The sequence below is a fragment of the Somniosus microcephalus genome, chromosome 30 (assembly GCF_052327205.1).
Source record: "Somniosus microcephalus isolate GS21.2 chromosome 30, FLI_Smic_1.0, whole genome shotgun sequence".
Lineage (NCBI taxonomy): Eukaryota > Metazoa > Chordata > Chondrichthyes > Squaliformes > Somniosidae > Somniosus > Somniosus microcephalus.
This window is the reverse complement of record NC_141016.1, coordinates 35667222-35811400: the sequence shown is the minus strand read 5'-3', so window position 1 is coordinate 35811400 and position 144179 is coordinate 35667222. Positions and strand designations below refer to the sequence as shown.

General features: G+C 47.2%; 1 long non-coding RNA gene and 2 pseudogenes across 2 annotated transcripts; 1 reads left to right on the top strand and 2 right to left on the bottom strand.

Moving 5' to 3' along the window:
* Positions 1-31050: 31050 nt before the first annotated feature.
* On the top strand, positions 31051-87823 carry LOC147098133 (scavenger receptor cysteine-rich domain-containing protein DMBT1-like; annotated as a pseudogene).
* Positions 87824-88994: 1171 nt separating this feature from the next.
* LOC147098132 (uncharacterized) lies at positions 88995-103730 on the bottom strand. Of its 2 annotated transcripts, none has more exons than XR_015074284.1 (3): positions 103516-103730; positions 102777-102866; positions 88995-89056 (listed from the first exon to the last, which is right to left on the bottom strand). It is a non-coding gene; the product is annotated as an uncharacterized LOC147098132 (long non-coding RNA). The 2 variants fall into 2 exon arrangements; XR_015074285.1 differs by lacking the exon at positions 103516-103730 and adding an exon at positions 103167-103232.
* A 37598-nt stretch (positions 103731-141328) lies between these two features.
* LOC147098131 (uncharacterized) overlaps positions 141329-144179 on the bottom strand; it is an 8733-nt pseudogene continuing 5882 nt past the window's right edge.

The window sequence follows — 144179 nt, the reverse complement described above, 5'->3', positions numbered from 1 at the left end:
TCCAGATAGTGAGGCGAAAATATCTTCTATCATCGAAAGAGGATACTGTACCGTATGAAGAACCGGGTTTACAGTCACCTTGAAGTCCCCACAGATGCGAATTTTTCTCTGTTCTTAAGATTTATCATTATTCAACGTTTTCTTCATGACCGGGACGATGGGTGTTGCCCACTCGCTCCAATCTACCTTGGATAACACGCCTGCTTTTTCCAAACTCTCCAGCTCTGCCTCGACTGCTGGACGAATTGCGTATGGCAGCGGCCTTGCCTTAAAAAGCTTGGGAATTGCTGCATCTTCCACTTTTATTGAGGTGGTGGCGCCTTTCAGGGTTCCTAGTTCCTGTTGAAACACTTCTTTGGCGTTAGCCAAGATTTCTTTCAATCGTCCAGGTATGACGTCATCATCATTTTTTTTCTTACTGGTTACCGCCAGTGCCTGAATGGAGTGCCAGTCTAAACGTATCTTTCTGATCCATTCACGTCCCAACAACGGTGGACCACCATCTTGCATAATGTATAAATACAACTTCTGTATTTCCTTGCCGTTGTATACAACAGGCACCCTTATTTTCCCTCTGGGGTACACTTTCTGCCCCGTATATGTCTTCAAGATAATGGATGTGTCTTTCAAAGGTATATGCGGAAATAGCCGCTCGTAATCCCATCGACGTATGATGGTCAGAGCTGATCCTGTATCTAGCTCCATTTTAACTGGGGACCCCGCTATCGTGAGGGTAACCCAAATGGTCTGGTAATCTTCTTTGGCAATTACATTATGTAATTTGAGACAGCTTAGTCTTTTGTTACCGGAGTTGCTATCACTCTTCTGGTCTTTGGAGCTGCTGTCCGTCATCATTTATACCTTTCTGTACTTTTCCTTGTTGACCTTTTTAATGTCAGCGGATTTTTTTCCAGATCGGCATACACGTGCAATGTGTCCCATCTTCCCGCATTGCCTGCATGCTTTGTCCTTGAACCAGCAGTCCCTCTGGTCATGGGTGGGTCTGCCGCAGCGATAACATCTCTCGAAACCCCGTGTCATTTCATGGGTGCCGAGGTCTTGTGGCTTTTGCTGTATCTCTGCAGCTCCTCTTGCTGCTGCTTCGTATGATACAGCAACACTTAAAGCCTTGTCCAGTGTCAAATCTTTCTCAGAAAGTAGTCTTTTCTGTGTTCCTTCGCTTAGGAGACCGCAGACCAATTTGTCTGGTAGAGAATCTGCCAGTCCTGCCCCGAATTGGCAGTACTTTGACAGCTTTCATAATTCGGTGAGGTAATCAGCATTACTTTCATTCTTGTGCTGATTCCTCCTGAAGAATTTGAATCATTCCGCTATCAGCAGCAGTGTTGGGTTTAAGTGCTCCTGTAGGGTATCAACAATCTCCTTAAAATTCTTGTCCATCGGTTTGGCTGGAGTGAACAAATTTCGTAACAGCCCGTATGTCCTTGCGCCCATCAGAATTAGAAGTACCGATGCCTTTTTATCATCCGCTACTTCATTCGCCTTGCAATATACCTCCAGTCTTTCCACATATGTGGTCCAATCCTCTATATCACTATCGAAAGCAGTAATATTGCCAGTCTTAGGCATCCTGAAAATCAAAAATGGCGCCTCCCACGCTGTACCTTCTTCCCTGCCGAGTCAAGATGGTGCCTCCCGCGCTTTCCCGCTGCTGCCGCTGCTGCCAAAGCTGTTCTCCGCGGTTTTTATGTACACATATATTTTAAACAGTTTCCCCGTCACTTGGAGAATCGTTCCCGTTGGACTCTCTGGGACTTTCCCCTCCCTCTGCTTGGTCCGAACGCCGACCTGCTTTGCAGCGCCGGCCGTCTCCTGAGTGCTCCACCCTCTGTCTCTGTTTGCTTCTGCCTTCCGACTCGCTGACCGGCCCCGCTGCAGAGCCACCTGATCGTGCCCCAGCCCGCTGCCCAGGAAGGATCAGTGCACTACCTGCCACCAGCCCGTTTAGCTGGTGAAACCACAGTTGTTTTTTTGCTTCGACCTTTGTCTGAGGAATCGATCTCCTTGAGGTGCTGCCGAATTGCAGGTAAGTTCATTTTTAACTCGTCACCACTGTTGTATCCATGTGTTAATGGAGACACGGAATGCAGGAGTTAATTTAACAAGTGTTTACTGAACAAAGTCTGGAGGTGAACTGAACTATACAAGACGCTATACAGGCTTATATACCCGAGTGGTCACTACCGGTACTACAGTACACAGGGGCTTCAAAAAAACATAGTTCCTCTTAAAGGTGCATACACTACAGATAGTTCTGCCATTGGAAATGGTTTCTCTTCAGTTACACTCTCTAAACTCCTCTTAGCCTTCTCTGCTCGAAGTAGAACAAACCAAGCTTCTCCAGTCTATCCATGTAACTGTAATCACCCAGCCCTGGATCCATTCTAGTAACTCTCTCCTGTAGCCTCTCTAAAGCCTTCACTTCCTTCCTAAATTGTGGTTCCTAGAATTTCATTATACTTTTTTCAATTTAATATACAGTACATTTTGCTCACGATCCTAACTCCTCTACATTAGGGAGACCAAATGTTGATTGGGTGATCGCTTTGTGGAACACCTCCATTCAGTCCACAAGCTTGATCCTCAGCTTCCAGTCACCCGTCGTCTTAATTCTCCGCACTAATTCCATTCTGACCTCACTGTCCTCGGACTCCTACACTGTTCCAGTGAAGCTCAATGGAAGTACGAGGAACAGCATCTAATCTTTCGATTCAGCACTTTAGAGCCTTCAGGACTCAACACTGAGTTCAACTTTTTCAGATCATAACCACTGCTCCCATTTTTTTGCACAGCAGTTGCTGGTAATTATTCTGCTTTTCTCATTCTCAGCTCATCTAGACCCATCTTTTCTTTCTTTACTTGCCCCATTATGACCCCCTTTTGCCTCGCACCATCATCAAATTTGTCATTTAATCACTCCTGCTTTCCACCCTTCCTTTTTTTCTTTCTTTCCTCCCCTCTCCCTTTCCGTGTCTCTGTACTTGCTTAAAAACTGTTACATGTATACGATTTTCTATCTCTGATGAAGGGTCATTGATCTGAAACGTTAACTCTGTTTTTCTCTCCGCAGATGATGCCTGAGGATCGATGAGTGTAGTGCGTTTGATGTAGCCTATATGGATTTTAGCAAGGATTTCGACTATGCTTTGAACAGGTTGGGTGATTGGGCAGACGCATGGCAGATGCAGTACAAAGTAGATTAATGCGAGGTTATCCACTTTGATGGCAAAAACAAGAAGACAGATTATTATGCGAACAGCAATAGATTGGGAAAAGGGGAAGTGCAACGAGAACTGGGTGTCCTTGTGCACCAGCCGCTGAAGGTAATCATGCAGGTGCAGCAGGCGGTTAAGAAGGCAAATGGTATGATGTAATTCATAGCGAGAAGATTCGAGTACAGGAGCAAGGATGTCTTGCTACAGTTGTACAGGGCCTTGGTGAGACCACACCTTGAGTATTGTGTGCAGTTTTGATCGCCTTATCTGAGGAAGGATGTTCTTGCCATGGAGGAAGTGCAGGGAAGATTCACCAGATTGATACCTGGGATGGCAGGAATGACGTATGAAGAGAGATTGAGTCGATTGGGCTTATACTCGCTATAGAGTTTAGAAGAATGAGAGGGGATCTCATTGAAACTCATAAAATTCTAACAGGACTAGAGAGACTAGATGCAGGAAGGATGCTCCCGATGGCAGGGGGGTCCAGAACCAGGGGTCACAGTCTAAGGATAAGGGGTAAGCCATTTCGGACAGAGATGAGGAGGAAGTTCTTCACCCAGAAAGTGGTGAACCTGTGCAATTCTCTACTGCAGAAGGCATTTGAGGCCAACTTATTAAATATACTCAAGAAGGAGTTACATATATTTCTTAAGGGTAACGGGATCAAGGGATATGTGGAGAAAGCCAAAACAGGGTAGTGAAATTTGAAGATCAGCCATGATCTCATTAAATGGCGGAGCAGGCTCGAGGGGCCGAATGGCCTACTCCTGCTCCTATCTTCTATGTTTCTATGTCACGCATGGCAGACTGGTCACGAAAGTAAAAGCCCATGGCATCCAAGGTAATGTGGAAGTTGGATCTGAACTTGGCTCAGAGGCAGGAGACAAAGGGTAATGGTCGAAGGGTGTTTTTGTGACTCAATGGTTGTTTCCAGTGGGGTTCGCCAGGGCTCAGTACTGGGTCCATTGCTTTTTGTTGTATGTATCAATCATTTGGACTTGAACGTAGGAAGTATGATTAAGAAGTTTGCAGATGATACAAAAATTGGCCGTTTGGTTGATAATGAAGAAGAAAGCTGCAGAATGCGGGAAGATATCTATGGACTGGTCTGTTATGCAGAACAGTGGCAAATGGAATTCAATCTGGAGATGTGTGAGGTAATGCATTTGGGGATGGCTCACAAGGCAAGGGAATACACCATAAATGGTAGGACAGTGAGAAGTGCAGAGGATCTCAGGAACTTTGGAGTGCCTGTCCACAGATCCCTGAAGGAAGTGGAACTGGTAGATAATTGGTTAAGGAGGCATATGGGATGTTTGCCTTTATTCGCCGAGGCAAAGAATATAAGAGCAGGGAGGCTATGCTTGAACTGCATAAAACACTAGTTAGACCACAGCTAGAATACTGTTGCAATTCTGATGACCACATTAGAGGAAGGGTGTGATTGCACCAGCGAGGGCACAGAGGAGATTTACGAGGATGTTGCATGGGCTGCGCAATTTTAGATATGAAAAAAAATTGGATTGGCTGGGGTGGTTTCTTTAGAACAATCGTGGCTAAGGGAAGACCTAATTGAGTTGTATATAATTATGAGGGGCCATGATAGAATGGCCAGGAAGGACCGATATCCCTTTGCAGAGGGATCGATAACCAGGGGGCATAGATTTAAAGTAATTGGTAGGAAGTCTAGAGGGGATTTGAGGAGAAATATTTTCACCCCGAGTGTGGTGGTGGACTAGAACTCACTGCCTCAGTGGGTTATTTTTTATTCGCTTATGTGATCTGGGTGTCGTGGGCAAGGCCAGCATTTATTGCCCATCCCTAGTTGCCCTTGAGGAGGAGGTGGTGGTGAGCCACCTTCTTGAACCGCTGCAGTCCATTTGGTGAAGGCACTCCCACGTTGTTGTTAGGTAGTGAGTTCCAGGATTTTGAACCAACAATGATGAAGGATCGGCGATATACTTCTAAGTTAGGGTGGTTTGTGAATTGGAGGGGAATTGGAGGTGTTGGTGTTCCCATGCGTCTGCTGCCCTTGTTCTTCTAGGTGGAAGAGGGTGTGTGTTTGGGAGGTGCTGCCGAAGAAGCCTTAGCGAGTTGCTGCAGTGCATCTTGTAGATGGTACACACTGCAGCCACTGTACGCTGGTGGTGGAGGGAGTGTATTTTTAAGCTGGTGGATGGGGTGTCAATCAAATGGGCTGCTTTGTTCTGAATATTGTCGAGCTTCTTGAGTTGGAGCTGCAATCATCCAGGCAAGTGGAGAGTATTCCATCAAACTCCTTACTTGTGACTTGTAGGTGGTGGAAAGGCTTTGGGGATTCAGGAGGTGATATATTCACAGCAGAATACCTAGCCTCTGACATGCTTTTGTTGCCACAGTATTTATGTGGCTGGCCCAGTTAGGTTTCTGGTCAATGGTGACCCCCAGGACGTTGATGGTGGGGTATTCCATGGTGGTATTGCCATTGAATGTGCAGTCATCAGCGAATATCCACATTTCTAACCTTACTTTGGAGCGAAGTTCATTCATGAAGCAGTTGGAGATGGTTGGGCCTAGGGCACAGCCGTGAGGAACAGCTGCTGCGATGTCCTGGGGCTGTGATGACTGACTTTCAATCACCATAACCATCTTCCATTGTGCTCGGTATGACTACAGCCAGTGGAGCGTTTTCCCCCGATTCCCATTGACATCAGTTTTACTAGGGCTCCTTGATGCCACACTCGGTCAAGTGCTGCCTTTATGTCAAGGGCAGTCCTCTCACCTCACCTCTGAAATTCAGCTCCTTTGTCCATGTTTGGACCAAGGCTTTAATGAGGTCTGGAGCCGAGTGGTCTTGGCGGAACCAAAACTGGGCATCAGTGAGCAGATTATTTGTGATTAAGTCCCGCTTGATAGCACTTTTGATGAAACTGACCATCACTTTGCTGATGAGTGGTGTAGACTGATGGGGCGGTAATTGGCTGGGTTTGATTTGTCCTGCTTTTTGTTGACAGGACATACTTTGGCAGTTTTCAACAATGCAGATAGATGCCAGTTTTGTAGCTGTACTGGAACAGCTTGGCTAGAGGTGCGGCTAGTTCAGGAGCACAGGTCTTCAGCATGATTGCCGGGATGTTGTCGGGGATGATGGGTTGTAGAGGCCGAAACCATCATCACATTTAAAAAGTACTTGGATATGCACTTGAAGTGCCGTAACCATCATGGCTACAGACCCAGTGTTGGAAAGTGGGATTAGGCTGGATAGCTCTTTGTCGGCTGGTACTGACAAAATGGGCCGCATGGCCTCCTTCTGTGCTGTAAATTTCTATGAATCTATGACCTGTTGAGTGTTTCCAGCATTTTCTGTTTTTACTTCAGATTTCCAGAATCTGCAGTATTTTGCTTTTGTATTAAAAGAATGATGTTATGCGAATATATTATAAGATTGAACAGTGTTCCTTTTGCGCTATTGCCAGCGAAAAAGTCCCCTCTCCTTTCTAAACACCCCCTGTAGCTGGAGTAGAATAATCCCCTTTGCCTTACATTGCCCATTAAATTTCAGGTGAGATTTCTGCCTGATCCCTGTGCCCCTCTAACTATATACTGTCTGTCCAGTACATTTCTGGTGAAATTTCATCCTCACCCTCTGGGTATTAATCTGATGGGCGGATGGCACACCCTGTCCAGAACCTGGCTGATTTTAATTCTACTGAAATAATCTAAATAATGAAATGACACACCAGCTTGCTATGGAATTAAACCACTCTACAAAAACGCACCCATTTCCCATCAATACTGACTCTACAGTTGAAATTAATCAGTAGTTTCTGTTCAACGTCCGCAAAAAGGTCGGACTTGCAGTGCAATTCACTTCCATTGATGCAGCTCTTGGAGTTAGAGGCTATTCAGCTGCCAAGGGCCTAAGCTCTGGAATTCCCTTCTTAAGCCACTTTTTTATCATTCGTTTATTGGATGCAGACGTTGCTGTCAAGGCCAGAGTTTATTGCCCATCCCTACTTGCCCATCAGAAGGTGGTGGGGAGCCACATTCTTGAACCGCTACAGTCCATGTGATGAAGGTACTCCCACAGTGCTGTTAGGTAGGGAGTTCCAGGATTTTTACACAGTAACAATGAAGGATCAGCGACATACTTCTAATTCAGAATGGTGTGTGACTTGGAGGGGAACTTGGAGGTGGTGGTGTTCCCATGTGCCTGCTGCCCTTATCCTTCTAGTTGGAAGAGGTCGCGAGTTTGGGAGTTGCTGCCGAAGAAGCCTTGGTGGTTTGCTGCAGTGCATCTTGTAGATGGTGCATACTGCAGCCATGGTCTGCTGGTGGTGGAGGGAGTGAATGTTTAAGGTGGTGGACAGGGTGCCAATCAAGCGGGCTACTTTGTCCTGGATGGTGACGAGTTACTTGAGTGAGTCTGGTACTGCACTCATCCAGGCATGTGGAGAGTATTCCATCACACGCTTTAATTGTGCCTTGTAGATGGTGGAAAGACGTTCGGGTATCAGGAGGTGAGGCACTCGCCGCAGAATACCTAGCCTCTGACCAGCTCTTGTCGCCACAATATTGATCTGGCTTCTGCAGTTAAGTTTCTGGTCAATGGTGACCCCTAGGATGTTGATGATGGAGGATTCAGCAATGATAATGTCATTGAAACATAGGGGCTGTGGTTAGACTCTCGCTTGGTGGAGATAGTCATTGCCTGGCACTTGTGTAGCGTCAAAGTTACCAGCCACTTATCCGTCCAAGCCTGAACGTCGTCCAGGTCTTGTTGCTTGCAGGCATGGACTTCTTCGTTATCTGAGGAGTTGTGAATGGCACTGAACACTGCAGTCATAAGCGAACTTCCCCATTTCTGACCTTATGTTGGAGGGAAGTTCATTGCTGAAACAGTTGAAAATGGTTGTGCCCAGGACACTCTCCTGAGCAAATCCTGCAGCGAAGTCATGGGGCTGTGATGATTTACATTCAACCACCACAAGCAGCTTCCTTTGTGCTAGGTATGACTCCAACCAATCGGGAGTTTTCCCGCCGATTCCCATTGACTTCAGTTTTACTAGGACTCCTTGATGCCAGACTCGGTCAAATGCTGCCTTGATGTCAAGGGCAGTCACTCTCACCTTACCTTTGGAATTCAGCTCCTTTGTCCATGTTTGGACCAAGGCTGTAATGAGGTCTGGCGCTGAGTCGTCTTTGTGGAACACAAACCGGGCATCAGTGAGCAGGTTATTGGTGAGTAAGTGTCACTTGTTATCACTGTCGATGACACCTTCCATCCCTTTGCTGATGATTACGAGCAGACTGATGGGGTAGTAATTGGCCAGATTGAATTTGCCCTGCTTTTAGTGGACAGTATATACCTGGGCAGTTGTCCACATTGTTGGATAGATGCCAGTGTTTTAGCTGTACTGGAACAGCTTGGCTACAGCCACAGAAAGTTATGGAGCACAAGTCTTCAGCACCACAGCTTAGATGTTGTCGGGGCCCATATCCTTTGCTGTATCCAGTGCACTCAGCCATTTCTTGATATCACACGGAGTGAATCGAATTGGCTGAAGACTGGCTTCTGTGATGGTGGAGACGTCAGGGGGAGGCCGATATGAATCATCCACTCAGCACTTTTGGCTGAAGATGTTGCAAACATTTCAGCCTTGTCTTTTGCACTCACGTGCTGTGCTCCACCATCATTGAGGATGGGGATATTCATGGAACATCCACCTCCCTTTAGTTGTTTAATGGTATACCACTGGATGTGGTAGGACTGCCGAGCTTTGATCCGATCTGATGATTGTGGGGTCGCTTGGCCCTTTCTGTAGCTTGCTGTTCCACTTTTTAGCATGCATGTAGTCCTGTGTTACAGCTTCCCCATATTGGCACCCTGTTTTCGGTGCGGCTGGTGCTTCTCTTGGCATGCTTTTCTACACTCCTTATTGAACCAAGGTTGGTATCCTGGCTTGGTGGCAATGTTAACTTTATGAATATGCCAGGCCATGATGTTACAGATTTTGGTGGAATACAATCCTGCTGCTGCTGAAGGCCCACATCTCCTCACTGATGCCCAGTTTTTAGCTGCTAGATCTGTTCTGAATCTATCCCTTTTAGCATGGTGGTAGTGCCACACAACACGATGGAGGGTGTCCTCAGTGTGAAGACGGGACTTCGTATGCACAATAACTGCGGTTGTCACTGCAACAAATACTGTCATGGACAGATGCATCTGCGACATGTAGATTGGTGATGACAGGGTCAGGTGGGTTTTGCCCTCCTATTTATTCTCTCACTACATGTCGCAGGCCCTGACTGGCGAAGATGTCTTTCAGTGGTCGGGCAGCTCGGTCAGTAGTGGTGCTACCGAGGCACTCGTGGTGATGGACATTGAAGTCCCCACCCAGTGTATGTTCTGTGTGCTTGTTTCTCTCGGTGGTTCTTCCAAGTGGTGTTCAATTCGGAGAGGTACTGATGGGCGATAGCTCAGAACTTGCGATCTGTCAAGTTTCTTGTTGACAGATCGTACCCAGCTGCTACAATTTCACTTTTGGTGGCGCAGATTTGGGCTATTTGCCCAACTACTGCCCAGTGAATACCCACCAAACCCTTTAGCCTGGCAAAAGTAGGCGTAAGACCTTCTTTTACCAGCATGAGCATTTAAATAAATGTTAAAACAATGTTTTAATTACTTAAACATTCACTTACTTTTAAAATGAGTTCAGGTTATTTTTCTCCCGTTTAAAAATGTTTAAATTTATTATTCAAAGAATTAAATCTATTTTTAAATGTTTAATTAAAGGGTAATTTAATTAACTTTGAACCTGTGATTATTTTATTTTATTTCTGTGTTGTGAAAATGTATTTATCAGGTGATTCCTATTCTGCTTATGGAGATTCCGTCCGTAAATGGATCAGTTTGCCAACTTTGTCACTGATTGGCCTGGTTAATTCAGCCCAGGGCCGTTTGCGAACAGCCTGCTCCCCTGGGATCCGTGGGCCTTTATGCAGGTGCAGGCCCAGGACTGCGAGAGTCCGAAGCTCCGGAGCCATCAGGTAAGTACGGAGGTTTCTTGCGGTTTGCAGGTGTACGCGGGTGGCAGCAAGCCTGCGACCACAATTTCCAGGCCACTATTTCCTTATATGGCTTGGTGTTAATTTTTGTTTGTTAGCGGACCTGTGAAGCGTCATGGGACGTTTTACTATGTTATAGGCCCGGTATAGATGTTGTTTTATTCCAGTTATTGTTAAAGTTCAATAGTATTATTCCATTTGCCTAAACTGAAGATCAAACATGATCGCAATACATTCGCGACCTGTGGTGTTGGATTCAGACTGTATTAAATGACAAGACACACAGTTAGATTGCGGATAGATAGGCCCAGATATTCAGCGGGCCACATTAGACAAAGACGAATAACTAAATCTAATGATGCGATTCTACCGGACCTGTTCCCAGAATAGATAATTATACAAGTATTTTTCATAAAGCCTTTAATAAATGAGCGGACACAACAGAGCTCACTGTTGGGAACTACATTCACAGTCACGCACCTCTCAATCTTTTCAACCCAACAGCAAATATAGTCATTTCAGTACTCGCTTATTGTATGGAGAAATATATGTAATGAACCAGCACTTTATGCTCTTGGTTATGTATCATCTACGAAAAACATTCATGAAATTATTTAGCCTAAATGAAACAATGCGAATCGACCATATGTTTTACCAAAACAATATCTGAGTAGAACTGCCCATCGGCGAAACACACAGAAGAGTGTTTAGATAAACATGAACCTATTTAAACATATTGGTTTAACTACTGGAGCCTGAACTTCCCGGAGCAGCAGTTCCACCGCTCGAGGGTAGAACAGAAAATATGTGAGAAACAGTGAGCGGTGGGAGTGAGTGGGACTGGAGATTGACACAGAGATGAGAGTGAAAGCTTTGATCTACAGCATGTAGTGACACTACTTTTATCAGAGGGATGGAGAGACAGAGAGAGAGACAGACAGACAGAGACGAATAGATATAGAGAGACACAGGCAGAGAGAGCAATGCAGACAGACACAGACAGAGATGAGGAGAGTGAACACATTTAACTACAGCACGAGGCGGCCCTGTACAAGAATCAACGGGATGGAGAGAACGTTAAAGAGAAACTAACGAAGAGGGAGAAAAATGTTAAAATGCAGAGAGAGAGTCAGAGAGAGCGAGATGACAGAGAGAGTGAGTGAGAGATATAGAAACAGAGAGAGGAGATGGAAACCACTGAACTAGAGCAGGCGAAAAACCTGTACCCTAATCAGAGGAATGGATTGATAGAGAGATAGATAGTTAGATAGATAGATAGAGAGACAGAGAGGCAGAGAGACAGAGCGACAGATAGATAGATAGATAGATAGAGAGCGAGAGACAGACAGATAGACCGAGAGAATGACAGATCACCAATCAGAGGAATGGAGAGAGAGAGACCACAAGACAATAGAAAGATGGAAACAGAGAATCTGGAGCAGGCAGGGTGATAAGCGGGGAAAAGGTCAGGAGGATTTAATAAGATCAGGACAGAGTGGCACAACCGGTAGAGGCCGATTTCAGGGAAAGGTAAAAGAAGGAGAAAGACTGGGAAAGACATTTCCTGGGCTTTCTCTTCACGCTCATTTAATGACATACGGCAGACATACACCGACGTTAAAGATTTTATGAGAAAAATAGACTGTGCTGGGCAGAATGATTGGGATGATAGAGTGCGGCAGGGAATGGCCGAATCATACAGGTGTGCTGCATGTTCGACTTCATTGTTCTGACCTCCTAGACATGCAGTAGAAGCAGTCCCTCTGCTCCATGTAGAAGATCCACGACCAAGTTACGATGCGGCTTCCGGGCAAAAATGGAACCCGTTTCATGCAGGCAGGACACAGGGTAAGATAATTGGCAGTCTGTGACATAGCAACCGTGGGGGCCATCAATCCCAGAATGAGAACACTTCTATTAAACCCTCTAACACGGGGCCGTGTATTTTCAATTCCGTAGTTGGTGCTGCGTGAGTCTGGTAAATGGTGCTGAATGTAAACTTCTAGAACATCAAGAAGACTGACACCCTGCCAGCGGCCCTGTGTCCCAGCGTCCACCGTGCTGAAGGCAGTTGTCCCGTCTTATGTGTAAAGGGGAATCTCTGAGACTCTGGGGACAACGCTGGAGGCATTACCTGTAGTCTGAAGAACCCTCCCAGTGCTCTGTACTGGAAGACGGCCCCGGTCCGCTGGATAAACTCCAGTGGAACATTTGGACACAAGAGGTCCCGAACCCTTGGTTCTGTCAAAATGCATCTACACTCTCTGCAGTCTGGTCAATAGAGTCTGTCTGTGCCAGGGGGAGCGTTTGGAATCCCTATCTCGACCTGTGTTTACTTCTTGACACCAGTTTACTGGAACCATTGGTCTCTCAGTTGCCCCTCCGCCATACTGCTCTGTGTCTCTGACACACCAGCACTGCAGTGTCCGGCTCCAAATGAGTCTGTTGGTGTCCCTACCTATCACAGTTTCTCCAAATTTCTGAGGAGCCAGAAATCTTGTTGCATTCTCCCTGACTACGTTCCCTTTCTTTGTATGGAGCTGTCCTAATTATCGCATCACATTTAGTATTGACTCGAAAGGACCACTGGGGTTGGAGGCTCTTGTTCTGCTTTGCTTTATATTCGTGAGATTGAAAAGTTGTGTGAAAGCGACTTTCATTCACCCTGTGATTGTAAATCCCGTTTTGTTCTTTAGCGGATATTTTACATTAGAGGCAGATGTGACATCGGGCAAAACAAATGGACCTGAGCGACAGTTTAGTCTGTGTCTCTTTTTTCACCAGACCCAGTCATATATGCCGCCAACTAAAGGGGGATTGTCCGTGGATCGGCTCTCTACCCCTGTATAGTCCAGGGCGAGGAACACTCGGGGACGCTGTTAAAGTGAATAAACCAAAGACTGAATCTCTGTTCAGAGTGAGATCATTATAGCTGCAGTACCGCGGGGAGCCATTGGACCCATTCTGGGACCGATCACTGATATTAAGCTCCAGCTTTAGTGCATGTAAGGGACGAAGGGAATTCTACCGGGTGAATAACTATCACGTTATTTATGCGGAATGGAGAATGATTTCATATTAACTGGTTATATATAATGACCTCAATATTTTATAATTTAAAGCAACTGCTGCTCCCGGCTGGTGCCGACCGCCAGCGGGAATGGTGGTCGGCCCGACTCGGGGATCTCCCGGCACGGAGTGTTCATGGACCTCACATTCTCCTCTCTGTATCCATGAAGTCAATTTAAAAAAAGTGAGCGCCGCTCCATTATGAACCGCTCTTGGGAAAGAATTAACTGTGATTGAATTCATCTGATTATCGGTGTTTAATCACTCAATCCTATTACATTTACTTCCATGTTGGGAAAGTGCTGCAGCACATCAGAAATTGAGCGGATTCACTCGTCTTTATATGTAATAAAATGATATCAGTAATAACGATCAGTAAAGTTGGTCTGAGACCAATGTTATCTCTCATGTGGTTTTACGTCCGTGTTTCCCTGATTGACCCATATTTTCACTCACAAACCGGTATTCAATGTTGAATAACAGTCCGTGTGAAGTTAGCTCGGGGGCTTGCAGTCAGAAGCAAATGCAGGCATTGTGGGAGTCTGGGCTGCACAGTGGGGCACAAAAGAGTGTAGCTCTGGCGGGCCATTGGAGATTTGATAGTCAACGGAATATACAGGCGTTTCTGTTCCCAATGGTGTATTGCCTCCCTGGTGCCGAGGTAAAATATATAATTGAAGGGGTGCGACTGGAACGGGAACAGGAGAAGTTATGGTCCATATTGGAAAGAATGGCATTGGCAGGAAAAGGGCTGAGGTCAAACAGGCAGATTTTCAGAAGTTAGGAAAAATATTAAAGAACAGCTCCTCAAAGGTGGTCTGCTCTGAATGACTCCCAGTGACAAGTGCCAGTGAGCACAGAAACGGGAAGATAGTGCAGGTGAATGCGTGGCTGGAGAAGTGGGGCAGGAGGGAGGGTTTCAGATTCCTGGGGCATTGTGACCAGTTATGGGGTAGGGGGACTTGTACAGGCAGGACGGGTTGCACCTTAACAGGGCTGGAACCAATGTCCTCATGGGGAGTTTAGTTCGTGCTCTGGGCGAGGATTTGAACTAATTTGGCCGGAGAAAGATCACCAGGACCCAGCAGCAGAGAGGAGAGACCAGGTGCATAGAAACCTGGGAGGGACAAACAGCAACAGAACAAACAATAGCTTAGTAAGAGCAGTAAATAAATGGAGAAAGAATACAAAGCCGACTAGCATGGTGTTGGAATGCATGTGTGTTCGTCCGAGGACTGCTACTAATTTTGCTGACAACACAAAGCTGGGTGGGCGTGTATGCTCTGAGGAGGATGCAGAGAAAACCCAGTATAACTTGGGCAGGTTAGTTTATTGGGCAGCTGCATGGCAAATGTAGTTAATGTGGAAAAATGCGAGGTTATCCAATTCGGTGGCAAAAACAGGAAGGCAGATTATTATCTGAATGGCAATAGATTGGGATAAGGGGAAGTGCAACGAGACCTGGGTGTCCATGTTCACCAGTCGCTGAAGGTAAGCATGCAGGTGCAGCAGTCGGTTAAGAATGCAAATGGTATGTTGGCCATCATAGCGAGAGGGTTTGCGTACACAAGTAAAGATGTCTTGCTGCAGTTGTACAGGGCCTTGGTGAGACCACACCTTGAGTTTGGTGTGCAGTTTTGGTCGCCTTATCTGAGGAAGGATGTTCTTGCCATGGAGATAGTGCAGCGAAGATTCACCAGACTGATACCTGGGATGGCAGGAATGACGTATGAGGAGAGATTGGGTCGATTAGGCTTATATTCGCTAAAGTTTAGAAGAATGAGAGGGGATCTCATTGAAACATATAAAATTCTAACAGGACTAGATAGAGTAGATGCAGGCAGTATGTTCCCGATGGCAGGGGAGTCCTGAACCAGGGGTAACAGTCTAAGGATAAGGGTTAATCCATTTAGGACTGCGATGAGGAGGAATTCCTTTCCCCAGAGAGTGCTGAACCTGTGGAATTCTCTTCCACAAAAGGCAGTTGAGGCCAATTCATTGAATATATTCAAGAAGGATTTGGATATATTTCTTGAGGCTAAAAGCATCGAGGGATATGGGGAGAAAGCAGGGACAGCGTACTGATTTTGGATGATCAGCCATGATCTCATTAAATGGTGGAGCGCGCTCGAGGGGCCGAATGGACTACTCCTGCTCCTATCTTCTATGTTTCTATGTAAATAAGGATGACGAGCTACAGGTGCATGTTACCACATAATAAATTCACTATGATGGAAACTTGCTTAAACATGGGCAGGAATGTGAACTGATCATTCATGGCGATAATGTAGTAAGGAGGGAGAGGGAAGGGGAAAAGAAAGGATGGCTGGCAGATTTGATCAAGGATAATATTACAGTAATAAAGAGGGACGATATACTAGATAGTACAATCACTGAATCTTTCAGCTTAGGATTAAGGAACAGAAAATAACCTGTTACATTTCTGAGGAATGAAACAGTACTGGACCTAGTTCTGGGAAACAAAGCTGGGGAAGTCCAGTGTGATTCAGAGTGAGGCCATCTGGGTAATAGTGATCATAATATAATTATGAACATGCTCCAAGAGAAATCAAAGTTGAAATTAGCAAATGGAAGAGAGCTAATATTTCATTGATTTGTGAAGGGTCCTAGCACATTTGGACCAAAAAAAATCCGGGAAGTTAATAAAGGGACAATGAGCGGCATTCAAGGCGGAAACAGGTCGTGTAGAATACAAGCATATCCCCATAAAGAGGGAAAATGGGGCATCTAAATCTAGAGCTCACTGGATGACAAAGGAAATAGAGATTAAAATAAAACAGAAAAATGTGGTTATTTAAGGTACAGAATACAATTGAAAACGAGGCAGAATACAGAGAGTGCAGAGGGCAATTAAAAAATGATATAAGAGCAAAGAGAGTATGCGAAAATATTAGCTTTTATTGGTAAAGGGAGCCACTAATCTTTTATAAACCTATAAAAAGTGAAATGATAGTTAAAGGAATTGTGAGGCCGGATAGGGGCAAAAAAGGGAATATTCTTGTAGAGGCAGAGGGCATGACTGAGCTATTGGATGGATACTTTGCAACTATCTGCACAAAAGAAGAGTGGGGAGTAGAGATCTTGGATAGGATGAAAAGGTTATGTTGCTAAATATGTTGGCATCACTCAAATTTAACAATTCACCCGTTCCAGATGGGAGGAATCTGTAGGGTTCTGAAAATTCCCACATTCCCCAAAAGTTATGGATAAAGGGACCTTGTATGGACAAGTTATTAAAAAAAGGTACCCAAAATGGCTTCTGAAACCTCGTGGCCAAAATGGACAGGAATTTAAAAGCAAGGCCCTGCAAAATGGCAGGCCCTGAAACGAAACCTAACATGCATAAAGCTGTGGGAAGACTTTGTAAAGCCAGACAGCTAGGTAACCACAGAATATGCATCCTTCATCTTGGAACAGATCAAGTAAGAATGGACCTATTCAACCTGTTTGCATACATAATCGATAACAGCTCACAGGTAGCTGCCGAGCCAGGAAATCCAATTATTTTCCATAAATAACAAACAGCCAGGATATCGAAGCCATTAAAACAGGGAGACCACCACCCCAGAAGTCGTTAAAATAAATGACATTAATCATTTACACGAGCCCGCCAAAAGTTAGACAAAGAACTGACCTGATTTGGCGCGCAGATAAGGGGTGAAGAACCAGGTATAATTGTAGGCCCATCGGTAGTGATCACTGTCTTAGCTCTTCTCTTGGTCTCTCGCTTCCTCTTCTCCATCCCCGTGCTGCTCAACACTGAGGACGCCGATTACAACACCGGGGGCCAGACGCGGGAGAAGGACAGAACCGAACCAAACGAGCACAGGACAAACAGGCTGCAACTGGCCAGACGAAATCAGACAAGACAAATGGTAAACTGGGAAAGTCAGAGAAGGGCAGCAGAAAGATGCGTTGGGGGACAAACGGCCGAGTAATAAGCTGGCGTTTGTGAGAATAAGTTGGTGTTCAAAGCCTTTGAGAATAAACTAGCGTTGAAAGCCTGGACAGAAAAATCGGACAGTCAAGCCCATTTAAGGATATGATGGTGTTCGAAGCATGGGTCGTGAAATCAAGTTGACAATATAAACCACCACCCGAGCCCCAACTGTCATAAAACCTGTCAACAACCAAACAGCCAGAGGAAGAAGTAGAAGACCCATCGTGAATCAACGAAGATGTTAACGGAGGAGAAGAGAACGGGTACTTTACTCAGATGACTCCATCGCCGTTCCCTGTGAACACATGACGATCGTGAACCCCAGCGGACAACACGAGTGAACCTCAAAACACATTACCAGTTAAATCAACAGGTTTCGATTTGGTGAGCATGAATTCCTGGCCCCTCATAGCTTAATCTAGTTAGGTATTGGGGGTGGGATAAGGATCAGGGGATTTTAATGCATTTGTTTCCCTCGAAGAGCCGTGTGATCCCCATTCCCATCTAAGTGTAATTGTTTTATGTCTGTAACTAAAGCAGTAATTCTCAGTAAGATTGTTTTATATTATTTTTTTTTTAATTCACGGTTTTCTTGTACCAAACCACTTGTCTACTCGATTTTCTGTATCACCACCTGTACCTAAGTCCGGTGTCTAGAACACAGGGGTGTGGGAGCGATTCGAACTGCTCAGGGACAGTCAGGGGCAGAATTGACTGGGCACACGCCACCCCCTACAGAAATGGCGCCCAGGGCAGGACACCAGCAGCAGGAGTGCGAAAGAGCGCCTATATTTCCTAAGGAGGCTGAAGGGACGTAACCTGTCACCCCTGATCTTCTCTAACTTTTACCGCTGCACAATAGAGAGCATCCTGACAAACTGTATCACAGTATGGTATGGCAGCTGTAGCTACTATGACCGGAAAGCCCTGCGGCGGGAAGTCAAAACAGCCCAATGCATTACCGGCACCCGGCTACCGACCATAGAGCACATATACCAGAAACGCTGTTTACGGAGGTCACGGTCCATCATCAAAGACCCTACCCACCCCAGCCACAGTCTGTTCCCCCTCCTGCCATCTGGGAGATGCTACAGATGCATTCGCACCCGTACGACCAGATTTAGGAACAGCTTCTTTCCCAGGGCTGTCATCCTACTGAACTCCACAAATAAACTCTAAAGCCTGCACATCTGCCAATGCACTTTATTATGGTTATGTTTATGTTAATGTATTACAAGCCAAATGTATGTTGAATGTTTAAATGTCTTAATCTAAATGTACACTCTTGGGAGCCGCAAGCCTACATTTCTTTGTACTGCACTTGTGCACTAACAATGACAATAAAAGTTGATTTGATTTAGATTTGATTTTGAATGGTTCGGATGAGCAAACCGTGATGGAGGAAAGTATTTCTGATTATGTGTTTAGCAAGGTGAATATCACGAAGAAGTGGATCACCAATCTGTTAAAGGCTGGGCATCTGGTTGATGCCGCAGCTAATTGGACAGAAGGGAAGGAGCACAGGAAATCCCTAGAGAAGGCAGTCTGGCTGATGGGTTCCAAGAAGGAGGCCCAGCTTTTGGACAGGCTCGTTGCAGCACAGGCAGCCGAGGTAAATGAGTCAGCCCTGCAGATCCAGGACAGGGCTCTAGCAGGGGAGAAGTTACTGATAGCATTGCAGGCCCTGAATCAGGAAAGGGTACAGTTACTGGGAGAACATAAGGCCAGGTTGGAATTCCTGCAGTGCCAAGCCACTGAAGCCAAGGGTAATGAGTTGATGTTGTGGGAAAAGAATGCTTGCTTAGCGAGACAATTAAGAGAGCAGGAGGAGAAAGTGAAGAATATAAAGGCAGCTTACAAGCTACCGAGTAAACAGGGGTTTGCAGACGCAGATCATGGCCCCTGCAAAGAACAGATAGAATAGCTGAGCCTGTCCCTAAGGAAGGCAAAGTGCATGGTGTGCCTCATAAGCCCGAAGGCAGGCCAGGCGGATTTTATAGGATCGCTAACTGCCGACGTGACATCGGCCGTCTCCATTTCTCTGCTCCCCTCACTCACTCCAACCTACCTCCCTCTGAACTTGCAGCACTCCATTCTCTTAGATCCAACCCTGACATTGTCATTAAACCCGCTGACAAGGGTGGTGCTGTTGTTGTTTGGCGTACTGACCTCTACCTAGCGGAAGCTGAACGCCAACTTTCCGACACCTCCTCCTACCTCCACCTGGACCATGACCCCACTACCGAACATCAAACCACCGTTTCCAAGACTGTCACTGACCTCATCTCCTCTGGAGATCGTCCCCCCGCTGCCACCGACCTCATAGTTCCCCAACCCCGCACAGCCCGCTTCTACCTCCTTCCCAAGATCCACAAACAGGACTGCCCTGGTAGACCCATCTTTTCAGCCTGTTCTTGCCCCACGGAACTTATCTCTTCCTATCTTGACTCTATCTTTTCTCCCCTTGTCCAATCTCTTCCCACCTACATCCGCGACTCTTCGGACGCCCTCCGCCACTTTAACAGTTTCCAGTTTCCTGGCCCCAACCGCTTCCTTTTCACCATGGACGTACAATCCCTCTACACCTCCATCCCCCACCCGGATGGCCTGAGGGCACTCCGCTTCTTCCTTGAACAGAGGCCCGACCAGTCCCCATCCACCACGACCCTCCTCTGCCTGGCTGAACTTGTTCTCACATTGAACAACTTCTCCTTCAACTCCACTCATTTCCTCCAAATCAAAGGTGTTGCCATGGGTACCCGCATGGGTCCTAGCTATGCCTGCCTTTTCGTGGGCTATGTGGAACAATCTTTGTTCCAGTCCTACTCGGGTCCCCTCCCTCACCTCTTTTTCCGATACATTGATGACTGTATCGGTGCCGTTTCCTGCTCTCGCCCCGACCTTGACAATTTCATTCACTTTGCCTCCAATTTCCACCCTTCCCTCACCTTCACATGGTCCATCTCTGACTCTTCCCTTCCCTTCCTCGACTTCTCCGTCTCCATCTCTGGGGATAGGTTATCGACCAATATTTACTACAAGCCCACTGACTCCCACAGCTACCTGGACTACACTTCCTCCCAACCCGCTTCCTGTAAGGACTCTATTCCATTCTCCCAGTTTCTCCGCCTCCGCCGTATCTGCTCCGACGATGCCACCTTCCACACCAGTGCTTCAGACATGTCTTCCTTTTTCCGCAACCGAGGATTCCCCTCTACCGTGGTTGACACTGCCCTCGACCGTGTCAGTTCTATCTCCCGCACCTCTGCCCTCACCCCTGCCCCTCCCTCCCGGAACCACGATAGGGTTCCCCTTGTCCTCACCTTTCACCCCACCAGCCTCCACATTCAACGGATCATCCTCCGGCATTTCCGCTACCTCCAAAGTGATCCCACCACCAAACGTATCTTCCCCTCCCCTCCCCTTTCAGCATTCCGCAGGGACCGCTCTCTCCGAGACACCCTAGTCCACTCCTCTATCACCCCAGACAGCCCTTCCCCTTCGCCTGGCACCTTCCCGTGCAAGCGGAGGAGATGTAACACCTGCCCCTATACCTCCCCCCTCCCCACTGTCCAGGGCCCCAAACACCCCTTCCAGGTGAAACAGCGATTTACTTGTACTTCTCGCAATCTAGTATACTGTATTCGCTGCTCACGATGCGGTCTCCTCTACATTGGGGAGACCAAACGCAGATTGGTGACCGCTTTGCGGAACACCTCCGTTCAGTCCGTAAGGGTGACCCCGAGCTTCCGGTCGCCTGTCATTTCAATTCACCGCTCCATTCCCACTCGGACCTCACCGTCCTTGGCCTCTTGTACTGTTCCACGGAAGCTCAACGTAAACTCGAGGAACAGCACCTCATCTTCCGATTAGGCACTCTGCAGCCTTCCGGTCTCAATATCGAGTTCAACAATTTCAGATAATAACCTCGGCCCCTATTTCATTTTTACTTATATTTTTCCACTCCTTTCCTCCCCCCCCTTTCCTTTTGTTTCTCTCACACCTGGCAGCTATCTTTCGCCCTGCCAGTACACTTTACACCTAATCCCAGCCTATTACCATCTCGTCTGGCTTCTAATCTCTTTTACTTCTTTTGGGTCTTTTATTCTTTTGTCCGATCGCAGCCCTGCCTTCAATCTAGTTCCTTTTCTCTCCAGTTTTGAAGAAGGGTCAAACCCGAAACGTCAACTCAAATTTCTCTCCACGGATGTTGCCTGACCTGCTGAGTTTTTCCAGCATTTTCTGTTGTTATTTCGGACTTCCAACATCTGCAGTATTTTGCTATCGGATTTTATAGGGAACGAGGGGAGAACTGTCCATACATCATTGGTAGTGCCAAGGGGCGACATGGTTGAGGAACAGGAGGTCCCACGACCACCACCCGTAGTGCCAGATTTTAGCGAGGTCTGGAGGCAATGTGGGTGGAGTCAGGGGTAGGAGTGGAAGTGGAGCCACCCACGCAAGAGAGGCCGGGGCCAGGCCTGATGTGCCCAGCCTGGCATCGGAGGTTCGGCCCCCCCATTAATGGCGAGGATGAGGGACCCCTCCAAAACCATTTCGTATTAACCTATAGCACTCAACAGCTTAGGGCTATGGTGAGCCATATCCCAAAGCTCTCCAAAAAGGGCGACCCCTCGATCCACTTCAGGGAAGTAGAGCAGGCAGCCAGCATCAACGACTGCGATGGTGCTGAGCAGGCCAAAATGCTGCTATTCTCCGTGGAGAGTAGACTCCTCCAATCCCTCTCTGACATGCGTAAGGAGGGGCAGAGCGGGTATGAGGAGCACAGGGATGAAGTTCTGGAGGCCATGGGGATGAATGAGGGAAGTCCTTTCTCCCGTGTGGAGAAGACTGTGCAGCTCACGGGGGAATCCCCGCAGGCTTTCACGGACAGGTTATGGTGGGTTTATAGGAGTGCATGTCCTGGGGCACCTAACCGGGCATTCCTGAACAGGGATCAGCTGGCCCATTGGCTCTGTTGCCTGGTGGCAAACAGCTTGCCACAGTTCCGCAGCAAGTCGGAAGTCTGGTTCGACCACAAAAATCCCCAGACCACCGAACTTATGGTGATCAGACAGATGGCGCTAGCTTATAAGAACGGTAGGGGAGCCGATGCACACCCACCAAACGGGAAGGTGCATGAGGTAAAATCTGGACAGGTTAGGAATGAGTGGCATCAGGAAGGGAATAACCCTTCTAGCACAAAGCACAATTGTTACGGGTGTGGGAAGGATGGACACTGGAGGAAGGAGTGCAAAAACCCTTGGAAAGATAACAAGGGAAATAATTCCACAGGCCCAGCCCAAAAGGCAGAGGGAGGAATCCCTCCCGCTGTGGTCGAGTTATTTTTAGGCACCATGAGGTCCTTATTGACTGGCCACGGGAGAGTAGCAGCCGCTACTGATGCTCTGTCCCTGTCAGCCCCATCCAACCCACAGCCATGATAAGAGCCAATGCAGCCTGTTTACCTGTGTTCCCTTCATTATGATGAATGGAAGAGACCTCTCGTGGAGATGGAGGTAGAAAAGATGAAGGGGACCTATCTGTTGGATGCAGGCGCATCATGCACTGTGGTCCATTCAGCTAACCCCACCATCTCACCTCTATTTAACGGAGTCCCATACAGTCTGTTGCGATTCACAGGCAAGGAACAGGCCGGCTCGTTTTCCATCCCGCTCGTCATTCGTTTAGGCCCACTACACTCTAAGTGAACCTTTGTCCTAATGAAGTGGGAATTGGAGGGTGGAAGAGGCGTCCTGGGAGTCGACTTTATTGTAGGCCACGGGATCCTGGTCGATTTAAGAAATTATTGCCTATGTGGGGCAAGTGCATGAAAGGACGGCGAGGTGGTAATCATCCCAGGGAAAGAACGGAAGGGGACCGTGTGCACCATGAAGTCCAAAGAGGGTTATAACCTCGAGCTCATGGTCAGTAATACCCCGAAGGAGTTCCAGGCATTTGTGCAAGCCCACCTAGCCACATTTGCAACACACAAACACAACTACGGGAGGGTCAATGGGTTTGAGGTCAGCGTCGACAGGGACCCCATGACCCGACCACAGAAACAGTACCACTTCCCCAGGGAAGCAGAGCCGGACATGGAAGCAGCCATGTCCTCTTTATACCAGCAGGGAGTCCTGAGACCGATAGCCACCCACGTAAAATCTCCACTGTGGCCGGTTAGAAAGCCAGATAATTCCTGGAGGGCCACAGTGGACTATCGGGTGCTCAACTTTAACATCCCAGCCTGTGCACCCACGGTAGCAGCAGTTGCCAACCTGATAGGAAGTATTCCAGCATCCGCGAGCACTTTCACGGTGCTGGATATTTCCAAGGGTTTTGGTCCATCCCTTAAAGGGGGGAGGATCGGTACAATTTTGCCTTTACGTTTAAAGGGCAACAGTACACGTGGAACTGTTTGCCTCAGGGCTTCTACAACAGCCCCAGCATTTTTCTTCAGTGCATGGCAAACAGTTTAAAGGGTTTCAGCCAGCCCAGTCAGCTGGTACAGTATATGGATGACCTGCTCCTGTTCACTGATTCGCGAGAGGAGCATGGCCCACTGCTGGCCGAACTGCTGGAGCTGCTCAGGTAAGAGGGTTTTAAAGTCAACCCCAAGAAAGCACAGATCATCCAGCAGGAGGTGAAATTCCTGGGCCTGACCATATGCGCTGGGGAAAGGGCCATTGATAAGGCTAGGAGGGAAGCAGTACAAGAGTTACCAGTCCCCAACACAGTCACGGGTGTGAGTTCGTTTCTAGGGCTAACCGGGTACTGCAGTGACTTTATTGAGGACTATGCTACCAAAGCAGCCCCTCTGCTCCGACTCCTACATAAGGGAGTGGAGTGAGCTTGGTAGGAGGGTTGCCAGGCAGCATTTGTCAGGCTCAAGAAGGACTTGCAGACCGCACCAACTCCAGGGGCCATAGTTGGGGGCAAAGAGATTTTCCTGGAGGTAGCAGCCAGCGGGGACAGCCTGTGTGCTATGATGCTCCTAAGAGCGGCATGGCAGGCTGAGGCCGGTGGACTACTCTGGGCCAGCCAGTCGAAAAGCACGGGGTACTCCCCGCACGAGCTGATGACTGGCAGAGTTATGTGGACCCCCACCCATGTACTAGCCCCGGTGCTCACAGAAGGTCAGCTCAGGGAGGTAAACCGAGACAGGTTCACCTGAAACCTCTTCGAGCACCTTAAGCCGGTCCACGGGAAGTCTGCTGGGAACATGGGAAAGCAGCATTGGAGCAAGCGATTGCTGTTTGAACACCGAAAACACCACGAGTGGGAACAAGGGGATCAGGTCATGGTGAGGAATTTTGCTCGGAGAGGGAGTCTGGAACCATTACACATGGGGCCCTACAGCATTGTAGACAAGGCAAGCCCCATGTTATATGCCATTAAAATGCCTCGGCGCACCAAATGATTCCATATTAATCAGTGTAAACTGTTTAAATCCGAGAAGAGAGAACAGTCAGTTGGGGTAAGGTCTGAGGATAGAGATCCTCATCCAGCAGTGGGAACAAGTTCACAGACTGCACAGGCAGGCGCTGTGGCTTGTTTAAGGGGAGTTGCCATCTCACCCACCGCTTTGGATATTCCCCCACTCTTCTGGGATTCAGATGAAGAGGGACCCGAGTGTGAGGACGACGCCCCTGACCCAGGTTTATAGGAGTAGTGACCTGAGAGTGAAAGCCCTGCCCCGGACCCAGATTTGGGACCTGGGGGCGGAGACCCTCAGGCCGCAGCAACAGGCTGCAAAGAGTTACCTGCCCGTAGCCCAGGTTCAAGAGAAGTAAAGCCTGAGGAAGAAAATCCCCAGCCAGTGGTAGCGGTGAGCCCACAAACTGCACCGGAGGGGGCAGCGGTTCGGGTTAAAGGCCCACCAGCCAAGAAAACCCCACCAGCCAAAGTCCCTAGAAGGTCCCAACGGACGCCCCAGCCAAGGAAACCATGGTCACCGGCTCCCCATTTTAAGGGGGCAGCCCCCCGAGTTAGGGTTAAGTCCAAGGACAGAGGTCCCCAGCCAGCAGCCACAGGCTGCGAGGGACCGGAAGTACAGGACAGTGCACCCACACCGAAGGGAGTCGTGTGCCGCAGCCCGAACAGGGATTAGGCTGGCCGCCCGGAGACGGGCAGTGGATATATATAGTTAAGTAATATTAAGGTTGGTATTGTTAAGTTTGTGTGTTTAGTTTAAGTTTAAATAAGGATTGGTAGTTTAGTAGTATTGTTCAGAGTGTTTGTATTTGAGTCGAGGTCGCAAGACACGACTATGCTTCACCCAAGCCAGAAAATCTCCTCGGGACCTGGCTGTATGTTCTTGTATCTCTTCACAGGCAAGGATTTCAGGATGAAGGGGGGTGTACTCCTACTCGCCATGATAGGAATGAGAATTGGAAAGCGAGGTGATGTGGAGCACGTATGGGGAGGCCACCCTCCTGTGCCCCAGGGTACAGGTCATTGCCACAAGGGTCAGCGCCACCGTCGGGAAAAGTGTATGTTTTACATGCAAGGGACAGTTTCCGTTGGATAGGTGGTGATGGCTCGGGAAACTGAGCAAAAAATTGGGAAACCCACAGTAAGGTGGGAACGATTGGGGAACAATACCCATCGGACGATTACAGGGACTCACGGGGGATTGAGTGTATCCTGGGACAATTGGTGGGAACGGGATCAGGGGATTTATGTCTGTATGTGGGGGTCAGAGAAGGTCTGCCCCACAGGCATATTCATCATTTTCCACTGGCAATGCCAAGATGCCGGAATGGGGTTGGAGTGGGATTCCAGCCTGAATGCGTGCGCAGTCCCATACTCCCCGATCCCAGTGATAGCCACTGAAATTGTAACCCGCTCCGGAAAGCCCCGGCCCACGACTCAGGCAGCAAGGACACACAGGGAGGGGTGCCCCGCCATCACCAAGTGACCAGGGAATGGGCTGGTACTAGTGTCGGCAGATCAGGATCTGTACCAGGGGGTACACTACGCGGTAGCCTCCGTGATTTTAAATCTCACCGAGGTACATTTACCGGAGTGGTGCTCCAGAGAAATGGAACAACTATACCAGGTCAAGTTAAAGGAGATGTTTAGAAAATTTTATGAGTTCGATTTTGCTAATGTAGACAAAACCGAGCTGTACACCACACACCGTGAGTTTTTGGGTAATAAAGGGAGACAAAGAAGGGGAGCTTGGAATTATGTTTTTACTGCGTTTAACACAGGGTCTTCTGTCATCAACAGTTTAGATGACATAGAATTGCAAACCCAAATAAACGGTTTAAAAACACAGTTAAAGATAATCTTGATGGATGAGAACAGGGTAGTAGGCTCAGGGTTGCATGAGGACCAGGCCATGACGGTCCATTTAAAAGAGAATATAGCCGAGCTGGAAAGGCACACAAAGACCGTAAATGCCCTCATGAGAGAGGACAGAAATGCTTCGGATCAGGCTGCGCAGAACGAGGTGTGCATGCTGTACAGGGCATGGATGCTGGGCGAGGGCCGCAGTAATCTGGAGGATTTAATACATGGTTTAGTCCCCTCCTGGATCAGCAACAAACACCTCGCATCTCTCCATCCATTTGGGAATGCATTAAGCCCGTGTCAACTCTGGCTAGCTTCTGAGGCCTACCCAGTCCCAGTAGATTGTGGGTGGTCCAACCACACGATCATAGATATAGTAGAGAGAATGCCGGTCATGGGTAGGACAGCCTGACCCGCGCTGCTATACAGGGTAGAGAACATTGGACTCATTCTAGGGGGTGCACACATCCGTTTCACAGTGGTCCCACCTTATATCATAAAGTGGGAGCACGCTATGACAGGTACTGACCTCTCGGGTTGCCAGAGCCAGGGAGCACACAATACTGTGTCCCCAGCACATGAACGCCTATTCAAAACCACAGTGCAGGTTTAAAGCTGTTGGCGCAAAACCTATAAATTGTACCATGTAGTTAATGGCACAGGACCATGTTCCCCCACAGGTAGCATATATAGGAGATGGGACATATTGTGTCACCATAGGTGCGCCCCACTACCAACATGGACAGCATAGCTGGTGTCTGGTAAGTGAGAGCAGTTTCAGCTTTAAACACGAGGCAGAAGTTCCAGTGGCCCAGGAACGAATTGTCCCCATTCCTGAACCCTCCACTGTTCACCTGACTGTAAAAGAGAATCTCACAACCTGCAAAAGTACATAGCGCATTTCAGCAGCGAAATCCCCCCTCTCCCAGAACACCTTACCAAAATACTCAAAGCAGTAATAGTCTCCCAGAAACATTTCAACACTCTGGAGCAGGAACCAGTAGAGATAGGGACTAAGATATTTGATATTGTAGTTCCACCCTGGTGGGACATTTTGAAAACATAGAGGCCCCTTCGTGGTTTAGACTGGCTTCACACATTCTCGTGGTTTGCCAGCTGGGAATAGCATTTTACCTAGTATGCACTCAGTGCAAGGGAAAAGGTCAGATACTAGAATTCCGAAACCAAAGGACCTGGAAGGAACATTATGTTAAGGTGGAGGGAGATACACCTGTTTGAATTTGAGTTTTTGTATTTCTGATTAAAGATTGTTTTTTTGTGTTCTCTTATTGTTTCTTTAATAAAGATTTTTGACGTGTTGTTTTAATAAAGATGTATGTGCACCAAGTGGTGCAGGGTTGTTGGACAACCTCCATGCTTGGGTGAGTGTAAAAGACTGTAATTATTCTATGTATGCTTATGTACACTACATATTTACAGATTGGGAAGTGCATGTGCCGTGGGTATCATTAGTGTAGGTAATTACAGGGGAAGATTGACTATGGAGGGTTGGAAATTTTGCTCATCTTGTCAGGATGATACTTAAAGCGAGTTTAGTATCAACAGGGGGGAGTGTAGGGTTCTCAACATTCCCACATTCCCCAAAAGTTATGAATAAAGGGACCCTGTATGGACAAGTTATTAAAAAAGGGTACCCAAAATGGATTCTGAAACCTTGTGATCAAGATGGACAGAATTTTAAACGCAAGGCCCTGCAAAATGGCAGGCCCTGAAGCGAAACATAACATGCATAAAGCTGTGGAGAGATTTTGTAAAGCCAGACAGCTAGGGAAACACAGAATGTGCATCCTACATCTTGGAACAGATGAAGTAAGAATGGACCTAATCAACCTTTTTGCATACATAATCAGTAAAAGCTCACAGGCAGCTGCCGAGCCAGGAAACCCGATTATTTTTCATAAATAACACACAACCAGGATATTGAAGCCATTAAAACAAGGAGACCACCCCCCAGAAGTTGTTAAAATAAATGACTGTAATCATTTAGACGAGCCCACAAAAAGTTAGACAAAGACCTGACCTGATTTGGCACGCAGATAAGGGGTGAAGAACCGGGTATAACTGTAGGCCCATCGGTAGTGATCACTCTCTTAGCTCTTCTCTCGGTCTGTCACTTCAACCGGCTGCAACCGGCCAGACAAGACGAGATGAATCAAATGGTAAACCGGTAAAGGCAGAGAAGGGCAGTGGAAATACGCATTGGGGGACAAACAGCCTAGTTATAAGCTGGCGTTTGTGAGAATAAGTTGGCGTTCAAAGCCTTTGAGAATAACCTAGCATTTAAAGCCGGGACAGAAAAATTGGACAGTCAAGCCCATTTAAGGTTATGATGGTGTTCGAAGCATAGGTAGTGAAATCAAGTTGACAATATAAACCGCCACCCGAGCCCCAATCATCGTAAAACCCGTCGGAAACCAAACTGCCCGAGGAAGAAGAAGAAGACCCATCGCGAATCAACAAAGACATTAACGGAGGAGAAGAAAAGGGGTAATTTACTCAGATGACTCCATCGCCGTGCCCTGCGACCAAGTGACTATGGTGAACCCCAACGGACAACACGAGTGAACCTCAAATCCCATTACCAGTTAAATCAACAGGTTTCGAATTGGTGAGCATGAATTCCTGGCCCCTCATAGCTTAATGTAGTTAGGTAGTGGGGGTGGGATAAGGTTAAGGGGATTTAATGCATTTGTTTCCCTCGATGTGCCATGTGTTCCCCATTCCCATCTAAGTGTAATTGTTTTATGCCTGTAACTATATCAGTAATTCTCAGTAAGATTGTGTTGCATTGTTTTTCAATAAAATTCACGGTTTTCTTGTACCAAACCACTTTTCTACTCGATTTTCTGTATCGCTGCCTGTACCTAAGTCTGGTGTCTGGAACCCAGGCGTGTGGGAGCAATTCGAATCGCTCAGGGACAGTCAGGGGCAGGGCTGACTGGGCACATGCCACCCCTCTACAAATCCTAAGTTGCTAAGGGAAGCTAGGCTGGAAATAACAGACACACTGACCACAAGCGGTCAATCTCCTTGGATATTGGAGTGGTGCCAGAGGAATGGTGGATTGCAAATGCCACACACCTGTTCAAAAAAGCAGAGTGGAATGAACCAGGAAACTACAGGCCTGGCAGTCTAAAGTCAGTGGTGGTTGGAAAAAACTACTAGAGACCATTGTCAAGACAAAATTAATTCTCATTTGGAGAAGCATAGGTTAATAACGGACAGCCATCATTTAATAGTTAAACTTAATTCACGTCTGAATAACCTGAGTTCTTTGATGAATTAACAGAGTTGACTGATGAAGGTACTGCAGTACATGTTGTATCTATGGACTTTCAAAAGTGCCTCACCGAAGATTAATTCCGAAAATAGATGCTCATGATATTGAAGGGACGGTGGTAACTTTCGTAGTACATTGGCTAACGAATAGGAGGCAGAGACTAGTGGTGAATGGATTTTTCTGTAACTGGATAGAATATTGAAATTGTGTACACCAGGACCATTGCTTTTCTTGCAGTCTATAAATGAACTGGACTTGGGTATAGGGAATACAATTTCAAATATTGCGGGCAATATAAATTAACACAACATATTAAATAGTGAACATTATAGTAGCAGAATTCCGAAAGACATAGACATACTGGTGAAGTGTGCAGACGCAAGGAAAATGCAATTTAACGTGGCTAAGTATGAAATGTTGGTCTTTGAGAGGAATAATATGGAGAGACAGTACAATCTAAATTGTACTATTTTGAGGGTGTGCAAGAACAGAGGGAACTGGGGTGCATATTGACTAATATTTGAAGGTGACTGGGTAAGTTGAGATGGTGGTTTAGAAAGCGTATGGGTAATTGGCTTTGTTAATAGGGGCATTGATTATATAAAAAACTAGAAAATAATGCTAAAACTTTACAAATCTCTGGTTATGCCTTGGCTGGAGTATTGGATACAATTCTGCGCACCACACTTTAGAAAGTATTATCGGGTTATAGGCAAAAAGCAGGAACGTGAAACTAAATTGAACAGCTCTTTCAAAGAGCCGGTACAGGTGTAATGGGCCGAATGGCCTCCTTCTGTTCTGTATGAATATGTGATCCAGATGCGGGGTCGGTGACGCATTTCGCTTATCAGACTCACACAGCTCAACAGCAGTGGATGGAACCTGGGCTGTTTTCTTCTATTAATGGGCAGGTTCCTTGTCATTGGTGTATTTTACCAGACTGCAATTCACGGTTAGCACCTTTCAAAATCTATTGGTTATTTTGAAAGAAACGTTGATTTCTGTACAAACTGTTTTCAAAGAATTAAGTTCCAATTCTGTCGGGGTGTCGGAAGGTGCTGGAGGGCCGGCTCGGTATCTGCATACAACATTCGGTTACTGTTCAGGTCCCGTCACTGTAACCAGCACCAGCGACGATGCCCCGGTCCTTCATGACTCTCTTTTTACTGCAGCTTCTCAAATGTGAGTCATCGTTGATTATTATTATAATATGTGCCTCATTAATATAATTATTGCTCTTTACCACTGAACACATTGAGGTGATGTGCAAAGTACATGTTGTTGTCTTGAATTTTAAACGTGTCATGTGGAGTTTTATGAGATATCGGGACTGGTTTCTCAAACGCCTTCCACCTGCAGCACTTGTACAGACAGAGCAGATTGGAGTTGTAAATCTAATTGGATTATTTAAACTGAGACTTTTAGAAGTAGAGCGCATTCACTGATAGAATAGAGTGTATCGGAGTCTGGGGTGTAAGTGAACTCATTGAGTGTAGAACACCAGTCAAAGCTGCACCTACTGCCGACTGAACACACACACACATTTCGGTCACAGATATTTTTCACTAGAAGTGCTGTCTGACCCGGTGTGATAGAGTGAACTGAAATACTTAAAAACGTTTTTAGCAGCATTAGAATTTTGGATGAGGTTTATAAATATTGCATAAGAAAATATTAACTACTGGTGGAACCAATATTGTAACAATTAGCATTAACCATTAGAATAATTACAATTAAATACATTCTCCAAATGTTAATGTTAGTAACATTTCCTAAATCTTTGGAAAATTTGCTGTGTGAGTTTTGTTGTTTAGTTAGTGGTTATCTTCAAAGTTATGAACTTTTAATATTAAACTATTTTTTCAATTTAATACATGAATATGTACAGACTGATGTAATAATGATGCTTTCTCAGCCTCCCTCCATCTGCTCCATTCTTTTTATACAGTGTCATGTAGAATTTAATGAGATGTTGGGACTTCTTTCTCAATCTCCTTAAACATGCTCCATAGTTTTTGCTGAGATTTTTGGTCGGTGACTCCGTTCAGTATCTTTCTGTTTCCAGTGCGTGTTTGGTTATATTTATCAACATCTATCAATAACAAATGCTGGTTTACTGACAGGGAAACGTTATCGCACTGTTATCAGATAATTTGTGAGTTTAACAAAATATATTTCTGTGGTTTAATTTATTTTATTTTATAAAACTGATTGGATTCTAAAATCCTGTTTTGTAGATAATTTAAAGAACATTTTCTACAAATCATAGAATGGAGAAAAAAATATGAAATATATATCACTCCCTGAATCATTTTCACAAATCGCCTGCTGATCAAATTCAATCTGAAGAAAACGGGCATATTTTCTTCAAATTTGTCATTCATTGGGATCGCATGAAGTGTATATTGAAATTGTTACTTAATTTGTAGAATATTCATTTGATATATATTTTCAGCTGTTTGTTTGATTTTAAGTTCCATCAACTTGAAATAGGGAATCAATTATCAATTTCTGTTGTTGACAATCAGCGCGTTCAGAATATTGTTCATCTGATTAACACTTACTTTAAATTCCCAGTCGAGATTTGTGTCAATCTTAGATTTAAATCCGAAATCGGTCACAATAACGCGGCAATTTTGCTTTATTTTGTCCCCTGCGGCTCTTGTACAGACAGAGCAGACTGGAGTTGAAATTCTATCCGGATTATTTAAACCAAGCCTGCTGGAAGTAGAGCGCATTCACTGATAGAATAGAATGTATCGGAATCTGGGGTGTGAGTGAACTCACTGAGTGTAGAACACCAGGCAAAGCTACACCTACTGCCGACTGAACCCACACATACATTTCGGTCACAGATATTTCTCACTCTAAGTGATGTCTGACCCCAGTGTTTTGCCGAGTCTGGAATTATCATGTTAGGCTGTTGAGCATTAGAGTGCTGTACAAGGTCTTTAATATTGTATAATAAGTATTAACCAGAGGTGAACCAATATTGTTTCAATTAGCATGCATGTTTAGTATTTTTAACTACACTATCCAAAAAGAATATGTCACTAAAACTTCCTTCATCTCTGGGGAATTTACTGTGTGGGTGCTGTTGTTTAGTTTATCTATGGATAAGCTTTTTTTCTCATAATATGTACCTCATTAATAAAATTACTGTTCTTTACTACGCATTGAAGTGATGTGGAATGTAAATGTTGTTTTCTTGAATTTTAATAGCGTCATGTAGCGTTTAATGAGATATCGGGACTGGGTTCTCCATCGCCTTCAGCCTGCAGCTCCTGTACAGACAGAGCAGACTGTAGTTGAAATTCTAATAGGATTATGTAAACTGAGTCTGTTGGAAGTTGAGCGCGTTCACTGTTAGAATAGAGTGTATTGGAGTCTGGGGTGTGAGTGAACTCACTGAGTGTGGAACACCAGTCAAAGCTGCACCTACTGCCGACTGAACCCACACACATTTCTGTCACAGATAGTTTTCACTAGAAGTGCTGTCTGACCCCCGTGTGAGAGAGTGAACTGATCTATTTAAAAAAACTTTATTGAGCATTAGCATGTTGGATAAGGTTTACAAATATTGTATAATAAAATAGTAACTAGTGGCGGAACCAATAGTGTATCAATTAGCATCAACCATTATTACAATTATAATTAAATAAAGTCTCCAAATATTGTTGTTCGTAATATTCCCTAAATCATTGCAGAAATTGTTCTGTGAGTGTTGTTGTTTAGTTAGTGAATATCTTCAAAATTATGAGCTTTTAATGTTAAACTATTTTTTGTACATTTACATATACAGACTGATGTAATAATGACGCTTTCTCAGTCTCCGTCCACATGCCCCATACTTTTCATACAGAATCATGTAGAGTGTAATGAGATATTGGAACTTATTTCTCAATTTCCCTGCACCTGCTCCATACTATTTTTTCAGTGTCATGTAAGGTTTAATGATATTTCGGGATTTGTTTTTCAATCTCCTGCCAGATGCTCGATATTTTTTGCTGAGGTTTTTGGTCGGTGACTCCGTACATTTTCTCTCTGTTTCCAGTGTGTGTTTGGTTATATTTATTAATCTCCACCAATAACAAATGCTGGTTCACTGACAGGGAAACGTTATCTCACTGTTATCAGATACTTTGTGAGTTTAACGAAATACATTTCTGTGGTTAAACTTATTATTTTATAAAACTGATTGGATACTAAAATCCTGTTTTGTAGATAATTTAAAGAACATTTTCTGCAAATCATAGAACGGAGAATAAAGCATGAAATGAATCTCACTCCCTGAATCATTTTCACAAATCGCCTGCTGATCAAATTCAATCTGAAATAAACAGTCATATTTTATTCAAATGTGTCATTCATTGGGATCGTATGAAGTGAATATTGAAATGCTTTATGCAATTCGAAGAATTCTCATTTAAAACATATTTTGGGTTGATTCATTTTAAATTCCATCAACTACAAATAGGGAAACTTTACCCATTTCTGTCAATGTCATTCTATTCAGATGTAAGAATATTTTACATCTGAACAGCACTTATTTTAAATTCCCAGCTGAGTCTTGAGTAAAATTTAGTTTTTAAACAGAAACCAAGACACTACCGCAGCAGTTTTGTTTTGTTTTGTCCCCCTAGGCTCCTGCACAGACAGAGCAGACTGGAGTTAAAATTCTAATCGGATTATTTATACAAAGCCTGCTAGAAGTAGAGCGCATTCACTGTTAGAATAGAGTGTATCAGAGTCTGGGGTGTAAGTGAACTCACTGAGTTTAGAATACCAGTCAAAGCTGCACTTACTGCCGACTGAACCCACATACACATTTCTGTCCCAAATATTTCTCACCAGAAGTGCTGTCTGACCCCGTATGTTTCAGTGAACTGAACTATTTTAAATAGTTTATTCAGTATTAGAACGTTGGAGAATTAATTTCAATATTGTTAAATACTAACTGGACGTGGAACCAATATTGTTTCAATTTGCATTAATTAACAGTATAATCATTGTTAAGTTTACCCTCCAAAAAATGTTACTGAAATTTCCAAACTCTCTGGGATTGTGCATATTGTTGTTTAGTCAGTGATGATCTTCAAAATTATGAACTTTTATCTGAAATTAATCATTCTATTTCATATATTTATATGTAGTGTTTAATGAGATTTCGGGACTGGTTTCTCAATCTCTTTCCTACTGCTCGATACCTTTTGCTGAGTTTGTCGGTCGATTACTTCAGTCATTTTCTCGCTGTTTCCAGTGTGTGTTTAGTTATATTTATTAATCTCCTTCTTTAACAAAATCTGGTTTACTGACAGGGAAACCTTCTCGCACTGTTATCAGATACATTTTACATTTAAAGAAATATGTTACCGTGATTCATTTTATTTGATATAATAAAACTGATTGGATACTAAAATTCTGTTTTGTAGATTTAAAGAACATTTTCTGCAAATCATAGAACGGAGAAAAAACATGAAATGTACATCACTCCCTGAATCATTTTCACAAATCGCATGCTGATCAAATTCAATTTACAGATAATGGGCATATTAATGTGTCATTCATTGGGATCGTATGAAGTGAATATTGCAATGTGTTATTTAATTTGTACAATTTTAATTTAATATATATTTTGGGTTGTTCATTGAATTGAAAGTTCCATCAACTTCAAATTGCAAACAATTGTTCAACTCTGTCTGTGTCAATAAACAGGTGTATTATATATTGCATCTGATTAACACTTACTTTAATTTTCAGAGGAGATTTGTGCCAAATTTAGATTTAAAATCGAAATCGAGCACAAATTCCACACCAGTTTGCTCTATTTTGTTCCCTGCGGCTCCCGTATAGACAGAGCAGACTGGAGTTGATATTCCAGTGGGGTTTAAAACCGAGCCTATTGGAAGCAGAGCGCATTCACTGTTAGAATAGAATGTATCGGAGTCTGGGGTGTAAGTGAACTCTCTGAGTGTAGAACACCAGTCAAAGCTGCACCTACTGCCGACTGAACACACACACACATTTCTGTCACAGATATTTCTCACTAGAAGTGCTGTCTGACCGCATGTGATACAGAGAATTGACCTATTTTTTCAAAGATAATTTGTTCAGCGTTGGAGTGTTGGACAAGGACTATATATATTGTAAAGTTAGATATTAACTAGAGGTGAAACCTATATTGCTTCAGTTAGTAATCATTATTAATTGAGCTCTTTTCAAGTACACTCGTCAAAAATGATGCTATTGAAATATCCTAAACCTCCCTAGGATTTGCTGTATGAGTATTTTTGTTTAGTTAGTGAGGATCGTCTAAGCTATGAGCTTTTTATATTAAATTAAGCTTTCTATTTCATACATTTGGATGAACAATGTCAAGTAATAATTAATGTTTCTCAGTCTCTTTCCAAATGGTCCATAACTTTTCTGCAGAATCATGTAGTGTTTAATGAGATAACGGGATATATTTCTCAATCTCCTTCCACATGTCCCATACTTTATATGCTGTGTCATGTTTTGTTTAATGAGTTATAGGGACTTGTTTCTTATTATTCCTCCAATTGCTCCATAGATTTATACAGTGTCATGTAGTATTTAATGAGATAGCGGGATTGTTTCTCTATCTCATTCCACATGTCCCATGCTCTGGTAGCTTTGTGTAACAAATCCTGATTTTGTTTGTATATTTAATTACGGCAGATAGCGATCAGAGCACTTTGTCCTGTTCTTGTCAATATTCGATGCGTCTTTGTTGATTTTCTAACCAAGGTAACTTTTATCCAGGCACTAGTTAAGGGCTATGGAGATATTTTGTTAGAAATTATTCTTTGCGCTGTTAATGCTCAGAGTCGGGATTGTTTGGTGTGAGCTCCCTCTGGTGTTTTACTGGAGGTTTTAACGTGCAATTAATGATTTTCAATTCATTTGCTTCATAAACCCAACGGGAACTCATTTAATTGTGAATGTTGCTCAAGTTGGACTTGATATAGCTTAATATAAAATAATTTTTTTGTAATTCTCGACACACCTGATAATCTGACAGGAGAAGAACTTTCATATAAACGCTGTGTATTGACTCTATTTTGTAATCTCACAATCACCAATTCTAACAGAAGCGTTGAGTTATTAAAGTTTTTGAGTAAATACAGGAAGATTATTCCCACTAGTCTGTCAATGGATAACAATAAATGATGAATGTGCAGGACAGGAGAGTGTTGGTCAGGACTGCTGAGGCTCTCCTGGAGTGGAAGCTTGTAATGCTCTGTCAACCTTTCAGAACCCGGACCTGAACGAGACCAGAGAGATTCTGTTTGGAAACTGCTCTCAATCAAGAATCCTTGACAAACGCAGCTGAGGACAAGAATCGGTGTCACGTTGTCTGTAATATATAACCTAGGGAATAGAAAGAGACCAGGTGATCTGGAGGGCAAAATATCATCAGCGGGATGGGGAGCAGGTCAACACACTGTCTCTAGTATATAACATTTAGAATAGAAAGAGACCTGGAGAACCGTGGGACACAATTTCATCAGGGGGGCTGGGAGCAGTTCAACGCACTCTCTCTAGTATATAACATTTAGAATAGAAAGAGACCTGGAGATCTGTGGGACACAGTATCATCAGGGAGGCTGGGAGCAGGTCAACACACTGTCTCTATTATATAACATTTAGAATAGAAAGAGACCTGGAGATCTGTGGGACACAATATCATCAGGGGGATTGAGAGCAGGTCAACACACTGTCTCTAGTATATAACATTTAGAATAGAAAGAGACCTGGAGATCTGTGGGACACAGTATCCTCAGGGGGGCTGGGAGCAGGTCAACATATTGGCTGCATTTTAAAAAGGAGCAAAGATTAACCAGTAAATGAGAGGACCATTAACCGAACATCATTAACGGGTAAAATGATGGACCAATCGGTGAGGACAGGTTACAAGAGAATTCGCTCAGCTGGAACTTAATGAGGAACAGCTAGCACGGAGATAGGAGGTGTGAACCTGTCTAACCAACGGTTCATTTTGATTTGTTTCAGGAATTTAGAAATAAAATAGGTAACAGAAACTTCCAATTACAACTTTATGGAAGCTTTGACATTTCCACATGGAAAACATTGAATTAAACTAAAAGGCTCTGAAACTCATCACACAATAATATAATCTATAATTTAATTTAAATTATACTAATATTCCATCCTGAACTTTGCATGGGAATCCTATACTTCGCTACTTAAAATCACTGTGAGAGCGCCTTCAAATTTGGCTGCACCCAAAATTTTGTCACCATCCCCCGCATAATTCATGATGACATGCAAGGCGTTACACTGACCAATGGATCCAACACAAACCCAGTTCACGTATGGATCGGTATCAAGCAAGGCTGTGTTATGGCAACAACGTTCTTCTCAATCTTCCTTGCGGCAATGCTCCATCTCACCCTCAGTAAGTTCCCTGCTGGAGTGGAGCTAATCTACAGAACAAACGGGAAACTGTTCAACCTCCGTCACCTCTAGTCCAGATCCAAAGTTGACCCATCCCCTGTCATTGAGTTGCAGTATGCAGACGATGCTTGCGTCTGCGCGCACTCGGAGGTCGACCTCCAAACCATTGTGAACACCTTCACTGAAGCTTACGAGAGCATTGACCTTACACTAAACATCCATAAGACAAAGGTCCTCTACCAAGCTGCCCCCGCCACACAGTACTGCTCCCCGATTACCAAAATCGATGACGAGGCCTTGGACAATGTGGAACACTTTCTATACCTCGGAAGCCTACTGTCAACAAAGGCAGATGTCGGTAACGAAGTCCAACACTGCCAGTGTGCCAGCGCCGCCTTCGGTCGCCTGAGGAAGTGAGTGTTTGATGACCAGGACCTCAAACACAGCACCAAGCTCATGGTCTACAGAGCAGTAGTGATACCTGCCCTCCTGTAAGCTTCAGAGACATGCACCATGTACAGGAGGCACCTCAAATCCCTGGAGAGATAAAACCAACGCTGCCTCCGCAAGATCCTGCCAATCCATTGGCAGCATAGACACACCAAAGTCAGTGTTCTCGCTCAGGCCAACATCCCCAGCATCGAAGCTTTGACCATGTTTGATCAGCTCTGATGGATGGGCCACATCGTCCGCATGCCTGATACGAAACTCCCAAAGCAAGCGCTCTACTCGGAGCTCCGACATGGCAAGAGAGCCCCAGGACACCCTCAAAACCTCCTTGAAAAAGTGCAACATCTCCACTGACAATTGGGGATCCCTGGCACAAGACCGCACAAAGTGGAGGAGAAGCATTCGGGAAATCACCGAACACCTCGAGTCTCTTTGCCAGGAGCAAACAGAAGCGAAGCACAAGCAGTGGAAGGAGCGCACGTCAACCCGAGAACTACACCCACCTGCCCCTTCAACCATCGTCAGCCCCACCTATGACAGAGACTGTAGGTCCATAATTGGACTAAGCAGTCACCTGAGAACTCATTTTTAGTGCGGAACCAAGTCATCCTCGGTTCCGAGGGACTAGCTAATATGAAGATGAAGAGCACTGCAGCTGTTAAAAGAGCTGCAATGCTCATCATCACCACCGCCTGCTCAGGGCAACTACACACGGGTAAAACATTGTCAGAGCACCGTCACCACTAATTTTCAGGGCTAAGGGGAAAGGGCAGGGGACAGGGATTAATTGGATCGCATTTCAAAGAGCCAGCACAGGCAGGATGGGCCGAAAGTCCTCCATCTGTGCTGTGTCATTCTATGATTCTACAAGGAGCAGGTCCATCACCACCGCCTTCTCTGGGCACCTAAACACTGGTAATATATGGGGCCCGAGCACTGTCACCACAAGGAGAGAGTGTGCCCAGGTGTCAGTGTGTGTTTGTGTGAAAACAATTCTCGATAAACTGTTGGCACTTTACAAATGTCAGCTTGCTACATAGATTGTATTTGAGGTTTTATAAGTAATGAAGAACAGATGAAATCACAGGCCCGTTTCAGATTTTCACAACGAGACTGGAATTGTTACCCCACAGTTCGTTGTATGTGTGCGTTTTCTTTCTGACATTTTTATTAATTTCTTGCCCCAGCGAACTATAATTCTCAATGTCTCATTTCAGGCAGACCTGGGAACAGTCAGGCTGACCCGTCAGGTAATCGCTTTTCATTTTTACTTTATCTGGTATCTCTCTGCTCTGATCCATCCCATTGAATATTAAGGCTGGGTGACAATCTCAGCGTCTTTTCCATCACCGATTAACCAGCTCCTCGTGTGTCCATCGGACGGGAAGATTGTTTCCCGTGGACTGTTACTAAAGGTCTTTAATTCCAGCTGAGGCGGCTGCTGCCTTCATGCAGAGCGACAATAAACGGGGCCCTGAAGGGCAGAGTGTGAAGGGCCGGCTCCACTGACACTGCTGCCTGTCCCACAGCAGCTCTCACTTTCCACCTCACCAATCAGTGCTGACATTAGGATCACATGACCATCCAGCCCCGCCTCTTCCTCTATTGTCTCCGGGGATTGGGGGGAATTTCTTCCAATCCTCACTGGGGCTGAGCTCGCACTACCTTGGCCAATCGGTACTGATCATGATGGACAGCTGACCATTGCAGCCACGCCTTTTTCTCAACCTCCGGAGGCTGGAATATATTCTGAGCCAATCGCCACCCCGACCCCGTGGGAGCCGCTCTGCTGCTGGGAACTTCCCGCTGACTCCCGGTTCCCTGCTCGTTTACACCGTTAATTAGTATTTTCCTCTCCCTTTTGCCATGTTTAATATTTACTCCGGGTTTTATTCGGGGTCTGGGCACAGTCTGATGTTCCCACTGATTCCTCACATGGTCCCTCTTGCCTGGTGAATGGGGGCGGTGCGTGCGCTGGGAGACAGTGGGTTTAATACACTCTAACCGCTTGATGTTATTTCTGATATTTTACAGAGACGGTGAAGCTGAGACTGGTGAATGGGGGCAGTCCGTGCGCTGGGAGACTGGAGATTCACTACAGGGGACAGTGGGGGACTGTGTATGGTGGTCTCTGGGACCTATGGGACGCCGCTGTTGTGTGCCAGGAGCTGGGCTGTGGGGCCGCGCTGTCAGGACCGGGCGGGGCTCACTTTGGGGAAGGGTCCGGACCCATTGTGACGTGGAATGTTCACTGCGGCGGGACCGAGGCCACTCTGCGGAAGTGTGATTCAGCTCAATGGGGTCACTATTCCTTGTCACACTCCTGGGATGCCGGCGTCATCTGCGCAGGTAAAAATCTTTCTTCTGTCTCTCATCTCCCACCGCCTCTGATCGTTTACGGAAGAAAGCGGAAGTAAAATAAACAGCGTCTGTCCATCCCCGGAAAGCGAGAGATTATAATTCCAGTATTCCCTGGTTATTATTAAATTTATATGATTAATATTAGGATTACTGTTTGTGTTAAATTATATTACTTATCTATATATATAAATCGGTACATCTGTCTGTCTGTCTGTCTGTCTGTCTGTCATTCTGTCATTCTGTCTGTCATTCTGTCTGTCATCGCCTGTGCATCTGTCGGGCTATGCGCTTGAAAGTTACAGGGCGTACCTACGCGCGCGTTACCTCCAAAGAAAGCTTACGCTTCTGAGACGATTTTAAGCGTATTTACATTTCGGCCGAGCTAAAATCACGCCTGCGGCATCTGAAAAACCTTCAACGTTCCACTCATTAGCATCTCATTATCCGCTCATTAGCGACAGAGTGACCTCGAGGTCGACCAATCGTACGGCGGCTTGCTGCCGCGTGCGGCTGGGACAATTGACCAATCCTACGCTTTGGTCACCTGACGGTCAACCAATCGGTGCGTGTGTGGGCGGGCTTTATTGTTCTGAACCGAGGTGAGTAGCCGCCATCTTGCTTCCATTCTTTTTCGTGCTTTCTGCGTCTTTCTTTTCAAATATACATTTCCAGCAAAATAAAATTCAATTTATTAAATTCTTTTAAAATAAATCACTCATTTGTAAATATTTTATCTTACCTGAACATTCTTTTTCCTACCTTTGCCCGATTTTTTCTTAGGCCTGAAAGCCTGGGCCTTTCTTGCCCAGCCAGGCCCGAGCTAGGTAACTGGGCTGCTGCTAAGCTCCTCACCACACCGCTCCCACCCCCCCCCGCGTCACATTACCTGGGGCAACGGCGTCAGCCACGAGGGTCAGGGTGCGCGCGCAGCAGGAGCAGGTGAGACTCTGTTCCGCGCTCGGCTCAGGCGGGGGGGGCGGGGACGGGGGGGGCGGGGCTTGGAGAGCGCGGCTCTCGGCCGGGGGGTGCGGGGCTTGTAGAGCGCGGCTCTCGGCCGGGGGGGCGGGGCTTGGAGAGCGCGGCCCTCGGCTGGGGGGGCGGGGCTTGGAGAGCGCGGCTCTCGGCCGGGGGGGGCGGGGCTTGGAGAGCGCGGCTCTCGGCCGGGGGGGGCGGGGCTCGGAGAGCGCGGCTCTCGGCCGGGGTGGGCGGGGCTCGGAGAGCTGGGCTCTCGGCAGTACAGGGCGGCGCGGCAGGGTTACCCCGGCAACCGGGCGTGGCCGTCCCTGTCTCTCAGCCTCAAGCCCTCCCTTCCTCCCTCCTCCCCCGCCCTCCCTCCCCCCTCCCTTCCCCCCCGCCCACCCGTCACCCCCGCCCCCTTCCCCCTTCCCTTCCCCCCTTCCCCCTTCCCTTCCCCCCGCCCTCCCTTCCCCTGCCACCCCCTTCCCCCCGCCCTCCCTTCCCCCCTTCCCCCCCTCCCTTCCCCCCCACCCTCCCTTCCCCCCGCCCTCCCTTCCCCCCACCAGCGCTCTCTACCCCGCAGTCACTCTCTCTCTACCCCCCAGTCGGTCTCTCTCTTCCCCCCCAGTCGCGCTCTCTCTCTCTCTCTCTCTCTCCCCCCCCCCCAGTTGCTCTCTCTCTCTCTCTTCCAACAACAACATGCCCTCGAAAAAGCCTTGGCACCGCCGGGCACTTCAGCTAGTCTATATATATTAAAGGATACGTCTGTCTGTCTGTCTGTCTGTCCTTCGGTGTGTCTGTCCGGCTATACACTATAAAGTTATAGAGCATACCTACACGTGCGTTACATCAAAAGAAAGCTTACGATTCCGGAACGGTCGTAAGGGTATTTATGTTTCAGCGAGAAAAAAATTGCACCCGCGGTATCCAAAAAACTTTCAAAATTCCTCTCATTAGCATCTCATTATCCGCTCATTAGCATCGAGTGACGTCGAGGTCGACCAATCGTACGGTCGAGCGACCCGACGGTCGACCAATCACTGCGTGGTGGGGGCGGGTTCTTGGCACATGCGGGCGGGCCCTCGTAGAGTCGAGTGACGGGACGATTGACCAAACCTACGCTTCGGTGACCTGACGGTCGACCAATCAGTGCGTGTGTGGGCGGGCCATATCGTTCTGAACCGAGGTGAGTCGCCACCATCGTGATTCCAAACTTTTCATTTCTTTTTCCCGCTTTCTGCGTCTATAAAAAAAAAGTTGCTTTTAAAACACATATTGTTTTTAAAAAAAGTTAATTACTTTCTAATCTTTTATCTAATCTCTTTAATTTTCCTACCTTTCCCCGTTTTTGCAGGTAGGCCTCGAAGCCTGGGTGTCTGTTGCCAGCCATGCTGGACGCTAGGCAATTGTTTTCTGGCAAGCTCCCAACACCCCTCACACCCCACCTACCCGCCCCCACCGCTGGGCCCGATTTCGAATCAGTGGCCAGCCATCTTGGGAAAGGCTGGCTGGGCTCAATGCAAGCTCCTGGTGCTTCATTCGGGGTGGGGGGCGGGGCTCGGGAGGGGAGGGGGAGCGGAGAGGGTTAGCCCGGCAACTGGGCTCACCAGCCGTAATCGACCATCTCAATCCGCTCAGGCCCAGTCCTGGAGATCGGGAGGCGGAGAGGGGAGGAGGGTTACCAAGGCAACCAGGCCCGGCCAGCCGCAATCGGCCATCTCAAGCTGCCTGGCCCGGCCTCGGGAGCGCGGGGCTCTGGCTGACCGGGGCGCTGCGCTCGGCATGTCAGTGCGTGGGGCGGCACGGAGCTCAGCGGAGCCATCGCCAGCAGAGGGGAGAGCCCCCCTCCCTCTCCCCCATCCCCCCCTTTCCCCCCCTTTTCCCCTCCCCCCCTTTCCCACATTTCCCCCTCTCCCATCCCATTTTCCCCCTTTCCACACCTCACCCCCCCTTTCCCCCTCCCCCCTTCCCACCCCTCCCCCCTTTCCACCCTCCCCACATTTCCTCCCCCTCCCAACCCTTTCCACCCTCCCCCCATTCCCCTCCTCCACCCAATTTCCCCCAACGCCCCTCCCCTTTCCCAACGCCTCCCCCCATTTCCCCCTCCCCCTTTCCCGCTCTCCCCTCCCCTCCCCTTTCCCCCTGACACTTTCCCCCCTTCCCCGCCCCTTTCTCCCCCTCCCCATCCACCCTTCCCGCCCTCCCCTCCCTTTTCCCCCCTTCCCCTTCTCCCCTTCCACCCTCCCCTTCCCTTTCCCTCCCCTTCCCCCATTCCACCCCCTCCCCCCTTTCCCCCCCTCCACTCCCCTTTCCCCCCTCCCATCCACTTTCAACCCCTCCCCTCCCCTTTCTCACCCCCTCCCCCCTTTCCCCTCCCCTCCCCTTTCCCCCCTCCCCTTTCCCCCTCCCCTTTCCCCCCTCCCCCCTCCCCTTTCACCCCTCCCCTTTCCCCCCTCCCCTTTCCCCCCTCCCCTTCGCTTTCACGCCTTCCCCTTCCCCCCTCCCCTTTCCCCCTTCCCTTCCCTTTCCCTCCCCTTCCCCCCTCCGCTTCCCCCCTTCCCCCCTTTCCCCCCCTTCCCCCCAGTCGCGCTCTCTCTTCCCCCCAGTCGCGCTCTCTCTTCTCCCCAGTCACGCTCTCTCTTCCCCCCAGTCGTGCTCTCTCTTCCCCCCAGTCGCTCTCTCTCTTCCCCCCAGTCAGTCTCTCTTCCACCCAGTCACTCTCTCTCTTCCCCCGTCGCTCTCTCTCTTCCCCCCAGTCACTCTCTCTCTTCCCCCCAGTCGCTCTCTCTCTTCCCCCCTGTTGCTCGCTCTCTTCCCCCCCAGTCGCTCTCTCTCTTCCCCCCAGTCGCTCTCTCTCTTCCCCCCAGTCGCTCTCTCTCTTCCCCCAGTCGCTCTCTCTCTTCCCCCAGTCGCTCTCTCTCTTCCCCCCAGTCGCTCTCTCTCTTCCCCCCAGTCGCTCTCTCTCTTCCCCCCAGTCGCTCTCTCTCTTCTCCCCAGTCGCTCTCTCTCTCCCTTCCCCCCAGTCACTCTCTCTCTCTTCCCCCCCAGTCGCTCTCTCTCTCTTCCCCCAGTCGCTCTGTCTCACTCTTCCCCCGAGCCGCTCTCTCTCTCTCTTCCCCCCAGTCGCTCTCTGTCTTCCCCCCAGTCGCTCTCTGTCTTCCCCCCAGTCGCTCTGTCTTCCCCCCAGTCGCTCTCTGTCTTCCCCCCAGTCGCTCTCTCTCTTCGCCCCAGTCGCTCTCTCTCTTCGCCCCAGTTGCTCTCTCTCTTCGCCCCAGTCGCTCTCTCTCTTCCCCCCTGTCGTTCTCACTCTATCCCCCAGTCGCTCTCTCTCTTCCCCCCAGTCACACTCTCTCTTCCCCCCAGTCGCTCTCTCTCTTCCCCCCAGTCGCTCTCTCTTCCCCCCAGTCGCTCTCTCTCTTCCCCCCAGTCGCTCTCTCTCGTCCCCCCAGTCGTTCTCTCTCTTCCCCCCCAGTCGCTCTCTCTCTCAATTCCAACAACAACATGCCCTCTCAAAAGCCTCGGCACCGCCGGGCATCTATATATATATAAAAGGATAGATCTCTCTGTCTGTCCTTCGGTGTGTCTGTCCAGCTATACACTCTAAAGTTATAGAGCATACCGACACGTGCGTTGCATCAAAAGATAGCTTACGATTCCGGTACGGTCATAAGCATATTTACTTTTTGGCGAGACTAAAATTGCGGCCGTGGTATCAAAAAAAGTCCAAATTCCGCTCATTAGCATCTTATTATCCACTCATTAGCATAGAGTGACATTAAGTTCGACCAATCGTACGGTCGAGCGACCCGATGGTCGACCAATCGCTGCGTGGCGGGGGCGGTTTCGTTGCGCATGCGGGCGGGACCTCCTAGAGTCAAGTGACAGGACGATTGACCAATCCTACCCTTCGGTGACCTGATGGTCGACCATTCGGTGCGTGTGTGGGCAGGCCTTATCCTTCTGAACCAAGGTGAGCCGCCACCATCTTGATTCCAAACTTTACATTTCTTTTTCCCGCTTTCTGCATCTATTAAAAAAAAAGTTGCTTTTAAAACAAATATTTTTTTTATTTAAAGTTAATTACTTTCTAAATCTTTTATCTAATCTCATTAATTTTCCTACCTTTCCCAGTTTTTGCAGGTAGGCCTCGAAGCCTGGGCGTCTGTTGCCAGCCATGCTGGACCCTAAGCAAGCTCCTCCCACCCATCACCCCCAACCCCCGCTGGGCCCGATTCCGAAACAGCGGCCAGCCATCTTGGTAAAGGCTGGCTGGGCTCACTGCAAGCTCCTGGCGCTTCATTCGGGGGGGCGGGGCTCGGGAGGGGAGGCGGAGCGGAGAGGGACACCCTGGCAACCGGGCTCGCCACCCGCAATCGGCCATCTCAAGCCGCTCAGGCCCAGGCCCGGTCCCGGAGATCGGGAGGCGGAGAGGGGAGGAGGGTTACCAAGGCAACCGGGCCCGGCCAGCGGCAATCGGCCATCTCAAGCCACCTGGCCCAGCCTCGGGAGGGCGGGGCTCGGGCTGACTGGGGCGCTGGGCTCGACATGTCAGTGCGTGGGGTGGCACGGAGCTCAGCGGAGCCATCACCGGAAGAGCGGAGAGGGTCTGCTGGCTCCCCCCTCACTTTCGCCCCCCCGCCTTGCCCCAACTCCTCCACCCCTCCCCTCCTCTCCCCCTCACCTCCCCCTCCCCCTCTCCCCCTCCCCTCCTCTCCCCCTCCCATCCCCCTCCCCCCGCTACACCCCTCTCCCTCCCCCTCCCCACTCCCCCTCCCCTCCCCCCCGCCTTCTCCCCCTCCCCGCCTTCCCCCCTCCCCCTTCAACCCGCCCGCTCCCCTTCCCTACCCTCCCATCCCCTTTCCCCCTCCCCTCCCTTCCCCCGCCTCCGCTCCCCTTCCCCTGCCCCCTCCCCTCCCTTTCCCCCCTCCCCTCCCTTTCCCCCGCCCCCCTCCCCTCCCTTTCCCCCTCCCTTTCCCCCTCCCCTCCCTTTCCCCCCTCCCCTTCCCCCCTCCCCTTTCTCCCCCCCTCCACCCTCCCCCTCCCCTCCCCTCTTCCACCCCTGCCCCCCTCCCCATTCCTCCCTCCCCCTCCCCTCCCCACCCTCCCCTTCCCCTCCCCCTCCCCCCTCCTTCTCCCCCTCCCCACCCCCTCCCCTTTCCCCCTCCCCACCCCCTCCCCTTTCCCCTCCCTCCACCCCTCCCCCCTTCCCCCCTCCCCTCCCCTCCCCTTCCCCCTCCCCTCCCCTCCCCCCTTCCACCTCCCCTCCCCTCCCCCCTTCCCCCATTCCCTCCCCTTTCCCCCATCCCCTTTCCCCCATCCCCTCCCCTTTCCCCCCTCCCCTTCCCCCTATTCCCCCCTTTCCCCCCTTCCTTCCCCCCAGTCGCGCTCTCTCTTCCCCCCAATCGAGCTCTCTCTTTCCCCCAGTCGTGCTCTCTTTCCCCCAGTTGCTCTCTCTCTTCCCCCCAGTCGCTCTCTCTCTTCCCACCAGTCTCTCTCTCTCTCTTCCCCCCAATCGCTCTCTCTCTTCCCCCCAGTCGCTCTCTCTCTTCCCCCCAGTCGCTCTCTCTCTTCCCCCCAGTCGCTCTCTCTCTTCCCCCCGTCACTCTCTCTCTTCCCCCCAGTCGCGCTCTCTCTTCCCCCCAGTCACTCTCTCTCTCTCTTCCAACAACAGCATGCCCTCAAAAGACCCTCGGCACTGCTGGGCACTTGAGCTAGTTATTATATATAATAAACACGCCCACCGGGAGCAATAAATACCTGACACTCGGCACATTTACAATGCAGACAGAACAAGTTTCCATTGAGATTTGCCCCAAAGCCGCAGTGATTGAGCTGACCGGCTGGAAATGTCACAATCTCAATCCAACTCTCCATTCTCAACCCAACAGCCGCTACCGGGCATGCGCCGTGAGCCCGGCTGTGCGCCTGCGCTAATCGCTTGTTGTGCGATCTGATATTATCCACAGACTGTGAATCTGAGACTGGGGAGGGAGGTTTCTCAGCCTCGGGGAGCCTGGGCAATGGGTCCGCGGTTACTGTGGGCAGCACGGGAGGAACTACACTGTAAGACCCCACAGCTGCCTGAATTTACTATTTTGACACTTCGATAGATAATGAAACGGCAATAAGGACAGAATCTTAGAGAAGATCAGTAAACGGTTCCAATAAATACACACCATCCCATGGAACTGCTGGTAAAAGAGTGGAGAATTCTCCTGCAAGCCTTGCCCATATCTCACGCCCCGTCACTGTTAACACAGATGTATTATCTATTTACTCCATTTGCTGGTCGTGGCATCATGCTGTGCTCAACATGCCCCTGAAAAATGCCGGTATAGAGACTGGTGAATGGATGTTAATTTCCCAGAAGGATTATATTAGAACAATTCACCCAACAAGTAAGTACACAGAGGTGTACAGGACCGGGAATACCTGGATATCTGGAGCTTCTGCTGCTCCTGGATATTTCCCAGCCCCCGGTCCGTTTTTCTTCAGGTCTTTATCCATGTCATTCTTGAATTTGCCGAATCTGATTACTGCATATCTCGCGATTCAGTTTAAGTCCTCCCACTACTCAGCACTCTGAAAGATCCGTCCGTGTGAGTGAGCTAAACGCCTCACCAGCCCACAATAATTAGACACTGCCTCTATTTTGTGACCGAAACATTTGATTTAATTTCATCAACATTTCACCGTCTTAGTGCCGATAATGTTGCCGTCCCTGGATTAAATTTTCAACGTTCAAATGAAAACCACCGGATAGATGGGACTATCTAAAAACATTCATAATATACACGGCGATAAGACAGGAATTGATAACAACAACATTTCCCCTCACATGTTGACACAATGAAGCCAGTGTTTAAGGTCTGTCTCACCTGACTAAATAAACAGGACAATCGGATTATTGATGAGATTACAGAAACTCTCACCACATTTTAATATAAAGCGCCTTAAATTGCTTACTGTTTATTTCAATATAATTGGCAGGAAGTGCCAAGCCCAGACTGGTGAATGGGAGCAGTCCCTGTGCGGGGAGACTAGAGATTTACGGGACTGGAACCTGGAGCACAGTTTGCGGTGATGGGACCTGGTTCTTACCGAATGCGGAAGCTGTTTGTAACGAGCTGGGCTGTGGCTCTGCAGCAGCAGCGCCGCTTGATGCTCACTTTGGAGAAGGATCAGGGCCTGTTATTGGTCCGCCTGGCTGCGGACACGAGCGGGATGTTGGAGTAATCTGTTCAGGTACAAACTGATTGTTATGGAAACATACGGGTTACCAACAAGTAGTGTGCGGCCGCCTCGAGTCGATAGCGAAAGATTAGAAATATTCTCATCTCGATAAACGGGAGCGGGGGGGAGGGGAAATTTAAACAGCGTTTAGTTTTACATTTCTTCACTTTCAGTTGAAAAGACAGAATGTTCTACACATGGCCGTTATAATTCACTGCTAACATTGGCTGATTTGTCCAATCATAAGTTAGTTGCTATTTTTCAATCCTATTACCTTGACGGGACACGACACATAGGTCAGTGAACCGCGACTCTTAGACGGAATGTTCAATTTCCTCCCACGTGCAGCTAAAATGTCTTGATCAGTGCAGAGAATCGGGCAGTTTCACAGAGCTGAGAAGGGGTCGGCATTTGATCCCCCTGCTGCTGAGCGGGCCCTCACTGCACCTGCTATTGTTTGTGCCGGCGCTGCACCTTGTGCCCAGCGGTCTCAGTGCCTTTAATAAAGTTCCTGTTGTGTGGACTTTCCTTATATCTCCTGTTGAGTGGTTTTCACTGCACCAGCTATTGACTGGGGTTTCCCTGCACCAGCTAGTGACTGGGTTTTCCCTGCACCAGCTGTTGACTGGGTTTTCACTGCACCAGCTATTGACTGGGTTTGCACTGCTCCAGCTGTTGTCTGGGTTTTCACTGCTGCAGCTAGCGACTGGGGTTCCACTGCTCCAGATATTGACTGGGTTTTCACTGCTCCAGCTATTAACTGGGTGAGCACTGCTCCAGCTGTTGACTGGGTTTTCACTGCTCCAGCTATTGACTGGGTTTTCACTGCTCCAGCTATTGACTGGGTTTTCACTGCTCCAGCTATTGACTGGGTTTTCACTGCTCCAGATATTGACTGGGTTTTCACTGCTCCAGCTGTTGACTGGGTTTTCACTGCTTCAGCTGTTGAGTGGGCAGTCACTGTTCGAGTGACAATTGTGGTCTTACCTCACCCTTTAATTAAAACGATAAAGTTAGAAATCACAGTAAGAATAATACAAATATGTTCTGCTTTTAACAATCTGTGGGGAAGCGATAAAAACGAGATCTAGAAATTAATTATAGCTCAGGAGTTGGCGGTGGCATTAGCAAAGTTGGAGAATTAACGCCAGGCACTAATGCTTTGGACGGCATGCAAAATTCGTGCTCTCTGTTCAAAGAAATGATTGGAGTCCTAAGTCAAGTCTTAAAACCCAAACTCATTGGCGTTACATTCAAAGGGTGGGCTGTGCCTGGCAAGGTGACTAGAGTCGGGGACATGCTCGATGGCGGAGGAGCGGGATGGATGGTGTGGCGCCTGTCTTGGGCCAACGTCCGGCTCGCGGTCAAGGCAATCAAGTCGGTGAAAGTGGCACTGGGCCCCGGATCCACTAGGTGTATCGAGGCGGCTCGGGCACGTGGGGTGATCCCGTCTGAGCTTTCCCCCATTCGGACAGAATTCCTCATCAGCGCCCAGCCCCGAAACTCCCCTCAGGAACTGGCACCTCACAACTTGAGCCATCTCGAGGAAATACAATCCATGCCTTTTCATTCCGCACAGAGGTGTTTCCTGTACGGGCTGCTCCTGCACACTTTCCACTTTGCCATCTTCGCCTGACGTCCGGACACGCCTTGGCATGCTGTCTTGCCTGCTGGTGGAGGCGGAGGTCCCCAATGGAGGGCTCTCTACGCGGGAGTCCTCCCTTGTTCTATCAGGGACTTGGCCTGGAGGGTGTTGCACGGAGCAGTCCCCTGCAATTTGGTTTTAAATAGGTTCACGGACTCCCAGGCTGCCTGCATTTTCTGCAGCCTGGATGAGTCAATATTTCATGTTTACACAGAATGTGAGAGGTTGCAGCCCCTCTTTCATTACCTGAAGGGGCTGCTCCTCGATTTTTGTTTGCACTTCTGTCCCACGTTCTTGATCTACGGTCAGCTGGTGCGAAGTGGAGCGGGCAGGTTGGAGGACCTCCTCGTGGGTCTGCTCCTGGGCCTGGCTAAAAAAGCCATCAATTGGTCCAGGCAGCGGCCGGTCGAGGGGGTTGATCAGCCCGATTGCCTGCCTCTCTTCCGTGGCCATGTTCGCGCCAAGGTGGCCTTGGATATGGAGCACGCGGTGTCCGCCGGCAAGCTTGAGTACATCCGCGACCGGTGGGCACCATGGGGACTGGAGTGCATATTATATTCGGACAACACAATTTTAATTTGGTTTGTTAAGGTTTATTTAAAGTTTGATTAATTTACAGGTAATTTGTTTTTGGTCCAATCAAAAGAGTACACTCAAAGAGTGGGCTGTGACTGGCAAGGTGACTAGAGTCGGGGACCTGCTCGATGGCAGAGGAGCAGGCTGGATGGCGCTGGAGGAGCTGACGCGGCACCTGTCTTGGGCCAACAGCCGGCTCGTGGTCAAAGCCATCGAGTCGGTGAAAGTGGCACTGGGCCCCGGCTCCACTAGGTGTATCGAGTTGGCTCAAGCACGTGGGGTGATCCCGTCCGAGCTTTCCCCCGTTTGGACAGAATTCCTCATCGGCGCCCGGCCCTGAATCTCCCCTCAGGAACCGGCCGCCTCACAACTTGAGCCATCACGAGGAAATACCCTCCGTGCCTTTTCATTCTGCACGGAGGTGTTTCCTGTATGGGCTGCCCCTGCACACTCTCCACTTTGCCATCTTCGCCTACCGTATGGACACGCCTTGTCATGCCATCTTGCAGTCCGGCGGAGGCGGAGGCCCCAAATGGAGGGCTCTCTATGCGGGAGTCCTCCCTTGTTCAATCGGGGACTTGGCCTGGGGGGTGTTGCACGGAGCAGTCCCGTGCAATATGGTTTTCAATAGGTTCATGGACTCCCAGGCTGCCTGCATTTTCTGCGGCCTGGAAGAATCCGTGTTTTATGTCTATGCAGAATTTGAGATGTTGCAGCCCGTCTTTCCCTACTTGAAGGGGCTGCTCCTCGATTTTTGGCTGCACTTCAGTCCCACGCTCTTGATCTACTGTCACCCGGTGCAGAGGGGAGCGGGCAGGTTGGAGGACCTCCTCGTGGGACTGTTCCTGGGCCTGGCTAAAAAAGCCATCATTTGGTCCAGGCAGCGGGCGGTCGAGGGGGTCTTTCAGCCAGATTGCCTGCCTCTCTTCCACGGCCATGTTTGCGCCTGGGTGGCCCTGGAGATGGAGCACGCGGTGTCCATCGGCACGCTTGAGTACATCCGTGACCGGTGGGCGCTGCAAAGACTGGAGTGTGTTACCAAACCGGACAACACAATTTTAATTTAAGTTGTTAAGATTCATTTAAAATTTTATTAGTTACAGTTTATTTGTTTAAGCACCTAATCCAAAAGAGTACACTCAAAGGGTGGGCTGTGCCTGGAAATGTGACTAGAGTCGGGGACCTGCTCGATGGCGGAGGAGCAGGCTAATGGCGCCACAGGAGCTGGCGCTGTGCCTGTCTTGGGCCAACGTCTGGCTCACAGTCAAAGCCATCGAGTCGGTGAAAGTGGCACTGGGCCCCGGCTCCACTGGGTGTATCGAGGTGGCTCTAGCACATGGGGCAATCCCGTCCAAGCTTTCCCACATTCAGATGGAATTCCTCATTGGCGCCTGGCCGTGAAAGTCCCCTTGGGAACCGGCGCCTCACAACTTGAGCCGTCTCGAGGAAATATCCTCCGTGCCTTTTCATTCCGCACGGAGGTGTTCCCTGTATGGGCTGCTCCTGCACACTCTCCACTTTGCCATCTTTGCCTGCCGTCCGGACACGCCTTGGTGTGCCATCTTGCCATCCAGCGGAGGCTGAGGCACCCAATGGAGCGCTCTGTATGCGGGAGTCCTCCCTTGTTCAATCGGGGACTTGGCCTGGAGGATGTTGCACGAAGCAGTCCCGTGCAATATGGTTTTAAATAGGTTCATGGACTCCCAGGCTGCCTGCATTTTCTGCAGCCTGGAGGAGTCCGTGTTTCATGTCTGTGCAGAATGTGAGAGGTTTCAGCCCCTCTTTCACTACTTGAAGAGGCTGCTCCTCGATTTTTGGCTGCACTTCAGTCCCACGCTCTTGATCTTTGGTAACCTGTTTGGAGGGGAGTGGGCAGGTCAGAGGACCTCCTCACAGGACTGCTCCTGGGCCTGGCCAAAAAAGCCATCAATTGGTGCAGGCAGCGGGTGGTCAAGGGGATTGTTCGGCCCAATTGCCTGCCACTCTTCCGCATCCATGTTCGCGCCCGGGTGGCCCTGGAGATGGAGCACACAGTGTCCACCGGCACGCTTGAGGCTTTTCGCGACCGGTGGGCGGTGCGGGGACTGGAGTGCATTATCAATTTGAAGAACCAAATTTTATTTTGATTTGTTAAGTTTTCACAGAATCACAGAATCACAGAAACCCCACAGTGCAGATAGAGGCCATTTCGGCCCATCGAGCCTGCACCGACACATATCCCACCCGATCCCCGTAACCCCTGCACCAACACATATCCCAGCCTATCCCCGTAACCCCACGTATTTAACCCCCCTAACACTAAGGGTCAATTTATCATAGCCAATCAACCTAACCCGCACATCTTTGGACTGTGGGAGGAAACCGGAGCACCCGGAGGAAACCCACGCAAACACGGGGAGAATGTGCAAACTCCACACAGACAGTCGCCCGAGGCCAGATTCTAACCCGGGTCCCTGGCGCCGTGTTATTTAAAGCTTTATTAATTTAGAGTCAATTTGTTTAAGCACCCAATCAAAAGAGGACACTCAAAGGGTTTACCAATACTGACTGTAGTCTAATCGCAAATCATCATTGTCACAGGCTATTTTCACTTCTTAAAGGGGAGGTTCATTGTTGCTGCAGCACCTCATTCTCAGCATTGCTGGCTGTGCAGCTGCCTCAGCAAGCAGAAACAGAACAAGGAGAAGTAGCCAAAGGACTGAACCAGGTGTGCTCATGTCAGATACATGTCCCAGGGAGAGAGCCGCAGTTTCTCCGATGAAGAATTGGAGGCATTGCTTTTTGCTGTGGAGAGACGGAGGCTGGTGCTCTACCCAGAAAGTGGCAGGAGGACCTCATCACAGGTCTTGCATACCATGTGGAGGGAGGTAGCGGAATACACCTTGGGCAGTACTGTGGTCCCCAGGATCGACACACAGTGGAGGAAGAAATTTAACTACCTCACTCGGATGGTCAGAGTGAACAAATGCATCAACAAATGCAACAGAGCGCCATCGATTCCATAATCTTCACACACTGCCCAAAGTATCGGCGCCGTTGTGGGGGGAGGGGGTGGCGGGTGTGTTGATGGCGAGATTTGCCCCACGGCGCTGGAATCGCCGTGGCTCACCCCAGTGATAATGCTCTAGCAGGAGGTGATAAGGTATAGAATTTCTTCCCCTATAATTTTCACCGGATAATACAGAGATTACCCAGCGAGTTGGATATTTGCACACCTGGGGAACGACCTGATTGCAATGATTTTTGAACCTTCCGGAATTTCAACATCACAACAGTGTCCTCCGGTCAATCCAAATACTCCAGAGGCAGACGTAAGTTTACTTTTGATTACATTTGCTCTCTTTTTATTAACTATTTCCTGCAACAATCTAAGACATTACAGCGGCTCTGTTCCTTTCTAATTCTGAAACAGCTGAACCAGTGAACACTACTCACCTCCTGAAGCCCAAAGATTACAAGTTTTCCACAGCCCAGATACTGCTTTCTGTGACAGGAACAGCGACCAATGCCCAACATTATGAACCTGACAATATTTGAACCATTACATATAATCACTGTAGGGTTCCTCTACATAATAAACATTCTGCCAAGGAATTACGGAAAAACTGCACCGTTAGAAAGAGCAGGGATAATCAGCAATGTTCAAATATGTTATTATTTTTAATACCCAATTCACTTCCAGTAAAAGCAGCAGTAGAATCCAGCAACGATTGATTAATTTATTATATTTAATCCCATCTCAAATTCCACTAAAAAATATTTTTCAACAATTGATACTGTTGTTATACCTCAAGAAAGGAATATTAAACACAGCAGAGTTTCATTATTTAGTTAATTTAACAGTCAATGTATAACCCGGAAAAGCAAAACACAACCACTGAAGCGCTTGATTTTTAAGTATATATGGATAGCTAGCTGGCTATAGAAGAGAAAACAGAGTAGGGGTTAACTGTAGTTACTCAGTTTGGCAAATGGTGGGAAGAGGCGTTCCACAAGGAGCGGTGCTGCGACTTCAGTTGTTCACCATTTACATTAATGATTTGGAATCGGGAGCACAATTTTAAATTTGCAGAGGACACAAAATTATGCGTTATCTTAATGTTGTATAGAACTTTTGTGAGACCACACTTGGAGTACTGAGAACATTTCTGATCTCCATATTATAAAAAGGATATAGAGGCACTGGAGAAGGTGTAAACAAGATATACTAGATTGATCCCAGAACTGAGAGGTTATATCTATCAAGAAAGATTGAATAGACTGGCGCTCTTTTCTGTAGACAAGAGAAGACTGAGGGGTGACCTGATAGAGGTCTTCAAGATTATGAAAATGTTTGATAGGGTAGAGGTAGAGAAGGTGATTCCACTTTATGACTAAGACCAGAACTAGAGGCCATAAAAACAAGATAGTCACTAATAAATCCAAAAGGGAATTGAGAAAAAACTTATTTACCCAGAGAGTGGTGAGTATTTGGAACTCGTTACCACAGGGAGTACTTGAGGTGAATATCATAGATTCATTCAAGCAGAAGCTACATAAGCGCAGGAGGGAGAAAGGAATAGAAGGATATGTTGATGGGGTGAGGTGAGGAGTGGTGGGAGGAGCCTATTGTGGAGCATAAACACTGGTATGGGCCTGTTGGGCCGACTGGCCTGTTTCTGTGCTGTAAATAATTTATAACTTTGTAATTATATTGAATCATCCCGTCACAATCGGTTAATAGAGCAATAAAAAACTTGCATCATTTAATTATTCTGTAGAGTTTCTCTCCGATGTCTAAAGGGGCTGAATTAATAATTGTTTAATCAGTTATAGACAACCTCACATCCCAGGAAATGAGCAGTTTGGAATTGGCCGTTCATTATATACATCGGCCGATTTCACATTTCATTGACTTCAGTACAAAAGGAAAATCAGGCGAAGTGAATATTTGCCTTTCAGTTCCATGTTGCCCGGATCACGCCATCGCCCAAAGTTAAAATGACTCCATGGTGATCTTTCTTGGTTTAAATCTGAGCATGTGCTTCATCAATTGCAGATATTGTTCATGGGACAGAAACAAACTGAACCACCTCTGACGAATTAATTCCAAGTTTGCAGATCCAATGTTTACATTTGTGCAATAATGTGAAATCGGCAACAGCAATTATGCTCCCCATTTTACGTGTCTCCGGATTTTTATTTCTATAGACATCAATGGATATAAAAATAAGGGGAGATGTAAAATGAGCTGCAGATTCACTATCACAGATTTATATCATCAAGCCAAGTCAATATTCCCCTAAATCACTGAAATTAGAATAGAGAAGTGTGTGTGAAAAAAAGAATGTTATTTCAACCGGGTTTCAGTCAGCCTAATACAAACTGACAATACTCCACCTGTTGGGAGTTGGACTTGATAAAAAGAAAGAAATTCCTGGATTTATGTAGCGTCTTTCACGACCACTGGACGCTCCAAAGCGCTTTACATTTCAAGGTGGAGTAACTGTTGTAATGTGGGAAACGCGGCAGCCAGTTTGCGCCCAACGATGACCACGAACAGCAATGTGATAATGACCAGATAATCTACTTTTGTTATGTTAGTTGAGGGATAAATGTTGGCCAGGACACCGGGGATAACTCCCCTGCTCTTCTTCGAAATAGTGTCAGGCGATCTTTTACATCCACCTGACCAGACGGTGTCTCGGTTTAACATCTCATCCACAAGAGAGCTGCACCACCGGCAGTGCAGCTCTCGCTCAGCACTTCATTGGAGTGTCAGCCTAGCTGTATGTGCTCATGTCCCTGGAGTGGGACTACGAACCCACAACCTCCGACTCAGAGGCGAGTGTGCTACCAACTGAGCCACAGGTGAAACTGATGATAAATATAAGGCCCAAAGCTTCAGAGAAGCAAGGAATGTGTGCGTGCAGCTTGACGTGGTAATTCAAGAGAACCTGCCACAAGGCATGCAAAATGGATGCGCGGCGGCCTGGGGGAGCGCGCCATAATATAATCAAGTGGATTGTTACCTGCGATTTTGAACTACGTAAGGCCAGGAACATGGAATGTTGATTAAACTGATTCACTGCAAAGGACCTACGAAGGGGTTTATTCAAATTATTTTGAGGTCGCGGAGTTGGGCAGCAACACGTGGGCAATTACAGCACCTTTAGGTAAATGATGCTGGTCATAGAGTAAACACAAACCTAGGTTCAGAAGAAATAGAACCATGAACAATGATGATGATAAATACAACAACCAGTGATTCAGAAGTGAAATAGACAAAGAAAGGTAGAAATTGATCTGAGGCAGGAGCCTAAAATGCGCAAGAGCGACCGTGCCCCGCTTTACACTCCGCCCAATGTTATTTTCCAATGAAGTGGCCCGTTTTGTGCTTCCACCCAAGAACAATTTCACCTCCAATAATTGTGAAAAAAAGAATCTAACGTAATTCAAAACTTTGTAAAAAGGCGGGCACAGAGATTATCAGGAACATGGAATTGAGCGGCGCAGATCCACAAAAGATAACAATGAGAAGTTCAGAAATGTAACATAAAGGCTGAGAAGACGCTAATATGGTCAAAAGGATGGATTGGTGATTATAAAGTAGATGAGACACTAAACGATGACCTCCCCAAGCCCCAGTAATTGTTCAGTAACAATGCAATTATTTACCTATTTCGGCAAACAACCCGCAGCTTTGAGAAAAGCATAGGTGCTCAAAACTAACAATGACCCAGGACTGGATGGTGTTTATCCAATGGGAGAGAAAGAGGACACGGATCAATATGGCGAGTGGAGACCGTCATTATGAGGCATTTGGGAAGCTCCAGGATGCCGGGAGCGAAAGTGATCCGAGCCAGCAGGATTAGAATGATTGTTCGGTTAAACAGTAAATGAGCCCTGGCAGGCCTCCACAGAGGAGGTAGTTCGAGTACAGACTAGACACGTGCCTATGAGGGAAAAAGGAAGGGCATCCAAGACTAGAGTTCCCTGGATGACTAACGATAGAGATTACAATGAAACAGAAAAAGGAGGCTTGTGATAACTGACAGGTTCATAATTTAGTAGAGAGCAAAGCTGAATACAAAAAGTACAGGGAGAACTGAAAAAGGAACTTAGGGAGTCAAAGTGAGCACATCAGTATAGATTAGTGGGTAACATACAAGTTAACATAAAAGAATTTTCTAAACATATAAATAGTAAAATAGTATTCAAATGAAGCATGGGCCCAATTACGCATCAAAATAAAATCTTCTTGTAGAGGCAGAGGGCATGGCTTAGGTAATAACTGAGTAGCTTGCATCTGGCTTCACTAAATAAGAGGATGCCACCAATGTCACAGTGAAGGAGGAGGTACTAGAGCAATTGAATAGGATAAAAATAAAGAGGATGCATTAAAATGTTGGCAGTGCTCAAAGTAGATAAGTCACCGGGCCTGAATGTGATGTAAGGCTGGAAATTGAGGAAGCTCCGACCCCAATCTTCCAATCCTGCTTAGATATGAGAGTGGGGTCAGAGGACTGGACGATAGAAAATACTATACTCCTCTTCAAAAAGGACTGAGGGATAAGCGCGACAACTCAAGCCAGTCAACCTAATGCTGGTGGAGGGGAGTGTTTTAGAGACAATAATCCACAACACAGTGAATTTGCACTGGGGAAAATATGAGTTAATGAATGAAAGTCTGTATGGATTTGTTAACATAGAAACATAGAAGATAGGAGCAGGAGTAGGTCATTCGGCCCCTCGAGCTTGCTCCGTCATTCAATGCGATCATGGCTGATCATCCAAATTCAGTACCCTGTCCCTGCTTTCTCCCCATATCCCTTGATCCCTTTAGCCTTAAGATATATATCCAACTCCTTCTTGAATATATTTAATGAATTGGCCTCCACCGCCTTCTGTGGAGGAGAATTCCACAGGTTCACAACTTTCAGGGTAAATAAATTCCTCCTCATTTCTGTACTAAATGGCTTACCCCTTTTCTTTAGACTGTGACCCCTGGTTCTGGACTCCCCGACCATCGGGAACATCCTTCCTGCAGCTCGTCTGTCCAGTCCTGTCAGAATTTTATAAGTTTCAATGAGGTCCCCCCTCATTCTTCTAAACTCCAGCGAGTATAAGCCCAATCGACCCAATCTCTCCTCAAAGTCATTCCTGCCATCGCAGGTATCAGCCTGGTGAATCTTTGCTGAACACCTTGCATGGCAAGAAGATCCTTCCTGAGATAAGGCGACCAAAACTGCACACAATACTCAAGTTGTGTGGTCTCACCAAGGCCCTGTACAACTGAAGCAAGACATCCTTGTTCCTGTACTCAAACCCTCTCGCTACGAAGGCCAACATACCATTTGCCTTCTTAACCGCCTGCTGCACCTGCATGCTTCCCTTCAGAGACTGGTGCACAAGGACACCCAGGACTCGTTACACTTCCCCCTCTCCCAATCCATTGCCATTCAGATAATAATCTGCCTTCCTGTTTTTGACACAAAAGTGGATAACCTCGCATTTATCCACGTTATATTGCATCTGCCATGATGCTGCCCAATCACACAACCTGTCCAAATCATCCTGGCGTTCCTCGGCTTCCTCTTCACAGGACACACGCCCACCAAGCTTTGTGTCGTCTGCAAACTTGAGGATATTACATCTAGTTCCCTTGTCTAGATCATTAATATATGTTATGAATAGCTGGGGTCCAAGGACCGATCCTACGGTATCCCACCAGTCACTGCCTGCCACTCGGAATAAGACCCGTTTTTTACAAATGTTTGCTTTCTGTCTGCCAACCAGTTCTCTATCCAAGTCAATACCTTTCCCCCAATCCCATGTGCCTTAACTTTACACGCTAATCTCTTATGCGGGACCTTATCGAAAGCCTTTTGAAAGTCCAAATACACCACATCCACTGGTTCTCCCTTATCTATTTTACCAGTTACATCCTCAAAAAATTCCAGTAGACTAGTCAAGCACGATTTACCTTTTGTAAATCCATGTTGACTTTGCGCGATCCTGTCACTGTTTTCCAAGTGCACTGTTATTACATCTTTAACATGTACTCTAGCATTTTCCCCACTACGGATGTCAGGCTTACTGGTCTGTAATTCCCCGTTTTCTCTCTACCACCGTTTCTGAATAGTGGGCTAACATTAGTTACCCTCCAATCCATGGGTACTCTTCCAGATTCCATCGAATGTTGTTAAAGTAAAATCGTATTTGACTAACCAGATTGAAATCTTTGATGAATTACTGGAGAGAGTTGATGATGGTATTCTGGTTGTTGTTTTGTATATGGACATTCTATAGGCGTTTCATAAAATACCACATAAAAATTAAATAGACTTGTTCGCAAAATTGAAGCCCAAGGAATTAAAGGGGTAGTGGATGCGTGGATATGAAATTGGCTAATGGACAAAAACAGAGAGTGGTGTTAAATGAATGTTTTTCATACTGGAGGGAAGTGTGCAGTGGTGTCCCCCACGGGTCGGTTTGGGACAACTGCTCTTTTTGAAATATATTAATGACCTCGATTGTGTATAGAGGGCATAATTTCAAAGCTTGTAGATGATATAATACTTGGAAATGCAGTAACCAGTGAGAGCGAGAGCAACAGATTTCAGGAGGACATAGACAGACTGGTGAAATGGGTAGACACATGGCAGATGAAATGTACCGCAGAGCACTGTGAAATTATTCATTTTAGTAGGAATAATGAGGAGAGGCAATATAAACAAAATGGTTCAATTGTAAAGGTGATGCAGAAAGAGAAAGACCTAGGGGTTTATGCACGCAAGAAATTTAAGGTGGCAGATCAAGTTGAGAATGTTGTTAAGAAGGCAGCGGGGATCCCTGGGATTAAAAGTAGAGGCAATGACATTATGCTAATCCTTTATAAAAAAAAACTGAATAGGCCCCAGCTGGAGTATTTTGGCCAATTCTGAGCACCACATTTTAGTTATTATGTCGAGGCCTTAGAGAGTGTGGAGAGGAGATTGACCTCAATGGTACTAGGGCGAAAGACTTCAGTTACTGGCAGAGACTAGAGAAATTGAAGGTGTTCTCCTTAGAGCAGTGAAGATTAAGGGAGATTTCATAGAGGTGTTCACAATTATGAAGGTATTGATGAAGTAAATAAACGTAACCTTTTTCCAGTGGCAAGAGATTTGGTGACTATAGGACACAGAATTAAGTTAATTGGCAAAATAATCAGAGCCGACATCAGAAAAACTGTTTCTGCAGCGAGTTGTTTAGATGTGGAATGCACTGCTGGAAAGGGTGGTGGAGGAAGAGTCCATAATATCTTCCAAAAGGGCATTGGGTAAATAATTGAAGTGGAAAAATGTGCAGGGCTATGGAGAAAGAGCTGGGGAGTGGTTCGAAATGGCTCTATCTTTCAAAGAGGTGGCACAGGCACGATGGCCGAATGATGTCATTCAGTACTGTATCATTCTATGTTTATATAAATGTAGGTGAGGTGTAGTGGATTTTTTTGAGGAGGTCCCTGAGAAGGAGGACAGCTTTGGATGTTCCTATATGGTCTTCCAGAAAACATTAGATAAGGCTTCGGACAAGAGATTATTCGCATAAATAAATGTGTCCGATATTGAAGATGAAGTTGTAATGAATTAGAATGGATAAAGGATTGATTAACAGACAGAAAACAGAGAGTAGGGAAAAATTGGTTATTTTCAGATTGGGAGTTTGTAACTAGTGGGGTGCCGCTAGGATTAATGTTTGTGCCTCAGCTATTCACAATCTGTATTAATGACTTGGATGAAGGGACCGAGTGCAATGTGTCCAAGTTTGCTGATGATAGATAGCTAGGTGGGAAAGTAAACTGTGAGGAGGACGCATAGAGCGTGCAAAGGGACATAGACTGGTTAAGTGAGTGGGCAACAAAGTGGCAGATGTGGTATAATGTGCGGAAATCAGAGGCAATTCACTTTGGTAGGAAGAATAAAAAAACAGAATATTGTTCAGTGAGATTTATGTGTCCTAGTGCAAGACCCACAGTGCGTTAGCATGCAGGTACAGCAAGCAATTAGGAAAACAAATAGCTTCATCGCTATAGGGTTAGAGTACACATTTAAGGAAGTCTTGCTGCAATTATACAGGGCTTTGGTGAGATCAGGCGTGGAGTACTGTGCACAGTTTTGATCTCCATAGCCATGGAAGGATATACTTGCCTTAGAGGTGGTGCAACGAAGATTCACTAGTTTGATTCCTGGGAAGAGTGGGTTGTCCTATGAGGAGAGATTGATTAGATTGGGTCTATAGTCTCTGGAGTTTAGAAGATTGAGAAGTGATCTCATTGAAATATATAAAGTACTGAGGGGTATGACAGGATAGATGCTGAGACATTGTTGCACCTGTATGGAGAATCTAGAACGAGAGGGCATAGTCTCAGGATAAGAGGTCGGTATTTTAAGACTGAGATGAGGAGGAATTTCTTCACTCAGAAGGTAATGAATATTTAGAATTCTCTTCCCTAAAGAGCATATTCAAGGCTGAGAGAGATAGAATTTTGGAATCTAGATGTATAAAGGGATATGGAGATAGAACAAGAAAGTGACGTTGAGGTGGATGATCAGCCATGATCTTATTGAATGGCGGAACTGGCTCGAGGGGCCGTATGGCCTACTCCTGCTCATAATTCTTATGTTCTTTTGGGTTGGAAATTGTTTTAGAGGTAGGACACAGGGATTACGGATAAAGGGAGTAGCTCTGATTAGCGGGTTAAGACAAGTTTTGCTCTTTACGGAACTGTAACTTGGCAGGGGGATGGGATACAGAGGGAAGCTGAAATAGGGGGGGATGTGCTGCCAATTATGGAGGAAAAAACAAGTCAGCTTGGTAGACAGGGCAAATATATAAGGGCAAGGCTGGATGGCATCTATTTTAATGCAAGGAGTCTTGCAAATAAGGTGGATGAACTGAAGGTGTTGATAAACACATGGGAGTATGATATTGTTGCTATCACGGAGACATGGTTGAGGGAGGGGCAAGACTGGCAGCTCAATATTCCGGGGTACAGAATCTTCAGGCGAGACAGAGGGGGAGGTATAAGAGGAGGGGGTGTCGCAATATTAATTAAGGAGTCAATTACTGCAGTAAGGAGGGATGATATATTAGCAGGGTCCTCTAATGAGGCCATATGGGTGGAGCTTAAAAACAAAAAGGGGGCAAGCACTTTGCTGGGAGTGTACTATAGGCCTCCAAACAGTCAGGGGGAAATAGAGGAACAGATATGTAGGCAAATCTCAGAGAAATGTGCAAATAATAGGGTAATAATAATGGGGGATTTCAACTTCCCCAATATTAACTGGGATAGTCAAAGTGTGAAAGGCTCAGAGGGTGTAGAATTCTTAAAGTGCATCCAGGAGAGCTTTTTGAGCCAGCATGTAGAAAGTCCTACAAGAGAGGGGGCGGTACTGGACCTAATTCTAGGGAATGTGGCCGGCCAAGTGGAAAAAGTGCTAGTAGGTGAGCACTTTGGTGATAGTGACCATAATATGGTAAGATTTAAGGTGGTCATGGAAAAGGACAGGGATGGGCCGGAAATAAAGGTTCTAAATTGGGGGAAGGCCGATTTTAATAGGATAAGGCAGGATCTGGCCAAAATGGACTGGGATCAGCTACTTGTAGGAAAATCCGCATCGGAGCAATGGGAGGCTTTCAGAAGGGAGATTGAGATCATACAAGGGCAACATGTTCCCATAAATGTCAAGAGTGGTTCCAAAAACCACAGGGAACCGTGGATGTCAGGGGATATACGGGAATGGATTAGGAAAAAAAGGAGGGCTTTTGGTAGATACAAAAGGCTAAAGACGGAGGAAGCCCTAGAGGAGTACAAAAAGTGCAGGGGGATACTTAAAAAAGAAATTAGGAGATCAAGGAGGGGCCATGAAATAACACTGGCGAGCAAAATAAAGGAAAATCCGAAGATGTTTTATAAGTATATTAAGGGTAAAAGGATAACTAGGGAAAAAATAGGGCCCATTAGGGACAAAAGTGGCAATCTGTGTGTGGAGCCGGAAGATGTAGGAGGGGTTCTAAATGAATTTTTTGCATCTGTTTTCACTATGGAGAAGGACGATGTAGACATAGAAATAGGGCGGGGGGACTGTGATATGCTCGAACATATTAACATCGAGAGGGAGGAGGTATTGGCGGTTTTAGCTGGCCTAAAAATGGATAAATCCCCAGGCCCGGATGAAATGTACCCCAGGCTGCTGTGTGAGGCAAAGGAGGAGATTGCGGGGGCTCTAACACATATATTCAGGACCTCTCTGGCCACAGGGGATGTGCCAGAGGACTGGAGAACCGCTAATGTAGTACCATTATTCAAGAAGGGTAGTAGGGAAAAACCGGGGAACTACAGGCCAGTGAGCCTAACATCAGTGGTAGGAAAATTACTGGAAAAAATCCTGAGGGACAAAATTTGTCTCCACTTGGAGAGGCAAGGATTAATCAGGGATAGTCAACATGGCTTTGTCAAGGGAAGATCATGTCTGACTAATTTGATTGAATTTTTTGAGGGGGTGACTAGGTGTGTGGATGAGGGTAACGCAGTGGATGTGGTATACATGGATTTCAGTAAGGCCTTCGATAAAGTCCCGCACAGGAGACTGGTCAAGAAGGTAAGAGCCCATGGAATCCAGGGTGCCTTGGCACATTGGATACAAAACTGGCTTAGTGGCAGAAGGCAGAGGGTGATGGTCGAAGGTTGTTTTTGTGACTGGAAACCTGTGGCCAGTGGGGTACCACAGGGATCGGTGCTGGGTCCCTTGCTGTTTGTGGTCTACATTAATGACTTGGATATGAATGTAAAGGGTATGATCAGTAAATTCGCGGATGATACTAAAATTGGTAGGGTGGTAAATAGCGAGGAGGGTAGCCTCAGTCTGCAGAACGATATAGATGGGTTGGTCAGATGGGCGGAACAGTGGCAAATGGAATTTAACCCGGAAAAGTGCGAGGTGATGCACTTTGGGGGGTCTAACAAGGCAAGGGAATACACAATGAAGGGAAAGACCCTAGGCAAGACGGAGGGTCAGAGGGATCTGGGTGTGCAGGTACACAGATCCCTGAAGGCGGCGGAACAGGTGGATAAGGTGGTAAAAAAGGCATATGGGATACTTGCCTTCATTAGCCGAGGCATAGAATATAAGAGCAAGGAGGTTATGATGGAGCTGTATAAAACACTGGTTAGGCCACAGCTGGAATACTGTGTGCAGTTCTGGTCGCCACACTACAGGAAAGATGTGATCGCGTTAGAGAGGGTGCAGAGGAGGTTCACCAGGATGTTACCAGGGCTGGAGCGCTTCAGCTATGAAGAGAGACTGGGCAGATTGGGTTTGTTTTCCTTGGAGCAGAGGAGGCTGAGGGGGGACATGATTGAGGTGTACAAAATTGTGAGGGGCATAGATAGGATGGATGCTGAGGAGCTTTTCCCCTTAGTAGAGGGGTCAATAACTAGGGGGCATAGATTCAAGGTAAAGGGCGGGAGGTTTAGAGGGGATTTGAGAAAGAACTTTTTCACCCAGAGGGTGGTTGGAGTCTGGAACTCACTGCCTGAAAGGGTTGTGGAGGCAGAAACCCTCACAACATTTAAGAAGCATTTGGATGAGCATTTGAAATGCCATAGCATACAAGGCTACGGGCCAAATGCTGGAATATGGGATTAGATTAGACAGGGCTTGATGGCCGGCATGGACATGATGGGCCGAAGGGCCTCTATCCGTGCTGTATTACTCTATGACTCTATGACTCTATGTACTGGGGCCTTAACTTTTTACCTACATATTTAGTGATGACTTGAATGAAGGAATGGAGAGTAGTATGACCAAGCTTGCAGGTGACACTAAGTTAGCAGGTGCACAAGTTGTACAGGTGGGATCAGAAAGTTACAACAGGGCACAAATAGATCAAGTGAGTGACCGAGTCTGTGGCAGGCGCTGTTCAATGTGGGCAAGTGTGAAGTCATCCAAGAAAGACCAATCAAAATATATTCTTAATGGTGAGAGAACAGGAGCTGTGGGGAAGCAAATGGGTTTGGGTGCCCAGACAATAAAGCTAGTGCACAGGTGCAAGAAGAAGTAAAAAAGACGAATGAAATGCCAGCCTTCATATCAAGGAGGCAGGAATACAATTGAGAGGAAGTGATGCTTCATTGTTAGTCAGACCCCATCTGGAGTGTTGTGTTTAGTCATGGAAGGATATAGTGTTCCTGGAGAGGGTGCAACGAAGATTCGCCAGAGCGATACCAGGGCTAAAAGGTTTAAATTATGTGGACAGTTTCATAAATCTGGTCTGTATTCCCTTGAGGTTAGAGGTTGAGGGGTTATGTATTTGAGATGGTTAAAATGATAAAAGGATCGATGAGTAGATATGCAGAAAATATCTCCTCTGGTGTGGGAATCCAGCACAAAGAGCACATTCTTAAGGTTGGAGCTCGGTTATTCAGGAGAGAAATCATAAATCTGGAATTCCCTCCCCAAAAGGCAGTTGTGAATTTCAAGACAGAGATTAATAGATTTTTCTTAAGTAAGGGAATCAAGGGATATGGAGCAAAGTAGGAAAAGTGGAGTTGAGGTGCAGATCAGATCAGCCATGATGGATGAACAAACTCACGGGGCTGAATAGTCGACTCCTGTCCCTATATTACAGGTAGTCGTAACAGCAGTAGCGGCAGTAATAGTAGCGGTAAGAACAGCAGCAGTACTGATACTGAAGCTAATAGTTGTAGCAGCAGTAAGAGCATTAGCAGTATTAATAGTAATGGTAGCAGAAGCAACAGTAGCAGTAATAGTGTACAAGTAATACTAGCAGTAGTGGTGGGATTAGCAGTAGTTGTAATGGTGGCAGAAGTTCCATAGAAGTAGTAATGGTGGGAGTAGTAATGGTGGGAGTAGTAATGGTTATTGTTGTTGAGCTGGAACCAGATGCGATGTGAATCCACCTTAAAGTGTTTTCCATTGTGACTCTGATAATTAACACGTTATTCGTTTTTAATAATATAATAATATTACTTGGTATTGTTATAATTAACATTTAGGTCACAGAGATCTCAGACTGGTATCCGGGGACACCGGGTGCTCCGGCCGGGTGGAAGTGCTACACGGAGACCAGTGGGGGACGCTGTGTGATGTTTACTTTGGTTTAGAAGACGCCAGCGTGGTCTGTGAGCACCTTCAGTGCGGGGCAGTCACCGCAACCCCGGGAGCAGCTCACTTTGGGGAGGGAACCGGCCTAGTGTGGAAGGAGAACTACAGTTGCCAGGGGAACGAGTCCCGATTGTGGGATTGTCCGGTTTCATCCTGGGATCAGTTTCGCTGCTCACATGGAAATGACACCAGTGTCATCTGCTCGGGTGAGTCCACTCAGTGTATTGAGCTGAAATACACCAACTGTAGATGTTTCCATTGCCACTGAGCGAGTGTTTGTCGATCGATTTCTCGCAAGTGAGTTAGTAATGAACCAAAGGGCTTCAATGCAGCACAAGTGTAATCAATGACTGCCTCGTCTTCCGGTGTTTATCTCTGTCCGGGTGATTCCAGAGCATTACCCAGAATTCAGCAGAATTGGCTAAAACGTTCAAACAACGACAGTGGCGACACTGCTATAGAATGGTCAATCTGCATTTGTATTGAAACCACAATAAATGATACCAGTTAAAATATGAATCAACATTATAAAATGATGAGGGTGTTCCATACGATAGATGTAGATAAGATGTTTCCACTAGTTTGGATGACCAAAACTAGGGGACATCAATGTAAGTTTGACACTAATGAAGTCAGTAAGTAATTCAGGAGAAAACTCTTTATTTAGAGAGTGGTGTCAACGTGGAACTAGCTACCAGAATGAATAGTTGAGGGGAGCAGCATAGATGCATTTAAGAGGAAGCTAGATAAGTGCAGGAGAGACAAAGGAATGGATGGATTTGCTAATGGGGTTAGATCAAGTAAGGAGGGGGTATTCCTATGGAGCATAAACACCGGCAGAGACCTGTTGGGCCGAATGGGCTGTTCCTGTGCTGTAAATAAATTATAATACTTGAAACCATTCTAAATGCTACCAGTTTAAAATATTAATCTATATGCGATTCCCCGTAGAGATCAGTTGTATTGTCATTGAAAACGCCAAGTGTTAATATATTGCTCGATAAATAGTATGAGGTGATTTTAATATTCAATACACTGAGTGCAATATAATTACTAGTGATTGAAATACCTCAGGTTATATATCAGTGTGCTGGACCTCTGATTATTTCCCGGGACCTCACAGTTCTCCCGGTGTCCTGGGTCACACTGATCGCTCACCAGCGCCGCCATCTGGTCCGTTATGTCAGTGCTGTTTTCAGGGCAAATTCGCTTCGGCGTTTCACACATTGGCACATGGGAACACTGGAGACAGGTGGAGGCCCATCAACCCTTCGGCCGGTCCCCCAGTGCCTATAAAGCAGAACTACTTCACTGGCTGCGAAGCGGTTTGGGACGTCCTGCAGTTTTGAAAGGCTTTACCAATTTAAATTTCTGTCTGTTTCATTCCGTATTGAATAAGATAAACTTTGAGCAGCTAGAACCCATTTCAAACCCGTGCTCCTGCCTTTGATCACAGCTCATATCAATAGCTGGCCTGGGCCGCCCGCCCCCAATTTGTTTTTAGCCGCTTTCCCCAGATTAGCCTCCAGAAGCAGCTCGACATCTCTCTAAAATCAATTCACCGAGAAAAGGTAATGGCGGAGAGGATCTGCCTACAAGCCTTGTGGGTAATTATTACAGAAATGTAATCATTAAAATTAATAATATTATGGGATATTTTGGCTCAGTTTAACCGTTGCTCTCAATGTGTTTCTTTTTGTAGATGAAGGTTGGCCGCCGAGACTGACTAACGGGGAAGCCGCTGTGACGGGCGAGTGGAGATTTACTACAATGGCAGCTGGGGGAGAGTGCGGGACAACCTCTGGGACCTAAATGATGCCAACGTGGTCTGCAGACAGCTGGGCTGCGGCTCTGCAATAGCCGCTTATAACTCTTCAAAGTACGGAGAGAGTGAAGGGCCCGTGTGGGTGAATGATGTCCAGTGTGAAGGAAACGAGTCTCAGCTCCGGAACTGCAGCTCATTCACATTGAATCCATCTCTCAATGACAGCATCGGCGTAGGGGTCCTGTGTTCAGGTGAACAAATGGTTCTATTTTACAGAACCATAAAGGGGAATATCTAATCTGCTGAGAACTGTTTTAATACAGGTCACATATTCCTCTTTGTCTCTCCAACCACTTATTTAACTCAGGGAGTGACAGCAAAGCTAGAGCACACCGGCAGAACTGAAAAATAACAAGAACTTGCATTTATATGGCGCCTTTAACGAAAGATAAACGTCGTAAGATGATTCACAAGGAGAAAACTGACATAGAGTGAAAGCCCAAGGTTGTAGGACAGGCGACTAAAAGCCTGGCCATTTGGGTAGGTTTCAAGAGCTGGTATTAAACCAGGAGAGGCGGCAGGTTTAGGGAAGGAATTCCTGATCTTGGGACCGAGACGGCGAAATCCACGGCCGCCAATTGTGGGCGAAGGAAGTCGGTGATGCACAAGAGGCCACATTTGGAGAAGAGTAGAGTTCCCTAAATGATTAGGGATGGAGGCGGTTACAGTGATAGCAGGGGGGGGTCGAGTCAATGAAGATATTTGAACCTGAGGATGGTAATTTAAAACTACAGGTTTTGGCGGACAGGAAACCAATGGAGACCAGTGAGCAGAGGGAAGCTGGTGAGTGTGACTTGGTGCGGGTCAGGATATCAGGAGTTTTCGGTTGAGCTGAAGGTTATGGAGGGCGCAGGATGGGAGGACGGCGTTTCAGCAGCACATGGGCTGAGGCAGGGACGGAGGTGAGCGATGATACAGAGGTGGAAGTTGGCGGTCTTTGTGACGGAGAGCACGTGGGATAGGAAGTTCAGCTCGGCTGTCAAATGCGCGCTGAGTTTGCAAATCAGTTCCTTTGTGCAGCATATAAGTGTAGACAGATGTGCTGGAGATTCACTGGTGTAAGTTTCATTATGCTGTGTATAAGTGTGGACAGATGTTCTTCAGATGTACTTGTGTAAGTTGCATAATGCAGTGTGTAAATTTGGACATATATTCTGGTTACGGACTGATGTCAGTTCCAACATGTTGTATTTACGTGTAGACAGATTTTGTGGGCTTGTACTTCCGTACGTTGCATTCTGCCGTATGCAATGAGCAGCGGAAGTGATAAATAAAGCTCTGGATAAGAATGTAAGCTAGTAAGACGGGTGGGGGGGAGGAATCAGGTGAAATTAACATAGGCCTGAAGATAAAATAAATAGGAGATGTGAGTAAATGTCAGACCAAGGTAATGAAAACTGGATACATTAACGGTTAGGGAGCAGATACACTTATAGAGCAGAAATATAAATTGATTGTTAAAAATAAAGTGAGTGGAACAACTAATAAAAACAAGTTAAATTGGCTGTAGAACAATGTGCACAACATTCGAAACCAATCGGGAGAACTGGAGGAAATAAATCTAACGATGGAGAAATGAATAGAATGTTATGCTGAAAGGATTAGAGGAAGTGGGGAGGGAGGAGGCACGTGTGGACCATAATGCCGGGTTGGATATTTGGGCCGAATGGCCTGACTCTGTGCTGTACATTCTATATAATTCTACGTAAGATGTAAGTGCAGAGAGATGTTCCGGGATATAAAATCATGTACCTGTCACAGACACATAAAAAGCACTTTTTTATTAAACTGCAGAAGCAGCAATGTTTGGATTGAGTGATTAGATAAATGTATATTGGAAGTATAATCCTCCTGCATTGTTCTCTAACAGGACACGTGCAGTTAAGGTTCTCCGGCGGTGGAATTCCATGTGCTGGGCGAGTGGAGGTTTATTACAGTGGGACCTGGGGCTCAGTTTGTGACGATTCCTGGGACCTGGCCGACGCTGATGTGGTTTGCAAACAGCTGGATTGCGGAAATGCGGTGGAAATGGAACTTCCTGCTGCTTGTGGACCAGGCTCAGGCCCGGTTTGGTTGGATGAACTGCGCTGTTCGGGTAACGAATCGTTTCTCTGGGAATGTCCCTCAGCACCGTGGGGAAACCACGACTGTGCTCATAAAGAAGATGTGAGGGTGGTGTGTTCAGGTAAGGGCGCTTTCTATCTGCTCATTTTCTGCAGGGTTATATGCGAGGCTTTACTCGGGAGTGTTTACATAGAATCTACAGCACAGAAACCGGCCATTTGACCCAACTGGTGTGTGTGATGTTTATGTTCCGCACGTGCCTCGTCACTCCGTACTTCATCTAACTCTATCTGCACATCCTTCTGTTCATTTCTCCCTCGTGTACTTATCTAGCTTCACCTAAAGGCATCTACGCTATTCGCCTCAACTACGCTATGTGGTAGCAAGTTCCACATTCTAACCACACTCTGGGTAATGAGCTTTCTCCTGAATTCCCTGTTGGATTTATTAGTGACTATTTTACATTTATTGCACCTAGTTTTGGACTCCCCACAATTGGAAACATATTATCTATGTCTACCCTATCTATTCCCTTCATAATTTTAAAGATCTCTATCGAGACAGCCTTCAGCCTTCTCTTTTCTAGAGAAAAGAGCCACAACCTGTTCAGCCTTATTTGATAATTCTAACCTTTGAGTTCTGGCTTTATTCTTGTAAATCATTTTTTGCACTTTCTCCCGTGCGTGTATATCCTTTTTGTAATATGTTGAACGGCATTAACTACAGCCCCAACTTGGTGACCTCCATAAATTTTTAAATTGTACTTCCAAATCCCAAGTCCAAATCGTTTATGTAAATGATGAACAGCAGCAGACCCTGCACCGATCCCTGTGGAACACCAATTCTGAGCTTCCACCAGTCTGAATAACTACCTTTAACCGCAACTCTTTATTTTCTGCTTTGTAGCCAGCTGGCTATCTATTCTGCTACTTGTCCTCTGACTCCACATCGTCTGACGTCAGTCATGATTCTAAGAAGTGTTAACTTATGGAAGGCCATTTTAAAATCCATGTATATTACATCTACCACATTAACCTTGTGTACATTTTCTGCAACTTCTTCAAATAATTCAAGTAGTTTGGTAAAGCATGAACTTCTCTTTGAAATCAAGTTTGCAGACGACACACAGCTAGCTGGGCGTGTGTGCTGTGAGGAGGATGCCGAGAAACTCCAGTATGATTTGGACAGGTTGGGTGATTGGGCAGATGCAGTATAATGTGGATAAATGCGAGGTTATCCACTTTGGTGGCAAAAACAGGAAGGCAGATTATTATCTGACGGGCAATCGATTGGGAGAAGGAGAAGTGCAACGAGGCCTGGGTGTCCTTGTGCACCGGTCGCTGAAGGTAAGCATGCAGGTGCAGCAGGTGGTTAAGGAGGCAAATGGTATGTTGGCCTTCGTAGCGAGAGAGCTTGAGTACAGGAGCAATGATGTCTTGCTGTAGTTGTACAGGGACATGGTGAGACCCCACCTTGAATATTGTGTGCAGTTTTGGTCGCCTTATCTGAGGAAGGATGTTCTTGCCATGGAGGGAGTGCAGCGAAGATTCACCAGACTGATACCTGGGATGGCAGGAATGACGTATGAGGAGAGATTGCGTCGATTGAGCTTATACTCGCTGGTGTTTAGCAGACTGAGAGGGGATCTCATTGAAACTTATAAAATTCTAACAGGAGTAGGCCGACTAGATGCAGGAAGGATGTTCCGGATGGCGGGAGAGTCCAGAACCAGGGGTCACAATCTAAAGATAAGGGAAATGCCATTTAGGACAGAGATGAGGAGGAATTTCATCACCCTGAGAGTGGTGAACCTGTAGAATTCTCTACCAAAGAAGGCAGTTGAGGCCAATTCATTAAATATATACAAGAAGGAGATAGATATATTTCTTAAGGTTAAAGGGATCAAGGGATATGGGGAGAAGGCAGGGACAGGATACTGAGTTTGAATGATCAGCCATGATCTCATTGAATAGCAGAGCAGGCTCGAGGGGCCGAATGGCCTACTCTTGCTCCTATTTTCTAAAATTTCTATGTGCTGACTATTCTTTATTATATACAAAAGCAAAATACTGTGGATGTTTGAAATCTGCAATAAAAACCAATTAACGTGGAAATATTATGCAGGTCAGGCAGCATCTGTGAAAATTCAAACGTTTCATGTCGATGACCTTTCGTCAGAACTGGAAAAATATGTAACAGTTTTTTAAGCAATTACAGAGTCAGGAAAGCGGGGAGGGGAGGAAAGAACAAACGGGAAGTCAAGAAAAATTAAATGACAAAAGGGATGATGGTGCAAGGCAAAAGGACACGATATTGGGACAATAAAGAAACAAAAGATGGGTCTAGAGAAGGTGTAAATTGGAATAGCAGAATCATCAGCAATGGCCGCTGTCTGATAATATTCAGGTATATTTATTATCTGAAATTTTTCAAATCAGTATTGAGTCCGGAAGGCTGAAAAGTGTCTAATCGATAGACGCGGAGCTGTTCCTCGAGGTAACGTTGAACTTCCAATCTCATCCCTTGCTGTGTTTTCACTATCCCGTCTGACCTATCCATCACTGACCCCGTATGATCAGCATCCACTTACGCCCCATCTCAATGAACTTCAAACTCGGCACAATGCTGAGCTCTTTTTCCATCACCTTCACCTCCATACGCACTTCTCTGGCCAGAATCTTCCCCCACGTAGAGTATCCTTTCTTCCATCTTCAGTACTCTCGTTCCACCTGGATCCCTCCATCTAGACTCTTACACGCTCTAGATATTTTCATTGGGAATTGCCGGCGTGACATCAGCCATTTCAATTTCTCTACTCCACTCAGTCACTCTAATCTACCTCCCACTGAATTTGCGGCGATCCATTTTCTCGGATCAATTCCTAATATTGTCATTAAACCTGCTGACAAGAGTGGCGCTGTTGTTGATTGGTGAACTGACCTCTAACTTGCAGAGGCTGAACGCTAACTCTCTGAAACCACCTCCTACCTCCCACTGCAACATGACCACACCACCGAACATCAGCCCATCATTTTCAAGATGGTCAATGGCCTCCTCTCCCTCAATGGTCTCCAACGTCATAATCCCCCAACCTCACACAGCCCGATTCTACCTCCATCTCAAGATCCACCAACAGGACTGCTCTGGTACACCAACGTTTCAGCTTGTTCTTGCTCCACGGAAATGATTCCTTCCTATCTCGACGCTTTTTTCTCAACTAATCCAGGCTCTTCACACCTGTATCCATGAATCTTCTGACGCCCTCCATTACTTGAACCGTTTCCAGTTTCCTGGCACTAACCATCTCCTTTTCACCATGGACGTCCAATCCGCCTACACCCCATCCCCCACCAGGCCGGCCTGAAGATTCTCCACTTCTTTCCTGAATAGTGGGTCAACCAATCCTCATCCTCCACCATTCTCCCCTGCCTGACTGAAATTGTTCTCACATTGAAAAATAACTCGTTTGACTCCACTCACTTGCTCCAAATAGACGATTCTGCTGTGGGAAGCCATATGTGTCCTAGCTGTACTTGATTTTTCGTGGGATATGTGAAACATTCTTTGTTTCTTTCCTACTCAGGCCTTCTCCCTCACGTCTGTTTCCGGTACATTGATGACTGTATTGATGCCATTTCCCCCTTTGGTGCTGAACTGGAAAATTTCATCAACTTTACTTACAATTTCCATCCTTCCCGGGCCTTCACATGGTCCATCTGCGACTCTTCCCTTCCCTTCCTCAAGAACTCTCTCTCCATTTCTGGGGAAAAGCTATTGACCAATATCCACTATAAGCCCACTAACTCCCACAGCTAACTTAACTTCACTTCCTCCCAGGCTGCTTCCTGTAAGTATTATATTCCATTCTCCCAGCTTCACCATCTCCGTCACATCTGTTCTGCTGATGCCACCTTCCATCCTAGTTTTTCTGAAATGTCTTCATTTTTCCTCAACCGAGGACTCCCCTCCACCATGGTTGAAAGTGCCCTCAAAGTGTCCTTTCCATTGCCCGTATCTCTGCGCTCATCCCATTCCACCCTTGCAGAACCACGATAGCTTCCCCTTGCCTTTACCTTCGAACCCACCAGCCTCCACATTCACAGAGCAACCTCCACAATTTCGGCCATTTCCAGCATGATTCCACCAACAAACAAATCTTCCCCTCCCCTTTCAGCATTCTGAATAGACCGTTCATTCCATGACACACTGGTCCAATCCTCAATCACCCCAACACCCCCTCCCCTTCCCACAACTCCTTCACATCGAAGTGCAGGAGAAGCAACAGCTGCCCTTTTCACTCCTCCCTTCCCACCGTCCAGGGCTCCAAATACACCTTCCAGGTGAAACAGTAATTTACTTGTACTTCTTTCAATTTAGTATACTGTATTCGCTGCTCAAGATGCAGTCTCCTCACATAGGGGAGGTCAAACGCAGATTGGTGACCGCTTTGTGGAACCCCTCCGTTCAGTCTGCAAGCTGACACCAAGCTTCCACTTACCTGTGATATTTATTCTATGCCCCAGTCCCACTCTGACCTCTCTGTCCTCAAACTCCTACACTGGTCAATGAAGCTCAACGTAAGCTCGAAGAAAAGCACCTCATCTTTCAATAAGGAACTTTACAGCCTTCTGGACTCAACATTGTGTTCAACAATATCAGATCATAACCTCTGCCCAAATGCTTTCGTGCAGTAGCTATTGCTGATGATGCTGCTATTCCCATTAACACCTGCTCCAGACAAATATTTTGTTTCTTTTGTCCCATTACCATCTCCTTTTGCCTTGCACTATCATCCATGTTGTCTCTTAATCTGTCCTGCCTTCCATCCTATCACAAGCCTTCCCTTTTGTTCCTGCCGTCCCCAATTTCCCCCTCCTGTACTTCCTTAAAAACCTTTTCCATCTCCAACGTTTTCCAGTTCTGACGAAGGGTCACCGTCTTGAATCGTTAAGTCTGTTTCTATCTCCACAGATGCGGCCTGGCCTGCTGAGTATTTCCAGCATGTTCTATTTTTATTGTTTGTTTAATGTTCGATTTCTAGCTGTATTTCTATTAAATTTCTGAATAATTATCGACACTAGTGAACACACCCGGTGCAACATGTTTTGTGCAGTATGAACACACAGCGAGTTATCAAATGAACCATCTGGATATTTCTTGCTTCATTGACAGAGCACAAGGAGCTGAGACTGGTGAAAGGAAAGCATCGCTGTGAAGGAAGAGTGGAAGTGTTCTACAATGGGACCTGGGGAACAGTGTGCTCGGAGAAACTGGATCGACATGATGCAGAAGTGATCTGTAAACAGTTACAGTGCGGCCCCCTCATATCTATTGAGTATCACACTCGGTTATTCGGAGCGGGATCCGGACCCATTTGGCTCGATGAGATGGAGTGTGATTCGGACGAATCCTTCCTTTGGCAGTGTCAGACAGACCCGTGGGGTGAACACAACTGTCATCACGGGGAGGGTGCAGGTGTTGCTTGTTCAGGTAACACAAGGAACCTCTCAATGTGCGGGTGTTATTTCAAACATTGATGTCCAATACAGTCAGCATATTTCTCCTCTTAACAGAAGCCAAAGTGCCGGAGAGATCCCACAGTTCAAGGGTCTGCGATCGAGAATCTGGGTCTAAACATGAACATTCACCAGGTGCTTCAACCTCTTAATTATACCAACTATCTGACCTGTATTCCAGGCTTGTACTAAATAAATAACAATAAATGATTCCTTTTGATAGACTCGGGACAACCGTTGCGCCTGGTTGGAGGCAACACCAACTGCTCCGGGAGAGTGGAGATATTGTCCAATAACAGCTGGGGCATGGTGTGTGATGACTCCTGGGATATGGCCGATGCCAATGTTGTCTGCAGACAGCTGGGTTGCGGCCCCGCTCTATTGGCCGCAGGAGGGGCCGCAATTGCCCAGGGAGCCGGTCTTATCTGGCTGGATGAGGTGAAGTGCACCGGAAGTGAATCCTTTCTGTCCGACTGTCGTTCCTCACCGCCAGGTCAACATGACTGTGATCACAAGGAAGATGCCAGTGTGATTTGTTCCGGTAAGGGTCGCAGGGGGTTTCCTCGTTCTGTGAATATGACTCATGGATTTAGGAAAATAAGAACAAACATTATATTTACAATGCAAAATCTTAATGTTTGAAGTTGCTGAAATGTTTGTGCAATATGTTCCACAGAACTCGATTTGCTTCCTACTGCTTCTCCGTTCACACCTGCAGGTACTTATCATTATTAGTACTATTATTTTTATTAATGTTAGCTTTCATATTAGTGGTATTGGTGTTATTGACATTTTCTTGGTTTGTTAATTTCTGAAGTTAACGTGAGCAGTTTTAAATTGACTGGAACATTTTAAAAAAATACAAGGCGGAATGTGTCTGTGTTAAATCTTTCTGTAATCTTGTGATTAAGGACAGGGAGGTAAAACCATCTCCATCCCTGTTGCCATCTGCATAACCCTCGGAGTCCTTCTAATCTGTGAGTTGATCGCACTGATGGCGGTAATACAGAGAAAGTCAACACGAAGAGGTGAGGCTCAAATCTTACCGCTGAACTAACACTTGATCTCACATCGCTTCATATGCTGGCGAATCTGCAGTTCATTGCACTTTTCCATATGACGTACATTGGCTCCCGGTTAAACGATGCCTGGATTTAAAAATTCTTATCCTTGTTTTCAAATCCCTCCATGGCCTCACCGGTCCCTGACTCTGTAATCGCCTCCTGCCCCACAACTCCCCCCCCCACCACCCAGATATCTGAACTCCTCTAATTCTACACTTTTGAGAATCCCTGACTACAATCGCTCAACCATTGCTGGCCGTGCAGTCTGATGCCGAGGCCCTCAACTCTGGAAATCCCACCCTAAACCTCTCCATCTCTCTTTCATCCTTTAAGACGTTCGTTAAAACCTACCTCTTTGACCAAGCTTTTGGTCACCTGTCCTAAAATTTATCTTTATGTGTCTCAGTGCCAAATTTGTTGTCTTAAAATACTCATGTGAAGCGCCTTAGAACGTTTTACTACCTTAAGGGCACTTCATAAATACAAGTAGTTGTTGTTTTTGAGTGTCACGTGATCTTGTTAGAAATAAATCTGAATCCGCTTTTGGCGAATTGTTCCATTCAATGTGCTGCCCGAATTAGTAAAATGGGACACTTAAAATGGAGAGTTATTTAAAGTGTCCACATTCACTGTCCCAGTTCATCAGCCGGTACATGAGATTCCAGAAGAAGTTACTTGCTGCAATAGTGGAACAGAAAGTTTAATTGAACTGTTTGGGCTGTGCTTTCACTTATTTTCTGTTATTCTTCCTTTATCCATTGGGTATCCATTCCACCCTTTCAGTTTCTGGGTCCGGTTGCCCAATCTCGAACTCTCTGACCGCGTTCTGCCCACCATTTTGAGAGATGACAGTTTTAAAGGCCTTTCTGCATTCTCCGCTGATGATTCTACCTCCCAACACAACTATTCCACTCATATCTCACCCACCCAACACATTCCTGCTCCGGGTACACAGCAAGGCTCCTCTCACACTGACGGGACATGCCAAAGAACCATCAGCTCCTCACTCGCGCTTCCAAACTGATGCTGTCCGCAGAGATCAGTCAACTTCACCCAGATTCTCTTCAGCTGAACTCCCCGTGTGGCCCCATAAGCGAGCGATCAACTGGAGCTCATTTCTCCTGATACCCCCTCATTCCCTCTTCCCGAGGTCAATACAACTGGCCGCAATCTGCTGGAGGTGAACATGTGTCTGCACAGAGACACAGACACACACACGGAATCACACACACAACTAACCTCCTACACATCCATGTTAACTGATTCTGGCCACTGACTATCACTATATCTGTCATTTGGATTTATTCGCTGATGAATTCCTGTGAAACGCGCGTGAAGTGAATCAACATGTTAATCTCCCCGCCCTCCCTCCAACAGGTGCTGTCACTCGTGGCAGGGAGTCACCTGCTGGTTTGTACCAAGCAATTTATGAAGAGATTGAGAATATTCCCCCCGGCGAGGATTCCGCTCAGACCCAGGGTTCAGGTCTGTATTTTCCGTTTGATATCGAATCTTCACTGGACAAATATCGCCTCCCCTTAAATACCCATTTTAATGGTCAATGTACTGACTGGACACGATCAGCAGTCCGCTCACTGTCCCCATGTGAAGGAGTCCTGTCACAGTGAGAGTGTCTCTGTGTCCGTGTGTATAGTGAGAGCAGCAATGGTTTGGGGAAGATTCCCACTGGTCAGTATTGTTCAAAGAACGGGTTTTTGGGTTGTTTCTAAATAGCGAGCAGAGACGCTGTTTCCATTTCCCACCCGGCTCCACACGGACTCCCTCAGATATCTGAGCCCAGGAATAATAAACCCATCGGCTGATTGTATTCTTTTATTTTATATTCACTCAAACATGACATGAAGTCACAGATCGATTGAAACCATCTTCATTCCTTCACTTATTGTCTTCCCTTTAAATATTGGGCCGAATATTCTGATCCCAATTGTGTGTACGTGCTGTGTAAGGCCTGCTTTTACCAGGATAAGAGTTGAAAAAAGTAACAAAAAATATTTTCACCCATTTATCATTTAAAAATTCGTTTAAAAAAGGTAAGTTTATTTTAAGCTCCGTAAAAAGCTTTAATTATTTTTTCAAAAAATTAAATTTTTGTTTAAAATATTTAATTTATTGTAATTTGAACTAATTTAAAAAAGGTGAAGTTTTTTAAAATTTATTTAAAGTTTTACAGTGTTTTTGGGGTGATCTCCATTCATATATTTGACAGGTCCGTCTGTCACGTGCATAAAGGGAGATTCCCTTCTTTGATTGGCTCCCCATGGCCCACTTGATCCCAGGGACTCTTGTGTCTCTGGGATACCTGGGCCCTGTGTACTTGGAGTTGGAAACGCCCAGGAGCGGAATTATACGCACCTCAGGAGCCCTCAGGTAAGTGCGTAGATTTTTTCCAGATCAAAGGTCTCCGCACGCGGGAAGCCTCCGATCGCTAAATACGGCCCATTGGCCTCGACGTTGCGGTCGGATGCTTGCTGTAGACGAACGCATCTGAACCGCAAGAATAGGACGCAGCTCCCTGCTGCCTCCAGATCCTTGGTCTGTTCCACTCCTGGGCCTGTAGGTGTCCGCCTGCAGTGGGCCAGTCCAACCAATCACAAAGGGGGATTCCTAATTTGCTTATGGGGATTCCATTTAAGTATAGAATCGCCTTAATCATAATGGCCCAGATTTTCCGGGGCTGATGACCGAGTACGTGGTGTGTACGCAGCCATTCGTGCCCCACAACTTCCGGGTTTCCACCATGCGCAAAAATTCGGAACTTGCGATCTTTCAAGTTTCAGCTCGACAGATCCACCGCATCCCGGGAAATGGACACAAAGCTGGCGGAGAGCTGGGCTATTTAACCAAATACTGCCCAGCGAATGCCCGTGAAACTCTTACACCTGGTAAAAGCAGGGGTAAGGACTTCTTTTTAAGAGTAAGACATTAAATAAATATTAAAATAGTTTTAAAAATTATTTAAACATAATAAAACTTTAAAATTAGTTTAGGTTATTTATAGCCCCTTAAAAAGTTTACATTTATCGTTCAAAAATTTAAGCTTTGGCTTTAAATGCTTAATTACATGGTATTTTAATTAATTTTGAATGTGAAATGGTTTGTTTTTATTTAACTGGTGCGCAATTGTCTTTTTTAGTGGATTCCTATTCATGATTATGGGGATTCCGTCCGTGAACACATTAGCATAGTGGCGATTCTCCTTTATGATTGGTTGGGCTGGCCCACGTGATCCGAGAGGTGCTTGTGAGCCACGTGCGCCCTGGGTGTGCGCGGTGAGGCCCAGGACCGCAAGTGTCCGAACCTCCCAGACCATCAGGTCGGTTCGCACTATTCTTGCGGTTCGGAGGCATTCACCCGCGGGAAGCCCCCGACCGCAAATTGAAAGCGCAGTTTCACACCACTTAAATAAAAATAAATAATCACAGGTTCCAAATTAGTTGAAACACAATTTAATTAAACATTTAAACAATTTTTCTTGTAGAATAAATATAAACATTTTTAAAGGTGCAAAACATTACCTGAAATAAATTAAAATATATACATCACTCTAAGAAATGTATTTCAAGAATTATTTAAATCCTTATGCTGGTAAAAGAAGGTCTTACCGCTGCGTTTACCCGGTCTAAGGCTTTCGTGGCCATTCGCTGGGCAGTACTTGGGCAAATAATCCAATTCTGCACCAGTGAATGTCAATTTGCTGCGGATTCGAACGATCGGTTAAACAGAATCTGGACAGATTGCAAGTTCTGGGTTGTCGGGCATCACACGCGGAACCCTGAACTTGCAGGAAACTTACGATGGATGGTGTGTACACCGTCATTGGCCGCGGAAAATCAAGGCCATCATTTCCTGTGTTAGCTGACCTTGGAGTCTCTGTCACGAACATTTCATTTTATTCCCTTTAAGCAATCCAATAAAAACTCGCTGCTTTTATGAGTCGACAGTCGCATTGACCCAGATTCCATTTCTATCGGTGACTGGATTCCTGTATCTGGAACACGTTCCTCGCAGGAAATCCTAACCTGTGATTGATTGTTTCTATCCGACTTATTCTAATAGATTGTATTCTGATATTTAACATTAATTTACACATTGTGCTTCAGGATATTATAGCAATAACGCTTATCGAATCGATGAAACCTTTGTATGGGCTATTTTTAGGGAGGGATTTAACCGTTAACATAAATCATTCCTTTAAAAACAGATGGATGAAGGAATCGGATATTGTCCTCCTTGCACTATTTTCTGACCCATGTGTGGGGCGGGGGTGGGGGGTCAGTTTGTGCCGTCACCGCCGGCGGTTTTAGAGTCTCTGAAAATGAAAGAGACGGTGGAAGGCTGGAGGGATCATGATCAGGAAACACCGCTCACTCGCTCTGTACTAAACAACTATGCTATACACTATTTTCTCTGCTCTGATATCCGAGATATTGCCTGTACTCATAGGCTGTACTGTATATTATTGTGTCTGACCGCTGGGAGGCCGTCATTTATGGTCCATCCTTAGTTGTACTGATAAGGTGGTGATGGGCCCTCCTCCTAAACCACTGCAGTCCTTGTGGTTAATAATCTCCAACAATGGTGTCAGTTACTTAATTCCAGCACATTGTCACAGGGACGATGAAGCTACTGGGCCGGAAATGGCGGTCGGAGGCTTCCCGCGGGCGAATGCCTCTGAACCACAAGTAAACTCCACACCTACCTGGTGCCTCTGGACCTTTGGACACTTGTGCTCCTGGGCCTCCAGGCATATGCCTTTGTCAAGGCCCACGTATCTCAGGAGCACATGCGGTGCGCAAGCATCCCTGGGATCACATGGGCCAATCCAACAAATCAAACGGGATTCTCATTATGCTCATGGTGGCATAGTGGTTAGCACTGTTGCCTCACAGCGCCAGAGACCCGGGTTCGAATCCGGCCTCGGGCGACTGTCTGTGTGGAGTTTGCACATTCTCCCCGTGTTTGCGTGGGTTTTCTCCGGGTGCTCCGGTTTCCTCCCACAGTCCAAAGATGTGCAGGTTAGGTTGATTGGCTATGATAAATTGACCCTTAGTGTTAGGGGGATTAAATACGTGGGGTTACAGGGATAGGGTGGCATATGTGTTGTTGTAGGGGTTACGGGGATCGGGTGGGATATGTGTCAGTGCAGGCTCGATGGGCCGAAATGGCCTCTATCTGCACTGTGGGGTTTCTGTGATTTCTGTGAAGGCTTGCATTTATATAGCGCCTTTCACGACAACCGGACTGAAGTACTTTTGGAGTGCAGTTACTGTTGTAATGTGAGAAATGCGGCAGCCAAGTTGCGCACAGCAAGCTCCCACAAACAGCAATGTGATAATGACTGAAAAATCTGTCCTTGTTATGTTGATTGAGGATAAATATTTACATACGCAATCCACATAAGTATAATAGGAATCCCCTAAATAATACATTTTAACAAACCTGCAATAAAAGTAAATCATCACATGGTCAAAATTCATTAAAATAAAATTGAATTAAACATTTAAAACGAAAATTTAATTTTTGAATAATAAATGTAAACTTTTTTCAAGGCGCATAAAATAACGTAAACTAAATTTAAAGCTGTTTATATGTTTAAATCATTTAAATAAATATATTTTTCTATGTATTTAAATGCTTACACTGGTACAAGAAGGCATTACTCCTGCTTGTACCAGGTGTAAGGGTTGTGTGGGCATTCGCTGGGCAGTAGTTGGGCATATAACTGAACCCGGCGCCAGCGAATGTCCATTTCCTGCGGATGAGCATGATCTGTCAAACAGAATCTTGACAGATTGCAAGTTCTGTGTTTTTGTGCATGTGCATCACATGTGGAAACACGGAACTTGTGGGAAACTTATGACCATGTATGTTGTGTGTATGCGATCATAGGCCCTGGAAAATCCGGGCCATTATGTTGTCTGCTCCGATGTCCTGAACAACCTCTCCAATAACCATCCATATTCTGTGTTTGACAGTTTTTGCTTCCATTGACTCGCTCAATCAGATTGAATATTACACCAGTAACATTTTGGGTGACACTGACCCGGGATCAGAAAATCCTGAAAGGAACTCCTCCAGTATTCAGGGTGGTTACATTTTTACTTCCTACAATCTCTTTTTTGGACTTCACACTTTCTACTACCTAAAACCAACAACTAAAGATAACAGAGCTTACTTGCCGATGAATGACACTGCCAGGGACCCGTAGTACCGGACAGTGGTTTTAGTTACAAAATATTGTAGAAATAATTTGGATTTGAAACAAAATCATGTTAATTTCCCCCAATAGTCTAATGGAATTTTTTTTTCATTCCTGGATTGGCTGGCAAGGCCAGCATTTATTGCCCATCCCTAATTGCTCTTGAGAAGGTGGAGGTGAGATGCCTTCTTGAACCGCTGGAGTCCCTGTGGTGAAGGTACTCCCACAGTGCAGTTACGGAGGGAGTTCCAGGAGTTTGACCCAACGACGATGAAGGAATGTTGATATATTTCCATGTCCGAATGGTGTGCAACTTAGAGGGGAACTTGCAGTTGATGGTGGTCCCAGCTGCCTGCTGCCCTTGTCCTTCTAGGTGGTAGAGGTTGCAGGTTTGGGAGGTGCTGCTGAAGAAGCGTTGGCAAGTTGTTGCAGTGCATCTTGTAGATGGTACACACTGCAGCCACGGTACGCTCGTGTTGGAGGGAGTGAATATTTAAGATTTTGGATGGGGTGCCAACCAAGCGGTTGCATTATCCTCGATGGTGTGTATCTTAGAGTGTTGCAGGAGCTGCACTTATCCTGGCAAGCGGAGAGAATTCCATCAAACTCCTGACTTGTGCCTTGTAGATGGTGGAAAGGCTTTCAGGAGTCAGGAAATGAGACAATCGCCACAGAAGTACCAGCCTCTGATCTGCTCTTCCAGCCATAGTATTTATGTGACTGGTCAATGGTGACACCTTCCATTACTTTGCTGGTGATTGAGAATAGACTGATGGGGCGGTAATTGGCCGGATTGGATTTGTCCTGCTTTTTGTGAACGGTTCATACCTGGGCAGATTCTACATTGTCGGGTAAATGCCAGTGTTGTAACTGAACTGGGACAGCTTGGCTAGAGGTGCGGCTGTTTCTGGAGCACAGGTCTTCAGCCGGCAAGTTGTCAGAGCCCATAGTCTTTGCTGTATCCAGTGCATTCAGCCATTTTTTTATATCACGTGGAGTGAATTGAATTGGCTGAAGACTGGCTTCTGTGATATTGGAGACCTGAGGAGGAGGCCGATATGGATCATCCACTCGGCACTTCCGGCTGAAGATGGTTGCAAACATTGAAGCCTTGTATTTTTCACTCACGTGCTAAGCTCCGCCATCATTGGGGATGGGGATATTGATGAAGCCTCTTCCTCCCATTAGATATTTCATTATCCGCCACCATTCACTACTGGATGTGGCAGGACTGCAGAGCTTTGATCTGAACCGTTGATTCTGTAAGTTCTGTAACCTTGCTGCCCTCAGTGCTTCTTCCAAGTGGTGTTCAACATGGAGGAGTACTGATTCAGCAGCTGAGGGAGGGTGGTAGGTGGTAATCATCAGCTGGTTTCCTTGCCCAGCTCGACCTGAAGCCATAAGACTTCATGGTTCTGGAGTCAATGTTCAGCACTCCCATTACCACTCCCCCCAGAATGTATAGCACTGTACCGCCACCTCTGGTGGGTCTATCCTGCCGGTGGGACAGGACATACCCAGGGATGGTGATGGTGGAGTCTGGGACATTGGCTTAAAGGTGTGATTCTGTGAGTATCACTATGTCAGGCTGTTGCTTGCTAGTCTGAGGGACAGCTCGCCCAATTTTGGAACAAGTCCGCAGATGTTAATGAGGAGGACTTTGCAGGGTCGACTGGGCTGGGTGTGTCGCTGTCGTATTCAAGGTGGATCATGATCAGGAAACCCCGCTCACTCTCTCTGTACTAACCGACTGTGTTATACACTATTTTCTCTGCTCTGATACCGGAGGTCTTACCTGTACTAATGGACTGTACATTATTGTGTCTGACTGCTGGGAGGGCCGACATTTATGTTCCATCTCTAGTTGCCCTGATAAGGTAGTGGTGGGCCTTCCTCTGAACCACTACAGTCCTTGTAGTGAATGATCGCCCACAATGGTGTCAGTTACCAAATTCCAGGATATTGTAACAGGGACGATGAAGGTATTTTGTTGTCTGCTCCTATGTGCTAATCAATCTCTCCAATAACCATCCATTTTTTGTGTTTGACAGTTTCGGGTTCCATTGACTCCCTCAATCAGATCGGATATTACACCAGTGACATTTTGGGTGACAATGATCCGGGTTCAGAAATACCTGAAAGGAACTCCTCCAGTCTTCAGGGTGGGTACATTTTTACTTCCTATAATCTTATTTCCGACTTCAAGCTCTCTACCACGTAAACCAACAACTAAAGACATCAGAACTTACTCGTCGAAAAATGAGACTGCCAAGGATCCGTAGTACTGGACAGTGATTTTAGTTACAAAATATTGTGGAAATACTTTTGATTTGAAATAACATCTTATCGACTTCCCCCAATGATATAATGGAAGGAAACATTCAGTTCATTGTGTTTCCTCACACGGCTCTATGGGCCGTGAAATGTGAAATGTATGCGTAGGTTGGGTGGGTGATTCAGTGGGAAATGTGTGACTTTAAAACGGAGACTAAACTGCCTCGACACGACATGGTCCAATCATTGCCCCAGATAACCCCACTTCACCCGAAGACCACATTGGTCCACTCTCCCGCCCTGCAAGGCCCGGGTAGATTGATTTATAATAATATCATTCTGAGCACTCAGTGCTGGCATTTGGTTTCAGTGGAAATCTCTATTTCCTCCCAGGTCCGGTTCCGGGCGATTATGACGATGTCGAGACTGGAGTCACTGACACTCAGGGCGTCACTTTCTGCTGGACGGTGGTCCTGATGATCTCCTCACACTCAGAAGTGCCGGCGGTGATCTCTCCACTCTCGGTGAGTTACATCTCTGACATTCCCGCAGTCAACAGCCCTCTGTTTAGGAATGGACTGGCGCTGTTTTAAATTCCTTTCAATCGGCGGTGACACAGGGAGTTGGTTGATTTAAGTCCACGCTGTGATTACAGGAAATGAAGTGTTCTAGAAAAGAGATGTCCTAGAAAAGAGATCCTGATGCTGTTCAGTGTGGATTATCTTCCTTGTTAATACTCGCACCAGGAATCATTCCAGTGCTCAAACTGAACCGCCCGATTCTCGGATATTAGATGCACCTCGTCTGCTGTCACCCAGCGATAAAACCCAGCACGGGTGTGTGGGTAGAAACAATTCTCTTCCACTCACAGACCAACAAAGTCCAGCCCCTTCACCAAATTGACAGATATATGTGACCCACACTGATGCGGGTTTTACCGCCATCATTAACCCATAATCTGTCTCTCCCACAGTGTACAGCTCTCAGACCCGCACTGATCCCGGTTTACCGGTTCCTTCCACTCCTGGTAACAATGACCATGTTCACTGTGACACGTTCACAACCCCGGACATTCCGCCACCGATGGGCAGTGATTGTGTGGCTGAAAATGTTACATCTACGTCAAGCCGGTAAGAGAAATTTTTTATTATATGTTGCATTGTTTGTGCCCCAGTGCTGGGTGAGTGTCCAGTCCCGGGTGGATTCTACTGTGTGACAATGGGCAGTGTGTTCAACCGTTAGTGATACTGAAACTAGCAGAGAGAACATGCTGTGTATTTACTGTGGAAATAAATACCCCATTATACTGGCTGTAATTAATTCAATTCTGTGATTGTGGGGAGTGTCTTTAACGGCAAACTATATTGAAACTATCAGAGAGATTATGTTTATTTATTAGTTAAATAAAAGTCAAATAGAAGTGACATATCAGGGAGAATATTGTGAGTAGTGAAAAAGACTGCATTTGATTGTATATTGTGTTGGTGAATTGTTTAATCCTCTCTCTCTCTCTCAAGCTGTTTGTTTTTTCCTTTCAGGTAAAAGTCAGCGGAAAATCCCGGATGCGATGTCCCGGGGCGTGTCACAGAGTAGCGGGAAATATTGTGTGTGAAATCTGAGAGAATATACATTAACTTTTCGAACAATGTGTACATGCTGAATGTGCTTCTCTTCACGATATAAACAACACTTTAGTTTATCAATCGCCATGTTAATTTGTTTGGAAATAAATAGATTTAGCTCTTTATATTTTGGCTGCGTTCTGCTTAATTAAAATTATAAAACAAAGAATGTATTCGGATCATTGCTCTGTCTATATTAATACTGTAAGACACTGCTCTGCGTGGATTAATCAACTCTGTAACAGAGATTAAGAACCTATGTTTATTGTTGAAGGTTTTATATGAACTTCATTTTGTAACCGCTTCACTTTTTCATCCTCTATTTAAGATGGTTCTCAACCTGCAGGGGGGTCAAATGATGTATATAGCGTTTAAAAATATAAAATGCATTTTATAAATATTATGTTTGAAATTTGTGCCTTTGTCGATGTTCATGTTTTTATTATGTCCCATGAGTAAACACACACAAATTCCTAGATACAGCAGAATATTGTTTTACTGCACGACACCTGCCCCTGGGAATTCGGCGTATGGCGGGAGACCCGGAGAATCTGATCAGAGTTCCACGGCCACTGTTATTGGACTTTAATTCTAAAAGCTAAATACTTCAGTTATTCAGACGCAGTGAGCAATGATCACTCAATCAGCAAAACGACTGTACCGTGCAGTGTCCGCCGGCAGGTGGCGAACATTATTATAAATAAAAACAGAAAATGCTGGAACCACTCAGCAGGTCAGGCAGCATCTGTGGAAAGAGAAACAGTTAACGTTTCACGTCAGTGATATCTTCAGAAATCTAAAATGTTAGAGATTAACCGCTTTTAGTAAATAAAGAGCCAGGGAAAAGGGGCATTGAAAAGATCAAAAGGCTGAAGGTCTGTGATTGGATGGAGGGCAGGAGTGATTCAGTGAATCCTCGCTTCCCTCACTCTGATCCATGTCCCTGTGAACTTGCAGCATTCCATTCTCTCAGGTACAAACCTGACATTATCATTAAATCTGCTGATAAGGGAGTCGCTGTTGTTGTGTGATGAAAATAGCGCCACCTTGTGGAGTCTAAACACAAAGGCCCACAATTTGCGATCAGAGGTTTCCCGCGGGTGGAAGCCTCCGACCTGTGAAAAATCTCCGCATTTCCCTGGTGGCCCGGGAGGTTTGGAGTCTCGCGATCCTGGGTTTCTCCGGGTCCGCGCGGGCAGAGGCCCAGGGATCTCAGGTGCGCATGCGGGTCACAAGCACCCCTGGGATCACATGGGCCAGCTCAACCAATAAAAGAAGGGAATCCCCATTCATACTTCTGGGAGTTTCGTGCGTCCGGAGCGCCCATAAATATGAATGTGGATCACTTTAAAAATACACGAACTCATAAAATAAATAAATAAATTACATAGTTAATATTAATTAAAATGCCTTTTAATGCTATTGTAATCGAAAAATTAATGTTTTGAATAAATATGTATTAACGGAACTAATAATAATCTTAACTTATTGGACAGGGATTTTAATGTATAAATGTGTGATAACTTTTTATTTAGCTTTTTTTAAACTCTTATTCTGGTAACAGCAGGCCTTACACCTGCATTTATCAGGCATAAGAATTTCACAGGCATTCAGCGGGCGTAAGTTGGGCAAATAGCGGAAATCTCCACCGGCAGAGGCCCATCTCCCTGGGATACGGAGGATCTGTCAAGAAGATTCCGATGCCTAATTCTGGAACCAGCGCGGCCCCTACGGTCACGTACACATCTCGTACACACCCGTAGGTGTCGCAAAATACACCCCAAACTCTGACATCTCCTCGTCCCTCCCCCGCACCGTGACCCCACCACCGAACATCAAGCAATCCTTTCCCAGACTGGCACTGACCTCATCTCCTCTGGAGATCTTCACCGCACGGCCTCCAAACTCATAGCCCACTAACCTGGCACAGCCCCTGCTGCCTCCTTTCAAACATCCACAGACAGGACCCCGCCGGTAGAACAATCATATCAACCTGTTAATGCCCCCGGAACTGATTTCTTCCTATCACAACTGTAAATGTTCTCCCCTTGTCTAATCTCTTCTGACGCCATTCACCTTTTTCACCATTCCAGTTTCTTGGTCATAGCCGTCTCCTTTTCACCATAGATGTCCAGTCCTTCTACAACCTCACTCCCACCAGGAAGCCCAGTCGCTCTACACCTCCACATCACCAGGATGGGCTGCGGTCCCTGCGCTTCTTCCATACATGGAGGCCCAACCAATCCTGATCCACAACCACCCTCCTCCACCTGGCACACACTCGGTCTCACATTAAACAGCTTTTCCTTTGACGCTGCTCACTTCCTCCAAATAAATTTGTCACTGGTGAACCTATATGGGTCCAAGCTATGCCGGTCTTTTAACGTTATATATGGAATATATATTCCTTGCTTCAGACCAAGTCAGGTCACATCCTTGACATCTTTTATCTGGTGCGTTGATGTCTGTGCGGCTTCCTGCTCAAGCCGTGAACTGAAAAATTTCATCAATTTTGCTTTAAATTCCACCGTTTCACATGGCCAACTCGAACTCTTCCCTTCCGTTCTTGACTTCCTGTCTACATGTCTTGGGTTAGGTTGTTTAAAGTGAATCCCACAGCTACCTTGATCATACTTCCTCCAAACCTGCTTCGAGTAAGGTCTCCATTCCATTCTCCCAGTTTCCCTGTCTGTATCACACGATGATGCCACCTTCAATACTGGTGCCTCAACAATGCCCTCCTTTTTGCTTTCCAAGGATTCCCCTCCACAGAGGTTGACAGGACCCTCGACTGTGGATGGAGAGAAAACACAGCGAACTACAAGCCAGTTAGCCTGATATCAGTCATCGGGAAAATGCTGGAATCCATTGTTAAGGAAGTGGTATCAGGGCACTTAGAAAATCATAACATGATTAGGTAGAGTCAACATGGTTTTATGAAAGGGAAATCATGTTTGACAAATTCATTAGTGTTTTTTAAGCATGTACCTAGCAGGGTAAATAAAGGGGAACCAGTGGCTGTAGTATACTTGGAATTCCAAAAGGCAATTGACAAGGTGCCACGTAAAAGGTTATTACATATGATTAGGGCTCATGGGATTGGAGGTAATATAGTAGTATGGATTGAGGATTGGTTAACATACAGAAAACAGAGTAGGAATAAAAAAATCTTTTTCATGTTGGCTGGCTGTATCTAGTGTGGTGGCGCAAGGATCAGTATTGGGGCCTCAGCTATTTACAATCTATATTAATGACCTAGGTGAAGGGACCGTGTGTAATGTATCCAAGTTTGCTGCAGATGCAAAGCTAGGTGGAACAGTAAGCTGTGAGGAGAAACAGTCTGCACTGGGATATAGATAAACTAAGTGAGTGGGTAGTAAGGTGGCACATGGAGTATAATGTAGGGAAATGTGAGGTTATTCACATTGATTCAGCCAGGTGTGTGCACATAGCGACCTTGCATTAACCTCTTCAGCAATCTCCAGCCAGGCAGCCTTTGTCTGTGAGGAGGCTTCCTCCGGTCTTCAGGAGTCATAGGTTCATCGAGTCAGAACGGCACAGAAGGAGGCCATTCGGCCCATCGAGACCGGACCGGCTTTCTGCTGAGCAATCCAGTCAGCCCCATTCCCCTGCCCTATCCCCGTAGCCCTGCAAGTTTATTTCCCTCAAGTGCCTATCCAGTCTCCCCTTGAAAACATTGAGTGTCTCCGCTTCCACCACATCTGTCGGCAGCGAATTCCAGGTCCTCACCACTCGCTGCATAAAAAGGTTTTTCCTCACAGCAACCCCGTATCTCTTGCCCAAAATCTTAAATCTGTGTCCCCGTGTCATTGTACCATCAACTAGTGGGAACAGCCTTTCCTCGTTAGCGTATCCAAACCTGTCATAATCTGTACACCTCCATCAGATCACCCCTCAGCCACCTTTGCTGTAATGAAAACAAATCCAGCTTCTCCAACCTGTTCTTGTAGCTAAGATCCCCCATCCCCAGAACCATTCTGGTAAATCTCCTCTGCACCCTCTCAAGGGTCTTCACATCCTTCCTAAAGTGTGTGGTCCAGAACTGGACGCAATACTCCAGTTGTGGCCTAACCAGCACTTTATAAAGATTCAGCATCGTGTCATTACATTTGTACTCAATATCTCTATTTATGAAACACAAGATCTCATATGCTTTGCTAACCACACTCTTAATATGTCCCGCCACCTTCAGGGACCTAAGCTCATTAACTCCCAGGTCCCTCTGACGCTGCACACTCTTTAAAATTGTGCCATTAAGTGTATATTGCCTCTCCCAGTTCCTTCTGCCAAATTGCATCACCTCACACTTCTCTGTATTAAATTCCATCTGCCAATTGTCTGCCCATTCTGCTCGCTTTCCTATGTCCTGTTCCAGTTGATTGGTATCATTCTCACTGTTTGCTACACCCCAAGTCTGGTGTCATCGGCAAATATAGAATTTCCAGGTCATTTATATATATCAAAAAAATCAATGGGCCCAGCACTGACCCTAGGGGAACACCACTGTCTACCATCCTCCAGTCTGAAAAACAGCCATTATCCACAATTCGCTGTTTTCTGTCCTTAAGCCAAGTCCATTTCCAAGCTGCCACTGACCCACCTATTCCATGAGCCTCAATTTTGTTAACAACCTTCTGTGTGGTACTTTTTCAAACGCCTTCCTAAAATCTATGTAGACAACATCCATTGCATTCCCTTCATCGATCCTCCGTTACTTCATCAACAATTTCAATTCGATTAGTCAAACATGATCTGCCTTTTACAAGTCCGTGTTGGCTCTCCTTAATTAGCTTAAACGTCTCCAATTTTAGGCTTGATTATTTTTTCTAAAACTTTACCCACCAGTGATGTTAAACTGACCGGCCTGTAGTAACTAGGATTGTCCTTACACCCTTAGGGAACAGAATCTCCCTGCGTCCTCTTACTCCCTGCAAAAGAGCTTGCAGCGAGTCCTCAGTGAATCGGGGAGCAGCCTTGGATTTTGAGCACTCAGGGTCACCTTGGCCCATTCAAGCTGCAGCAGTAACGAGAAATGAGAGGCTGAGGCTACATGGAGCCCTTAAAAACAAGTGTAGCTGTGACCTCATCAGTGCAGAACAACAGACCCGCTCCCAGTCACTGCAGCAGGCAGCGCGCACCACGGGACTAATTGGTCCAACTAAATCAAAATGGGACATCGGGAGCGGCTGAAACCGGCAGCGGGTCCGAAACCCGCCCACCAGGCAACCCGGCTCCATCCCGCCTCCTCTACTAAAATCAAGGCCGGCTGCAAATTTGTCCCGAACTCCATCAAAGTTCTGTTTTTGCTCCCAGCCTGATGTATAATTACCCTGATAACTTTAAGGAAGATAAATTATCTTAACGACAATGTGATTCTGTCTCAGGGAAAGTGCGGGCTCTCCAAATGTGTCACTCGCTAACTTGTGGCCATGGCAACGATGCATCTACTGGTCCTTATCGTCAGTCTGATATTGAGGCAGATTCCTATTGCTTTTTGATAACAGATTCGTTTTGTGGAGTCCATTCCACTGTGTAATATCCACACGGTCCTGCTTTATGCAGCCATGCGCTGTTCTGTCTGGTTCACAGTCACTTTCACCTTTGATCAATTTGTGGTCATTTGTTGCCAAAAGCTCGAAACTAATTATTGCTCCGAGATAATGGCGGCTGTGGTTCTAGGAACAGTGACTATGCTGAATTGTTTAAAGAACATTTTCCAGCTCTTTATGTTAACAGATTGGAATATGCTTGGGAACTCGCCCTGGTTTTGTTTTGTCACAAGCTGGGTTCGCATTTCACGGGTGTGGGGAGCTATCGAATTCCTTCATTATATTCTAACCCCGTGTGTCCCATTTATTCTGATTTTGCTGCTCAATGCTAAAACTGTCAGATACATTTTCGTCCCCAACAGGACCCGTGCCTGCTTCCGAATTTTAGTACCTGCATTTTGCACTGACATTATTTTAAAGGCAAGGCTATACCTAAATCTAAATTAGATGAATGTTTGGAGAAGTATATCCATCAACATAAGTGTATGGACTTGACCCTTGACACTGTCCTGCAAGCTGATCGATCAGATTGGGTCAGAATTTGATTTGAGGAAGATTTAGATATAAAACAAAATTATAAAGATAAAATGCCTGATGGTCCAAAGCTTATTTATGGCCTGTTACGCTCTCTCTAAACAGATAGAGGAGTGTGAAATCCAGTGTGATGAGCTGGAATCTGCTAACTTAGCAGAAAAACAAAGCTTGCAGAGTGAGAAGCAGTCGGTTAAACAGACTCACTGGCTCCCCAGGTTAATATGAAACAATAGGTTTGGAGGAGGTGAATGCATGAGTCCAGCGTGAGAATTCATAGCTGAGCGATGATGTGTCAGAGCTAGATCGAGCATTCAGAATGGTGCTTCAGGACAGAAGTGATGGCACCCCAGCCCGGCATGAGGTTGAAAAGGCCATCCGACAACTGAAGGACAACAAGGCCTCAGGAGCAGATGGAATCCCCGCTGAGAAATTAAAGTATGGCAGACAAGCACTACTGGCGTGAATTCATGAACTCATTTCTCTTATCTCAGAGACGCCGTAATTGTGACCATCTTCAAGAAAGGTGACAAGTCTGATTGCCGTAATTACAGAGCAGTTTCCCTGTTGTCTGACACAGGGAAAGACATCGCAAGAATCCTCCTCAATCGCCTTTTCCCAGTGGCCGATGAGCTCCTCCCAGAGTTGCAATGTGCATTGCGCCCAATAAGGAGCACAATGAACATGATCTTCACCGCACTTCAATTACAAGAGAAAAGCGGGGAACAGGGGTACATGGCCTTCTTTGATCTCACAAAGGCCTTCAACACTGTCAACCATGAGGGATTCTGGAGTGACCTCCTCAAATTCGGCTGCCCTCAAAAGTTTGTCACCATCCTCCGCCTGCTTCACGACGACATGCAAGCCGTGATCCTGACCAACGGTTCCACAACAGACCCAATTCACATATGAACCGGGGTCAAACCAGGCTGTGTCATCGCACCAACGCTCTTCTCCATCTTCCTTGCTGCAATGCTCCATCTCACCCTCAGTAAGCTCCCCACTGGAGTGGAGCTAATTTACAGAACAAACTGGAAACTGTTCAACCTCCGTCACCTCCAGTCCAGATCCAAGGTCGTCCCATTCCCTGTCATCGAATTACAGTATGCAGACGACGCTTGCATTTGCGGTCACTCGGAGATCGAACTCCAAACCATCGTCAACACCTTCATCAAAGCATACGAGTGCATGGGCATTATACTAAACATCCGTAAGACAAATGTCCTCTACCAACCTGCCCCCGCCACACGGTACTGCCCCCCAATTATCAAAATCCATGACAAGGACTTGGACAACGTGGACCACATTCCATACCTGGGGAGCCTACCGTCAACAAGGGCAGATGTCAATGACGATGTCCAACACCACCTTCAGTGTGCCAGTGCAGCCTTCGGTCGCCTGAGGAAGGGAGTGTTGAAGACCAGGACCTCAAACCCAGCAGCAAGCTCATGGTCTACAGAGCAGCAGTGATACCTGCCCTGCTGTATGCCTCAGGGACATGGACCATGTACAGCGGGCACCACAAAGCACTGGTGCAGTACCACCAATGCTGCCTCTGCAAGATCCTGCAAATCCATTGGCAGGATAGGCGCACCAAGGTCAGTGTTATCGCTCAGGCCAACATCCCCAGCATCGAAGCTTTAACCACGCTCGATCAGCTCCGATGGACTGCTCACATTGTCCACATGCCCAATACGAGACTCCCAAAGCAAACACTCTACTAGGAGCTCCGGCATGGAAAGAGAGCCCCAGGTGGGCAGAGGAAACGCTTCAAGGACACCCTCAAAGCCTCCTTGAAAAAGTGTAACATCCCCATTCACCCCTGGGAATCCCTGGCCCAAGGCCGCTCAAAGTGAAGGAGAGGCATCAGGGAAGGCGGCAAACACCTCGAGTCTGACAGTTTAAGCATTGCGCAGGCAGCGCAAGGAGCGCACTTTAACCCAAGCACCCCACCCACCAGCCCCTTCAACCACCGTCTGTCCCATCTGTGACAGAGATTGTAGGTCCCGCATTGGACTCATCAGTCACCTGTGAACTCATTTTTAATGTGGAAGCAAGTCATCCTCGGTTCCGCGGGACTGCCTAAGGGTAGTGTGGCGAGCTGTAACATGGAGACAACATACGCTGCCTCTGTGTCCGAGGGCCGATCAGCGGTGGCTGCCCTGTATCCCCCAGTAGCTGCCCCCAGAGCTAGTAAAAGAGGGTAATCAGTTGGGACAGGGCTTGAGATCTGAATCTGACAGTGAGGGTGATGTGCTTCTGATAGAGGCAGTGCAGAGATCAGGACAGGGGCCGGTGCCTCCGGTATCGGGGTTGTTGCGGTCAGTCCTGCAATACCCAGATGCAGATGCAGATAATGTGGAGCCATCAGCAGCTGCAGCAGATGCTGCTCCGACCTCAGGGAAAATTTTAAAAGAATTAGCAAAGGATGGAGGGATGTTCGACCCTGACAAGTGATCGATCTTTGAGCATGTTAGGCAGGTGGAAGATGTGAGGATCAGGCTGCAAATACAGCCGGAGGACCTGATACGGCTTCTTCCTCTCAGCCTCCCTGTGGACAATGGCGCTCGATTCCCGCTCATGGTCAAGAGGGCAGGAAAACTCCCCAGCAGTTGTTGGGAAGTTACAGCAGTCTCTACAGCCGGAGGAATCAGGGTGGCCTTGGTTCCTGGGACTAGGCAGAGTCCCAGTGAAGTCCCGGTTGAGTATTGTGATGGGTTATGGTGCTGATGGACGCGTGTCCCTGAACTGCCCCAGGCTGCCGGTAACTTGTCTCACAGAAAGTCGCTAGTTCGAGGTCTTCAGCCTGCCTTGCAGCCGCGCCTGGAGGAATCATGTCACTGGCAAACGCTCTGCTTTTCCCATTTACAAGCGGCTCTGATTCGCCTGTGGAGCAGCCGGAGATAGGCACCGGGATGCAACAAGCCAAAACTAGCCGGGTTTGAGGAGCCCAACCAGCAACAGCAGGTGGAGCCACTGATAGCAGAGGGGCTGATCAGAGCGATAATTGGGGGCCGGATCTGGAATCCACCGCCTCACAGCCCTGGGTGGAATCAGGATCGCGGGAGCGGACCCGGCCCGGGAAGGTGGAGCACAAAAACCTGATGCCGGGGAAACCCGGGCAATGGACCCCGCCCACAAATACTGTCTGACCAATTAGATCACAGCAACACTCCTGTCGCTCACTGGCGTTTGAGAGTCCCGCCCACATTGTGACATTGGGTTCTGAGAGCCCCGCCCACATTGTGATGGATGAGGGGTCTGGGAGCCCCGCCCACATTGTGACGGATGGAGTGTCTGGGAGCCCCGCCCACATTGTGACTGATGGGGTGTCTGGGAGCCCCGCCCACATTGTGATGGATGGGGGGTCTGAGAGCCCCGCCCACATTGTGAGAGATGGGGGTCTGGGATTGACGGTTTCGGGCCTCGCGGGTGGTCCTGGCACCGCTCCAATTTGACGACGAATGATTGCTTGTTTAATCTCACCAACCGACTGCTGATGTTCCCAGGAAAGGTGACAGAGGAGGTTATATGAGAACATAAGAAATACGAGCAGGACTAGGCCATACCGCTCTCGAGCCTGCTCCACCTTTCAATAAGATCATGGCTGATCATCAACACCAACTCCACTTTCCCACCCGATCCCCATATCCCTCGATTTCCCAGAGTGCAAAAATCTATCGTTCTCTGTCTTGAATATACTCAACGACTGAGGATTCACAGCCCTCTGGGGCAGAGAATTCAGAAGATTCATAGCCCTCTGAGTGAAGAAATTCTTCCTCATCTCTGTCCTAAATGGCTGACCCGTTATCCTGAGACTATGACCCCTAGTTCTAGACTCTGCAGCCATTGGAAACAATCTCTCCGCATCTACCTTGTCAAGCCCTCGAAGAATTTGATTCGTTTCAATTAGAACACCTCTCATTCTTCTAAACTCCAGAGAATATAGACCATTCTACTCAATCTCTCCTCATAGGAAAGCCCATTCATCCCAGGAGTCAATCTAGTGAACCTTCATTGCACCCACTCTAAGGCAAGTATATCCTTCCTTAGGTAAGGAGACCAAAACTGTGCACAGTACACCAGGTAAAGCCTCACCAAATCCCATATAATTGCAGCAAGACTTCCTTATTCTTATATTGCAACCTGCTTGCAAAAAAGACTAACATACCATTTGCCTTCCTAATTGCTTGTGGTACCTGCATGTTAACTTCCTCTGATTTGTGTACAAGGGCTCCCAAATCACTCTCAAGATCACCATGTACTCATCTCTGACATTTTACGAAATATTCTCCTTTCCCATCTTTCCTGCCGAAGTGGATAATTTTACACTTCCACACATTATACTCCATCTGCCAGCTTCTTGCCTAATCACTTAACTCGTCTATATCCCTTTGCAGCCACTTTACATCCTCCTCACAGCTTACTTTCCCACCGGTTATATGCAATCACAACACGGTTGCAGTGGCTATAAAAGATGGAGACCTGGGTCTGGATGTTCTGCTCATGTGTCTCCCAGAACTGAAACAATTAGAACCCATGGCGGAGTTTCATACTGACTTCATCACTCATAAACCTGACTGTGGCAGGGCCAGTACAGAAGGTAAGTCTCTCATCCTGACCCACTTCACCAGAGACAGCAACCCTCTCTGAGAAAGACAGTACCCTCACCCCATAGCCTGACAGTACCCCTACCCTAGAGAGACAGTACCCCTACCCCAAAGACTGGCAGTAGCCCTACCCTAGAGAGGCAGTCCCTCTACCCCATAGATTGGCAATACCCCTACTTTAGAGAGAGAGAGTACCCCTACCCCATTGATTGGCAATATACCTATACTAGAGAGACAGTAACCCCGCTCAAAAATTGGCAATAAGCCTATACTAGAGAGACAGTACACCTACCCCATAGATTGGCAGTACACCTATACTGGAGAGAAATTTCCCCTACCCAAGAGAGAGAGACTATCCTCCCGAGAGAGACCGCAACACTACACGAGCGAGGGAGTAACCTAGTTTCGAAAAACTGTACCCCAGACAAGAGAGCCAGTAACCCTACCAGAGAGGAGAGTGAGAGGCAACATTGCTAAGTTAGAGAGAGAGCACCCCTGACTGACAGAAGCAGTTTGGCTTCCCGAGAGAGAAAGTACCACTACCGTGAGATATATTATGCCTTCTGCAGAGAGACAGAACCTCAGCTGAGAGAGAAAATGCCCGAATGAGACAGTGCCCGAGGGAGACAGTGCCACTACCCGAGAGAAACATTACCCTTACCCGAGAGAGACAGTGCCACTTCCCGAGAGAGACGGTGCCCATACAGGAGAGAGACAGTGCCCCAACCTGAGAGAGACATTACTCCTACCCGAGAGAGAAAGTACCCCTACATGAGAGAGACAGTACCCCTATATGAGCGAGACAGTACACCAAGCTGAGAGCGACATTGCCCCTACCCGACAGAGACAGTACACCTACATGAGCGAGACCGTAAACCTACAGGAGAGTGGAAGTGCCCCTACCCGAGAGGCATTACCCCTACCCGAGAGAGACAGTGCCCCTTCCCGAGAGGCAATACCCATACTCGAGAGAGACAGTACCCCTACCCAAGAGAGACAGTGCACATACCCAAGAGGGACAGCGCCCCTACCCGAGAGACACTGTACCCCTACCATAGATTGAACACCTCCCTGATAGAGACAGTTCCCTTAACCGGGAGAGAGAGTACATCTACCCGAGAGAGACTGTACCTCTACCTGAGACAGAATTTGCAAAATGGGACAAACATCCAATTGAGATCCTACATGCAGAATTCTGTAAAAGTATCCTCCGGACTCAAAGGAAAACCGTAAACAATGCATGCAGGGCAGAACTATGCCAATATCCATTAATAATCACTATCCAAAAAAGCGCCACCACATTTTGGAAAAACCTAGAAATGAGCAACCCCCAATGCTATCATTACGAAGCCCTGAAATTCCAAGAGAGGACCATAAAGAAGAATACCCTCAGTCAACTAGTCCTGGGACTCAGTGAAATAACTACCAACACTACTAACAATAACCAACCCAAGGACAGTGACAGTGTAACACAAAGAATTCGACCCAACATAATCGTCGCTAAGCAAAAGGAAAAATAAGAATATAAGAACATAAGAACATAAGAAATAGGAGCAGGAGTAGGCCAATCGGCCCCTCGAGCCTGCTCCACCATTCAATAAGATCATGGCTGATCTGATCCTAACCTCAAATCTTCTATCACTCTGCATCCAACCGAACCCATGTGATCTCCCGGGAGAGGCGAAAAACCAGATAAAGACCCAATGGCCAATTTGGGAGAAAAAAATCTGGGAAATTCCTCTCCGACCCATCTAGGCGATCGAAATTCTTCCAGGAGATCACTCTGTCCCTATATTTTCTACAGTACTTACCTTCTGTAAAGGCGATCTCCACCCCAGCCAGGAACAGGAATAAAACCATCTCCTGAAATCTAACAGAATTAGAACACAGTAGGAGCAGAACAAGGCTACACGGCCCCTGGGCCCGCTCCACTACCCACAGGGCCATGACCATTCCGAACCCAGACTCATGTCCAATTTCCTGCCCGCTCCCCGTAACCCTTTATTCCCTTTACTTCTAGGAAACTATCTATTTCTGTTTTAAATTTATTTAATGATGTAGCTTCCACAGCTTTCTGGGGCAGCAAATTCCACAAACCTACCACCCTCTGAGTGAAGAAGTTTCTCCTCATCTCAGTTTTGAATGAGCAGCCCCTTATTTTAAGATTATGCCCCCTAGTTCTAGTTTCACCCATCATTGGGAACATCCTCACCGCATCCACCCGATCAAGCCCCTTCACAATCTTATATGTTTCAATAAGATCGCCTCTCATTCTTCTGAACTCCAATGAGTAGAGTCCCAATCTACTCAACCTCTCCTCATATGACCACCCCCTCATCCCCGGGATTAACCGAGTGAACCTTCTTTGTACTGACTCGAGAGCAAGTATGTCTTTTCTTAAGTATGGACACCAAAACTGTATGCAGTATTCCAGGTGCGGCCTCACCAATACCTTGTACAACTGCAGCAATACCTCCCTGTTTTTATATTCCAACCCCCTAGCAATATGTCATATTGGGCAGAAACAACAAAAACCCAAAGCAAACTCAATTGCTACTTGGCCCTAAACAGACAATACAACTTGGCTGATTACCTGACCAGGGTAAAGCATAGCAAAATGAGAAAAACCTTGACAATGTACAGACTTAGTGAACATAGCCTGGCGATCGAAAAAGGTAGACACAGGCAGACCCAGCTACCAAGAGAGGATAGGATATTCTCTCACTGCAGTCAGGGAGTGGTGGAGACAGAGATGCACTTCCTCACAGCGTGTAGAAAATATCAGGGCATAAGGGAGAATTTCTACCCAAAATTCACAAAAATATGCCCGGAATTCAGGAATTTGAATGACGACCCAAAATTCCCATACCTACTAGGTGAAGAGAGAAATTGTGTAACCTTAGCGGCACACTATGTTACAGCTTGCCATAAACAGAGGGACAACCACTAAATATAAGAAAAGAGTATATAAAAATTATATGAATGTATACTTATACACTCAGGGATACATCTGTTTGTACACTGTATGGATAGATCTGTATTTTTGTGTACAACCGTGAATGTTATTCGATGCTTTGGCAACATAAGATGTACCTTGTCATGCCAATAAAGCGATTTGAATTGAATTGAATTGAATTGACAGAGAGTACCCCTACCCGAGAGAGACAGTACCCCTACCTAAGAGAGAATGTTCCCCTACCCGAGAGTGACAGTACCCTTACTCGAGAGAGACACGACGTCTACTTGAGAGAGACACTACATCTACTTGAGAGAGACACTATCTCTACTTGAGAGAGACACTACCTCTACCTGAGAGAGACTGTGCCCCTACCCGAGAGAGACAGTATACCCTTCCCGAGAGAGACAGTGTCCCTACCCGAGAGAGACAGTACCCCTTCCCGAGAGAGACAGTACCTCTACCCAAGAGAGACAATACCCCTTCCCGAGAGAGACAGTGTCCCTACCCGAGAGAGATAGTACCCCTAACCGAGAGAGACAGTATCCCTACCCGAGAGAAACAGTACACCTACCAGAGAGTGACAGTGCCCCTACCCGAGAGTGACAGTACCCCGACCCGAGAAAGACGGTACACCTACCCATGAGATATGGGTACATATTCCTGTAAGAATTAATGTGTCAGCATGGAACATTGAAACCTATGAATATTTTGAGATCACTACTGGAGTTAGTAATTTAGTGTATGAATTATATCTGATACTCGAATAATATCACTCACATGCCCAATATCACTTACATGGTTGTCAGGCTAGTTCACCATAGAGATCGCAGCGACACGTCAGGAGTGGTATGAAGTGTCCTTGGAGGAAGTTGGAACTGGAACTGCCTGTTGGAACAGATAATGGAGAATTTTAGCACTATTAAATAGAGAGAAGGCAGTTGGGATCGATATACCCATGATTGATGGGATTAGAGAACAGGCAATACAAGGGTCATTGACGGTGGAAAACATGCACAACTTTGCAGAAAATTTGAGGGAAGTACAAAGTGCTTTCAATAAGTTGAGCAGTAATATCAATGCAATGATGACTAAAAGATAAAGGGAAACGGCCTGTGGATTGACAGGACCGTATTTTCCGTTCGGAGGTTTCCTGCGTGCGGTTCTGGAATAAATCCACGGTCTTACCCGAGGGTTCTCAAGGTCCGGACACTTCCGCTCCTGGGCCTCTCCAACTGGAAATGTGCAGGGCCCACGTATCCCAGAGGCACATGCGGTTCGCAAGCGTCCCTGGGATCATGTGGGCCATGGGGAGCCAATCAAAGAAGGGAACCTCCCTTCATACACTTGACAGATAGACCTGTCCAATATATGAATCGAGATCACCCCAAAAACAATCAAACATTCAATATATATTGTTTTTAAATCACGTTATTAAAATTAGTTGAAAGTACATTAAAATTAAATATTTTAAACAAAAATTTAACTTTTTTACAAAAATAACTAACCTAACTAAACTGGGTTAAAATAAACTTACCTGTTTTTAAAGCATTTTTAAATGATAAATGAGCGATTTTTTTCTTTTTTCAAATCTTATGCTGTTACAGGCCTTACACCTGCTTACTCCCGACCTCTCTCCTCTTGGAAAGTGCGCTTGTGTGTGAACAGTGAGTGAAAGCAACGATGGGTATGGATGTGAAGCCCTCCTCAGTGGAATATCCCGCCGGCACAGGAATATTGTGCTTTCTTACCGGCCCTGGTGAGTGACCAGAATTTCCCTGGCAAGTGAAGATCTGAACTTCGAGAAGGGAGTTGGTGTCCTCAGAGGACAGTGGGCATATTCGGGTGAAGTTCTGTGGATTGGGGTGGAAAGAGGGGCGGATGTATCGGGGATTCTGTTACATTTCAATTCCCAGCTCCTCCAGCTCGAGGGTTTGGCAACCCTCCAGGATTGCTTGGGATTCTCCAGTAAGGAAAGGATAATCTCCAGGACACGGCTGCAAGCAAAACTCTGGGAAAATATCATCGGGGGCATTAAAAAGTATCTATTTTTTTCAATTTCGTTGAACAATGCCCTGAAATCTGGAGATGGACTGGTCAATGCAATAAGACTATTGAGCCGGCAGTTTCCTTCTGCAAATGACCATTTCATTGCCAGTGTTTAATTGAGGTCATATATTCCGCAACCGAGCCGCTGCCCATAATATCGGAACCACAACAACAGCAACTTGCATTTATATAGCGCTTTCAATTGAGTCAGACAACCCAAGATGTTGCACAGGAGCTTAAACATTGACACGGAGCCACAGAAGGAGATTTTAGCCCAGGTGACCAAACACTTGGTCAAACAGATCGGGGGAAACTGGGCCACGCCCTCGTTAATTCAGTAGTAGCTTCCCAAGAAGTTGGTCGAAGTGCTCCCCCTCCTTCTTGGGGCGCAACTACTCAATGTCGCGGCGCTACATGCAGCAGCGTCACGCACGGGGGAACGTAGCACCGCGTCATTGCAGGTCTCCGCCCCTGATTAAAGGGGAGGGGCCTAGCGCTGCATGCACCAGGGCCCTGCCGGACCACCAGGGAGTGGTGTGCCGCGGAAACAGCCCGGCTATCAAGAGGAATGGCGGGCTGAGCGATTGTGGCCGGCACCCCAGATACAAAATGTTAAAGGTGGGAAGATGCTGGCAGTCAGCCAAAATATAAATGACCGCCCGACACCTGCCCTTTAAGTAGTGCCTCCGCCCACTACTGCCGCTGCAAAACCGCTGACTGATCCTGTTGGTCCCATCGCCCTGCGATAATTCAGGGGGCGGGCGCAACGGAAGTCTGCGGCCAGGGCGCTGTGCATGATGATGATATCGGCCCAGATATTGCGATCCCTACGGGTGGGCCCGCGCTGTGTACTCACCCGTAGTGACATGGGAAATGCCGGTTTCAGGCATGCACAGCACACGCGCTGAAAACCGGCATTTCCGGTCCATCAAGAATTGTCTAGACAGATCCTCCGGCCGCCCTGGAGAAGGGCCTCTGTGGGCGGATCATTCCGCTTTCTGGAGACCCTCCTCCCGCAGATAACACTTAAGGCCTGCTTTTACCCGGAAAAGAGTTGAAAATAAAGTTTAAAAAATATATCATTCACTGATTTATCATTTAAAAATACTTTAAAAAATTATAAGTTTATTTTTAGCCCTGTAAAAAACGTTAATTATTATTTTCAACAAATAAAATTTTTGTTCAAAATACTTAATGCTTAATGTATTGTAATTTCAAGTCATTTTGAAAATGTGATGTTTCTTAAAATGTATTTAAAGTTTGACTATCTTTTTAGGGTGATCTACATTCATATATTCTGTCAAGTGAAAAAAGTGAGATTCCCTTCTTTGATTGGCTCCCCATGGCCCACGTGATCCCAGGGACGCTGCGAACTACCTGTGCCTCTGGGTTACGTGGGCCCTGCACACTGGGAATTTGGAGAGGACCAGGATCGGAAGCGTGTGCGTCCCGGGAACCCTCGGGTAAGGGCGTAGATTTTTCCAGATCGCAGGCCTACGCCTGCAGGAGACCTGCAATTGGAAAATACGGGCCATTATCATTGTACTGGCCACGCTAGACGTGCTCCTATCTAGCTATCCAGCAAGTTAAACACTCATTCAAAATAATTCTTCCCTGAAGCCGTTTGCTGTTTTGAAGCTTTTACTTGAACAAGTTTGTGAAACTGTAAACAAAGACAAAGTATGTTTTGTACATAAACTGAGTACTACACATTCGATATTACACAAGATATAAACATATTTATAACAGTAGAATAGACTAATTGTATAACTAACTAACATTTGAAGTAACTTCTGTAACTATTAAATATTAATCTTTTATAAACATAGTATTATCAAAATATTACTCTGACAACATTGCTATTATGCTAAGAACTAAAGATACTCACAGATATTGCGTTTGGCCTAACATATGAAGTCAGATTACATTAGATTGTAAGTGGAACTTCTCATAGCAAATTCTCCATTACTCATGTCAGGTTCTTCCTGGCAAAACTGCTTCCTGGGGTCAACAGGAAGAAAGGTAAGAAGGTCAAATGACCTCACACAGGAAGAAAGGTCAGATGACCTTTCCAGCATACAAATTGTTAACACAATAACCGCCACCAGAGGGTGCTATCTGCACACATTAAATGTTCAGAATGTCCATCGGTCCAGAACACTCCCCGTCTGGGGTCATTAACGACTCCACATAGTCCGAACTCTACCTGTCACTGGAGTCCTCAGGCGACAAAAGAAGAACCACCTCAGAGGCGGGCCAAGAGAAGACCTTCGCTGTTCCTTCTTTGATGACTCTCAAGTCCACGATTCTCACTCTCCCGTCCTGGCTGGGATGGGAGTTCACGATGATAGCCATAGGCCACTCATTCCTTTTTACCTGATTGTCCCTCATCAAGACAACATCTCCTTCTTTGAGATCCGGCCTCTTGTCCTGCCACTTGCGTCGTCTCTATAGTGTGGTGAGGTACTCCCTTCGCCACCTGTTCCAAAACGTGTCTGCCAGACTCTGGACTCGTTTCCATTCTTCCTTGAAGAGTTCTCCTTCCCCAAACTCTCCTGGAGGACAAGGGGGAACACCTGTCTTCTGGGTCAAAAGCATGGCCGGAGTGAGGATGAGAGGCGATTCTGGGTCTGAAGATACAGGAATGAGGGGCCTTGCATTCATCACAGCGGTGACCTCAGCCATCAGTGTGGTCAAGACCTCATGTGTGAGGCATGACGATCTACCTTGGAGAAACATGCAGTCGAGGATACGGCGGGCAATGCCGATCATACGCTCCCATGCGCCGCCCATGTGGGATGAGTGAGGCGGGTTGAATACCCAGGTGCATTTCTGCTCTTGGAGATACTTCTCCACCCTCTGAGAGCTGGAACTAGATCCATCCATCTTCAGCTCTCTGCAGGCGCCAACAAAGTTTGTGCCGCAATCTGAGCGTATTTGCTTTGCCGGGCCTCTAATTGAGAAAAACCTTCTCAGAGCGTTTATGAAGCTGGAGGCGCCCATTGTTTCTATGACTTCGATGTGTACAGCTCTTGTGGACATACATGAGAACATCACCACCCACCTCTTGCTGTTGGCGTGCCCTCCTCTAGTGCAGCGTGAGACCACATACATGGTCCGAAAACATCGACGCCTACATAGGTGAAAGGTGGTGCTACTTGTAGCCGCTCGGCTGGCAGTTCTGCCATCTGTTGGTGCTCCGTCTTCCCACGGAGTTTCTTGCAGGTGACACATTTGAAAAGCGTGCCGCTGATACATCTCTTAGCTCCAACCAACCAGAGGCCGTCTGCTCTGATGGCACCTTCGGTGAAATGTCTGCCCTGGTGCTTCACGGCCTCATGATGGTAACACACGAGCAGAATGGCCATATGATGATGACCTGGAATGAGGGTGGGGTTGGTTGCATTCGTTCCTAGTTGAGACTGCGATATGCGTCCCCCAACTCTGAGAAGGCCGTCGGTGTCGACGATGGGATGCAGCTTCCGTAGACTGCTGTGAGGGGATAGGTTGTGTTCTGCTGCTATGCACTTCAACTCTTCTGAATAACACTCGTGTTGGACACTCTTTATCACAAGGATTGTGGCTCTTTTGAGCTCCTCTTCAGAGGGACTCTTCCGACAGATGTGCCACCCATGGCAGTTACTCCCTTGCGTAGGCCGGGAGAAGGTATGAGCTATATGGGTTAGGCATGCTATCGTCTTTATGAGAGTGTTCCATTTGGAGAAACGCTCGAAGCATTTGATGCTCATCAGGTTCTTACAGATTTGAGTAACGTTCGCTGTTACCTGTGGGCGTATCTCGCAGTCAGAAACAGGGTTGAGTAGGTCGAATGACTCATTGATTTCGGAGAAGTGTGGGAACAGATCCTGAAGAAAAGCAGGTCCTGACAGCCAAGTCGTGCTACTGAGTAGGGATGCTGTTACAGATCTAGACCCATGGTCAGCTGGGTTTAGGTCTGTAGGGATGTACTTCCACTGGTCGGGGGACATGGACTGTCGAATACGTTGGACTCTGTTGTTCACGTATACGTAAAACCATCTACTTTGGTTATGGATGTATCCTAGCAACACTTTGCTGTCTATATAATATGTGATGCTGTCGAACTTCAGATCAATCTCGTCTTCTATGAACGCTGCAATCTCAACTGCTAATACTGCTGCGCACAGTTCCAATCTGGGTATGGTGAGGTCTGGCTGGGGCGCCAACTTGGCCTTTCCAAAGACGAAGCCGATTTTGCTTTGCCCTTCTTGAGTGGTGACCTTCAGATAAGCCACACTTGCAATGGCCTTAGCGGATGCGTCTGCAAAGACACAAAGCTCTTTGAATTGGGCATTTAAGGGAGAGAAAGACGAATAGCAGCGAGGTACTCGGATCTCCTGTAAGTCTTGGATTGAGTCTCTCCATCTGTCCCACTCTGCTTCCATCTCTTCAGGGAGAGGGGAATCCCACTCTTCAGCGCGTGTGGAGAGTTCCCTGAGGAGCAGCCTGCCTTGTATGGTGACAGGGGCTAAGAAGCCAAGAGGGTCATATAGGCTGTTGACTGTAGAGAGCACTCCTCTACGTGTGAAGGGTTTCTTGGCGTCTAGGACTTGGAACGTGAACGTGTCTGTTGCTATGTTCCACGACATCCCTAGGCTAAGCTGTAGGGGGAGGTCATCAGTGAAGAGGTCTAGGTCCTTGACGTCCTTAGCACGATCTTCAGGGGGGAATGTCTCCATCACTGCTGGTCTGTTAGAGGCTATCTTATGCAGCCTGAGGTTGGATAGTGCAAGTAGTTCCTGGGCTCGTCCGAGGGTACTGATGGCCTCTGCTTCAGTCGGGAATGACTTCAGTGCATCGTCGACATAGAACTCTCGTTCGATGAACCCTCTCACATCACTGCCAAAGTCGTCGTCTTCTTCCTTGGCAGCCCTCCTTAGTCCGTATATGGCGACAGCAGGGGATGGGCTATTCCCAAAGACATGGACACGCATTCTGTAGTCCACAATGTCTCTATTAGGGTCATTGTCCCGATACCACAGGAAGCGAAGGAAGTCTCTGTGGTCTTCTCTCACCACGAAGCAATGAAACATGTGCTGGATATCGGCAGTGATGGCGACGGGCTCTTTCCTGAATCTCATGAGCACTCCCAAGAGGCTGTTGTTAAGATCAGGCCCTGTGAGGAGTACGTCGTTGAGAGAGACGCCCTGATATGGTGCACTGGAGTCAAACACCACGCGGATCTGTTCCGGCTTTTTGGGGTGGTAGACTCCAAAGGAAGGGAGGTACCAACACTCTTGGCCTTCCTGGAGTGGAGGAGCTATCTCTGCATGATCGTTGACAAGCATTTTCTTGACAAATTCTAGGAAGTGTGCTTTCATCTTTTCAGATTCCTGGCGACGTCCTACAGGGTACACATTAACGAGGCATATCTTGGAGCATGCTCTTGCGCTCAGTCCTTCTCCACACACCTCGGTGCACCTGGATGTAATCTCCGGACCAGCAACTCCCTCTCTCTCCCCGCCGTGCTCTGAAGCGGGAGCAGGCGACTCTGACTCCCAAGGAGCTGGGCCTGGGTGTAGTGCTGAAACGTGCCGATCACTTTCACATTCAGTGCATTTTGCATCCACCTTGCAGTTCTTGGCGAGATGGCTCGTGGAAGAGCAGCATTTGAAACATATAGAGCTCTCTTTAAGATATAGTTTCCGATCTTCCAGGGACATCTCCCTGAAGCCTCTGCACTTCTTTAAAGGATGGGGCTTGTTGTGGATAGGGCATTGTTTGCTCATATCCTCAGGTTTCTTCTGAATCTTTATGTGCTCAGTTGAGGACACTTGTATTTTGTGGACAGATATTGGTGTCTTTCCATGTCTGTCGAACTTGTCTCTTCTGGCAAGTGCTGGGTGGGAGGAGAAGAAGTTGAAGCTGGGGTCGTTCCTGGCTTTGGCTTCTTTACGGATGAATTTAACGAACGCAGAGAATGGTGGGAACGCCACGTTGTGCTTTAGCTTAAACTTTGATCCAAACGTTATCCACTTCTCCTGCAGGTTAAATGGAAGATTCTCAATGATGGGACTTACCCCTCTGGAAGTGTCTAAGTACGATAGACCGGGTAGGTAGCCGTCCTGCTTTGCGGCTTCGAGTTCCGACAGCAGATCTCCAAGGTCGCGGAGCTTCTGGTGTTCCTTACTCGTCAACCTCGGAAAGTTCGCCAACCTGTCAAAGAGAGCCCTTTCAATGGCTTCGGGCGAGCCGTAGCTTTCTTCCAGCCTCACCCAAGCCTTCTTCAACCCCTCTGGCAGCTGCCCCACATTGGCCGCTTTTATCCTGCAGGCCTGTTCGGCGGACTCTGGGCCGAGCCGCTTGATAAGGAGGCCGAGCTCTTGTCCTGCCGACAGGTCTAAGCCCGATATGGCATCATGGAAGCAGGACTTCCAAGCCCGATAATTCTCTGGCCTGTCATCAAACTTAATTAACCCCGAAGTCACCAGCTGGGTGCGTGCAAGGTATTTGGCGAGGTCGTAGGTGCTGGGACCTGGGCCAGGGTTGCCTTGGCTGGGGGCTCTGTTGGGGGTCTCAAGGGACCGAGAGGGGATTTGCCTCCGACTTTCCCTATTCGGCGTCCTATTCCTTTGCACTGTGTCTTCAGTTCTGCTGGCGGAGACTCTGCGGCTTGAGGCACGCCGTCTGCATTGACCTTGGTTGGCAACTTATGGCATGCTATACGAAGTGTTTGCATCTGTAGAGATGTGCGGGCTTCCATCCCTTTCTCCTGTAAACTGTATGTTGGCAAGGTCGCTCACGTAATCTATGGTGCGCAGTCGTAGACTCTGCCACGGAACGGGAATTAAAGGTTTGTAAGCTGTCTCGGGATCAGCTCCCTCCAAAATTGCCTCGAATACTTGTGTCTCGGCTAATGCAGCATCTATCTCTTTTTGTTGCTGCAGAGCGTCTAATGTGGCTTGGAGACGGGCCTGTTCAGCCTGGCGTTCCACTTGGTGATGGGCCTGTTCCACTTGGAATTCAGCTTGGAGTCGGGCCTGTTCTGCTTGGCGTTCCACTGTCCATATGCGCAGCTCTGGCTTGAGCTGCTACTAGTTTAGCCCGTGCTCTGGCGAGGGCTATGCTTATTCTAGAACCACCCGATGACCGTGAGCCAACTTGCGACCTGTAGTAACCGGTGCTTATAGACTGATTGTCACGTTCTACAGTTTCGTCTGCCTGTTTAGGGTCTTCTACTTGCTGCAAAGCATTTTCGTTATTATCTTCTGACATGTTGATGTGTGGTAGATGTGCTCTATGAGGTTAAGGCTTACTCTGGGTTCCTCCTGCTCCGCTCTTCACAGCTAGCCGTATTGCTATATTTTCTCTGATATCTTTTCTCTGGTATCTTTTCACTGATATCTTTTCACTGATATCTTTTCACTGTACTGGCCGCGCTAGACGTGCTCCTATCTAGCTATCCAGCAAGTTAAACACTCATTCAAAATAATTCTTCCCTGAAGCCGTTTGCTGTTTTGAAGCTTTTACTTGAACAAATTTGTGAAACTGTAAACAAAGACAAAGTATGTTTTGTACATAAACTGAGTACTACACATTCAATATTACACAAGATATAAACATATTTACAACAGTAGAATAGACTAATTGTATAACTAACTAACATTTGAACTAACTTCTGTAACTATTAAATATTAACCTTTTATAAGCATAGTATTATAAAAATATTACTCTGACAACATTGCTATTATGCTAAGAACTAAAGATACTCACAGATATTGCGTTTGGCCTAACATATGAAATCAGATTACATTAGATTGTAAGTGGAACTTCTCACAGCAAATTCTCCATTACTCAAGTCAGGTTCTTCCTGGGGTCAACAGGAAGAAAGGTAAGCAGGTCAAATGACCTCACACAGGAAGAAAGGTCAGATGACCTTTCCAGCATACAAACTGTTAACACAATAACCGCCACCAGAGGGTGCTATCTGCACACATTAAATGTTCAGAATGCCCATCGGTCCAGAACAATCATCGCAGTGGAGCAGAGCGCTACCGGCCACCGCCAACGTTAAGCTCCCACTGAATTTTGCCGGAGGTGTTAGCGGTGATGCACCCAGGTGCTAGGGCATTTGTGCCTTGTTTGCACCTCTGGGAGCGCCAACGTGAGGCGCAAAGCAACCCAATTTCTCCCCCAATGGTTTTTAAGGAGTATTTTAAGAGGGGAGAGAGGTGGAGAGGTGAGAGGTTTAGCAGGGAATTCCAGAGTTTAGGGCTCAGCTGAAGATACGGCCGTCAATGGTGTATCGATGAAAATCGGGGATGCCTGTTTATGTCTTGACAGTTACAGTTGGCGAACTTCAGTTGGGCCAGACATGTACCTCTCCATCAGTGGGAGGCCTTGTGGGCAGCAGACACAGCGATGATCACTAAAGGGACATTGTAGCCTGTTCCTGAACTCATACCTCCCTCCTGTCGCTTTCCTCATCTCAGTTATGCAACACAGATGTATATATCAATAGTAAATTGACAAAAACACAGCGAAAATAATGATATATAATACAAGTCACTAAATACGGCATGGACTAATAAAAAATTTTGAGGAGGAAACGAGTGTAGATGAGGGTAGTGCGTTTGATGTAGTGCATATAGATTTTGGCAAGGTTTTTGATATTGTTCCACATGGCAGACTGGTCACGAAGTTAAAAGCCCATGGGATCCAGGGCAAAGTGTCAAGTTGGAATCCAAACTGGCTTGGAGACAGGAAGTAGAGGGTAATGGTTGATGGGTGTTTTTGTGACTGGAAGGCTGTTTCCAGTGGAGTTCCGCGGGGCTCACTCCTAGGTCCCTTGCTTTTTGTGATATATGTCAGTGATCTAGACTTGAATATAGTGGTATGATTAAGAAGTTTGCAGTTGATACTAAAATTGGCTGTGTGGTTGATGCTGAAGGAGGACGCTGTAGACTGCAGGAAGATATCAATAAATTGGTCAGGTGTGCAGAACAATGGCAAATGGAATTCAATCCGGAGAAGTGTGAGGTAATGCATTTGGGGACGGCTAACAAGGAAAGGGAATACACATTAAATGGTAGGAAACTGAGTAGTGTAGAGGAACAAAGGGACTTTGGAATGCATGTCCACAGATCGCTGAAGGTAGCAGGCCAGGTAGATAAGGTGCTTAAGCAGACTTACGGCATGCTTGCCTCCATTAGCCGTGGCATAGAATACAAGAGCAGGGAGTTATGCTTCAACTGTATAAAACACTAGTTAGGCCTCAGCTAGAGTACTGCGTGCCACATTACAGGAAAAATGTGATTGAACTAGAGAGGGTATAGAGGAGGTTTACAAGGATGTTGCCGTGAGTAGAGATTCTTAGCAATGAGGAAAGACTGGATAGGCTGGGTCTGTTTTCCTTGGAACAGAGGAGGCTGAGGGGAGACCTTATTGAGGTGTATAAAATTATGAGGGGCATTGATAAAGTGGATAGAAAGGAACTATTTCCCTTAGCAGAGGGGTCAAAAAACAGGGGGCACAGATTTAAAGTAATTGGTGGAAGGTTTAGAGAGGATTTGAGGGGATATTTCTTCACCCAGAGGCTTGTGGAGGTCTGGAACTCACTGCCTGAAAGGGTGTTAGAGGCAGGAACCCTAAACACATTTAAAAAGAACTTGGATGTGCCATTGGGATGCTCTAACCTGCAGGGCTATGGACCAAAAGCTGTGACATGGGATTAGGCTGGATAGCTCTTCGTTGGCTGGCGCAGTAACGATGGGCCGAAATGGCCTCCTTCCATGCTGTAACTTTCTATGCTTCTATGAAAATCAATAAAATGCAAGAAGAATTTCTCATATAACACAACTATCCGCCTGACTTGGTCTATAGTTTGGAAGAAAGCCAAAGGGAAGGGACTGAAAGGTTTTGCACTTAGCGTGATTGGGAAGAAATGCTTGTCCAGCGATAACTTGATGCTGACCCATTGGGGCAAGAGATTCAAATGTTCGCCTCGCCCCACACAAACACCTCTCATGAACAATCATCAAATGTGATTGGTGGAGGTGGTGATATGAGCTCACTGCATACAGTCAGGGAATTCTATAGCACAGGAGGAGGCCAATAGGCACATCGCAACTGAAAGAGCTATCACCTTAGTCCCGTTCCAGCACCCTTGTCCCCATTCGGCCCCACTCCCCTGTGCTAGTTCTCTGAAATAACTCTCCACTTAGTCCCAAACACCTACCCTTTCCCCCAGTCGGCCCCTCTCCCCCTGTGCTAGTTCTCTGAAAGAACTCTCCCCTTAGTCCCAATCACCTGCCCTTACCCCATTCGGCCCCTTCCACCATGATAATTCTCTGAAATATCTCTCACCTTAGTCCCAATCACCTGCTCTTTCCCCCATTCGGCCCCTCTCCCCTGTGCTAGTTCTCTGAAATAACTCTCCACCTGCCATTTCCCGATATTTTAAAAATGTTTTATTCCATATATTTCGCCACTTCTTGTTTGAAATCTAATCTGGATTCTGCTTCCTCTAGTTTGCCTGGCTGGACATTCCACATCCCAACAACCCTCTGCGTAAAGACAGTCTCTCTGAACATCTGGTCAGTGGGAAGCACAGATGAAAGAGGCCATTCGTCCCATCTAGCTAAACATTCCACATAACCCCGGGATCCTCCATCAGACCACCCCTCCGCCTCATGAATGACGCCAAGGTTTTGACACTAGTCCTTGACCTGGATTCAATCCCAGGTTTTGATGCTCTCCCTGATTTACTTCAGTCGTGAACTCCTCAATTTCCTTTGCTCTGTAATTTGAAGACGTGCCTTCAACTGCCTCGGCCCTAAGCTTTGGAATTCCCTCCCTAAACCTCTTTGCCTCTCTCTCTCTACCTCCTTTAAGATGTTCCTTAAAACATAGCTCTTTGACCAAGCTTTTGGTCACATGTTCTAATATCTCCTTCTCTTACTAGGTGTCATTTTTTTGTCCGATTAACGGTCCTGTGAAGCACCTTGGGACATTTTACTATGTGAAAGGCGCTATATAAATGCAAGTTCTGTTGTAACTTTGATCTGAGTGGAGTCATAATGGGACCAATGAGGGTCCTTCAACAGGGTGTACAGTGTGCGTGCAATAAAAGCGTTGCAAGCCAACAAATAAACATGGCCTTTGAACCTGGAGCACCCCAGCCCTGCTGTGTGGCCACATCTCAACGGAGGTACTGCCTAACTGCGTGCAGCCAACATGGCCGAATAGTAAGGAACAGAAATGTGGCGCAACTCAACTTTGATATGTGATGTGAACGTACTTTCTGCTTATTGCATCTTTTTGACGCTGTGAAATATTGCAAGAAGCATATGGGTTATATTACATTTATTAACACAATAAATGTTCATGCAGTTTTGTACAGATGTATATATATTAAACATTTCACATCTGTGCACAATTCGTGTCTCCAAAACGTTATTTCCTGTTGAGTTGCATTCCCCGCCCCCTTCCCGTTATTTAAATTCCTGTGTCCACATTTAGACTCATGGAATCATTGCGTGGTTACAGCACGGAAGAAGGCCTTTCAGCCCGTCGAGCCCGAGCCGACTCTCTGCAAGAGCACTTCACCTCGGCCCACTCCCCCGGCCTTTCTCCATAGCCCTGCAATTTTTATTCCTTCAGGTGCTTATCCAGCTCCGTTTTGAAAGAAGTGATTGAGTCTGACCCTACCCCACTTTCAGGCAGTGCATTCCAGATCCTAAGCACTCGCTGTGCAAAAATGTTTTTCCTCATGTTACCTTTGGTTCTTCTGCCAATCACATTAAATCTGTGTCCTCTGGTTCTCGACACTTCTGTCAATAGGAACAGTTTCTCTCTATCTACTCTGTCCAGACCCCTCATGATTTTGAACACCTCTATCTAATCTCCACTCAATCTTCTCTGCTCTAAGGAGCTTCTCCAGTTTCTCCAGTTTCTCCATGTAACTGAAATCCCTCATCCCTGGAATCATTCTTGTAAATCTTCTCCGAACTGTCTCTAAGGCTTTCACATCCTCCCTAAATTGCGGTGCACAGAATTGGGCACAATAGTCCAGTTGAGGCCAAACCAGAGATTTATACAGGTTCATCATAATTTCCACACTTTTGTACTGTGTACCTCAATTCATGAAGCCCTGGATACTGTATGCTTTTTTAACTTTCAATGAATTGTGCACATATACCCCTAGGTTTCTCCGTTCATGGACCCAATTTAGGATTGTATCCTATTGTTTATATCTCCTATCCTTATTCTTTCTACCAAAATGTATCACTTCACACTTTTCAGTGTTAAATTACACCTGCCACGTGTCCACCCATTTCATCAGCCTGTCTATCTCCTCTTGAAGTCGATCAGTATCCTCCTCACTGTTAACTATAATTCCAAGTTTTGTGTCATCTGCAAGTCCTGAAATTACAATTTTATCTGCCAATCTTTGATTCCAATTTAACCGGGCCAGATCTGTTCTCATCCCACTGAAATTGGCCTTCCTCCAATTAAATATTTCGAATCTAGATTGCTCCTTGACCTTTCCATAGCTAATCTAAACCTTATGATACAGTGAACACTGTTCCCTAAATGTTCATCTACTGACACTTGCTCCTCTTGTTCTAATCCATTCCCCAGAACCAGATGCAGCAATGCCTCCTTCCTCGTTGAGCCGGAAACTTAGAGAATAAGAAAGTTCTCCTGATCACACTTCAGAAATCTTCCCCCTCTCTGCCCTTTACACTATTAATATCCCAGTCTATATTAGGTTGTTGAAGTCCCCCATTATCACTACTGTATAGTTCTTGCATCTCTCTGCAACATCTCTGCAAATTTGCTCCTTCATATTTATCCCCCTAGTTGGAGGTCTATAGAATACATCTAGTAGTGTAATGGCACCTCTATTAATTCTTAACTCGAGCCAGATAGATTCTGTCCTTGCCCCCTCCAGGACAACTATTCCCGCCAGCAGTGTAACATTCTCCTTAACCAATACTGCCACACTACCTCCTAGTTTTCCTTCCCTATCTTTCTTGAACATCTTATATCCAGGAATATTTAATCCCCGATTCTGCCCTTTTTTGAGCCAGGTCTCTCTTATCACCACGACATCAAATTCCCATCTGGCTATTTTTTCCTGCAGCTCACCAATCTTGTTTGCTGTGCCTTGTCCATTCACATGCATACACTGTAAACCTCTGTTAGACCATCCTGTGTTCTCTCTTAGTCTGACTGCACTTAATACTTTACTATTTTTACTTTAGTTTTATCAATCTCTCCCAATCCTTTGTGCGCTTTGTTTCCCCTTTCTAATGCTACATCCTGGTGCCCATCTCCCTGCCAACTTTATATAAACCCTCCCTGACAGCATCATCAAATGTCCCCATGATGATATTTGTGCCAGTGTTGTTGAGGTGCTAACTGTCCGACCTGTACAGATCGCACCTCCCCCAGAACTGGTACCAATGCCCCATGAATCTGAAGCCCTCCCTCCTGCACCATCTCTCCAGCCACACATTCATCTGCTCTATCCTCCTATTGCTATATGCACTCGTGTGTGGCACCAGGAGTAATCCAGGGATTACTACCTTTGAGATTTTGCTTTTTAATCTCTTTCCTAGCTCCCTGAAATCTGCCTGCAGTACCTCATCCCTCTTCCTACCTATGTTGTAGGTACCGATATGGATAATTACCTCTGGCAGTTCACGTTCCCCCCTCAGAAGGTTCTGGAGCCGTTCGGTGACATCCTTAACCCTGGCATCAGGGAGGCAACATACCATCCTGGAGTCACTTCTGTGGCTGCAGAAACGCCTGTCTGCTCCCCTAACTATCGAATCCACTACAACGTTTGCTTTCTCTTTCTTCCTCCCTACCCCACTCTACAGCTGGGCCATCCGTGGTGCCATGGACTCGGCACTGGCTGTACTCCCCACAGGAACCATTGCCCTCACCAATAATCAGAGCTGAATACTGGTTGGAGAGTGAAATGCACTCAGGGGACACCTGCACTACCTGCCTGGTCCTGTTCTTCTGTCTGGTGGTCACCCATTCCCTCTCTGCCTGAGCACTCCATATCTCTGGGGTGTCCACGTCCTGAAATGTGTTGTCCACGTCGCTCTAAGCCTCACAGATGCACCGAAGTGATGCCAGCTGCTGCTTAATCTCCGGAACCTGGAGCTCAAGCTCCTCCATCTGATGACACGTCCTGCACATGTGGTTGTCAAGGACACGGGAAGCATGCTGGATTTCCCACATGGCACAGGATGTGCATTCCACGGGACGGAGCTGACCTGCCATGCATTTATTTATTCGACTATTAACTAACTTTACAGAAACTTAAGAATAAAATGTATCTAATTTAAGTTATTAATATAACATAGTATTAACAGTTAATAATTTAATATTGTATTAATAGTTCGTAATTTAATGTAGTATTAACAGTAACTCATCTCCAAGCTCCTGCGTTATCCCTAACCCGCTAGTTAACCCCGGGCACCTAACTTGAAGAGAAATAAAATGGTGTGACCTCTACCAGCGAATCAGTTACCAGCTATCCTGTGACATCACTGCTTTTTTCGAATCACTGCTCAGCTCCCTTTATTCTGCTAACGCCGCTCACGCTCAGGCCCGCGCTCTGTCCTGGGCAATCTCCGCCTCTCCATTGATGCTGCTGCCACCGCTTCCACTGCTGCCACTCCCGCTCAGGCCCTCGCTCTGTCCTGGGCCTTCTCCACCTCTCCATTGATGCTGCTGCCGCCGCTTCCACTGCTGCCTCTCCCACTCAGGTCTGAACTCTCAATTACAGCGTGACTGTTAACACAGGCAGTGTAATCTATAACTGCTGACATAGGAACTTATAATGGGGAAAAATGCCTGGGAAATGCATGGAGACCAAAGAAACAGAGAGATGAAGCATGAACCCTTGTTGCGCACTGTGTTTGCTGACTGTACAGCTCCTCTGTCTATGAATCACTCCCTCAGTACTGCCCCTCCGACAGTGCAGTGCTCTCTCAGTACTGCCCCTCCAACAATGCAGCACTCCCTCAGTACTGCCCCTCCAACAATGCAGCGCTCCCTCAGTACTGCCCCTCCGAGAGTGCAGTGCTTTCTCAGTACTGCCCCTCCGACTATGCAGCGCTCCCTCAGTACTGCCCCTCCAACAGTGCAGCACTCGATCAATACTGCCCCTCCGAGAGTGCAGCACACCCTCAGTACTGCCCCTCCGAGAGTGCAGTGCTCTCTCAGTACTGCCCCTCCGACTATGCAGTGCTCCCTCAGTACTGCCCCTCCAACAATGCAGTGCTCCCTCAGTACTGCCCCTCCGACAGTGCAGCACTCGATCAATACTGCCCCTCCGAGAGTGCAGCACTCCCTCAGTACTGCCCCTCCGACACTGCAGCAATCTATCAGTACTTCCACTCCGACAGTGCAGTGTTCCCTCAGTGCTGCCCCTCCGACAGTGCAGCGCTCCCTCAGTACTGCCCCTCTGACAGTGCAGCACTCGATCAGTACTGCTACTCCGACAGTGAACCACTCCCTCAGTACTGCTCCTCCAACAGTGCAGCGCTCTTTTTGAAATGCCCCTCCGATAGTGTAGAGTTCGCTCAGAACTGCCCCTCTGACAGTGAAGCGCTCCATCAGTACAGCCCCTCTGATACTACAGTGCTCCCTCAGTACTGCCCCTCTGACCGTGCAGCACTCCCTCAATACTGACACTCCGACCGTGCAGCACTCCATCAGTACTGCCCCTCCCACAGTGCTGCGATCTACCAGTACTGCCCCTCCAACTGTGCAGCACTCCCACATTACTGCGCCTCCGACAGTGCAGTGGCTCCCTCAGTACTGCCCCTCCGACAGTGCAGCACTCCCTCAGTACTGCCCCTCCAAAAGTTCAGCGCTCCCTCATTACTGCCCCTCTGACAGTGCAGCGCTCAATCAGTACTGCCCATCTGACAGTGTGGTGCTCCTTGAGTACTGGCGCTCTGACTGTGCAGGGCTCTCTCAGTGCTACCCCTCTGAAAGTGCAGCGCACACTCAGTGCTGCCCCTCCAACAGTGCAGCACTCCCTCAGTATTGCCCCTCCGAAAGAGCAGCACTCCTTCTGAAATGCCACTCCGACAGTGCAGCGCTCTCTCAGTACTGCCTCTCTGACAGTGCAGCGCTCCCTCAGTACTCACCCTCCAACAGTGCAGCACTCCTTCAATACTGCCCCTCCGATAGAGCAGCACTCCTTCTGTAATGCCACTCTGACAGTGCAGCGCTCCCTCAGTACTCCCCCTCCGACAGTGCAGCGCTCCCTCAGTACTCCCCCTCCGACAGTGCAGCATTCCCTCAGTACTGCCCCTCTGACAAGGCAGTGCACTGGTACTTGAAACCAGAGATGTTCTGACTCAGATGCGAGAGTGCTAAACCCACTGAGCCATGGCTGACACTTCACAGCCTAGTTACCTTTCTTTTGAAGGATGGTCACTGTGTAAAGGGGGCAGCCACAGTTGCATATTGCAAGATCCCACAAACAGCAATGACCAGATAATCGGCTCATGTTTTTTTTTGAGCGATGTTGGTTGAGGCCTATATATCAGCCCCCGGACTCCTCCCCCATTCTTCTTCGAAATAGTGGGGTCTTTAATGTCCACCCGAGAGGGCTTGAGAGGATTGAGCTCATTTGCAATGCGTCCTCCTACAGTTGAATAGCCAGCCGAAAAGGCTGACACTTACACAATTGGGCCGCAGGTTGCTGCACAGTGATTCGCTGGGTTCATGTTTTTGAGGGTGCACAAGAGATTAATGGAACAAAGTACATTATCACTTATGTTGTCCTCTTTTTTCCCTCTTCTTACCTTAGTTAGGAGAAGGTTGGAGAAGATACCAACAATCCAATTGCCTGCTGCAGGAGGGGCCGTGCTTCTAATCATCTCTACGACTGTTGTTCATTCAATTGGCAATGCATGCAGGAGAACCAACAAGTGAATATGAAACAACTGGGGCCTGGCCCCTCCCTATCTCTGTGACCTCCTCCAGCCCCACAACCCTGCGACATCTCTGAGCACCTCCAATTCTGGCCTCTTGCACATCCCCCATTTTCCATTGTTCCACTATTGGCTGCAGTGCCTTCAGCTGCCTCGGCCCCAAGCTCTGGAATTCTTTCCCTAAAGCTCTCCACCTCACTCTCTTCCTTTTAGACTCTCATTAAAACCTATCTCTGACTGAGCAGTTGGTCACCTGTCTTAATATCTCATTATGTGGCTCGGTGTCAAATCTTTGTTTGATAATCACTTCTGTGAAGAGCCTTGGGACGGTTTACTATGTTAAAGGGGCTGTGTAAATATAAGTTGTTGTTGAAATATGGGTGCTGAAAGCAAACAGTGCTTTGGGACATGCTGAGGTCGTGAAAGGCACTATATAATTGCAAGTGTGCTGCACCCTCTCCATGGCCGAGACACCCTCCCTAAGGTAAGATATCTAAAACTGGACCCACAGAAATCTAACCAACACCAACAATAACAATTTGCAGAGGTTAGGGCCTAGGCAGCTGAAGGCACAGCCACCAATAGTGGAGTGATGGAAATCGGGGAAGTGCAAGAGGCCTGATTTTGGAAGAACGCAGAGATCTCAGAGAGTTGAAGGGCTGGAGGAGGTTATAGAGATAGGGAGGGGCAGAGGTCCATGGAGGGATTTGAAAACAAGAATTTTAAAATTGAAGCGTTGTTGCACCAGGAACCAATGTTGTAGGTCAGCGAGCAAAGCGAGCAGAGAAGGTTAAGGGGAGATTTCATCGAGGCATTCAAAATTCTGATTGGTTTTGATAGAGTAAATAAGGAGAAACTGTTCCCACTGGCAGGATGGTCGTTAACCAGAGGACAATGATTTATCATAATTGGCTAAAGCACCAGGTGTGGGGATGAGGAGAATTTTTTTTTTACACAGCAAGTTGTGATGTGGAATGTGCTGCCTGAAAGTGCGATGGAAGCAGATTCAATAATAACATTCAAAAGGGAATTAGACAAATAGTTGAAGAGAAGACATTTGCAGGGCTATTGGGAAAGAGCAGGGGAGTGGGACTAATTTGATGGCTCTTTCAAAGAGTCGGCATAGACACGATGGGCTGAATGGGCTCCCTCTATGCTGTAAGACACTATGATTTAGCGCCTGTTTCCTCTCATTATTCCTCCGAAAATGTATCACCTCACGTTTCTCTGCATTAAATGTCATCCCTCTGCCGAATCTCCCAGTCTGTCTTTGTACTCCTGAAGTCCCATTAGTCCTCTTCACAGTTAATCATGTTTTGACCTGGATGACTTCAAGCTTCTTGAGTGTTGTTGGCGCTGCACTCGTCCAGGCAAGTGAAGAGATTCCATCACACTCCTGACCTGTATATTGTGGATGGTGGAAAGGCTTTGGGGAGTCAGGAGGTGAATCACTCATTGCAGAATACCCAGCCTCTGACCTGCTCTTGTAGCCATTTTATCAATTTTCTGGTCAATGGTGACCCCCCAGGATGTTGATGGTGGGGGACTCAGTGATGGTAATGCTGTTGATTGTCAAGGGGTGGTGGTCAGACTCTCTCTTGTTGGAGATAGTCATTGCCTGGTACTTGTTCTATCCGTGTGTTAATGGAGACACGGAATGCAGGAGTTGGTTTACAGGTGTTTATTGAACAAAGTCTGGAGGTGAACTAAAAGATACAAGACACTATACAGGCTTATATAGCCCGAGTGGCCACTACCGGCATTACAGTACACAGGGGATCTTAAAGGTACATACACCACAATTCCTCCCCTATTAGACAACCAGTACATCATATTGTACATCCAGTATCACCGGATCGGAGGTAGATACTATGGGTATCTCTGCTTCATCATTAGGCGTATAGGGTTGTGGTGTAGGTTATCCCTTTTCGGATGACTGTATGATTTGGTCAGCATGGCGCCTTATTATGCTTTCTCCAATGTCCATGGTATACATCAGCGGTCCTAGTCGTGTGCAAATAGTTCCAGGCTGCCATTTCTCGGTACGGTAGTCCCGGGCCAAAACTTGTTGACCTATCTGGAAGGTTCTAGTTGGCCTTTCATTCATGCCTTGAAATTGCCGGTTCTCTACGTCCCTTCTGATGTTTGGCTTGATCAAATCCAGCCGGCATCTTAGTCTTCTATTGAAAAACATCATGGCGGGAGTTTGGTTTGTAACCACATGTGCTGCATTCCTGTATGTAAACAAGAAGTTATCCCCCTTATGTTGCAGATATATGTCTTCATTACCCATGGCCTTTATGGCCTTCTTGAAGGTCTGGACAAACCTTTCAGCTAATCTATTGGTGGCAGGATGGTATGGAGCGGACGTGTAGTGCTTAACCCCATTGTTTTTTAAGAACTTCCTGAATTCTTCGGACACAAATTGCGGTCCTTTATCAGAACAGATCTGTTCAGGCAGCCCATTCCTGGCAAATATGGTCCTTAATACTGTGATGGTTTTTTCCGTGATGGTGGAGGACATCTTTATTACCTCCGGCCACTTGGAGTGTGCATCAACCGCGATTAAGACCATTGAGTCCATAAATGGACCAGCATGAGATGAGGGCCACTCCCAAGGATGTAGAGGGGCTTGTGGTGGGGCGTTTTGGACCTTCTGGCATCCTAGACAGCTCTTGGTCATTTCTTTGATGTCTCCATCGATACCTGGCCACCACACAAACGCTCTGGCTAGTTTCTTCATTTTCACTCTACCCAGATGCCCCTCGTGAAGCTCCTTTAGCACTTTATCCTGGAGTTTGGGTGGAATCACCACTCTTGATCCACACATCAAGGTTCCTCGGCACACTGACAGCTGTTCTCTTCTTTGCGAGAATGCTGGCAACAGTGGTTTGCCATGTGCTGGCCATCCCTTCACCGTTAAATCGTTGACTCGTGAGAGAGTCGGGTCATTTCTCGTTTCCTTTTCAATGGTAGAATTTGTTACTGGTTGACATTCCACTATGGTTGAGTGGAACATCTCCACTGGGTCCACTGTAGGTGCCTCTTCTACCATTGGCAATGGTAGGCACGATAAACCGTCAGCATTCCCATGCTGTTTTGATCTTTTGTATTCTATGTCATATTGGTGTGCCCCTAGGAAAAGGGACCACCTCTGTAGCCTTTGCGCTGTCATAATGGGAACGCCCTTTTTAGGGTTGAATATGGAGACGAGGGGTTGATGGTCAGTCAACAAGGTGAAGTTTTGTCCGTGTAGGTAATGGTTGAATTTCTTCACTCCCATACCAGGCTGAGTGCTTCCATGTCGATCTGGGCATAGTTACGCTCAGCTGAGTTTAATGAGCGTGACGCAAAAGCTATCGGCCGCTCCGAGCCATCAGGGAATCTATGGGATAATACTGCTCCTATGCCGTAAGGGGATGCATCGCATGCCAGTCTGATTGGCAGTGATGTGTTGTAATGAGCCAACACTTCCTTGGACGTGATCAAGCCTTTGCATTTATGGAAGGCACGTTTACAGTCTTCGCTCCATTTCCTAATTACTCCCGTTTGTAGCAGTGCGTTAAGTGGGTGCAGAACAGTTGACAAGTTCGATAAAAATTTATGATAGTAATTTATCAATCCGAGGAACGACCTTAATTGTGAGACATTTTCAGGTGCTGGGGCTTTTATGACAGCTTCAATTTTTCAGGTGACTTATGCAACTCTTCTTCGTTAATTATATGGCCACAATATGATATTTGTTTCTGGAAAAATTCGCACTTGGGGCGATTTGCTCGTAGGACCCGTTCTCTCAGCCTAGTGAGCACCTGCTCCAAATTGGCAAGGTGCTCGTTGTCGTTTTCTCCTGTTACAAGGATGTCGTCTAGGTAGCATTGAGTCCCCGGAATCCCTTGCAGGACTTGCTGCATAGCTCTTTGCCAGATAGCTGGAGCTGATGCTACTCCGAAAACCAGTCGATTTGTGTGTGTTTATCATGAGATACTTTTTAGAGGCCTCCTCAACCTCCATCTGTAGATATGCCTGTGCCAAGTCAATTTTGGTGAAACGTTTCCCTCCGGATAGTGAGGCGAAAATATCTTCTATCCTCGGAAGAGGATACTGTACCGTGTGAAGAACCGGGTTTACAGTCACCTTGAAGTCCCCACAGATGCGAATTTTTCTCTGTTCTTCAGACTTATCATTATTCAACGTTTTCTTCATGACCGGGATGATGGGTGTTGCCCACTCGCTCCAATCTATCTTGGATAACACGTCTGCCTTTTCCAAATTCTCCAGCTCTGCTTCGACTGCTGGACGAATTGCGTATGGCAACGGCCTTGCCTTAAAAAACTTGGGAATTGCCGCATCTTCCACTTTTATTGAGGCGGTGACGCCTTTCAAGGTTCCTAGTTCCTGTTGAATCACTTCTTTGGCGTTGGCCAAGATGTCTTTTAATCGTTCAGGTTTGACGTCATCATCATTTCTTTTCTTACTGGTCGCCGTCAGTGCCTGAATGGAGTGCCAGTCTAAACGTATCTTCCTGATGCATTCATGTCCCAACAGCGGTGGACCACCATCTTGCAGAACGTATAAATACAACTTCTGTATTTCCTTGCCGTTGTATACAACAGGCACCCTTATTTTCCCTCTGGGGTATACTTTCTGCCCCGTATATGTCTTCAAGATAATGGATGTGCCTTTCAAAGGTATATGCAGAAATAGCCGCTCGTAATCCCGTCGACTTATGATGGTCAGAGCTGATCCTGTATCTAGCTCCATTTTAACTGGGGACCCCGCTATCCTGAGGGTAACCCAAATGGTCTGGTAATCTTCTTTGGCAATTACATTATGTAATTTGAGACAGCTTAGTCTCTTGTTTCCGAAGTCACTATCGCTCTTCTGGTCTTCGGAGCTACTGTCCGTCATCATTTGTACCTTTCTGTACTTTTCCTTATTGATATTTTTTCTGTCAGTGGATTTTTTGTTTCCAGATCAGCATACAAATACAGTGTGACCCATCTTCCCGCATTGCCTGCATGCTTTGTCCTTGAACCAGCAGTCCCTCTGGTCATGGGTGGATCTGCCACAGCGATAACATCTCTCGAAACACCGTGTCATTTCATGGGTGCCGAAGTCCTGTGGCTTTTGCTGTATCTCTGCAGCTCCTCTTGCTGCTGCTTCGTATGATACAGCCACACTCAAAGCCTTGTCCAGTGTCAAATCTTTCTCAGAAAGTAGCCTTTTTTGTGTTCCTTCACTTAGGAGACCGCAGACGAATTTGTCTCGTAGAGAATCTGCCAGTCCTGCACCGAATTGGCAGTGCTTTGACAGCTTTCTTAATTCGGTGAGGTGATCAGCGTTACTTTCATTCTTGTGCTGATTCCTCCTGAAGAATTTGAATCGTTCCGCTATCAGCAGCGGTGTTGGGTTTAAGTGCTCCTGTAGGGTATCAACAATCTCCTTAAAATTCTTGTCCATCGGTTTGCTGGAGTGATTAAGTTTTGTAACAGCCCGTATGTCCTTGCGCCCATCAGATTTAGAAGTATCGATGCCTTTTTATCATCCTCTACTTCATTCGCTGTGCAATATACCTCCACTCTTTCCACATATGTGGTCCAATCCTCTATATCACTAACGAAAGCAATAATATTGCCAGTCTTAGGCATCCTGAAAATCAAAAATGGCGTCTCCCGCGCTTTCCTTTCTTCCCTGCCGAGAAACAAATGGTGCCTCCCGCGCTTTCCCGCCGCTGCCGCTGCTGACAACGCTGTTCTCCACGGTTTTTATTTACACAGGTATTTTTACTAGTCGGAGACTCGTTCCCGCCGGACTCTCTGGGACTTTTCCCTCCCTCTGCTTGGTCCAATGCTGACCTGCTTTGCAGCACCGGCCGTCTCCCGAGTGCTCCACCCTCCGTCTCTGTTTGCCTCCGCCTTCCAACTCGCTGCTTGGCCCCGCTGCAGAGCCACCCGATCGAGCCCCAGCCCGCCGCCCAGGAAGGATTAGTGCAGTACCTGCCATCAGCATGGCTAGCTGGTGAAACCACAGTTTTTTGTTTTTTTCCTTCGACCTTCATCTGAGGAATCAATCTCCTTGAGGTGCTGCCGAATTGCAGGTAAGTCCATTTCCAATTCGTCACCACTGTTGTATCCGTGTGTTAATGGAGACACGGAATGCAGGAGTTGGTTTACAGGTGTTTATTGAACAAAGTCTGGAGGTGAACTAAAACATACAAGACACTATACAGGTTATATAGCCCGAGTGGCCACTATCAGCATTACAGTACACAGGGGCTCTTAAAGGTACATACACCACAGTACTTGTGTGGCACAAATGTTGCTTGCCACATAAGAGCTCAAGCCTGAATATCATCCAGGTCTTGCTGCATGCGGTCACAGACTGCTTCATTATCTGAGGATTTGCGATTGGAACTAAAAGTTACAATCATCAGTAAACATCCCCAGTTCTGTCCTTATGATGGAGGGAAGGTCACTGATGAAGTAGCTGAAGATTGTTCGGCCGAGGACACTGCCTGAAGGAACACCTGCAGCGATGTCCTTGTGCTGAGATGATTGACCGCCAACATCCACAACTATCTTCCTTTGTGCTAGCTATAAGTTCAGCTAGTGGAGAGTTGTCCCCCTGGTTGCCAATGATTTCAATTTTAATAAAAGCATGTGCATTTCCTACATTGCAACAGTGATTACACTTCACAAGTACTTCATTGTGTGTTAAGTGCTTTGGGACGTCCTGAGGTCATGAAAGGTGCTATAGAAAGAGAAGAATTTTACTGGGGTTCCTTGATGCCACACTCGGCCAAATGCTGACTTGATGTCAAGGGCAGTCATTCTCACCTCACCTCTGGAATTCAGCTCTTTTGTCCAAGTTTGGACTAAGGCTGTAATGAGGTCTGGAGCCGAGTGGGCCTGGCAGAACCCAAAAATGAGCATTAGTGAGTAGGTTATTTGTGAGTAAGTACCATTTGTTGGCACTGTCGATGGCACCTTCCATCACTTTGCTGATGACTGGCTGTAGACTGATTGGGCAGTAATTGGCCGGATTGAATTTGTCCTGCTTTTTCTGGACAGGACATACCTGGGCTGTTTTCCAGTGTTGGGTAGATGCCAGTGTTGTAGCTGAAATGGAAATGCTTGGCTAAAGGCACGTCCAGTTCTGGAGCACAAGCCTTCAGCACGACAGCTGGGATGTTGTCGGAGTTTGCAGCCTTTGCTGTATCCAGTGCACTCAGCCATTTCTTGATATTATGTGGTGTGAATCGAATTGGCTGAAGTCTGGCTTCTGTGATGGTGGGACTTCAGGAGGAGGCCGAAATGAATCTTCCACTCTGCACTTCTGGCTAAAGGTAGGTGATAATCAGCAGGAGGTTTCCTTGCCCATGTGCAACCAATTTGTCGACACCATCTCCCATAAACAGCAGTGTGATGAATGGCCAGACAATCTGTTCTTGATGTAGGTTAATGTATACATATTGGCCCAGGACACGGGGGAGAACTCCGCTGCCCTTCATCGAACTAGTGCATGTGGGAAATTTTTACCTCCGCCTGAGAGGGCAAATGTCTCGGTTTAATGTCTGATCCAAAAGAGGGGCTGAATGGCCTCCTACTCTCTCTTTGTAACAGTCTTGAGGAGCTGAATGGCCTCCCCCTGTTCCTATGCAACAGGCTCAAGCGGCTGAATGGGTCTGCTCCTGTTCCTATATAACAGCCTCGAGAAGCTTATTGGGCCTACTCCTGTTCCTGTGCAACAGGCTCAAGGGTCTGAATGGCCTCCTCCTGCTCCTATGTAACGAAATCAAGGGGCTCAATGGCCTCCTCTTGTTCCTATGTAACAGGCTCGAAAGGCTGAATGGCCTCCTCCTTTTCCTCTGCACAGGCTTGAAGCTCAGAATGTGTATCCTCCTGTTACTATGCAAAAGCACAGAGGGGCTGAATGGCCTCCTCCTACTCTTTGTAATAGTGTTGAGAGGCTGAATGGGCCTCCTCCAGTTCCTAATAACAGACTGAAGAGGGTTGAATGGCTGCCTGCTGTTCCTATGCAACAGGCACGAGGGGCTGAATGGCCTCCTCCTGTTCCTATGTAACAGGCTCAAGGGGCTAAATGACATGCACTTCCTATGCAACAGGCTCGAGGGCTAAATGGCCTCCTCCTGTTCCTATGTAACAGGCTCAAGGGGCTGAATGACATGCTCTTCCTATTTAACAGGCTCGAGGGCTGAATGGCCTCCTCTTGTTCCTATGTAAGAGGCTTGAGGAACTGAATGGCATCCTTCTGTTCCTTTTTAACAGTCTCGAGGAGCTGAATGGCCCAACTCCTGATCCTATGCAACTGTCTTGAGGGACTGAACAACCGCATCCTGTTCCAATGTTACAGGCTTGAGGAGCTGAATGGTCTGCCTTCTGTTACATAGAAACATACAAGATAGGAACAGGACTAGGCCATTCGGCCCCTCGAGCCTGCTCCGCCATTCAATGCGATCATGGCTGAACATCCAAATTCAGTACCCTGTCCCTGCCTTCTCCCCATACCCCTTGATCCCTTTAGCTTTAAGAAATATATCCAACTCCTTCTTGAATATATTTAATATATTGGGCTCTACTGCCTTCTGTGGTAGAGAATTCCACAGGTTCACCACTCTGGGTGAAGAAATTCCACCTCAGTTCTGTCCTAAATGGCCTACCCCTTATCCTTAGACTGTGACCCCTGGTTCTGGACTCCCCGACCATCGGGAACATCCTTCCTGCATCTCGTCTGTCCAGTCCTGTTAGAATTTTATCATTTTCAATGGGATCCCCTCTCATTCTTCTAAACTCCAGCGAGTACAAGCCCAATCGTCCCAATCTCTCCTCATACGTCATTCCTGCAATCCCAGGTATCAGCCTGGTGAATCTTTGCTGCACTCTCTCCATAGCAAGAACATCCTTCCTCAGATAACCTCACATTTATCCACGTTATATTGCATCTGCCATGCTTCTGCCCAAGCACCCAACCTGTCCAAATCATCCTTCAGTTTCTCGGCATCCTCCTCACAGCACACACACCCACCCAGCTTTGTGTCATCTGCAAACTGAGAGATATTACATCTAGTTCCCTTGTCTAGATCATTAATATATATTCTGAATAGCTGGGGTTCAAGGGCCGATCCCTGCGGTACCCCACTAGTCACTGCCTGCCATTCGGAAAAAGACCCGTTTATTCCAACTCTTTGCTTTCCGTCTGCCAACCAGTTCTCTATCCATGCCAATACCTTGCCCCCAATCCCATGTGCCTGAATTTTATGCGGGACCTTATCGAAAGCCTTCTTAAAGTCCAAAAAAACCACATCCACTGGTTCTCCCTTATCTGTTTTACTAGCTACATCCTCAAAAAATTCCAGTAGATTAGTCAAGCACGATTTACCTTTTGTAAATCCATGTTGACTTTGTCCGATCCTGTCACTGTTTTCCAAGTGCTCTGCTTTTACATCATTTATAATGGACTCTAGCATTTTCCCCAATACTGATGTCAGGCTTACCGGTCTGTAATTCCCCGTATTCTCTCTGCCCCTTTTTTTCAATAGTGGGGTAACATTAGGCACCCTCCAATCCATGGGTACTGTTCCAGATTCTATCGAATTCTATCGAGTTCTTATGCAACAGGTTCGAGGGTCTGAATGGCCTCACCATGTTTCGATGTAACCGGCTCGAGGAGCTGTGTGGCCTCCTCCTGTCCTATGTAAGAGGTTTGAGGGGCTGAATATCCTCCTCCTGCTCCTATGGAACAAGGTCGAGCAGCTGAATGGGCCTTCTCCTGTTCCTATGCAACATGCTTATGAGGATAAATGGCCTCATCCTGTTCCAATGTGATTGGTGCAAGGGGGCCAGAATTCTTTCATAGAATGGTGTATTTTTCTGAATATGGCTTATCCTTCACACCACCAGCTTCTCAAGGGCAATTAGGAATGGGCAATAAATGCTGGCCTTGCCAGCAATGCCAGATCCCATGAACGAATAAAAAACAAATGTAACAGGCTTGAGTCAGCTAAATGGGCTCCTCCTGTTCCTATGTAGCAAGCTCAAGATGCTGAATGGACTCCAACTGTTCATCTGTAACATCCTCGAGGGGGCTGAATGGTCCTATTCCTGTTCCGATGTAAGAGGCGCGAGGGACTGCAAGGCCTCCTCCTGTTCCTGTGTAGCAGGCTCACAGGGCTAAATGGCCTCATCTTGTTCCTATGTATCATGCTCAAGGTTCTGAATGGGCCTCCTCCTGTTACTATGCAACAGTCCCGTGGGGCTAATTTGTCAACTTCTGTTCCTGTGTAACAGGCTCGAGGGAGTGAATGGCCTCCTCCTGTTCGTTTGTAACAGCTTAGCGAAACTGAATGGTCTCTTCATTTTTGTGTGTAGCAGGCTCGAGGGGCTGAATGGGCCTCCTCCTGTTCCTATGCAACAGGCCCAAAGGGCAGAATGTCTGCTAAGCAGGCTCGGTGGGCTAAATGGCCACCTCGTGGTCCTATGAAAAAGGCTCGAGGGGCTGAATGGCCACCTTCTGTTCCTCTGAAACAGCCTCGAGGGGCTGAATGTTCTGTTCCTGTGCCTATGGACCAGTCTCGACCTGCTGAATGGGCCTCCTCCTGGTCCTACTAATAGGCTCACGGGGGCTCAATGGCTGACTCCTGTTCCATAACATCCGGCTCGACGGGCTGAATCAGCCTACTTCTGTTACTATACAACAGGCCTGAGGGGCTGAATGGCCATATCCTGTTCCTTTTTAACAGACTGGAGGGGATGAATGGCCTCCTCCTGTTCCTATGTACCAGGCTCGAAGTGCTGAATGGATCTCTTCCTATTCCTATGCAACAGTCTCGACTGGCTCAGTGGCAAACTGCTGTTCCTATGTAACAGGTTCGAGGGGCTGTATGGCCTCCTCCTGTTCCATTGTAACAGGCTAAGGGCAGCTGTATGGCCTCCTCCTGTTCCATTGTTACAGGCTAAGGGCAGCTGTATGGCCTCCTCCTGTTCTGTTGTATCAGTCTCGAGGGGATGAATTGCCTCCTCATGTTCCTGTTTAACAGGCTCGAAGTACTAAATGGGACTCTTCCTGTTCCTAAGCAACAGGCCCAAAGGGCTGATTGGCCCAATCATGTTCGTATGCAACAGGCCTGAAGTGTTGAATTACCTTCTCCTGTTCCTATGTAACAGGCTCGAGGGGTTGAATTGTCTCCTCCTGTTCTGATGCAACAGGCCCAAAGTGCTGAATGGCCTGTGTCACATGCTCGATGGACTAGATGGCCACCTCCTGTTCCTCTGTAAAAGGCTCGAGGGGCTGAATGGTCTCTTCCTGCTCCTATGTAACAGGCTCAAGGGGCTGAATGGTCTCTTCCTGCTCCTGTGTAACAGGCTCGGGGGGCTGAATGGTCTCTTCCTGCTCCTGTGTAAAAGGCTCGAGGGGCTGAATGGGCCTCCTCCTGTTCCTATGCAACAGGCCCAAAGAACTGAATGGCCTGTGAAACGGGCTCGATGGGCTAAATGGCCAATGTTCCTTTTTAAATAGCTCGAGGGGCTTGATGACCTACTCCTTTGCATATGTAACAGCCTCATGGGGCTGCAGGGGCCTCAACCTGTTCCTATGCAACAGACTCGAGGAGCTGATTGGCTTAATCCTTTTCCTATGTAAAAGGATCAAGATACTTTATCGCCTTGTGCTGTTAATCTGTAGCAGCTTCAAGGGGGCAAAATGGGCAGCCACATATTCGTATGTACCATCTTCGAGGGGGCAGAATGGTACCACACCTGTTCCTATGCAATAGGTTTGCAGGGCTTATTGGCCTCCTCCTGTTCCTATGTAACAGGCTCAAGGGGCTAAATGACCGCTTCTTGTAGCTATGTAACATTCTTGAGGGGAAGAATGGACTTCTTGTGTTCATAAGTAACAGCCTCGTGAGGCTGAATGGGCCAAATCCTGTTCCAATGAATATGCTCAAGGGGCTGAAAGGCCTCCTCCTGTAACTATGTAACAGGCTCACGGTAGCTGAACGGTCTCCTCCTGTTTCAACATATGGGCTTGAGGGGCTGAATGACCTCCTCCTGTTCCTATGTAGCAGGCTCGAGGGGCTGAATGGCTGAATCATGTTCGTATGCAACAGGCTTGAATGGCAGAATTGAGTCCTCCTGTTCACATGCAACAGCTTAAGGGGCTGGCCGGGTCTCGTCCTGTTCCTATGCAACAGCCTTGAGGGGCTGGCTGGTCCTCATCTTGTTTCTATGCAACAGTCTCAAGATGCTTATTGGGCCTACTCCTGTTCCTTTTAACAAGCTCACGGGGCTCATTGACATCTTCTTCCTATGCAACAGCTCAAGGGGCTGCATGGTCCTCCTCCTGTTCCTAGGCAACAGTCTCAGGATGCTTCTTGGGCCTACTCCTGTTCCTATACAACTGGCTCGAGGGGCTGAATGGCCTCCTCATGTTCCTATCTTACTGGCTCCATGGGGTAAATGGCCACCTCCTGTTCCAACATAACTGCCTCGAGGGACTGAATGGACTCCTCCTTTTCCAATGAACATGCTCAAGGGGCTGAATGGTCTCCTCCTGTACCTAGGTAACAGGTTCACAACAGCTGAACGGCCTCCTCCTCTTTCAACATATGGGCTTGAGGTGCTGAATGACCTCCTGCTGTTCATATGTAACAGGCTCGAGGGGCTGAATGGCTGAATCATGATCGTATGCAACAGCCTTGAATGGCAGAATTGCGTCCTCCTGTTCCTATGCAACAGCCTTAAGGGGCTGGCTCGGCCTCGTCTTGTTCCTATGCAACAGCCTCGAGGGGCTGGCTGGTCCTCCTCTTGTTCCTATGCAACAGTCTCAAGATGCTTATTGGGCTTTCTCCTGTTCCTTTTAACAAGCTCACGGGGCTCATTGACATACTTTTCCTATGCAACAGCTCAAGGGGCTGCATGGTCCTCCTCCTGTTCCTAGGCAACAGTCTCAGGATGCTTATTGGGCCTACTCCTGTTCCTATACAACTGACTTGAGGGGCTGCATAGCCTCCTCCTGTTCCTATGTTACAGGCTCCATGGGCTAATTGGCCACCTCCTGTTCCTACGTAACTGCCTCGAGGGGCTGAATGGCAGCCTCCTTTTCCTGTGTAACAGCCTGAAGGGTCTGAATGGCCTATTCCTATTCCTATTCCTAAGCAGTATTCCTATTCCTAAGCAGTAGGCTCCAGTGTCACGATGGCCTCCCCCTGTTCCCTCATAACAGATTTGAGGGGCTGATTGGCCTTCTCCTGTTCCTATGTAACAGCCTTGAGGGGCTGAGTGGACTTCTCCTATTCCTATGCAACAGTCTCGAGAGGCTCTATGACCTCCTCCTGTTCCTTTGTAACAGGCTCGAGAGGCTGAATGGCGTCCTCTTGTTCCTTTGTAACAATCTCGAGGAGCTGATTGGTCCTCCTCCTTTTCCTATGCAACAGCCTTGAGGGGCTGAATGGACTTTTCCTATTCCTATGCAACAGTCTTGAGAGGTTCTATGGCCTCCTGTTCCTATGCAACAGTTTCAAGGGGCTGAATGGACTCCTCTTGTTCCTATGTAACAGGATCACGGGGCTTAATGGCCTCCACCTGTTCCTATACAACAGGCTCGAGGGGCTGAATGGCCTAATCATGTTCCTATGCATCAGTTCAAGGGGCTGAATGGCCTCCTGCTTTTCCAATGTAACAGGCTTGAGGGGCTGGTTGGCCTCCTCCTGATCCTATGCAACACACCCAAGGGGCTGAATGGCCTACTCCTGCACTTATGTAACAGGCTCGATGAACTAAATGGTCACCTCCAGTTCCTATGCAACAGACTCGAGTGGCTAAATGGCATAATCATGTTCCTATGTAACTGGCTCAAGGGGGCTGTATGGAATTCTCCTTTTTCTGTGCTATGATCTCGAGGGACTGATTGGACCAACTCCTGATCCTAACAAAAGGCTCGAGGGGCTGCATCAGCCGACTCCTGTTCATATGCTACAGGCTCGAGATGATTATTGGGCCTACTTCTGTTCCTATACAACTGGCAAGAGAGGTTTAATGACCTCCTCCTGGTACTATATAACAGGCTTCAGGGTGCAGCACGGGCCTCCTCCTGTTCCTGTGCAACAGGCTAGAGGAGCTTAATGGGCCTCCTCCTGTTCCAGAGTAACAGGTTCGAGGGACTGAATGGGCCTCCTCCTGTTCCAGTGGAACAGGCTCGAGGGAAAGAATGGGCCTCCTCCTGTTCCAGTGTAACAGGCTCGAGTGACTGAATGGGCATCCTCTTGATCCTGTGTAACAGGCTTGAGGGGCTCAATGGGCCTCTTCCTGTTTCTATATAATAGGCTCGAGGAGCTGAATTGGCCTCCTCCTGTTCCTGTACAACAGGATTGAGGGGCTAAATGGGCCTCCTCCTGTTCCTGTGTAACAGGCCCGAGGGGCTGACTGGCAACATCCTGTTCCATTTTAACAGACTCGAGGGGATGAATGGTCGGCTCCTGTACCTATGTACCAGCCTCGAAGTGCTGAAAGTATCTCTTCCTATTCCTATGCAACAGTCTCGATTGGCTAATTGGCCACCTGCTGTTCCTATGTAACAGGTTCGATGGGCTGTATGGCCTCCTCCTGTTCCATTGTAACAGGCTAAGAGCAGCTGTATGGCCTCCTCCTGTTCCATTGTAACAGGCTAAGGGCAGCTGTATGGCCTCCTCCTGTTCCACTGTATCAGTCTCGAGGGGATGAATTGCCTCCTCATGTTCCTATTTAACAGGCTCGAAGTGCTGAATGGGATACCTTCTGTTCCTATGCAACAGGCCCAAAGGTCTGATTGGCCTAATCATGTGTTATATGCAACAGGCTCGAAGTGCTGAATTGCCTCCTCCTGTTCCTATGCAACTGCTTCAAGGGGCTGGATGGGCCTCCTCCTGTTACGATGCAACAGGCCCAAAGGACTGAATGGCCTGGGTCAGAGGCTCGATGGAATAGATGGCCACCTCTTGTTCCTATGTAACATTCCCGAAGGGCTGAATTACCTCCTCCAATTCCTATGTAACATTCTCAAAGGGCTGAATTGCCTCCTGCTGTTCCTATACAATTGGCAGGAGAGGTTTAATGGCCTCCTCCTGGTCCTATGTAACAGTCTCAAGGGGTTGAATGGTCTCCTCCTGGTCCTATGTAACAGGCTCAAGGGGCTGAATGGTCTCCTCCTTTTCCAATGTAACAGGCTCGAGAGGCTGAATGCCCTCCTCTTGTTCCTATGCAACATGCTTGATCGGTTGAATGGGCCTACTCCTGATCCTAAGCAACCGGATCCAGTGACTAAACAATCTCCACCTATTTCTAATTTATAGGCTCGAGGAGCTGAATGGTCCTTCTCCTGTTCCTATGCAACAGCCTTGAGGGGCTGAATGGACTTTTCCTATTCCTATGCAACACTCTTGAGAGGTTCTATGGCCTCCTGTTCCTATGCAACAGGTTCAAGCGGCTGAATGGCCTCCTCTTGTTCCTATGTAACAGGATCGAGTGGCTTAATGGCCTCCCCCTGTTCCTCTGCAACATGCTCGAGGGGCTGAATGGCCTAATCATGTTCCTATGCATCAGTTCAAGGGGCTGAATGTCCTCCTGCTTTACCTATGTAACAGGCTTGAGGGGCTGGTTGGCCTCCTCCTGATCCTATGAAACACGCCCAAGGGGCTGAATGGCCTACTCCTGCACCTATGTAACAGGCTCGATGAAATAAATGCTCTCCTCCAGTTCCTAAGTAACAGACTTGAGGGGCTAAATGCCCTAATCATATTCCTATGTAACTGGCTCAAGAGGGCTGTATGGTATTCTCCTTTTTCTGTGCTAAGGTCTCGAGGGACTGAATGGACCAACTCCTGATCCTAACAACAGGCTCGAGGGGCTGCATCAGCCGACTCCTGTTCATATGCTACAGGCTCGAGATGCTTATTGGGCCTACTCCTGTTCCTAAACAACTGGCAGAAGAGGTTTAATGGCCTCTTCCTGGTCCTATATAACAGGCTTCAGAGTGCAGAATGGGCATTCTCCTGTTCCTGTGCAGCAGGCTCGAGGAGCTTAATGGGCCTCCTCCTGTTCCAGTGTAACAGGCTCGAGGGAAAGAATGGGCCTCCTCCTGTTCCTGTGCAACAGGCTCAATGGGCTGAATGGGCCTACTCCTGTTCCTATATAACAGTCTCGAGGGGCTGAATGGGCCTCCTCCTGTTCCTGTGCAACAGGCCCAAAGGGCAGAATGTCTGTTAAGCAGGCTCGATGGGCTAAATGGCCACCTCCTGGTCCTATGAAAAAGGTTTGAGGGGCTGAATGGCCTCCGTCTGTTCCTCTGAAAGAGCCTCGAGGGGCTGAATGGTCTGTTCCTATTCCTATGGACCAGTCTCGACCTGCTGAATGGGCCTGCTCCTGGTCCTAATAATAGGCTCACGGGGACTCAATGGCTGACTCCTGTTCCAAAATATCCGGCTCGACAGGCTGAATCAGCCTACTTCTGTTACTATACAACAGGCCTGAGGGGCTGAATGGGCATATCCTGTTCCTTTTTAACAGACTGGAGGGGATGAATGGCCTCCTCCTTTTCCTATGTACAAGGCTCGAAGTGCTGAATGGAGCTCTTCCTATTCCTATGCAACAGTCTCGATTGGCTAAGTGGCAAACTGCTGTTCCTATGTAACAGGTTCGAGGGGCTGTATGGCCTCCTCCTGTTCCATTGTAACAGGCTAAGGGCAGCTGTATGGCCTCCTCCTGTTCTGTTGTATCAGTCTCGAGGGGATGAATTGCCTCCTCGTGTTCCTGTTTAACACGCTCGAAGTACTGAATGGGTCTCTTCCTGTTCCTAAGCAACAGGCCCAAAGGGCTGATTGGCCCAATCATGTTCGTATGCAACAGGCCTGAAGTGTTGAATTACCTCCTCCTGTTCCTATGTAACAGGCTCGAGGGGTTGAATTGCCTCCTCCTGTTCTGATGCAACAGGCCCAAAGTGCTGAATGGCCTGTGTCACATGCTCGATGGACTAGATGGCCACCTCCTGTTCCTCTGTAAAAGGCTCAAGGGGCTGAATGGTCTGCTTTTGTTTCTTTGTAACTGTCTGGAGGTATTGAATGGTCTCTTCCTGCTCCTATGTAACAGGCTCAAGGGGCTGAATGGTCTCTTCCTGCTCCTATGTAACAGGCTCGAGGGGCTGAATGGTCTCTTCCTGCTCCTGTGTAACAGGCTCGGGGGGCTGAATGGGCCTCCTCCTGTTCCTATGCAACAGGCCCAAAGAACTGAATGGCCTGTGAAACGGGCTTGATGGGCTAAATGGCCAATGTTCCTTTGTAGATAGCTCGAGGGGCTTGATGACATACTCCTTTTCATATGTAACAGCCTCATGGGTCTGCAGGGGCCTCAACCTGTTCCTATGCAAAAGGCTCGAGGAGCTAATTGGCTTAATCCTTTTCCTATGTAAAAGGATCAAGATGCTTTATCGCCTCGTGCTGTTAATCTGTAGCAGCTTCATGGGGGCAAAATGAGCAGCCACCTATTTGTATGTGCCATCTTCGAGGGGGCAGAATGGTACCACACCTGTTACTATGCAATAGGTTTGCAGGGCTTAGCGGCCTCCTCCTGTTCCTATGTAACAGGCTCAAGGGGCTAAATGACCTCTTCTTGTAGCTATGTAACATTCTCGAGGGGAAGAATGGACTTCTTGTGTTCATAAGTAACAGCCTCGTGAGGCTGAATGGGCCTCATCCTGTTCCAATGAACATGCTCAAGGGGCTGAATGGCCTCCTCCTGTAACTATGTAACAGGCTCAAGGCAGCTGAATGGTCTCCTCCTGTTTCAACATATGGGCTTGAGCGGCTGAATGACCTCCTCCTGTTCCTATGTAACAGGCTCGAGAGGTTGAATGGCTGAACCATGTTCGTATGCAAAAGGCTTGAATGGCGGAATTGCTTCCTCCTGTTCGTATGCAACAGCCTCGAGGGGCTGGCTGGTCATCCTCTTATTCCTATGCAAAAGTCTCGAGAAGCTTATTGGGCCTACTCGTGTTCCTTGTAACAATCTCCCGGGGTTCATTGACATCTTATTCCTATGCAACAGCTCAAGGGGCTGCATGGTCCTCCTCCTGTTCCTAGGCAACAGTCTCAGGATGCTTATTGGGCCTACTCCTGTTCCTATACAACTGGCTCGAGTGGCTGAATGGCCTCCTCCTGTTCTTACCTTACTGGCTCCATGGGGTAAATGGCCACCTCCTGTTCCTAAGTAACTGCCTCGAAGGGCTGAATGGAATCCTCCTTTTCCTATGAACATGCTCAAGTGGCTGAATGGTCTCCTCCTGTACCTATGTAACAGGCTCACGGTAGCTGAACGGTCTCCTCCTGTTTCAACATATGGGCTTGAGGGGCTGAATGACCTCCTCCTGTTCTTATGTAGCAGGCTCGAGGGGCTGAATGGCTGAATCATGCTCGTATGCAACAGACTTGAATGGCAGAATTGCGTCCTCCTGTTCACATGCAACAGCTTAAGGGGCTGGCCGGGCTTCGTCCTGTTCCTATGCAACAGCCTCGAGGGGCTGGCTGGTCCTCATCTTGTTCCTATGCAACAGTCTTGAAATGCTTATTGGGCCTACTCCTGTACCTTTTAACAAGCTCACGGGGCTCATTGACATCTTTTTCCTATGCAACAGCTCAAAGGGCTGCATGGTCCTCCTCCTGTTCCTAGGTAACAGTCTCAGGATGCTTCTTGGGCCTACTCCTGTTCCTATACAACTGGCTCGAGGGGCTGAATGGCCGCCTCCTGTTCCTATCTTACTGGCTCCATGGGGTAAATGGCCACCTCCTGTTCCTACATAACAGCCTCGAGGGGCTGAATGGACTCCTGCTTTTCCAATGAGCATGCTCAAGGGGCTGAATGGTCTCCTCTTGTACCTATGTAACAGGTTCACAACAGCTGAACGGTCTCCTCCTCTTTCAACATATGGGCTTGAGGGGCTGAATGACCTCCTCCTGTTCCTATGTAACAGGCTCGAGGGGCTGAATGGCTGAATCATGTTCATATGCAACAGCCTTGAATGGCAGAATTGCGTCCTCCTGTTCCTATGCAACAGCCTTAAGGGGCTGGCTCGGCCTCGTCTTGTTCCTATGCAACAGCCTCGAGGGGCTGGCTGGTCCTCCTCTTGTTCCTATGCAACAGTCTCAAGATGCTTATTGGGCCTATTCCTGTTCCTTTTAACAAGCTCACGGGGCTCATTGACATTTTTTTCCTATGCAACAGCTCAAGGGGCTGCATGGTCCTCCTCCTGTTCCTAGGCAACAGTCTCAGGATGCTTATTGGGCCTACTCCTGTTCCTATACAACTGACTCGAGGGGCTGCATAGCCTCCTCCTGTTCCTATGTTACAGGCTCCATGGGCTAATTGGCCACCTCCTGTTCCTACGTAACTGCCTCGAGGGGCTGAATGGCCTCCTCCTTTCCCTATGTAACAGCCTGAAGGGTCTGAATGGCCTCTTCATATTCCTATTCCTAAGCAGTATTCCTATTCCTAAGTAGTAGGCTCCAGTGGCACGATGGCCTCCTCCTGTTCCCTCGTAACAGTTTTGAGGGGCTGAATGGCCTTCTCCTATTCCTATGTAACAGCCTAGAGGTGCTGAGTGGACTTCTCCTATTTCTATGCAACAGTCTCGAAAGGCTCTATGACCTCCTCCTGTTCCTTTGTAACAGGCTCGAGAGGCTGAATGGCCTCCTCTTGTTCCTTTGTAACAATCTCGAGGAGCTGATTGGTCCTCCTCCTTTTCCTATGCAATAGCCTTGAGGGGCTGAATGGACTTTTCCTATTCCTATGCAACAGTCTTGAGAGGTTCTATGGCCTCCTGTTCCTATGCAACAGTTTCAAGGGGCTGAATGGCCTCCTCTTGTTCCTATGTAACAGGATCGAGGGGCTTAATGGCCTCCACCTGTTCCTGTACAACAGGCTCGAGGGGCTGAATGGCCTAATCATGTTCCTATGCATCAGTTCAAGGGGCTGAATGGCCTCCTGCTTTTCCAATGTAACAGACTTGAGGGGCTGGTTGGCCTCCTCCTGATCCTATGCAACACACCCAAGGGGCTGAATGGCCTACTCCTGCACTTATGTAACAGGCTCGATGAACTAAATGGTCACCTCCAGTTCCTATGCAACAGACTCGAGTGGCTAAATGGCATAATCATGTTCATAGTGGTTAGCACTGTTGCCTCACAGCTCCAGGGACCCGGGTTCGAATCCGGCCTCGGGTGACTGTCTGTGTGGAGTTTGCACATTCTCCCCGTGTTTGTGTGGGTTTCCTCCGGGTGCTCCGGTTTCCTCCCACAGTCCAAAGATGTGCAGGTTAGATTGATTGGCTATGATAAAATTGACCCTTAGTGTTAGGGGGATTAAATACGTGGGGTTACGGGGATAGGGTGGGATATGTGTTGGTGTTGGTGTAGGGGTTACGGGGATCGGGGGTGGGATATGTGTTGGTGCAGGCTCGATGGGCCAAAATGGCCTCTATCTGCACTGTGAGGTTTCTGTGATTTCTGTGAAGGGGGCTGTATGGCATTCTCCTTTTTCTGTGCTATGGTCTCGAGGGACTGAATGGACCAACTCCTGATCCTAACAACAGGCTCGACGGGCTGCATCAGCCGACTCCTGTTCATATGCTACAGGCTGGAGATGATTATTGGGCCTACTTCTGTTCCTATACAACTGGCACGAGAGGTTTAATGGCCTCCTCCTGGTACTATATAACAGACTTCAGGGTGCAGAACGGGCCTCCTCCTGTTCCTGTGCAACAGGATCGAGGAGATTAATGGGCCTCCTCCTGTTCCAGAGTAACAGGTTCGAGGGACTGAATGGGCCTCCTCCTGTTCCAGTGGAATGGGCTCGAGGGAAAGAATGGGCCTCCTCCTGTTCCAGTGTAACAGGCTCGAGGGACTGAATGGGCATCCTCTTGATCCTGTGTAACAGGCTCGAGTGGCTGAATGGGCCTTTGCTTGTTTCTATATAACAGGCTCGAGGAGCTGAATGGGACTCCTCCTGTTCCTGTGCAACAGGATCGAGGAGCTGAATGGGCCTCCTCCTGTTCCTGTGTAACAGGCCCGAGGAGCTGAATGGGCCTCAACCTGTTCCTGTGTAACAGGCCCGAGGGGCTGACTGGCCATATCCTGTTCCATTTTAACAGGCTCGAGGGGATGAATGGTCGGCTCCTGTACCTATGTACCAGCCTCGAAGTGCTGAAAGTATCTCTTCCTATTCCTATGCAACAGTCTCGATTGGCTAATTGGCCACCTGCTGTTCCTATGTAACAGGTTCGATGGGCTGTATGGCCTCCTCCTGTTCCATTGTAACAGGCTAAGGGCAGCTGCATGACCTCCTCCTGTTCCATTGTAACAGGCTAAGGGCAGCTGTATGGCCTCCTCCTGTTCCATTGTAACAGGCTAAGGACAGCTGTATGGCCTCTTCCTGTTCCACTGTATCAGCCTCGAGGGGATGAATTGCCTCCTCATGTTCCTATTTAACAGGCTCGAAGTGCTGAATGGGACACCTTCTGTTCCTGTGCAACAGGCCCAAAGGTCTGATTGGCCTAATCATGTGTTATATGCAACAGGCTCGAAGTGCTGAATTGCCTCCTCCTGTTCTTATGCAACTGCTTCAAGGGGCTGGATGGGCCTCCCCCTGTTACGATGCAACAGGCCCAAAGGGCTGAATGGCCTATGTCAGAGGCTCGATGGAATAGATGGCCACCTCCTGTTCCTATGTAACATTCTCGAAGGGCTGAATTACCTCCTCCAGTTCCTATGAAACATTCTCAAAGGACTGAATTGCCTCCTCCTGTTCCTATACAACTGGCAGGAGAGGTTTAATGGCCTCCTCCTGGTCCTATGTAACAGGCTGAAGGGGCTGAATGGTCTCCTCCTTTTCCAATGTAACAGGCTTGAGAGGCTGAATGCCCTCCTCTTGTTCCTATGCAACATGCTTGATCAGTTGAATGGGCCTACTCCTGATCCTAAGCAACCGGATCCAGTGACTAAACAATCTCCACCTGTTTCTATTTTATAGGCTCGAGGAGCTGAATGGTCCTCCTCCTGTTCCTATGCAACAGCCTTGAGAGGCTGAATGGACTTTTCCTATTCCTATGCAACAGTCTTGAGAGTTTCTATGGCCTCCTGTTCCTATGCAACAGGTTCAAGGGGCTGAAAGGCCTCCTCTTGACCCTATGTAACAGGATCGAGTGGCTTAATGGCCTCCCCCTGTTCCTATGCAACATGCTCGAGGAGCCGAATGGCCTAATCATGTTCCTATGCATCAGTTCAAGGGACTGAATGGCCTCCTGCTTTACCAATGTAACAGGCTTGAGGGGCTGGTTGGCCTCCTCCTGATCCTATGAAACACGCCCAAGGGGCTGAATGGCCTACTCCTGCACCTATGTAACAGGCTGGATGAACTAAATGGTCACCTCCAGTTCCTAAGTAACAGTCTCGAGGGGCTAAATGCCCTAATCATATTCCTATATACCTGGCACAAGGGGACTGTATGGTATTCTCCTTTTTCTGTGCTATGGTCTCGAGGGACTGAATGGACCAACTCCTGATCCTAACAACAGGCTCGAGGGGCTGCATCAACCAACTCCTGTTCATATGCTACAGGCTCGAGATGCTTATTGGGCCTACTCCTGTTCCTAAACAACTGGCACAAGAGGTTTAATGGCCTCCTCCTGGTCCTATATAACAGGCTTCAGAGTGCAGAATGGGCCTCCTCCTGTTCCTGTGCAACAGGCTTGAGGAGCTTAATGGGCCTCCTCCTGTTGCAGTGTAACAGGCTCGAGGGGCTGAATGGGCCTCCTCCTGTTCCTGTGCAACAGGCTCGAGGGGCTGAATGGGCCTCCTGCTGTTCCTGTGTAACGGGCTCGAGGGGCTGAATGGGCCTCTTCCTGTTCCTATATAACAGGCTCGAGGAGCTGAATGGGTCTCCTCCTTTTCCTGTGTAACAGGCCCGAGGGGCTGACTGGCCACATCCTGCTCCTTTTTAACAGACTCAAGGGGATGAATGGCCGGCTCCTGTACCTATGTACCAGCCTTGAAGTGCTGAAAGTATCTCTTCCTATTCCTATGCAACAGTCTCGATTGGCTAAGTGTCACCTGCTGTTCCTATGTAACAGGTTCGATGGACTGTATGGCCTCCTCCTGTTCCAT